Source organism: Balaenoptera physalus, assembly GCF_965194825.1.
Source record: "Balaenoptera physalus genome assembly, chromosome: 4".
NCBI lineage: Eukaryota > Metazoa > Chordata > Mammalia > Artiodactyla > Balaenopteridae > Balaenoptera > Balaenoptera physalus.
Genome location: NC_138891.1, coordinates 88,181,507 through 88,303,402, shown reverse-complemented (window position 1 = coordinate 88,303,402; position 121,896 = coordinate 88,181,507). Strand labels below are relative to the sequence as shown.

Sequence of the window (121,896 nt, the reverse complement as noted above, 5' to 3'; positions counted from 1 at the left end):
TCAGAGAAACATTTATTTACTAGATCACCAGTTTACTATAAAAGGCTATAGCTCAGGAACAGTCAGCTGGAAGAGATGCTTAGGGCAAGGTATGGGGAAGGGGCACAGAGCTTCTGTGCTCTCTCCAGTGGACCATTCTCCCTACATCTTCACACGTTCACCAACCTGGAAGCTCTCTAAACCCCATTCTTTTAGGTTTTTTATGGAGGCTTCATTACACAAGCATATTTAATTAAATCATTGGCCGTTGGCAGTTGATTCAACCTCCAGCCCTTCTTCCCTCCTGGGAAGTCAGGAGGGTGGGACTGAAATTCCTAATCCTCTAACCAACATGGTTGGTTCTCCTGACAACCAGCCTCCATCCTTAGGTGCAGTTCCAGTGTAACTTCATTAACATAACAAAAGACACCTTTGTTACTCTCATCACTTAGGAAATTCCAAGGGTTTTAGGAGCTCTACCAGAAACATGAGGCAAGACCAAATTTCTTACTATAAATCATAGTGTCACAGGACTAGACTCAGCTGGGAAATCCTTTTGCTCCTCTAGTATTGGCTGGACTCATTCACGTGTTCTCAGAGAGTTGGTTGATGAGCTTGGGGCCAGGCCATTCCTAGATGACCTCATTTGCTTGTCTGATGGTTGGTGTTGGCTCTCGATGGGGCCCCTCCACAAGCTGCAAGGCATCTTCAGGCTTAGCCTTGGAAGTCACACACTCACTTTACCACATTCTATTGGTCCAAGAAAGTCACAAGCCCAGCTAACATTCAAATGATGGGGACATAGATTCTACTTGAGAGGAGGAGTGGCAAGCCACACTGCAAAGAGAAGTGGACGCAGGAAAATGTCATTCATTAGGGCCATTATTGTAACAACGTATCATACGTGCCAGGACGGATAACCAGAGACATACAAAAGGATCAGAGTTTTCTGACCGTGTACTAATTCATGCACATTATTATTAACATTTTTTCATGTCAGAATACATCCTACAATGGTACATTGCTTCTATTCAATTAGGAAAAAGTTAAGGCATAAGGAAGTGAAAGCATAATGGATAAGTAATCAAAGGAGACTTCAACCTTGGCTTAAACCCAGATTCCTGCTTCTTGGCCCATGAGAGACCCACCTAACTTCGCTCTTTCAAGGAGACAACCACTTTATCAATTTTCTGATTTTTTGGTCGCTGAAACTGGGTTAGAGGCAGACCTTCAAGCTCCTCTGCATGAGTCAGGGGCCTTCACTTCAGGTGATGGGAGAGACCACTCACTTTGCAAGATTATGGGAATGAACCCATGGATCTATAAAGTGCCTCCTGTCAGTGGAGTTGAGCTCTTCTCCAACCCCCATTCCCTTTATCTATTTCTCTTTCCTTTTTAATATTCCAAAGAATGAATGTTATGTGAACTTTATTTAGCATGTGTGGATTGCAATTGATTCAGAAGGATTTACTTGTCAGTAGTAAGCCGAAAATGGAATATCCAGACTTGACAGGCATCACATTTTCCTTCAGTGTTGCCATGAAAAGTCAGGGTTTGGTCCTTAAGGAACAGTTTCATAATCAGTAGTGGGGAGTAACTTGAACCCAACAGTAAGCCACAATAACAAAAGAAACAAAAGATACAAGAGCAAAGAGGGAAGGGATCTAACACTATCCTCAGCTCCTGTTGTGAGCCAGGCACTGAGGTGGGCATGTCATCCACGTGCTCTAACTTGGTTCCAGGGCCACCAGCAAGACAGCTACTTTAACCCCAGTTCTACAGGTGAAAAACCTGCAGCTTGAAGAGGTTAGTATTGGGTTGGCCAAAAAGTTCATTCATTTTTTCCGTAAAATCTAACGGAAAAATCCAAACAAAATTTTTGGCCAAACCAATAACTTGTCTAAAGTCACACAGCAAGTAATTGGTAGAGCTTGGTTTTTAATTTTTTTTTTTATTTTTTAAAACATGTTTATTGGAGTATAATTGCTTTACAATGGTGTGTTAGTTTCTGCTTTATAACAAAGTGAATCAGTTATACATATACGTATGTCCCCACATCTCTTCCCTCTTGCATCTCCCTCCCTCCCACCCTCCCTATCCCACCCCTCTAGGTGGTCGCAAAGCACCGAGCTGATCTCCCTGTGCTATGTGGCTGCTTCCCGCTAGCTATCTATTTTACGTTTGGTAGTGTATATATGTCCATGCCGCTCTCTCACTTTGTCCCAGTTTACCCTTCCCCCTCCCCGTATCCTCAAGTCCATTCTCTAGTAGATCTGTGTCTTTATTCCCATCTTGCCCCTAGGTTCTTCATGACCATTTTTTTTTTTTTAGGTTCCATACATATGTGTTAGCATACGGTATTTGTTTTTCTCTTTCTGACTTACTTCACTCTGTATGACAGACTCTAGGTCCATCCACCTCACTACAAATAACTCAATTTCGTTTCTTTTTATGGCTGAGTAATATTCCATTCTATATATGTGCTACATCTTCTTTATCCATTCATCTGTTGATGGACACTTAGGTTGCTTCCATGTCCTGGCTATTGTAAATAGAGCTGCAATGAACATTTTGGTACATGACTCTTTTTGCATTATGGTTTTCTCAGGGTATATGCCCAGTAGAGGGATTGCTGGGTCGTATGGTAGTTCTATTTTTAGTTTTTTAAGGAACCTCCATACTGTTCTCCATAGTGGCTGTATCCATTTACATTCCCACCAACAGTGCAAGAGGGTTCCCTTTTCTCCACACCCTCTCCAGCATATATTGTTTGTAGATTTTTTGATGATGGCCATTCTGACTGGTGTGAGATGATATCTCATTGTAGTTTTGATTTGCATTTCTCTAATGATTAATGATGTTGAGCATTCTTTCATGTGTTTGTTGGTAATCTGTATATCTTCTTTGGAGAAATGTCTATTTAGGTCTTCTGCCCATTTTTGGATTGGGGTGTTTGCTTTTTTGATATTGAGCTGCATGAGCTGCTTGTAAATTTTGGAGATTAATCCTTTGTCAGTTGCTTCATTTGCAAATATTTTCTCCCATTCTGAGGGTTGTCTTTTGGTCTTGTTTATGGTTTCCTTTGCTGTGCAAAAGCTTTCAAGTTTCATTAGGTCCCATTTGTTTATTTTTGTTTTTATTTCCATTTCTCTAGGAGGTGGGAGGATCTTGCTGTGATTTATGTCATGGAGTGTTCTGCCTATGTTCTCCTCTAAGAGTTTGATAGTGTCTGGCCTTACATTTAGGTCTTTAATCCATTTTGAGTTTATTTTTGTGTATGGTGTTAGGGAGTGTTCTAATTTCATTCTTTTACATGTAGCTGTCCAGTTTTCCCAGCACCACTTATTGAAGAGGCTGTCTTTTCTCCACTGTATAGTCTTGCCTCCTTTATCAAAGATAAGGCGACCATAGGTGCGTGGGTTTACCTCTGGGCTTTCTGTCCTGTTCCATTGATCTATATTTCTGTTTTTGTGCCAGTACCATACTGTCTTGATTACTGTAGCTTTGTAGTATAGTCTGAAGTCAGGGAGCCTGATTCCTCCAGCTCCGTTTTTCTTTCTTAAGATTGCTTTGGCTGTTCGAGAGCTTGGGTTTTGACTAAAGTTTGTCTGATTTCAATGTGTGTGTTCTGTTCATTTCACCAGGGTAATAGAGTCATCCTCACCAATAGTAAAACCTCATTAGGAAAATCATATTCTCCATGTTCTGCTGGGTTCTTTTGTTCTCTATTTTAAAATTTAATTTTTGTCTCCTATGAAGTCTTTTTTTAAAATAAATTTTATTTATTATTTATTAATTTATTTATTTTTGGCTGCATTGGGTCTTCATTCCTGCCCGTGGGCTTTCTCTAGTTGGGGCGAGTGGGGGCTACTCTTTGTTGCGGTGCGCGGGCTTCTCGTTGCAGTGGCTTTTTCTGTTGTGGAGCATGGGCTCTAGGTGCACGGGCTTCAGTAGTTGCAGCACGTAGGCTCAGTAGTTGCGGCACATGGGCCCTAGAGCGCATGGGCTTCAGTAGTTGTGGCTTGCAGGCTCTAGAACGCAGGCTCAGTAGTTGTGGTGCACAGGCTTAGTTGCTCTGTGGCATGTGGGATCTTCCCGGACCAGGGATTGAACCCGTGTCCCCTGCATTGGCAGGCGGATTCTTAACCACTGCGCCACCAGGGAAGTCCCTATGAAGTCTTGAATCCATGATGATTTAAAGTGCAAAGGCTGCATGGTATCCTCAACTCTACAGACTGTTTAAATTTTATCCTGACCTAGAGTGTTTCTTTTCCTCCCTTTTTAGCAATTGGTGATCAGGTCAAAATAAACGTGCAAATGCTGTTCAGTCCATATGGTTGATGGTTAGCTGCTTGTTAGGGAAGAAGATAAAAATAGTTGCTAAGACAAATTTACATTTTTTTCAAGGGACTTCAATTGTCTTTGTTATCTCCATCCACCACTATTCCGTAAAAGAGAGGGTCTACATGCTCTTACAGCCTCCCCTGATTTTGAAAAGCATACTCCTTAAAGGAAGAAAGCACAAAAACCTGGGCAATTGAATTCATAAAAGTGTGAACATCGCAGAAATTCTTTTCCAAGGAAAAGTTCATCTTAGGAAAACTTTAATTGATTTTAGTTATTACTGTTAGCAATTTGGGAAACTAGCAAGGAATTATCTTTATCACTTTTGTGCCTCTGTTTAATGCTAATTCAAACTTCTACTTAGGCTGTTTAATTGGTTCTCTGTTTCATAAAAAAAGGAAAAGGAGATGCATAAACCTAGGCAGTGACTTTGTTTCTAGTTCATAAAATTGCTTAGTTTAATTATAACTGCATTTGTGTCTCATTATAATTTACGCATTTGAGATATTCACACTAAGTCTTTGCTCAGCTTCAATGTAAAAAAAAAAAGTCTTCCTATTTTTATATCTTGTTATTTCTCCTCTGTTCCTAAAATGATGCTCACCAACTGTGGACTGTATTGAGAAAGAGAAAATGTGAAGTAGTAATTAGGAATGGCATCTTTGGAGTTACCATGTGCCTGGCTTGGGGATAAGACTTTCTATACCTTAATTCATTGAATCCTTGCATATCCCTATGGGATAGGTGCTATTACTAACCCCATTCAAAAGACAAGGGATTTCTGGTTCAGGGAGGTTAAGACCTCGGCCAAAATCAAACAACTACTAATGATGGAATTGGGACTGGAAACTTGTTCTGTCTGACAACAAACTCTGTATTCTATACTTGACTCTCAACTCAACTGCTATATTTGCCTCTCTAGAGATTTTTAAAATTAAACCTTTAATTTTGAAGTAATGGTAGATTCACATGCAATTGTAAGACATAAAACAGAGAAGATCCTGTATACCATTTACCCAATTTCCACAATGACATCTTGCAAACTATAGTACAATACAATAACCAGGATATTGATATTGATACAGTCAAGATACAAAGCAGTTCCATTACAAGGATCCTTCCTGTTACCCTCTTATAGGCACACTCACTTCCTTCTCACCCCCATCTCTAACTCCTGGCAACTACTAATCTGTTCTCCATTTATATAATTTTGTCATTTCAAGAATGCTATATAAATGGAATCATGCCCTATATAACTTTTGGGGACTGGCTTTTAAAAGTCATAATACGTCATACCAAGCATTTTTTCTGACCACAGTAGAATGAAACTAGAATTCAATAGAAGAAGAAAAACTGGAAAATTCACAGTTATGGGGGAATTAAACAACATACTCTTAAACAACAAATTGGTCAAAGAAGAAATCACAAGGGAAGTTTGAAAATATCTTGAGACAAATGAAAATGAAAACACACATCAAAACTTATGGGATACTGATACCAAAACCAGACAAAGATGTCACAAAGAAAGAAAACTACAGGCCAATATCACTGATGAACATAGATGCAAAAATCCTCAACAAAATACTAGCAAACAGAATCCAACAGCACATTAAAAGGATCATACACCATGATCAAGTGGGGTTTATCCCAGGAATGCAAGGATTCTTCAACATACGCAAATCAATCAATGTGATACACCATATTAACAAATTGAAGGAGAAAAACCATATGATCATCTCAATAGATGCAGAGAAAGCTTTCGACAAAATTCAACACCCATTTATGATAAAAGCCCTGCAGAAAGTAGGCATAGAGGGAACTTTCCTCAACATAATAAAGGCCATATATGACAAACCCATAGCCAACATTGTCCTCAATGGTGAAAAACTGAAACCATTTCCACTAAGATCAGGAACAAGACAAGGTTGCCCACTCTCACCACTATTATTCAACATAGTTTTGGAAGTGTTAGCCACAGCAATCAGAGAAGACAAAGAAATAAAAGGAATCCAAATCGGAAGAGAAGAAGTAAAGCTGTCACTATTTGCAGATGATATGATACTATACATAGAGAATCCTAAAGATGCTACCAGAAAACTCCTAGAGCTAATCAATGAATTTGGTAAAGTAGCAGGATACAAAATTAATGCACAGAAATCTCTTGCATTTCTATACACTAATGACGAAAAATCTGAAAGTGAAATTAAGAAAACACTCCCGTTTACCATTGCAACAAAAAGAATAAAATATCTAGGAATAAACCTACCTGAGGAGACAAAAGACCTGTATGCAGAAAATTATAAGACACTGATGAAAGAAATTAAAGATGATACAAATAGATGGAGAGATATACCATGTTCCTGGATTGGAAGAATCAACATTGTGAAAATGACTATACTACCCAAAGCAATCTACAGATTCAATGCAATCCCTATCAAACTACCACTGGCATTTTTCACAGAACTAGAACAAAAAATTTCACAATTTGTATGGAAACACAAAAGACCCCGAATAGCCAAAGCAATCTTGAGAACGAAAAATGGAGCTGGGGGAATCAGGCTCCCTGACTTCAGACTATATTACAAAGCTTCAGTAATCAAGACAGTTTGGTACTGGCACAAAAACAGAAATATAGATCAATGGAACAGGATGGAAAGCCCAGAGATAAACCCACACACATATGGTCACCTTATCTTTGATAAAGGAGGCAAGCATATACAGTGGAGAAAAGACAGCCTCTTCAATAAGTGGTGCTGGGAAAATTGGACAGGTACATGTAAAAGTATGAAATTAGAACACTCCCTGACACCATGCACAAAAATGAACTCAAAATGGATTAAAGACCTAAGTGTAAGGCCAGACACTGTCAAACTCCTAGAGGAAAACATAGGCAGAACACTCTATGACATACATCACAGCAAGATTCTTTTTGACCCAGCTCCCAGAGAAATGGAAATAAGAACACAAATAAACAAATGGGACCTAAAGAAACTTAAAAGCTTTTGCACAGCAAAGGAAACCATAAACAAGACCAAAAGACAACCATCAGAATGGGAGAAAATATTTGCAAATGAAGCAACTGACAAAGGATTAATCTCCAAGATTTACAAGCAGCTCATGCAGCTCAATAACAAAAAAACGAACAACCCAATCCAAAAATGGGCAGAAGACCTAAATAGACATTTCTCCAAAGAAGATATACAGATGGCCTACAGACACATGAAAGAATGCTCAACGTCATTAATCATTAGAGAAATGCAAATCAAAACTGCAATGAGATATCATCTCACACCGGTCAAAATGGCCATCATCAAAAAATCTAGAAACAATAAATGCTGGAGAGGGTGTGGAGGAAAGGGAACCCTCTTGCACTGTTGGTGGGAATGTAAATGGATACAGCCACTATGGAGAACAGTATGGAGGTTCCTTAAAAAACTACAAATAGAACTACCATACGACCCAGCAATCCCACTACTGGGCATATACCCTGAGAAAACCATAGGTCAAAAAGAGTCATGTACCAAAATGTTCATTGCAGCTCTATTTACAATAGCCAGGACATGGAAGCAACCTAAATGTCCATCGACAGATGAATGGATAAAGAAGATGTGGCACATATATACAATGGAATATTACTCAGCCATAAAAAGAAATGAAATGGAGGTATTTGTAATGAGGTGGATGGAGTTAGATTCTGTCATACAGAGTGAAGTAAGTCAGAAAGAGAAAAACAAATACAGTATGCTAACACATATATACGGAATCTAAGGAAAAAAAAAGAGAAAAAAAAGGCCATGAAGAACCTAGTGGCAAGACGGGAATAAAGACACAGACCTACTAGAGAATGGACTTGAGGATATGGGGAGGGGGTGGGGTGAGATGTGACAGGGTAAGAGAGTGTCATGGACATATATACACTACCAAATGTAAAATAGATAGCTAGTGGGAAGCAGCCGCATAGCACAGGGAGATCAGCTCGGTGCTTTGTGACCACCTAGAGGGGTGGGATGGGGAGGGTGGGAGGGAGGGAGATGCAAGAGGGAAGAGAAATGGGAACCTATTGTATATGTATAACTGATTCACTTTGTTATAAAGCAGAAGCTAACACACCATTGTAAGGCAATTATACTTCAATAAAGATGTTTAAAAAAAAAAAACTTACGGGATAAAGTGAAAGCAGTAAAAAGAGATCATTGACAGTGGAAAGTACATCCATTAAAAGAGAAGAAAGTTCTCAAATAAACAACCTAATTTTATATCTCAAGGAATTAGAAGAAGAACTAAACCTAAAGTTAGTAGAAGGAGGGATATAATAAAGATTAGGGTGTAAGTAAATCAAATAGTAGAAAAACAATAGAAAAAATTAATAAAACTAAAAGTTGGTTTTTTGAAAAGATCAGTAAAATTGACAAACTCCTAGCTAGAGTATGTAGAAAAGAGAGAAGACTAAATAACTACAATCAGAAATGAAAGAGTAGTCGTTATAATTGATGTCATAGGGGAAACTAGAACAATGATATGCCAATAAAGTAGTTAACTTAGAAGAAATGGATAAATTCCCAGAAATTTATAACCTTCCAGAATGATTCACAAAGAAATAAAAATTATGAACAGAACTATAACCAGTAAGGATTATGAGTTAAGTAATCAAAAACCTCCCAACAAAGAAAAGCCCAGCATCAGATAGCTTCACTGGAGAATTCTGCCAAACATTTAAAGAAGAACTAATATCAATCCTCCTTAAATTCTCCAAAATATTAGAAGAGAGGGACCACTTCCAAACTCATTTTATGAAGCCAGCGTTACCCTGACCCTAATACCAAAGCCAAACAAAGATACTACAAGAAAATGAAGATACAGACCAATATCCTTGATGAATATTAATGCAAAAATCCTCAACAAACTAATAGCAAACCAAATTCAACAGCACATTAAAAAGATTATACACCATGGGACTTCCCTGGTGGTCCAGTGGCTAAGACTCCACGCTCCCAGTGCATGGGGCCCGGGTTCGAGCCCTGGTCAGGGAACTAGATTCCCACATGCCACAACTAAGAGTTCATATGGTGCAACTGAAGATCCCTCATGCCACAACGAATATCCCACATGCAGCAATGAAGATCCTGAATGCTGCAACTGAGACATGGTGCAGCCAAATAAATAAATAAGTAAATATTTAAAAAAAAAAGATTATACACCATGAAAAGGGGGATTTATTCCTGGAATGCAAGAATGCTTCAACATACAAAAATCTATCAGTGTGATATACCACATTAGCAAAATGAAGGATAAGACCCACATGATCGTTTCAGTGGATGCAGGAAAAGCATTTGACAAAATTCAATACCCTTTCATGATAAAAACACTTAACTAGGACTAGAAGGAAACTACCTCAGTATAATAAAGGCCATATATGATGAGCCCACAGTTAACATCATATCCAGTGGGGAAAAACTGAAAGCTTTTCCTCTAAGATTAGGAACAAGTCAAGAATGCTCACTCTCACTGCTTTATTTAACATAGTACAGGCAGTCCTAACCAGAGCAATTAGACTAGAAGAATAAATAAGAGGCATCCAGATCGGACAGGAAGAAATTAAATTATCTCTGTTTGCAGATGACATACTCTTGTTCATAGAAAACCCTAAAAATTCCACCAAAAAACTGTTAGAGTTAATAAACAAATTCAGCAAAGTTGCAGGATACAAGATCAACATAGAAGAATCAGGTGCATTTCTATATACTAACAATGAACAATAGAAAAGAAATTAAGAAAACAATCACATTTACAATAACATTTTAAAAAGGCTTATGAATAAATTTAACTAAGGTAAAAGACTTGTACATTAAAAAGTGTAACATATTGTTGAAAGAAATTAAAGACACAAATAAATGGAAAGGCATCCCATGCTCATGGATTAGAAGACATGATACTGTTAAAAAGTATATACTACCCAAAGCTGTCTATAGATTCAATGCAATTCCTATCAAAATCTCAATGGTATTTTTTGCAGAAATTCATATGGAATCTCAAGGGACCCCAAATAGCCAAAACAATCTTGAAAAAGAACAAAGTTGGAGGTTTCACATATCCTGCTTTTAAAACATATTACAAAGCTATAGTAATCAAAACAGTATGGTGCTGGCATAGAGACATACATATAAACAAATGAAACAGAACAGAGAGCCCAGAAATAACCACCCCCCTGCACATGCATGATCTTCAACAAGGGTTCTTAGACTGCACAATGGGGAAAGGAACAAATGGTGCTGGAAAAACTGGATAGCCATGTGAAAAAAGAAGGAAATTGGACACTTTATACTATATAAGAAAATTAACTCAAAATCAATTAAAGACCTATATGTAAGACCTAAAGCTATGAAATACCTAGGACAAAACAGAGGGAAGCTTCATGACATTGGCTTTGGCAATAATTTTTTTTCAGCTTTATTGAGGTATAATTGACAAAATTGTTAGCGCTAATGTTCTGGTTGAATAATTTATTTGAACTTTAATGCCTAAAGAGGCTTTCTTAATTTTCTTCATCTCGAGGACCTTTGTAATATGAATATTGGAATGTTTTAGAGACTGGTTCTTTGTTTTCCTTTTTTTCAGCTTCACTGAGGTATAATTGATAAATAAAATTATAAGATATTTAAAGTGTACAACACAATGATTTGACATACATATATACTGTGAAAGGATTCCCACCATTGACTTAATTCACATATCCATCACCTCACATATTTACCTTTTTTTTCTTTTTAGGTGGGAACATTTAATAGTGTTATCAACTATAGTTAACCATGTTATACATTAGATTCTCAGACTTTATTCATTCTATAACTGAAAGTTTGTATTCTTTTACTAACCTCTCTCTACTTCCCTCCCTCCCCAGTCCCTGGAAACCACTTTTCTACTCTCTGTTTCTATGAGTTAGACTTTTTTTAAGATTCCACATCTAAGTGATACCATGTAGTATTTGTCTTTCTGCATCAGTTGATATCCTTAGAAAATTTTACATAGTTCTGTGCAAGATAAGGATATTTGGAAGTCCACATAGAAATGAAAATTTGATTTTGACAAATTTCTTCTGATGGCAACTTTTAAAATCATTTACCCAAGTCTTCCTCCCTTCAACTCAAATCACATTGTCCTAAGTTTCCCTGCTTGTTAGCTTCATTGTCTCCCTTTTTTCTCCCCAATAACTTTCTAGCACTGCTCCAAACCAGGCTGATAGACACATCCCTGTGATTGCGAAAAAGTAAGTAGTTTAACAGTGACTTGCTAGAAATTACATATCCACCATCATCATCTTCCTGAAGGTGTCTCAGCAATGGGAGCCTGCCCAGGTGATGGGCCTGCCACACCTCCTCTCAGCAGAATCTGTCCTTCCCTCCACTGCTAAGGCAAGCCTCACCTTTGTCTTCATGAATTCGGTGTAATTCTGTTTGAAGGGAGAAGCTAGGTTAAACAACTTCTTAGCATCTATTCCAGGTCTATAAATCCATGATACTTTTACTTATCAGATAGAAACCTACTACAGTTAAAAAAATGTTTTCCTACAATGACACTTAGTATGTCTTAGCAGCTTAGCAGTTTCAGTAATTACCAGGCAGTGATCATTAGCTTCCCCCTTCACAAAGAGAGGTACTACAACTGTGACGTCATTTGCTTTAAGAAATAAAGTGAATACCAACCATCCTTCCCTCTCTACTTTTCCTTCTTTCCTCTTTTTCTGCCTTCAGCTAACATTGAATAAACACTAGATATTGGAGTGACAGAGAGGTAGGTTTGGGCAATAAAATGGTGTTAATACTTACTTGTGTCTTTAAAGATTCACATTCTTTGACAAGACATGTTCTCAAAGTAAGAGGATAAAAAGCAAAACAGGAACCTGAAGTAATATGATCATAATCACAAACTAATAATTGAAAGAGCTGGGGTTTGAAACTAGATATGTCTGATTCCGAAGCCTGAATCATTTCCACTACACTGTGCCACCTTGATACTGAGTTTAGAGAAGGGAGAAATACCCATTTGTTGGAACAATGGTGGAAGGGTTCACAGAAGGGGCAACCTATAACCTGCACCTAGAAGGATGGCCAGGATTCTCTGTAGATGGAAGGAGCTGGAGACCCTAAGAGTGTATTTCAGCAATAGCAAAACAGATTCTGGATACGGCTTGCAAATTTGTCTTCAGGTTGAAGCACATGGTTGTTTTTGCTACTGTAACATTTCTGTTGGACAACAAAAAGGTGATTTGGGATAAGAATATGCAGAAATGCCAGGCTAAGTAGTTTGTACTTTATTCTTAAACCTTGAGTTTTATGTTCAACCTCAAATATGAGTTTTAGTGTACTGTTACATTAATAGCCCTGTGAATATCGACTTCTGGAATTTCACAATTTTGTGTGACTTCTTTCCCACATTGGTTCTGGGTTTGGCTGTGTGACTTGCCATGTGATTTTGGCCAACAGAACATCAATAAAAATGATGCAAACAGAGTCTTAATATGTACTTGAATATTGGGGTTGCTGTTTTGGAAGGCTGCTACCTCCATGTTAGAAACATGGAAAGGTCATGTGGAAGAGAACTGAGGAACCGCCGATCTAGTTAAATAAGGCCATTTTGTATCATCCACCCCTGGTCAGGCCACCATGAGTGATCTCAGGAAGATGAGAAAAAGAACTGCCCAGCTGTGGGGGCTTCCCTGGTGGTGCAGTGGTTGAGAATCCCAATGCAGGGGACACGGGTTCGAGCCCTGGTCTGGGAAGATCCCACATGCCGCGGAGCAACTGGGCCCGTGAGCCACAACTACTGAGCCTGCGCGTCTGGAGCCTGTGCTCCACAACAAGAGAGGCCGCGATAGTGAGAGGCCCGCGCACTGCGATGAAGAGTGGCCCCCGCTTGCCACAACTAGAGAAAGCCCTCGCACAGAAACAAAGACCCAAACACAGGCAAAAATAAATAAACAAATAAATAAATTAAAAAAAAAAAAAAAAAAACAAGAACTGCCCAGGTGAGCCCAGCCCAAATTGCAGAATCATAAGCCAGTAAGTTGTTTTGAGTCCTTAAATTTTGGAATAGTTTGTTAAATAGCAATAAATAATTTATTCACAGATATGTAAACTCATTGAAGGTAGGGCTTATATCCTGGGTGCCTAGATAAGTAACTTCATGGCTGACCCAGTCACTCTGCAGCAACGAGGGCAGAGCTACAGTTACCTGGAAAAGGTAAGAATAGCGAGTGTCTATGAGGGAAGGATATACAGAGATACCCTAACAAGCCCTTGAATTATAATGATGGGTCGTCACTTAGACAAAAACTCACTTTGCCCCAAATAGTAGATTGTTGGCTAATTCAAAATCCCTCTCAGTGATTCTATGATCACTCAGATGTTGTTGAGATTTCATCTTGCATATTATATCTTAATTTGAAAATACATTTTCATTGAGAGATTGTAGCATTAAAATGAGCAACTTTATGATCCATTTCGTTTTGCTCCTTGCGGTCTGGGTAGCCATCCATTTTAATAAGCAAGTGTCTGTGGAACTACTGTCTGCACATGTAAATGAGAAGGTACACTTATCTTTATTCTTCACTGTGATTACCTTCTATTTATTTTTGAAAGCTTCCTGGATTTCAGCTCATTGTTCAATTGGGAATCATATCTGTTTTATTCAGAGTAGTATTTTAATTTTCAGATTCTGAGCAGACATTTGTGTGATTCATTTCACTCTGCCTTTTTGCTTTGGCTTTGCTGAATGTAACTTCTCCCATTTTTAAAAATATCCTGTGCCTGTTAGAAATCACTTTATCTGTGAAGTCTTTGTCTTTTTCTCTCCCCCTTCTTGCTTCCCACTCTAATTCCCAGTAGAAAACTTCCCTTAGGCATAGAGAAAATGGGAATTTTGTGAGGTAAATTTTTGCTTTCGAGTGTTTTTATTTTCGTGTGTGATTACCTTGGCTTCAGTGAATGGTATATTTTATGAACCAAAAAAAGAAATATTACAAACCAAATGAAATTATCAGTAGCTCCTAGGGATATGAAGTAATGAGAGAGCATTTTATTCCATACTGTTTTTCAAAATAACTGGTGTCCAGAACAATATAACATGTGTCAAGAATGACTCATTGAAAGTCTGTAATAGAGTGGAGAAGGAGGGGAAAATGAATACATATTGCATGGTGTAAAATTGTGCGCTACGAGTTACAAACTTCCTTTTTGGAAAATACTGTGAATCATGTTCCAAACCAGTGGTTCTCAAATGTCATCTATATCTTCCCCTCCCAGCAGTCATAAGCAGTTCTGTCCCTCATTTGCCCCACTGTCCCTCAATCAGACCCAATCTATCCTCTTGGAATTCCAGCACATCCACAGATGAGAGGTGTGTGAGGAGGATTCCCCGAGTGTGTTTTCATACGCTCCATGATCTGCTCTGTTCATGTGAAGTGGGGCTTTCCAACATCAGTCTGAACTCCTGCTTATCAGCAGTATGGAACTGGGACAAGTTGCATGCTGAACCAGCATCTTACTGTGAAACAGACCAAGTTCCTGGGGATGATCTATGGTGCAAAGTACACTTAATTTTTTATATGCAGATACTTGCGCTCTGAGCCACATAGGCTGACTGGAGTCATGGTTAATCTGTTTTAATCTGATTTCTGCCTTTTTTATGCATAAAAGCATATAAAACAATCTCTGTCACTGAAATTAGCCCATATAAAATGGAATTTAGATGGGAGGATTTCAGTTGCCAATGCTGCATATAGCTGTCCGTGTTCTTAACTCAAATCTCATTCTGTAACTTAGATCCTCCATCTTTACACTTGGGATGTCTGAATTTCATTCCTCTTCAGTCAGGGCTATCTCATTTTTAAGGAACAAAGACCTAGTCAGATCAGATCCAGTAAAGGTGGGAGGACATTATAAGAATACAGAGCTCACATAGGGATCTGAGGATTGGAACCACTATAACTAGGCCTTGTGGAAACAGAAGGCACCAGGTATCAAAACTTCTTCTCTATTACTCAGGCCCTGATAAAATACCGGCAGTCCTCCTCCGCACATACACTCTACTCTCCTTTCTTTAAATACTTATTTTATCTTATTAATCAGCTTATCTGTGACCGCTTAAATTGTAAGATATCCTCCAATATTCATGATCTTCCTACTCTTAACATTCACCGTTGACTAACACTGTATTTTGTATTTAAGAGAGAATCTTTAAATAATTAATATTTTCTAGTTTTATCAAGAGGTAGTTGATATACATAACTGTAAGTTTAAGGCACACAGCATATATTGTGAAATGATTACCACAATAGGTTAACATCTGTCTTCAGAGAGAGAGAATCTTATGAGACCATTTCTTTTAAGTAATACAGAGCACTCAGGTCATGAGTTGGTGGCCTTTGGTTGAGATATTTATCTGTATTCCAACCAGTCATGGTCTAGGTTGGGGTGGAAGCACATATTGAATAGCATGGACCTTTTAGGAACTGTAGGAAGGGCAGGCCCGCAAAACATTTGGATTAAGTTCTCACCACAGGGGGAAGAAGAGAAGTGTTAAAGTCATTAGAGAAGAATTACATATGCTGTTAACACCACAAAAAGCAATTGTGCTATGAGCTTTCTGTGTTGAAATGATATAGGTGCACTACACATCACTATGGGCAAAGATGAACTTTTAACCCATGGCGTAATTAAAATGTCTGTATGGCAGTGATTTGAAATGGATATTTTCTATTTATCATGCATATCCTGCATGCATCAGAGGGCAGAAAAAAAGACTGAAGGTAGAAGTTAGGCAGAAGTAAATTTTATAAAAGAGCATTATGTGAAAGTACATTCTCACATTTAGAGTGTTTTAAAAGCTAGATGAGCTGTCTCATTTAATAGTGAGTTACCTGTCACTGGAATGTGTTCACATTCCAATGTTGAAGGAGTATCTTACAATTTTAAGATTCCAGTTCTCTGACTGTAACTTTGAGCTAATTGGTCTTTCAAAAAACAAATGAATTATTGACAAAGACTGGATGCTTAATACATACTGTGTTAAGACAAAAATTGTAAATTTTTTTTCTTGGTGGTGTTCAGTGTAGTCGGTAAGCTAAATCACTCTCTTGAACAGGGATAGCTCATTCTGGTTGTGGTACCAGAGGAGCAGGGGGTGTCAAAGTTAGTATCTTATAGTAAACATTAGGGAACCTCATCTATATTTTACTTAGCAAAAGTCCATCTCATGGTCACAGCACTGTTATCAGTCAACAGCACAAAAAAATCAGCAGTTTTAAAAGATCTCAGTCTTGAAGTGGCCCCTATAAAGCATCCACTCAAAGTATAACTGACAAATTGTGGTTAAAAGAGACAGGCTAAGCAGTACCTTATCTAGGTTCTTCAAACTCTATCCTTGTAAAAATTGAGATCATCAGGATGTTATATACCAGGACTGCTATCTTAACTTCCCACAAAGTTATATTCATGTCAAACTTTTCTCTGTGTTGTTGGGTTTTTATTAAATTTTGATATAGGGAAGAACTAGTTGAAGACTATTTCATTATCACCTCCAAAATCATTATTTTTCGTTGTACTTACTCTATTGCTTACTGTTTCATATATGATGTAGAATGGAAAACCATTGTCCAGGAATTTAGTGCCATGAAAATGCCTCCCCAGGTAAAATTGTGGGCTTCCTTTTAATATAACTATATAATATTACATTTAATGTTAGCCTTGACTACTAAGAAGCTGGTGGATAAAATAAGTGTTTAATTACAGTAATGATCTCATTCTAGGTATGGATAAAATTATTATTTTTTCTCCCTTAAATTGTTTCTTTAACCTTCATTTTAAGTATGTGTATTTAAATCATATAATATTCTTTTTAGAAGCAGATAAAATTTAAGTGAGTAAAAGTGGGAGAATAAAGGAGACAGCTATGGAACCACATAAGCTATTGAGTCAGTTAATATAAGATTCCAGAGAATCCTTGATGTTTGAAATATGGGTGTTTTGTGAGTCTGACCTAACCCAATCTTCCCTTGCTCTGCTAAATATGCTGCAATAAATTACCAGCAATAAACTTCAAAGGCACTGTAACTTGGAAGAAAATGTTCTAATAATCCATAGGGCTATTACCGATATCAGATCAATGTAGTTATTTACCATTCAGAAAAAAAATCTCCTATTGACCAAATGAAAACTTTAAAGTACAATCTGTGGTGCACTGCCAGGAGGGCTGAAGCTGCCAACAGATATAAATACCTACTTTATTACAGTCTAAGATTTTATTCCACATCATTTATCTTATTTATGTACTTATTATTAGGGTTCCTATATGTTTAATTGTGCCAGATTTTGCACTTTAATCTAAGCATTGACTCCTCTTCTTGGGGGGTGAAAGGTAGGGAAGTGTTTATAGTGGCACCTTGGACAGAGTCACCATATCCATTCTTTTATTGCCCTGCAGCATAGCCATTTGCAGATGGATTTTTATAAAAGGGTGGGGAGAAGGAGGCAATCACCATGGTGAAGTAGGAAGACCCCAAGCTCACTTCCTTCCAAGGGCATACCAAAATTACAACTACTTACAAAGCAACTATCTATAAGAACAACCTGAAAACAAGCAGAAAAGATTGTCCACAACTGAAGATATAAAGAAGGAGCCACATCAGAAAGAAAGGTAGGGGAGTAGAGACACAGTCTAGTCAAGAACCACACACTTGGGTTGGTGACCCACAAATGGGAGGGATATCGCAACTGCAGAGATCCTCCCTTGTGTGGATCCTCCCCAGCTCTACATCTGGCTTCCCAGCCTGGGGATCCTGCACCAGGAAGATAAGCCCCCAGAAAGATGGGCTTTGAAAACAAATGGAACTTGTGTTCAAGAGAGCTGAAGGGCTGTAGGAAACAGAGATCCATTCTTAAAGAACACACACAAAATCTTAATTCTCTGAGTCCCTGCACAGAGACAGTAGTTTGAAAGGCATTGGGGTCACACCCACTTGCTGATCTTGAAGAGCCTCTCAGAGAGACAGGAGGCAACTGGACTCCCCCTGAGTATGGAGACACTGGCAGCAGTCACTTTTGAAATCTTGTTCTACCACACTGACACCTGCACTGGCAAGTGCCACTTTGGAATCCTTCCTCTAGCCTGTTAACACCAGGGGCCTGTCCCATCCACCAATGAGCCAGCAGCAGTCGGGCTTCACCAGGCTACACAGCCAGGTGCTTGGGGAGCCATCCTTGCTTGCCAGCGGGCCTGCAGCAACCACGTGAGGCAGAGCCTCACAACCAGCCAGGCCAGGGGCCAGGCCCACATACCAGTTCACCCACAATTAGCAGCACTAAAAAAAGCATGCAGTCCATGTAGGGGATACTCCTGGAGCATCTAGTACCGGTGGTCAGAGGGAGTGTGCTGCTGGTCCCCATAGGTCTACTTCTCTAAGATTATGACATGTAACAAACCTACCTTATGTATAGAAATAAACACAGGGAATTAGGCAAAATGAGGAGACAGAGGAATATGTTCCAAATGAAGGAATGAAACAAAACCTCAGAGAAAGAACTAAACAAAATGAAGATAAGCAAGATATCCATAAAGAGTTCAAGGTAATGATCATAAAAATGCTCACTGATCTCAGGAGAAGAATGGATGAACACAGTGAGAACTTAAACAAAAATTTAGAAAAAAAAAATCAGAACTGAAGAATACAATACCTGGAATGAAAAATACATTAGAAGGAATCCACAGTAGATTAGCTGATACAGAAGAACAGATCAGCAATCTGAAGACAGAGTAGTAGAAATCACCCAAGCTGAACAGAAAAAACAAAAAAAGTTTTTAAAATGAGGATAGCTTACGGGACTTCTGGGACAACATTAAGCATACTAACATTTGCATTATAAGGTCCAAGAAGAAGAGAGAGAGGAAGTGGCAGTCACGTATATGAAAAAATAATAGCTGAAAACTTTCCTAACCTAGGAAAGGAAACCAACATCCAGGTCCAGGAAGCACAGTCCAGAGTAAGACATATTATAATTAAAATGGCAAAAATTAAAGATAAAGAGAGAATCTTAAAAGCAGTAAGAGAAAAGCAACTAGTTACATACAAGGGCACTCCCATAAGACTATCAATCAGCTGACTTTTCAGGAGAAACTTTGCAGGCCAGAAACGAGTGGCACAAATAAATATATTCAAAGTAATGAAAGGAAAAAACCTACAACCAAGAATGCTCCACCCAGAAAGGTTATCAATCAGAATTGAAGGAGAGATAAAGAATGTTATAGACCAGCAAAAGCTAAGAGAGTTCATCACCAATAACCTGGCATTACAAGAAATGTTAAAGGGACTTTTCTAAGTGGCAAAGAAAAGGCCACAGCTAGAAATATTAAAATTATGAAAAGAATAATCTCACTGGTAAAGGCAAACATATAGTAAATGTAGTAGATCAATCACTTATAAAACTAGTAGGAAGGTTATTAAACAAAAGAAGTAAAATCATCTATATCCACAATAAGTAATTAAAGGATATGCAAAATAAAAAATGTAAAATATGACATCAAAAACATAAAACAGGGCAGGGGAGATGAAAATATAAGGATGTTAGAATGTGTTTGAGCATAAGAGATCATTAACTTAAAATAGATACCAATAGATATAGTTTTTTATATATGAACCTCATGATAACCACAAACCAAAAACCTATAATAGATACACAAAAAAAGAAGAGAACGGAATCCTAACATAACACTAAAGATAGTCATCAAATAACAAGTGAAGATCAAGAGCAGAAAAAAGGAATAGAGAACTGTAAAACCATAAAACAATAAAATGGCAATAAATATACACCTATTCATAATTACTTTAAATGTAAATGGATTAATTCTCCAATCAAAGAACATAGAGTGGCTGAATGGATAAAAAAATGACACCCATATATATGCTGCCTAGAAGAACTCACTTCATATCTAAAGACACACACAGAGTGAAAGTGAGGGGAGTGAAAAAGATATTCCATATAAATGGATAGGAAAAGAAAGCTGGGGTAGCAATATTTATATCCGACAAAATAGGCTTTAAAACAAAGACTGTAACAGGAGACAAAGAAGGGTATTACATAGTGATAAAGGGATCAATCCAAGAAGATATAACAATTGTAAATATATATGCATCCAACAAAGGAGAACCTAAATACATAAAGCAAACATTAACAGACATAAAAGGAGATATTGACAGTAACACGATAATGGTAGGGAATGTTAACACTCCACTGATATCAATGGACAGATCATGCAGACAGAAAATCAATAAGGAAACATTGGCCTTAAACAACACTTCAGATGGACTCAATAGCTGTATATAGAATATTCCATCCCCAAACAGCAGAACATACATTCCTTTCAAGTGCACATGGAACATTCTCCAGGATAGATATCACATGCTGGGCCACAAAACAAATGTCAGTAAATTTAAGAAGATTGAAATCATATCAAGCATCTTTTCTAACCACAATGGTATGAGACTAGAAATCAACTACAAAAAAACCTGTAAAAAGACATAAACGTGTGGAATCTAAACAGTATGTTCCTAACAATATGGGTCATTGAAGAAATCAAAGAGGAAATTTAAAAATACCTGGAGACAAATGAAAATGTAAACACAACATTCCAAAATCTATAGGACACAACAAAAGCAGTTCTGAGAGGAAAGTTTATAGCAATACAGGCCTACCTCAGGAGACAAGAAAACTCTCAAATAAACTCTCTAACCTTATATCCAAAAAAAAAAAAAACTAGAGAAAGAAGTCAAACAAAACCCAAAGTTAGTAGAAGGAAAGAAATAATAAAGATGAAAGTGAAAAAAATGAAATAGGGAATTAAAAAATAGAAAAGATCAATAAAAGTAAGAACTGGTTGTTTGAAAAGATAAACAAAATGGATAAACCTGTAGTCACACTCATCAAGAAAAAAAGCGGGACCAAATAAAATTGGAAATGAAAGAGAAGTTATCACTGACAACACAGAAATACAAAGGATCATAATAGAATACTGTGAACAATTACATGTCAATAAACTGGACAACCTAGAAGAAATGGATAAACTCCTAGAAATGTACAATTTCCCAAGACTGAACCAGGAAAACATAGAAAATATGGACAGACCAATTATCAGTAATGAAATTGAATCAGGAATTCAAAAACTCCCAATAAACGAAAGTCCAGGGCCAGATAGATTCGCAGGTGAATTCTACAAAACATTTAAAGAAGAGTTAACACCTATTCTTCTCAAACTATTCCAAAACATTGAAGAGAAAGGAATGCTTCCAAATTCATTCTCTGAGGTGAGTATCACCTTGATGCCAAAACCAAAGACACCCCCCCACACACACATACAAACTACAGACCAATATCACTGATAAACATAGATGCAAAAATTCTCAACAAAATATTAGCAAACCAAATTCAACAATACATTAAGAGTCACACAACATGATCAAGTGGGATTTATTCCAAAGATGCAAGTATGGTTCAGTATCTGCAAATCAATCAATGTGATACACCACATTAACAAACTGAAGAATGAAAATCATATGATCATCTCAACAGATGCAGAAAAAGCTTTTGATAAAATTCAACATTCATTTATGATAAAAACTCAATAAAGTGGGTAAAGAGGAAGCATGCCTCAACGTAATAAAGGTTGTGTATGACAAAACCACAGTGAATATCATACTCAACTGTGAGAAGCTGAAAGCATTTTCTCTAAGATCAGGAATAAGACAAGGATTCCCACTGTCACCACTTTTAATATAGTATTAGAAGTACTAGTTACAGCAATCAAACGAGAAAAAGAATAAAGGGAATCTAAATTGGAAAGGAAGAAGTAAAACTGTCATTGTTTGCAGATGACATGATACTATCTACAGAAAATCCAGAAGACACTACCAAAAACCTACAGAACTAAATTATGAATTCAGTAAAGTTGCAGGGTAGAAAATTAATATATGGAAATCTGTTGCATTTCTATAAACTAATAATGAGCTATCAGTAAGAAAAAAATCCCATTTACAATTGCATCAGAGAGAAAATACATAGGTATAAATCTAACCAAAGGGGAAAAAGATTTGTACTCTGAAAACTGTAAGATAGTGATGAAAGAAATTGAAGATGACAGAAACAAATGGAAAAATATACCATGCTCATGAATTGGAAGAATTAATATTGTTAAAATGTCCATACTACCCAGAGCAATCTACAGATTCAGGGTAATTCCTAACCAAATTCCAGTGTCATATTTCACAGAACTAGAACAAATAATTCTAAAATTTGTATGAAACTACAGAAGACCCCAAATAGCTAAAGCAATCTTGAGAAAGTAGAACAAAGCTGGAGGTATCACTGCCTTGATTTCAAACTATACTACAAAGCTACAGTAATTAAATAATATGATACTGGCATAAAAATAGACATATAGATCAATGGAACAGAATAGAGAGCTCAGAGATAAACCCAAGCTTATATGGTCAATTAATCTAAGACAAAAGAGGCAAGAATATACAGTGGGGAAAAGACAGCCTCTTTAATAAATGGTGTTGGGAGAACTAGACAGCTACATGCAAATGAATCAAACTGAACTACTTTCTCATACCATATCAAAAATAAACTCAAAATGTATTAAAGGCTTAAATGTAAGACCTGAAACCATAAAACTCCTAGAAGAAAACATAGGCATTACACTCTTTGACGTGGGTCTTAGCAATATTGTTTTTGGATATATGTCCTAAGGCAAGGGAAACAAAACCAAAAATAAACAAATGAGACTACATCAAACTAAAAAGCTTTGCACAGCAAAGGAAACTATCAACTAAATGAAAAGGCTGCCTACTGAATGGGATAAGATATTTGCAAATGATATATTTGATAAGGATTTAATATAAAAAATATACAAAGAACTCATACAACTCAATATCAAAAAAGCATACAACCCAGTTAAAAATGGGCAAAGGACATTTTCCAAGGAAGACATACAGATAGCCAACAGACGCATGAAAATATTCTCAACATTGCTACTCATCAGGGAAAGGCAAATTAAAACCACAATGAGATACAACCTCATACTTGTCAAATAAGTGGTTCACCTGAAATGAACAATGTTATATGTCAACTATATTTCAATACAAATAAAATGGTTAGATTTAAATCAGCCATTTTGCTGTTTAAAAAAACAGGTATAATCAGTAGGAATGATTACTTTTGATGCTTTGATCATTTTTGTACCCTTGGTACCTAACATGGTATATTCTCAATAAATATTGTAGTAGGTGTGCTGACTGAAGTACTGATGAAAAGGCATATTGCAGTTTGCAACAGCAGAAGTAGAATAACATGAGTCTGGTTTCAGATGGATGGGCAGAAAGCTAAGTAATGGTGAGGGGGTTTGCTTAGGTGAGTAGGAAGAAGTGCTAACCTAGGGGTAGGCTCTTTCTTGCAGAGAACTGTTAATTATCTAATTTTCATAGGTCATAGGAATAGGGATATAAAAAGCTATAATTGCTTTCTTCCCCATTTATCAAGCATAAACACACAATCATCTTTAATTACGATGAGCATAACTTAGAAAACACTAATATATTGTCCATAGCCTTAAGGTAATTTCAGCCACTAAAATGTGCACTGATTCACTTCATTTGGGAGACTAGGAGATCTGTCATAACTCCTTTTTTCATCCCATTAATTTAAAAACAAGGACACCAAGATTTTTTTGTGTGTAAGTAGAGATTCTGCTGCTAATATTTCCCAACCCCCAATTCTTGTTTTGTCTTATTACCTAGGGCCAGGAGATTTATCTTCAGCCACATTTCCTACTTATCTTTTGTAAATTAAAACTTATTTATTTATTCATTTATTTATTTACTTAGGCCCACTGTCCAACCCAAAATGGTGTTTTCAGAGCAGCTAGGCGAGTCTAGTTCTTCTATAATGTGAGAAACCTGGATTCCTGGCCCAGAATCCCTTCTTACTAGGCATGCAATCTTGAGCAAACCACTTATCTCTGAGGCTTTCTTCACCTAGAGAAAGCAGAATGGTTAGAAGACCAAGTAAGCTAATATATGTGAATGTACTTTGAGAACCGAAAGGAGCTGTTACAGAGAAAATTGTAGCTGTTGAGGGGTGCAAGGCAGGACCTGGTCACCTTGGAGATTCCACAGAGGATACAGAGGGGAGAGCTTGTCCACCCAAGGGTCTGCGAGGATGCAGAGTTGCCTTCCCCTTGAGGAAGGAGGCAGCGTGTAATGGGGTTTGGTGCACCATTTCTTGAGTTGCTCACTTGCCAGTGAGAAGGGCAATTGTATTATTGCTTCTTCCCCAGCCCTGTGAGTGTGAAAACATTCCCTATTACTATGGACTAACCAGTATTGATCCCCTGATTATTCCTGCCATTCATTGTGGACCAACTAACAGCCTGGGACAAAAAGAAATTAAGGGGAAGATGGATCAATGTTTCTCAAAAGAAAAGGACGGCAGCAGCCTATGAGAAGATTTGAGTTTCTAGGAGTGATAGACCGTTTTTTCTATTAGAGACATTTATGTTTTCTAAATACTTCTCAGGAGAAATGAGTTCCACAGAATGACTCAGTGGAGCTGTGATCACATCCCACCACATCATTCTTTCATGTCCTCTGCCTCCACTAAATTTGAATTGTGCCTTCCCACACTGCAATGTTTTCTGTGCACTTACTTTTCAACTTAAATAATGAATGATGCATGATTTAAGAGGACAATTATTCTTTGAGTGCAAATCTTAAGAATAAGCGTGATAATTATCCAGAGGAACAGGGCACAGCAGAGCATACCAAGAGAGCAATATTCTTTCATGTCATTTTCCCTCTTGGTTAGAAGGAAATCTGCTATACTTCCTCATATTGCTTTTCCATAAACAGACAAATACAGGTATGCTGTTTCTAAAAGAACTTCACCCCCTCACAGACCATCTTCTTGCCCAACCTCCTCTCCCAATTTTCATTCTCTTTCTTTCCCTGTGCTTTTCTGTTCCTTCCTTCCTCTCTCTCCCTTTTGCTGCCTGCTCCCTCTCTCCCCACTTTAGGCACCATAATATATTTCCTTTTATCAATATGGAGTATCCTGAAAACTAAGGTGAAACCAAAATCTGGCTCAGAGCCCAGACATCACTTTCTGAAGTGACAGGCTCTGGTAATAGTGGAGGGTTTGCAATTATACAGATCATTGCTTCGACCTGGTGCAAAGTCAACCAGGCCACAATACAAGAACAAAAAAGCTTAATTTCTGCAGCTTCCAGAAGGGCTGTGAGCAGTGCCTCTGTGTTCACTGACCTGCCCGCTGTGCTGGGCAACCGCCTGTGCTCTTCTTCCATTGAAGCCCTTCGGTAAACAGCTCAGCTCATTTGCTGCTCCCCTTGTGAGCTTCTGCCTTATAAAGTAAAAATTAATGTCCTCATTACATATGTTCTTTTCCCTCACCATCTACTCAAAAATGATTTGCACAAATGAAAAATATACCCTCTTAATGATGCAAGGCTCTATATTCTAAATATCTGATTAGCTGTACCTTTCACATCTCAGCATCAGCTTTGATAGCATTCGACAAGGCACTTTCTAATCTTTCTTTGAAATAAAATTTCTTCTTACAGGCTAGCTTAGCATGTGGTCTGTGAAGAATATAAGGGCGGGGGAGATACTTTCTTTCAAAATATATTAAGACCTTCTAATCACTTTCAAAGTAAAATGAGGGCAGGAACTCAAATTACTTGAGTGTGTTTGTCACCCAGATAAGGGGAGTGCATGGTCTGTAATTGAACCCCTTTTTCCTATTCACTTTGACTTTCTGAGTTCAGCTTGTCTTGAGGCATCCATTTTTTTAGGCCTTGGGGAATTAGAAATTTAGATGAGATGTGGGAGAGAGAAGGAGCGCTCTCTGGTGAGAATGCAGCACATTTCTGGACTCAGCAGTCTCCATGTAGGGAGAGAGCTGCATCAGAGTCAGGAGGATGGAATGAAAGCATCTCTCAAGGCAAGAAGGAGCGGACAGCCTTTGGCAGCTTGCAGAGTCTTCAGAAGTCAAAACATGAACAGTTGAATCATTTGCAGTTTTAACATTTTCTTATAGATTATTCATGCCCCATTACATTACTTTTTTTTTATTTCTTGTTTTTTCCAGCTTCTCAGACAAAAAATTTTTTTAAGCATCTGAATTGATTTGGCTTCATCATTCTACCTAGTCCACCCCTTCTTTATTCCATGTCTCGAGAACATAGATACTTGTCCTTCAGCCTTGCAGTTGTGCCGTGCTGGGTGTCTCTTCTCAAGGAGTAGCATCTACCGTGGACACGACTTCATGTTTCCCTGTCCTCCCTGCCTCGCTCCCTGGAGCCTGTGTTAGAGCATGTCTGTGTCTACCACCCACTAGGACTTCTCCTCAGCCTCAGCCTCACTTTTTGCCCCTGCCCAAGGTCAACAACAACGACAAAGCAATTCGGAGGTGACCTGGGTACACTACGGCTTTAGATGACGAGCATGTCCCCCAGTGTCTCTGTCCTTTCCACTCCTGTCTTGTTGCCGTGTGCACAGAGTCACTGGGGAGCAGGTCCGGGGTGCGGAGTAGGGAAGAGCCTTTACCTGCGATAACTGAGGTTGGATTTCGGAAAGGAAGAGATGGAAGAAGCCAGTTATGTTCATTTCCTAGCGCTGTTATAATAAATTACCCAAGCTTGGTGGCTTTAAACAACACAGATTGATTCTCAGAGAGTTCTGGAGGCAAGCGGTCTGAAATTGGGGTGTCCGCAGGGCCTAGCCTCTTCTGGAGGCTCTGAGGGAGACACCTGCCTTGCCTCTTTCAGTTTCTGGTGTCTCCAGGGATTTCTTGGCTTGTGGGAGCCTAACTCTAATCTCTGCCTTTGTCTTCACATGGCCTTCTTCTCTGTGTCCTTTCTTCTTATAAGGACAGCTGTCATTGTATTTAGGGCCCATCCTAAATCTAAGATGATTTAATCTTGTGATTCTTAACTGACTACATTTACAAAGACACTGTTGCCCCAAAAAGGTCACATTCTGAGGTTCCAGGTGTATATGAATTTGTGGATAACACTATGAAATTCAACCCATTACAATAGTAGAAGCATGTAAAGTAAAGGCTGGAAGGGAGAAAACTAAAGGTCATCAAGTCTAACCCCTTTACTATGCTGTTGAGGTAACAAAAGATATGTTACCAAAGCTTTATGCAGATGAATTAACAAAAGATACATTACCCAAAACTTACACAGATTGTAAGAGAAATTTTTATTAGCCTTTATTAGTGGTAGATACACTAGGCTGCATGGAGAGAGGAGCATATTTAAGAGGAAAGGAGAGTGTAGCATTTAAAAAAATTGGCCGCAGATTTTTTGACACTCCTCCCATTGAGAGCTGAGGTCTGTCCCGTCCCCTGAGTGTGGAGGGCCTGCTTTGACCATTGAGTGCAGTGGTGATGATGTTGTGTGACGACTGAGCTGGACTCAGAAGAGGTGAGGCAGCTCTGCCTTGTCACTGTAACGCCCTCTTTTGGAGCCCTGGGCCACCGACTGAGGAGTGTGACCACCCTGGGGCCGCCATGCGGTGAGGGAGTCAAGTCACGTGGACAGACCACATGTCAGTGCAGTCCAGGCACCAGATATGTGAGTGAAGGAGCCTCCAGATGATTCCAGCCCCAGCCATCAAGTCATCCCCGGTCTTTAAGTCCTCTCAGATAAGGTGCCAGACTTCATGGAGCAGAGACAAGCCACCCCTTCTGTGCTGGCTGCTACTGTACTTGTTAATCCGTGCATGTCATAAAATGGTTGTTTGAAGCCATACATTTTGGGATAGTTACACAGCAATAAATAGTAACTGGAAAAAGTCACCTGTGTGGTAATAGGGTAATAAATGTATATGCCTCTTTATTCTACAAGGCAAAGAAATAACCGCCAAGATTCAGACCAGTTTAATTCCAACAAGGGTAGAATCTCCAGGGGTGCACTCTGATGAAAGCTGACCCCACTGAGAAAATGAGCCCAGCACACTGACTCTGGGAGAGGCAGGGTGGTTTGTTCGTTGTCATTTGTAAATTTAGCTGGGGGGTGTTTCGACGTACTGGGAATGGCCACATAATTGTTGTTGCTGTGATCACTCAGCTGGAGAGAGCACAGATTGAAAGGGCAGAGTTCACAGTTCAAGAGCAGTTGAACCCAAAAACTTATAACCTCTTCTCTCTGGGTTTTCAGTGCTGAAAATAAATGAAATCTGGAGCCTGGTGTGACATGACCATCCTGAATTCTTTGGCAGAGATGAAAGTAAACCAGAGGTCACTGGCTTTTACAGAGAGACCAAAAAAAATGTATAATTTCTAACTTGTCTCAAGCAAAGGATAGACCTGTCTTCATTCATCTTTTCAGGCAAGATACCATTAATTGGCTAAATGTGAAGAGTTCCCCTGGTCCAGGTACTCTTTTAGGTCCTAAGGATACAAGTACCCATATACAGCAGTAATGTGGATATGTGACAAAGACATTCCTTTATTATGTAACCTACATTCTGGAAGAGAGAGAGAGACAGTGACTATCTGAATAAATACTATTTGGGTAATGTGAAGTACTTTGAAGGCAATTAAATAGGGGAATGTGAAAGACAATGTGTGTGTACGTAGGGGTTATTTAAAAGGAGTGCTCAGGGACTTCCCTAGAAGTCCAGTGATTGGGGCTTCACCTTCCAATGTGGGGAGTGCGGGTTCGATCCCTGGTCGGGGAGCTGGGATCCCACATGCCTCCCGGCCAAAAGGCCGGGAACAGAGGCAGTATTGTAACAAATTCAATAAAGACTTTGAAAAAAAATGGTCCACATCCAAAGAAAGAATCTTCAGAAGGAGTGCTCAGGAAGGCCTCTCTTACAAGGTGAGTTGAGTGAGGCCTTAGTGATCTGAGCAAAGAGCATGGCCCACAGCATCAGCTAGCGTGGCTTGGTATCTTCAGGTGGCTGACCTATTTGAAGGTCAAGTGGATGGAAGATTTTCCAATTCAGTGATTACCTGTTGAGCGCAAGTTGTGAAACTGTCCTGGTTAGGAATCGCTGCCAACCCTAATACTTCTTAGTGGTAAGTACTCCAGTAGACTAGAATTTCCCAATTTCATTATAGGCAGTTAAATTCTGAGGAGGTGAAATGCCAGTGTTGGGATTGTACCTTGGTGTTAAAGTGCCTCCAGGATCTTTTAAACAAAGTTTAAAATTAAGCCCTAAATATCCTGCTCTATGAAAGGGATGGCATTTATAATGCATGTAGGAAAAAAAAAAGGAACTACCACCAATCTCCTTCTGTAAAGAAAGAAGAAAGAAGACGGGAGGTAAAAAAACAGATGAGTGAACAAACAAATGCATACAGAAATATGACTGGATAGAGACTCGCAGGTGGACTTAGGCAAATGTGATAAAAACATATTTTAAATTCTGTGTCCGATAATTTGGGTATCTATATTCTTGGTAGGTTGGATTCTCTAATTAGTTATTTCTGTTATTACCCATGCTATCTTATTCTTTGAATGTTAGTGACTGCCTTTTTAAAAAAAATTGTGAACTTTTATTCCTTAGAACATTATCTGTGGAATTCCTTGAGGTTTGTGTACAGAGTTTGCTTACCAGAGAGCATTAGTGTTTGCTCCTGCCAACCTGAGATCACTTTAAACCAGCGGTCGGCAAACTTTTGCTGTAAAGGGCCAGAGAGTAAATATTTTAGGCTTTGGGCTATACAGGCTTTGTCACAATGACTCAACTCTGCCATTGTAGAGTGAAAGGACCTATAGACAGTGTGTAAACAAATGAGCATGACTGTGCACCAGTGAAACTTTGTTGGAGACTGAAATTCAAATATCATGTAACATTCCTGTGTCATGATAATATTTTCTGATTTTGATTTTCTTTCAATCATATAAACCTGTAAAAACTATTTTAGCTCATGGACTGTACAAAAGCAGATGACAGGCTGGATTTGGCCATGGACCATACCAATGCCTGATTTAAACTACATTTTTAGCATGTGGTTTTTTTGAGTCTTACAATCGATGTGAATTTTAGCCCTAAATTTGTGTGAGGGCAGAGATGTGGTTAGGATTTCAGAGGAATCATTTTCTTTTTTTCCCTTTTCCCAGAGCCAAGGCCCAAACAGATAAATATCCTACCAGCTCTCAGTGTGAGGCGGTTCTTTTCTTAGTTGACCCACGGAAACTGCCAGTGGCCCTTGTTTGATACAAACATCCCTGATCTGCACTCCCACGAGGCCTGTATCTCAGTGGTCTCCTCATCGTCTGCCAAAGCCAAGTTAGAGTCATCAGGATTGGCAGAGGACACAAGCTAATGTTTCATTTCTGGGTGACAAATTCTGATAGTCCATGTCTGGATTTGAAACTTCGTTTTTATTCTGACCTCTGAGGGTATTTCTTACTTTCCAGCCAGGTTAGCCATGCATTTTTATTTTTTTAAAAGGCTTTTACATATTGCCCAGAATTTTTAGGTGTTCTGTGTACCTAACAATATTGCTGAAAACAGAAGTGTCTTTGGGATCTCTCTTGTACTTTTTTCCAGGATTGCACTCTGGTTTATGTTTCATGCTACTCCAGGAGGTTGGTTGTGGTTAGGAACAAAGCTATGGGAGAAAGGAAACTTTGCAGAACGTGTGCCTTCTAGAGGGGAAGCAGAGGTAGAGCCACCAAGAGATGGAGTGGTAAAGAAGTGGAAAACCTCCAGAGAAGAAAAAATTCCTGAAAAGTAGCTGAAAGTGAAGATGAAGTGGTGAATATTGAAGTGGCTGAAGTTACTTTCCCACTGAAGGAGGCTCCAGAAGTGAAGTGTAATATTCGGATTAAAGAAGAGGAAAGGTAATATTGCATCAGAAAACAGAGCAACAAATAGCCTGGAGGTAAGAAGGCAGGAGGCAAATTCAAGACACGGTGAAATGAATGTGCAGTGGAAGTGGAGCTGTGTGTATTCAGAGGTGGAGGGATATGAATACCTGCACGAAATAAGAACCATTGTGTGTTTGCAAATGGGTAAGATGTGATGAAAACTATGACTCAGGAAAGATTAATCCTCCAGCACAACACAAGCTGGTTTGGGTCATAAAGAAATTGCTTGCAAAGAAGGCCAACAAAGAGAATGTTGAAATATTTGAGATGTGAATGTTGAAGAATTTTACCTGTGATGGAAGTGAAAGGAACAGGCAGATCTGAGAAAAGTGGAAGAAGAAGGGCAGCAGAACGCAATGACCAACTAGAAAAGGGAGCAGATGTGAGAGAAATCTAAAGCGGGAGAGAGCGCGTGGATTCCAGTGTGGCTTCTAAAGTTCCCTTTGTTTTGAATCAACCTCCAAAAGTATAACATTCAAGCTCATTCCTGGGGAATCAGGTAGATTCCAAGAAACAAGGGTCTCACAGGTTCAGTTTGAGTTTCATGTTATTGTTTTTCCTTCCAAATTGACCAAGTTGGGAGTACGGTTTTCTCAGATCACTTTTATTTTCATATCTGAGCGTTGACAGTGGTATGAGCTGGCTCCCTCAGTGTTTTCCATAGTAGCACAACGGATGAGCGTCCCTGAAAGCCTTCGTGGCAGCTGAGCCAACTGTTGGTCCGTGCACTGCCTTGACCCAGCACACTGATCAGTGAGTCAGAGGTGACAGTTACTCACAGCGATGCAGATCAGAAGAGGAAAACTCATTTTGTATGAACCAGAGTCAAAAATTGAAAATGTTCCACCTTAACTGCTTTTCATGCTTGACACACTTCAGAAGCTATTCTTTCTGACAACATAATCAAGGTTAGTGGTGGGCTTAGTGTTTTGTTTTGCCTTCTTTATTATGAAGATGTTGGTGCAGTTTCTAAATGAATGATCCCAAGAATAACCCTTTGGAATGGCAATGTCATTTTTCAGAAGGAGGCAGAGTGGCCTTCCCACTTCATGTTGGAGCAGCTTTCTACACCCTAGGTGTCTATTGCCTTTTCAGAGAGCATAATTAATTTATGAAATAGATGCTCTTGGAGACAGAGGTACAAACTGTGGCCAACTGTGTGGTCAGGAAGAAAATAGGCAAGAAGTTAGAGGGGGAAGTAACACCAACGTGGCATTACTGCAGTGCAGCTACAAATAACACAAGTGGTTTTTTCTCCTCCGGGGAAATGACCCCACCCTTCATTTTGCTTCTGCTGAGACATTTTGGAAGAGCCACCTTGAAGGAACAATCATTTCTTAACTCACTTCTTCATGGGAGTGAAGGAAATACACTACAGAAGAAAGGAAATATATTTCTTTCTAGAGCAAGACGGGCTAGAACTTTGATGGTAGAGCTCTAACAACTGAAAAAGTTGTCCAATGTGATAAAAAGGGATGAATCTTGGACTGGAAGTCAGGATTCTTGATTCTAGTCTGGCTTCTGTCAATAGTTGTAATGGTCTTCATTTATCAAGTGGTCACTGTGTCAGACATTGGGCTAAGAGCTTTTCATGCATTATCTCATTTGATCCTTTTCACATTTCCGAGAGTACTATTCCTATTTCTGTTTCAGATGTGAAAGTTGAAACTCAGAAGGTTAACTAACTTGCCCAAGGTTCCACAACCAATAGATGTTGGTGCTGGAACCTAAACGAGTGTGTAGGACTCTAGAGCTGGAGCTCTCCATCATTGCTTCCCCAACAAAGAGTACTGGGCCTTGGAAGAGTCAGCCAACCACTTTGAGCATCGGCGGTGTTATAAAATAAGGAAATTGGCCTTGATGACGCATGAGGTTGCTTCCAGTTTCAAGATCCTGTTCAACTCTGTCTTCTGACGGACAGAGTATTAAAGAGGTAACATGACATAAAAGATTAAAAATATGAGCTCCGTGGCCTTGAGAAAAGCCAATGAGAGGACAGGCAAATTCTTTTGGGGAAAGAAAACCACCACCACAAACTGAGTAGTGAAGTCCTAGAAGAATCCTGGAAAGATTTCTAAAATAGTGGATATGTGTTGGAAACAGAAGGGTGAATCCTAATTTTGGAGAAATGACTCCTAAGGGATTGAAACATATTATGTAGCTTCTTTTTCCCCCTTAATTGGATACTCAGAAGACAGGGCCTGAAGCTATGCAAAAATACAAAGCGATTCCATTTTGAGGGATGCCCAGGTAATCTGCCTTCGTCTGGGATCTTCTGCTTTCTGAAATCCATTTATCTCATTTAGGGGTGGATTATTAAACATTCCCTTCTCCATACTGAACCTGAGTTGAAAACTAACCAAAAACCTGTTAAGGCCTGTAGGCAAGAAAACTCAGAATTAAATGAAAATCCAGTTGTACCTCCTTAAACATGGGCAGAGGCCTTAACATGTGCTCACTTAATCTACATAGCGTTGAAAGTCATTTTAGTCCTGATGAAGTGCTGTGGACAGGTATGCCATTTAAGTTTCCTTTCTCTTTCCTTCCCTCAGTCTCCCGTACATTTCGTTTCATTATAAGCAAGGTTATTACCCTTTAAGCACAAAAATAGATAAGGTAATATTAACAGCCAATCTGATCACAGGTATCCTCCATTTCTCTTTCATCTTCTGATAGTAATATAAAGCTGGCTTCTCCACTCCAAATCATTTCCATTCAAATTTCATTATTTGCATGATTTATAAAAAACATTCCAGGCAATAAAGTTATTCTGGTAATCCTATGGCTAATTGTGTACAGGCTAACTACAATTTAACCAATATGAAATTTTTTTTGGAAGGAGATGACCTCCGAGCTCTTGTAACTGCAGTGTAGGACCCAACCAGCTGCTGTGATGCATGAAAACCATCTTAGTTCATTAAGATTAAAGGAGCTCTTCTTGTTCGCAGGGCTGATTTCTGCAGCTGAAAAAGTATTTACACCAATTAACAACTTTTTAAACCCCTCTGTTTGAATTGTTAACCTTCAAATAAACTATCTCTGTGGAAACGGTTGATGATACAACCACTGTCCCAAAATTCATATGCCTGATCTTTATTGAACTTGATGTGCAAACATTTAAAGGGTAATTGAAACACTAATTAAATACTGTGTCTGGGCACTAGAGTCAGGAATTCAGAGAGAAAGGCTGACTTATTGTTGACAATATCAGGAGACAAAAGCCCAAGGTGCTGCCAGTTTTTAGCAGGAGCAGTCTAGACCCTGTCTGGGTTGCCCTGATGTCTACTGACGTGTGAAAGGCACTTCTAGTTGTGCCATCAGTGCAACACAGGGAATACATACAGTTTGTAATCCCAACCAATCAGCAAAAAGATTCTCCATCTGTTCTAGAGATGTGGTATCAATGACTTAATCTAGTCATGAGTGACGATTTAGAGTGGGGTACAGAGGACTAGGTGAAATTGTATTTTTGGATCAGGCCATTGTTTAGATTTTTTTTTTTTTTTTGGTTTTTTTCTTTGTGTTCAGGGTGTACGTTTTTCAGTTTGAATTTGGGAGTACTGGGTGTTTACTCTTTTCATTCAATGGCTTAAAGCAATGCTTCTAAAATCTGACTATATATGAACATCAACTGGAAAATACTGATGCTAGGGCTGCATTTGATGCCAATTGCATCAGAATCTCTGGACATGAGGCCCAGGCACTGGCAAGTTAAAGTAGCTCTGCAGGTGATAATAATCTGCAGTCATGATTAAGAACCACTGCACTAGCTGTAAGCTCCATGAGGTCAGGGACTATGTTGATTTCATTCACCCTTGCATTTGTAGAATGTAGCACAGGGCCTGACACATAATAGTTATTTAACACATATTTTTGAAGACATGTGCTGTGTAAGAATCCTGGGTAACAGCCGAACTGGCTAGGGCTTCTCTGAGGGTTACAGATGTACCAGGTAAATGAGAGAGGTAGGCAGCGTATTACCACTCTGATTCTACTGTTGCTCCCCAACACCAGAAAACAAGGACCCTGGAGCAAGCCCTGGGCCCTTGAATGTTTTCCAAGCTGCAGGCTTTCTCTCAGTCCACCAGCTGTGCTCCCTTCCTGTGAGTCCCGCGACTGGCTCCGTCTCGATTTTCGTATTGCACTCCAATTTCTTGCTGGCACTGCACCTCGTCCTGAATCTAACCTAGCACAGGACATGTTCCCCAGCTGCTGGACTGCTGCTGACAGACACTCCTTAGCTATCAACCACCTATCTATAAGAGAATCACCTTCTCCAAGGCCATGCCCCCATTTAAGGGCGGCCCATACATAATCAAAGATGTGAGGGTATAAAGACTCACACTCAGGGCAACTCTGATGGTCAGTCTCAGCTCCAGAGCTCCTGTGGGATAAGCTGAAGCTTTGGTTGGGACTGTATCATAGCTAGACTTCTTCCTCTGCCAGCCCTTCTTGCTTCCCTTCCTCCACAGGTATTGATAATAAGAACACTTCCCAAAGAACTCCTTCACTCTAATCTCCACACCAGAGTCTACTCACTGAGCACACAGTGACGATGGCATGAACTACTTAACCTCAGCTCTCCATGCCTCTCAGACTGAGCCTGGGCTCCTCACACCCCTCTCTGCCATGTGCCAGACACCATGGCAGTAATGATCAAGACAGACACAATTCCTGCCCTCATTGAACTTATATTCTGGTGGGAGAGAGAAGCAAGAAACAAATATCTAACTCTGGGTGATGATGAAAGCCATTTAGAAAAATAAAGCAGGGAGCAGGGTAAGAGAACAGAGAGTTATAGGGGTGAAGTGGGGTGGTGGTACACTGGAGCTGCCGCATGCTGGCTCATACGAACCCATTGTTAAATTCACAGGAATCTTGAAAGGCACTGTTAAAACAGAGCCATTATAATTTTTTCCTTTTTTACTGAGGTATGGTTGATTTAAATATTAGTTTCAGGTGTACAACATAGTAATTCAGAATTTTCATGGATTATATCCCGTTTATAGTTATTATAAAATATTGGCTATATTCCCCACATTGTACAAAATATCTTTGTAGCTTATTTATTTTATACATAGTAGTATAAGCCACTAGTGTGTTCTCTATATCTGAGTCTGTTTTTGTTGTTGTTGTTACATTCACTCATTTGTTTTATATTTTAGATTCTACATATAAGTGATTATATAGTATTTATCTTTCTCTGACATATTTCACTAAGCATAATATCCTCAAGGTCCATCCATATTGTTGCAGGTGGCAAAATTTCATTCATTTTATGGCTGAGTAGTATTCGGCTGTGTGTTTGGGTGTGTGTGTGTACCAGATCTTCTTTTTGTGTTTATCTGTTGATGGACACTTAAGTTGCTTCCTTACCTTGGCAATTGTAAGTAATGCTGCTGTGAACATTGTGATGCATGTATCTTTTCGAATTAGTGTTTTCATTTTCTTCAGATATATACCCAGGAGTGGAATTGCTGGGTCATATGGTAGCTCTGTTTTTAATTTTTTTGAGGAACCTCCATACTGTTTTCCACAGTGGCTGCACCGATTTACACTCCCACCAACAGTGTACAAGGGTTCTCTTTTCTCCACATCCTTGCCAACATTTGTTATTTGTGTTCTTTTTGATGATAGTCATTTTGACAAGTGTGAGGTGATATGCCATTGTGGTTTTGATTTGCATTTCTCTGATGACTACCGATGTTGAGCATCTTTTTCACCTGCCTGTTGGCCATCTGTATTTCCTCTTTGAAAAAATGTCTATTCAGTTCTTCTGCTAGTTTTTTAATTGGGTTGTTTGGTTTTTTGATGTTGAGTTGTATGAGCTGTTTATATATGTTGGATATTAACCCCTTAGCAGTCTTTTAAAAAAATTTTATTGAAGTTTAGTTGATTTACACTGTTGTGTTAATTTCTGCTGTACAGCAGTGTGACTCAGTTATACATATATACATTCTTTTTCATATTCTCTTCCATTATGTTTTATCACAGGATATTAAATATATTTCCCTGTGCTATACAGTAGGACCTTGTAGTTTATATATTCTTTATGTAATAGTTTGTATCTGCTAATCCCAAACTCCCAATACTTCCCTCTCCCATCCCCTCTCCCCTTTGGCAACCACAAGTCTGTTCTTTATGTCTGTTTCTGTTTTGTGGATATGTCCATTTGTATTGTATTTAGATTCCACGTATAAGTGATATCATATGGTATTTGTCTTTCTCTTTCTGATTTACTTCGCTTAGTATGATAATCTCTAGGTCCATCCATGTTGCTGCACCCCTTAGCAGTCTTATCATTTACAAATATTTTCTCCCATTCATTCAGGATGTTGTCTTTTTGTTTTGTCAGTGATTTCCTTTGCTGAATGTGATGTAACACATTTATTGTTTTGTGAATATTGAACCGTCGTCGCATCCCTGGTATAAATCCCATTTGATCATAGTGTATGATCCTTTTAACGTATTTTTGAATTTGGTTTTGTTGAAGGTTTTTATATCTATGCTCATCTGTGATACTGGCCTGTAATTTTCTTTTTTTGTGATATCTTTGTCTAGATTTGGAATCAGGGTGATGCTGGCCTTATAGAATGAGTTTGGAAGCATTCTTTCCTCTGCAATTTTTTGGAATAGTTTGAGAAGGTTAGGTGGTAACTCTTAAATGTTCAGTAGGATTCACCTGTGAAGCCATCTGGTCCTGGACTTTTGTTTGTTGGGAAGTTTTTTTTGTTTGTTTTTTACTACTGATTCAGTTTCATTACTGATAATTGGTCTGTTCATATTTTCTATTTCTTCCTGGTTTAGTCTGGGGAGATTTTACATTCCTAGGAATTTGTCCATTTTGTCTAGGTTGTCCGTTTTATTAGCATATAGTTCTTCATAGTAATCTCTTATGGTCCTTTGTATTTCTGTAGTGTCTGTGGTAAGTTCTCCTCTTTCATTTCAATTTTTATTGATTTGGGTCCTCTCTCTTTTTCTCTTGATGCATCTGGCTAAAGGTTTGTCAATTTTGTTTATCTTTTCAAAGAACCACCTTTTAGTTTTGTTGATCTTTTCTATTTTTGTTTTGTCTCTATTTCATTTATTTCTGTTTTGATCTTTATGGTTTCTTTCCTTCTACTAATTTTGGGTTTTGTTTGTTCTTCTTTTTCTAGTTCCTTTGGATGTAAGATTAGGTTGTTCATTTGAGATTTTTCTTGTTTCCTGAAGCAATCTTGTGTTACTATAAGCTTCTCTCTTTACACTGCTTTTGCTGTATCCCATAGATTTTTGAATCATTGTGTTTTCGTTTTCATTTGTCTCCAGGTTTTTTTGGCCACATCGCGTGGCTTGTGGGATTTTCGTTCCCCAACCAGGGATTGAACCTGGGCCACTGCCGTGAAAGCACTGAGTCTTAACCACTGGACCACCAGGGATTCCCCTCCAGGTATTTTTAAATTTCTTCTTTGATTTATTCAGTGATCCATTGGTTGTTTAGTAGCATGTGGCTTAGCCACCATGTGTGTGTGTTTTTTGCAGTTTTTCTTGTAGTTGATTTCTAGTCTCACAGTGTTGTGGTCAGAAAAGATGCTTGATATGGTTTCAATTTTCTTAAATTTACAGAGGCTTGTAGCATATGATCTGTCCTGGAGAATCTTCCATGTGCACTTGAAAAGAATATGTATTCTGCTGCTTTTGAATGGAATGTTCTGTATGTATCTATTGAGTGCATCTGATGTAACATGTCATGTAAGATCAGTGTTTCCTTATTGATTTTCTGTCTGGACAATCTGTCCATTGATGTAAGTGGAGTCTTAAAGTTCCCTACTGTTATTGTATTACTGTCAGTTTCTCCCTTTAATATTTGCTTGTATGTGTTTAGTTGGTCCTATGTTGGGTGCATATATATTTATAGTTGTTATATCTTCTTCTTGGATTGATCCCTTGATCATTAGGTAATGTCCTTCTTTGTCTTGCAACAGTCTTTGTTTTAAAGTCTATTTTGTCTGATGTAAACATTCCTATCCTGGCTTTTTTGGATTTCCATTTGCATAGAATATCTTTTTCCATCCCCTCACTTTCAGACTGGTTTCTTTAGATCTGAAGTGAGTCTCTTGTAGGTAGCATATATACGAGTATTGATTTTCTATCCATTCAGCCAGTCTATGTCTTTTGATTAGAACATTTAGTCCATATACACTTAAAGTAATTATTGATATGTGTGTACTTACTGACATTTTTTCATTGTTTTGGGGTTGCTTTTGTAGTTCTTTTTTTGTTCCTTTCTTCTTCATTTGTTCCCTGTTCTTCTGTATCATCTAATCTACTGTTGATTCCTTATAGTGTATTTTTTATTTCAATTACTGTATTCTTCAGCTCTGTGTGGGTCTGTTTTCTAACACTTTGTTCAACTTTTCACTGTGTATGTCCATTCTTCTCCCTAGGTCTTGAGCATCTTTATGATCATTACCTTGAACTCTTTATTGGGTAGATTGCATCTACATTTCATTTAGTTATTCTTATGGGTTTTTTTCTTGTTTCTTCAGTTGGAACATGTTCCTCTGTTACTTCATTTTGCCTAACTTGCTGTTTTTATTTCTGTGTATCTGGTAGGTTGGTTATGTTTCCTGATCTTGGATAAGTGGCCTTTTGTAGAAGATGTCCTATGTGTCCCAGCAGTGCACTCCTTTCTGGTCACCAGAGCTATATGCTCTAGTGGTGCCTCTGTATGGGCTGTGTGGGTCCTCTTGTTGTGGCGGGTTGACTACTGTGGGAGGTCTGGTAGGCATGGATGACCCCTGGTCTGGTTTGTTGCTAGGCCCCGCCTTGTGTGGCGGCTGCCAGCTGTTGGTTGGCAGGGCTGGGTCATGAGGAAGCTGACTGTGGATCCCTGGGAGGCCCCAGGGCTAGAGCTGGCTTACTGGTGGGTGGAGGGTCCAGGAGATCCCGGGGCTAGTGCCAGCCAACTGGAAGGCAGAGCCAGGTCCTGGGATTTGGCTGCCAGGCCCGGGGTCCCAGAGCTGGTGTCAGACCACAGGTAGATGGGATCGGTTTCTGACGCAGCTGGCAGTGGTGTCTGGGGTGTCCTGAAGCTTGTGTTGGCCTGCTGATGGGTGGGCTGGGTCCTGCCATGGCAGGATGTGGGGCTGTGGTTTTGCTGTGGCTGGTGTCCACCTGCTGGTGGGTGAGGCTGGTTCCAAGGATAGAGCAGGCTCACTGGTGGGGCCGGGGCCCAGGGCATTCTGGGGCTGATGCCTGCCCACTGGTAGGCAGAGCTGGGTCCTGGGATCCCAGGTCTATTGCCTGCATATTGGTGTGTGGTGCTGGGTCCTGGGCCTTCTGGTTGGCAGGGACATGTACAGGGATTACTGTGGGTTCAAGAGGTCTTAAGGCAGCCTGTCTGCTGGTAGGCTGTGTCCCCACCCATTTAGTTGCTTGGCCTGAGGCATCCCACAGCTGGTGCCTACAGGCTGTTAGGCCAAGGCAGGGCTGGGTCCTGAGGCTAATAACCTGGAGGAAGGATTCCAAAATGGTGATTGCCAGCGCCTGTGTCCACATGGTAGCCTGAGCTCCCCAGAATGGCTGCCACCAGCGTCTGTGTCCCCAGGGTGTGCTTCACGTGCCTCTTTCTTTTCCAGGAGACTTTCCAAGATCAGCACATAAGTCTGATTCAGGCTCCTTTCAAATTATTGTTTCTTCTCTGGGTCCTGGAATGTGTGAGATTTTGTGTGAATCTTCACCTTTAAGAGTGAAGTCTCTGTTTCCCACAGCCCTCTGTGTTTCCCCAAAATAAGCCCTGCTGACCTTCGAAACTAAGCGTTCTGGGGCTCATCTTCCTGACAAAGGACCCTGAGTTGGGGAGCCTGATGTGGTGCTCAAACCCCTTACACTTTGAGGAGAACCTCTGCAATTATAATTATTTTTCCATTTGTGGATTGCCTACCTGGGGTTATGGGTCTTGACTATAACATAATTCCGTCCCTCTTACTCATCTTGTTGTGGTTCCTTCTTTATATGTAAACCTAAAGATGTGGAAGATCTTTTCTGTTAGGCTCTGATCTTTTTCATTGATAGTTGTTCTGTAAATAGGTGTAATTTTGGTGTGCCTGCGAGAAGAGGTGAACTCAGGGTTTTTCTACTCTGCGGTCTTGGGAATTCCACCCCCCCCCACGCCGCAAACAGAGCCATTATTAAACAAAAATTATATCAACTTAAAAATCAAATAAGTCATATTAGAAACAAGAGTATGTAATACATATTCAAAACTCATCGCATTCTCATTTTACTGGATTTTGCTATTATATATGCTCTGGTGATTATTTATATTTATTTTATCTGTTTGGTGGAAATATTATACAGTGGTGCAATACTGTACATCTCCTCCTAATTAGACATTCAGTGACACCAGTGAGTCTGGACTATACTCATTAAATTGCAACCATACGTTGGCTATGGCCACAAAAGTATGGCAAAAATCAGCAAATGCATTCTATGAGAATCAGCTGACTGTGTAGGGTTTACAATAAAAAATAATGCATGTTATTTTTATTTCTAAATTGTGTGAAATACATCTTTTATATCAGTAAAATTTATAATAAACATATGTACGTATATACATGCATACATCCCCAACCCAACCCCCCACACCCCCTCACGATCTGATTGTAAACATTAACTAGTACATCACTGCGTAGAGGGCTTCATTTTCAGGTGTATTAGGGAAGAATTATATAATATTTGAACTGATTGAATCCAGGGAGCCTGTGTTTATTACTCTTTGTGAGAAAATATGCTGTCCCAAATCCTAGGTGTCCTCATTTCTAATTCTCAGATGATGGTCTCTAGACAATTTTATTAACACTTCTCCCATATGAATGATTTTTCTCTCTCAACCTCTACTGATATCTTTTAGGATTTTGAGGACCTCTATTAGGTCACAGCTCAAGGTATTATCTTTTCCAGTGAGGATAAACTCAGCTTAGTTGGTTCATTATTATTTACATTTTTATAGCACATTTTCTTTGTAATTGCCTAGTTGTAAATGTATTTAGTCATCCTTAGTTGTTTATATGGTTATTACAGGTATTTTTGTAAAGTAAAGAGTCACTCTCTTCATTATAAATTTTATCGCTTCTAGGAATTTAGATACTTGAGTGTTGAATTAAACTTTTTGTTAGGCATATCTAAAAGATACTGTAGGTGTCAAAGTGCTGGTATTATTTTAGGAAAGGTGTAAAATAGAAAAGAAGTTGGGTGTCCCAAACCACTTTTTGGCTTTATGACCGTGAACAAATCACGCAACATCCTTAAGCCTCAGTGTCCTAATCTGCACAATGGGAATTTACTTTGGCAAACTTATTGACTATTAAGACAATTAAGGCATGGTTCCTGCCCTCAGGGTGTTAACAATTAGTCCTAAAACTATTCCTAATTTCGTGTGATGAACACTAATAATAGCTGTATCATGAATACAGAGTTGTGTGAAAAATCAGAGGAAACATAAGTCATCATGTTTTGTGAACAAGGAAAGTATTGTACCATAGATATGTAAAGTACAATGGCTCATAGAGCTTTTGGGTACCTGGTGCTGGATGCCTTATGGCACTTGATAAATGCCTACTGAAGGAATGAATTTAGTAGTATGCCAACAGTGGTATGCCAGTTGAGTTAAAGACTACCATGTCTTTGTAAATCAACTATATTCCAATAAAAATTTTTTAAAAAAAGACTACCATGTCTTTAGGTAACGTCTAGATCTGCTGCTCTATGGTTATGTTTAAGCTTCTTAATGAACACATGGTCAACTTTGGTCTAAAATGAATATGCAGTTACAAAATTTAGTCTAATCTTGGTATAAGATGTTCAAGTAAACAAAATATTTCTTTAATAGAACCAGATCATACTATTTTATTAATCTGTGACTTTTCTAGGTGTTTAATCTTAGCATCTGTGGTTGCTGCATTTGGTCTTTTTCTAAAGCCTTCAGAGTGATGGTAACTACCCAGCTGCTTCATGTTACAGATGAGGCACCATGCAGGGAAGCGATCATAATTTGAGGCTAATAGAAGGAATTCTTTCATTGGTTATGAGAAAATGCTTACATGTAATTGAGGTTTTTTTAAGAAAGAAAAGAAAGCGTTTCTCATTACTGCAGGTTATACCTGTTCATTAAAAAAATTTAGACAACACTGAACAGTAAAAATATAATCACTTGCTGGTCCACCACCCAAAGACCATCACTTTTAACTTCTTGGTATCTATTCCTCCAATCTTTATCTATAAGCATTTTTATGTGGTTGTAATAATCTGTGATGTATAATTTTATACCCTGATTTTTTCATTTAATGTTATAACAAAAGCATTTTCTGAGCTATTAAACATCTTTTCAAATGTCCATTTAAATAACAGTGTGTATTTCATTGGGGGAATGTGTCATACTTGTGGCTGGTCTTTGAACCACAATACCAAAACTTATTTGAAGGAATGAATGTTGACTCTGCTTTAATCACTTGGGAAGATTATATTCTTATTCCAATGATATCGACATTCCTTAAATTATTTTTGAAATGACATTTTTGGAAACACCTTCAAAACAATCCAGAAAATTGGTCTTTATCAATATACAATTTTTAAACAAAAACATAATTTTACCTGCCTTGTTCCTTTTAATTAACTAAGAGTGTGACTTTTGGCTATTTCTAATATCCAAATCCACCTTAAGGAAAAGCATCTATTAACACTGAAGACCCTCAAAAGAAAGCTGAATAGGCTTTGATGGCAATTTCCAAAGAGAAGTTCAAAAATATTTTGTGAAATGACTATATGTTAGGATAAAGTATACTTTCTTACAGAGTGACTACTTGAGGTGAAAAAAAAAAAAAGAATACTAATTCACTTGAGCAAGTTTCACCATGTTTGCTAAAAATCAGGTATTTTATGTTACAGTCATCACGTCATCTCTGAAGACCCTCAAGAGTTGATTGTTGATGAAGTCTTAGGAGTTTAAAATCTCTCAAGCTGCTTTGTCCCTCAGGTGTGCCCTTGAGTTTCAAGGTTCCAAATTTGGACACTGTTGTTAGAGCACCACTCTTAAAGATGTTTCTGCTCTGATGTTAGAAGTAAAGAATCCTCCAAGGTCTTGAGGCAGAAGAGAATCCATTCTTGGTCATGAAAAGAAAAGAAAAGAAAGACAGAAACAAAAACCACTGCCTCAGGCCTTTCTTATCCAGGAAACTTGTCCTGTTTGGAGTGTCACTTCTTTATTAACGACTGCTGAGTACGAAGTCCTGTGCTGAGCATCAAATTCCGCCTTGATGAGAGAGCCCTCTGGGGTCATCTTTAGTAGCTTGAATATCATTTGCTTGGATTGGTGAAAAGAGGAGCGGCTTAGTAGTCAGGGGCCTGAAACGCTAATAAATTTTATCTCCCCTTCTAACTTAGACAAATCTCTTTCTTTTTGCCTCATTTTCTCCTTTTGTAAAATGGTGAGAATGGCTGTAGGGGACTTCTTATGAGATGATCTCTAGATTACCATTAAGCTCTATGCCTCCTTAGCTCTGCAGATGTGGTCAGGAGTACAGGTCAGGGGAGATCAGGATGATTTTAGCCATAGTGATGTTTGTTTTACTGAGGTACGAAGACTCAGGAGTGCTTTCAAAGGCAGAGAAACGAGGACCAGTGTAGTATCAAGGGGATAAAAACTCTTCCAAATGAGTTGTCGTATTCTTTTATTTTTTCCCTTTAAGAATTATTCTTTAACTGACCTCTTCTTATTTTGATGATTCTTTTACAGGGGCCCCTGGGATGTAGATTTATATACTATGTACTATTTTTCTGAACTGTCATACTCTTGACCTGGCTCCTTGAAGTATCAACTGGAATTTTAACTATCTTTGAAGTGTTCTTCTACCCTATGAGGAGAGAGTTTGAAATGCAGAGATTACCTGTACCTAGTTCTCTTTTTTCCATCGACTCAGTGAGGGGAGGCTTAGTCTGGGTTGGTGTGGGAGGTGGTAAGAAGGGCCTGTGATCTCTCGAGGGGATTGTCCAGGGCCTCTCACCTGCCAGCATGATGAGGGGATCAAATGCTCAGAGAGGGTGAGGCTAGAATGGATTGGGACGAGAGGGAAGTTTTAGTAGTTGTCCAGAATAAACAAAAGGACAGAAGTCTCAGGGAGCGTTAAGAAGCACTTTTCAAGAATGAAAGGAATTTTGACAACTCTGGTTCAATACCCAGATGTCTGAGGATGCAAGGATGTGAGGAGCAGAAAGAGACATGGCTTGCAACGTGCACCGTAGAGACCATATTACATGGTGTTATAGTGTGTTGAGATGGGGCGTAATGAAACAGGGAACAAGATTCTAGAATATGGGGTCAGGAGGAGTAATGCTGGAAAGCAGTCCCTTACATCTTACTTCTGAGTAGTGGACAGAATTCTCTCAGGTAGCAGAGACTCTTGGTTTCTATTGGCTTTGAAAAGGAGAACAGATTGGCTTCTGTACAGGGATTTCTCGTACAAAGTCAAAACACCAGAGGGCCAGGTTGATGGCCCATTTCGGCCCTTGGAGCAGTGACAGGCTTTCGTGGCATAACTCCATTAGCAGTGGGGGGAACAGCACTGCCCAGCAGCCCGTAACGTGGCGGACAGGGGCATCGCAGCCTGTCGAGTTTGGTGAAGCTGGCATTTGGGATAAGGATGGAAACCACATTTTTCAGCTTGGCTTTTGGGAAAGTGGTGATGGATGGGGTGGATGAAGGGACATGGAAGGAGTAGAAGCAGCAGCCTCCTTTCACCCTCTTCTCTGGAACATCTCAGATGGGGCTGACTTCCTTTCTTGTCTGTGTATGCCTCCGAGATTCAGTTTCCGCATGTGCAGGATGGAAGCCTCAGGGTTTTTGCATTAATAAGCCCCTTTAAAAATGTCAGATGAGAAGCGCTAAAGACCTTTCCACCAGCCACTTTTCAATCTTGTTATTTTAATACTTGCCTCTACCCTAAGCTTCGTCGAAATGTAAAAGGTAATGAAGTGTTTCACATGCTGTTCTCGGTCTTTTTATTCTAATTTAAATCTATCATTGAGCGTGTGCTTTAAAAATGATGTTTACTGGAGCTGGAGTATTTATTCTATGCAGCCCAGAAATGCATATGTGGGCTTGTATCTTAGATATATTATGTATGGTATCATTGTACACAATCAGCACAGTGAGAGGAGAAATATTTTAAAATCTTTAGGCCTCAGTTTTAACCTGGAAATCTGTGGGTTTTCTGTAATGTACCCCATTGAGTCAAGGTGCACCTGCTATTCTATCCTCTCGTGAGCTGGAGGGCGGGATCACATTCCAGCTTCCTGAGTCAGGTACTCCTTTGCTTCACCTTGAGGTGGTGACTCCTCCCTCCCTTGGCTTTATCCTTTTTAGGTATAAAAGATGGGGGAAAATGAATACTCATTTCTACATTGTGTTGCAGAACAGTTAAGTATCTTATTAGTATCAAAGAGATTTCTCTAAATGATCATTCTGATTTATTGAGCATATTCTCCATGTCTAATGGTGTGAGGTGTGAGAGACACCAAGTCCCTGTCCTCCAGCAACGCTCAATCTGATGAGACAGGCTAAGGGGTAAAGAACAATACAGTGTCATGTGATAAAGCCAAGTATGCAACAGAGAACCCTGTACATACCGTGAACTACCAGAAGAGGGAGCAATGGGCACCATCTAGACATTTCAGGAAAAGAGAGAGGAGATTGTAGTGTCTGTTGATAGTTTGAAAAAGGAATAAAGGAAGGTTAGGACTCTCCAGACAAAGGAAGGAGCATATGTACAACAACCATTAGAGAATGCTCAGTGTATCGCGGGACCAGTGAGAAACTGAGAGTGGCTAAAGCATAAAGTGCAAGGCAGGGGCAACAGGAGTGAGGTATAAGCCTGGAAAAAGGGTGAGATTGAGAAGGCCTTGAACTGCTGTGCAATGCATTTAGACTTATCCGTTAGCCATCTGAAAGCCGCGTAGAACCTGAATCTGGAAGTAATATCAATATAAATGTTTTAAGGGAGTCCAATCTGGTGTCGGTGTGGATGAAGGGTGAGGGGGGCATGAAGGTGATTATAGCCGTTTAGGTGAAAAAAGGTGACGGCGTGGATTAAAGTAATGGGGGTGGAGACGGAGAAGAGGGGCTGCATCCAGGAAATATTTCTGAAGTAGAATTAATAGTATTTAGTGACATTTTAAAGCACATGGGTGAGAATAAGAGCTGGTTTTAGGAAGAAAAATTGTGGATATGAGTCAAATTTGTTTCTAATCCTCTGGAATGCACTTTGTGGGCTTTGGCATCGCTCAATCAAAATCTTCTCCTAGACCCTTAATTCACATAATGTGAACTTAGTGATTACTGATGACAGCTTGAAGTACTACTTCTGAATGGTGGGATTTATGTTTTCCTTGTAACTTTTAATATTATTTGTATTTCTAACTTTATATTTTACTATGAACACAAAAATTTGTCCACAAAGATATTCATGAGAGGGTTTTATATAACGGAATCATTATAATAGTAATGATTTGTTGAATCAACACTGTATGTCCAAAGGTGATTATCTAGAACAGCCATCTAAAAATATGTAGAAATACATTTATTAGCTTGGAAAGTTGTTCAAAATATATTAGGGTAAAAAAGAACAGTTTACAACTAGTATGGACAGTATAACCCCATCTTCGACAAGTATGTATTTTTATTTTTTATTATTTATTTATTTATTTATTTATTTTTCACACACACACACAGTGTATTTTATTTTTACAAGAGATAGACTGACACGAAGCATTGTACATGGATGACCACAACAAAAGCAACAATGATTGCAATTACCAAACCTGAAACACACTCATACTATGTCATAATATTGACATTCAGTCCAGTAATCCTCCACTGTAACAGCTCCTTTACTTTGCAGTGAAAATTGATTTGTATGTTCTTTGCCTCTGAGTCCTTGTGGGATTTTTTTTTTTAAATTCAGACAGAAAGTCACAAAAATTATACTCATCCTCATCAGTTCACTCAGTCCCATGTAATTAAATATTTTTTTTTCATCTTGATCTTTTGTTAGCACTTTTTTGAGTTCATCAGTTCTTCATTAGAGTTCTGAAAATGCTTATTCATTCAGTTCAGCAGTACAGTCAGTTACCAGAAACTTGTACTTGTCAGAGACTTTTCCATGAATTTCTTGAAGATGAAACCCTTTAATAGGAACATATTTGCAAAAGCATCAGAGTACACCCAGAACTGTCTGTAAATGAGAAAAGACTTAAAAATGACCACAGTTAAAGATTTGATGAAAGTTCATAATAATGCAGTTGACAAGAAAATTAGTTATTTCTGAGATATACATTTTAAAGTAATAACTAGGATTATTACTTATAACATTATACCAGAACATATAAGATTTTTAGAAATTTCATGTAATGTCTGAAACATTTATATTACCATATTTCCATACAAATAACCCAATGAAAGTTTAGTATTAGTTGTTTTGTTTGTTTGTTTTTTTATACTGCAGGTTCTTATTAGGCATCAATTTTATACACATCAGTGTATACATGTCAATCCCAATCGCCCAATTCAGCACACCACCATCCCCACCCCACTGCAGTTTTCCCCCCTTGGTGTCCATATGTCCATTCTCTACATCTGTGTCTCAACTTCTGCCCTGCAAACTGGGTCATCTGTACCATTTTTCTAGGTTCCACATACATGCATTAATATACGATATTTGTTTTTCTCTTTCTGACTTACTTCACTCTGTATGACAGTCTCTAGATCCATCCACGTCTCAACAAATGACTCAATTTCGTTCCTTTATGGCTGAGTAATATTCCATTGTATATATGTACCACTGCTTCTTTATCCATTCGTCTGTTGATGGGCATTTAGGTTGCTTCCATGACCTGGCTATTGTAAATAGTGCTGCAATGAACATTCGGGCGCATGTGTCTTTTTGAATTACGGTTTTCTCTGGGTATATGCCCAGTAGTGGGATTGCTGGATCATATGGTAATTCTATTTTTAGTTTTTTAAGGAACCTCCATATTGTTCTCCATAGTGGCTGTATCAATTTACATTCCCACCAACAGTGCAAGAGGGTTCCCTTTTCTCCACACCCTCTACAGCATTTGTTGTTTGTAGATTTTCTGATGATGCCCATTCTAACAGGAGTGAGGTGATACCTCATTGTAGTTTTGATTTGCATTTCTCTAATAATTAGCGATGTTGAGCATCTTTTCATGTGCTTCGTGGCCGTCTTTATATCTTCTTTGGAGAAATGTCTATTTAGGTCTTCTGCCCATTTTTGGATTGGGGTGTTTGTTTCTTTAATATTGAGCTGAATGAGCTGTTTATATATTTTGGAGATTAATCCTTTGTCCGTTGATTCGTTTGCAAATATTTTCTCCCATTCCGAGGGTTGTCTTTTCGTCTTGTTTATGGTTTCCTTTGCTGTGCAAAAGCTTTGAAGTTTCATTAGGTCCCATTTGTTTATTTTTGTTTTTATTTCCATTACTCTAGGAGGTGGATCAAAAAAGATCTTGCTGTGATTTATGTCAAAGAGTGTTCTTCCTATGTGTTCCTCTAAGAGTTTTATAGTGTCCAGTCTTATATTTAGGTCTCTAATCCATTTTGAGTTTATTTTTGTGTATGGTGTTAGGGAGTATTCTAATTTCATTCTTTTACATGTAGCTGTCCAGTTTCCCCAGCACCACTTATTGAAGAGACTGTCTTTTCTCCATTGTATATCTTTGCCTCCTTTGTCATAGATTAGTTGACCATAGGTGCGTGGGTTAATCTCTGGGCTTTCTATCTTGTTCCATTGATCTATGTTTCTGTTTTTGTGCCAGTACCATAGTGTCTTCATTACTGTAGCTTTGTAGTATAGTCTGAAGTCAGGGAGTCTGATTCCTCCAGCTCCATTTTTTTCCCTCAAGACTGCTTTGGCTATTCTGGGTCTTTTGTGACTCCATACAAATTTTAAGATGATTTGTTCTAGCTCCGTAAAAAATGCCATTGGTAATTTGATAGGGATTGCATTGAATCTGTAGATTGCTTTGGGTAGTATACTCATTTTCACAGTGTTGATTCTTCCAATCCAAGAACATGGTATATCTCTCCATCTGTTGGTATCATCTTTAATTTCTTTCATCAGTGTCTTATAGTTTTCTGCATACAGGTCTTTTGTCTCCCTAGGTAGGTTTATTCCTAGGTATTTTATTCTTTTTGTTGCAATGGTAAATGGGAGTGTTTCCATAATTTCTCTTTCAGATTTTTCATCATTAGTGTATAGGAATGCAAGAGATTTCTGTGCATTAATTTTGTATCCTGCAACTTTACCATATTCATTAATTAGCTCTAGCAGTTTTCTGGTGGCAGTTTTAGGATTCTCTATGTATAGTATCATGTCATCCGCAAGCAGTGACAGTTTTACTTCTTCTTTTCCAATTTGGATTCCTTTTATTTCTTTTTCTTCTCTGTTTGCCGTGGCTAGGACTTCCAGAACTATGTTGAATAATAGTGGTGAGAGTGGACATCCTTGTCTCGTTCCTGATCTTAGAGGAAATGCTTTCAGTTTTTCACCATTGAGAATGATGTTTGCTGTGGGTTTGTCATATATGGCCTTTATTATGTTGAGGTAGGTTCCCTCTATGCCCACTTTCTGGAGAGTTTTTATCATAAATGGGTGTTGAATTTTGTCAAAAGCTTTTGCTGCATCTATTGAGAAGATCATATGGTTTTTATTGTTCAATTTGTTAATATGGTGTATCACATTGATTGATTTGCGTATATTGAAGAATCCTTGCATCCCTGGGATAAATCCCACTTGATCGTGGTGTATGATCCTTTTAATGTGTTGTTGGATTCTGTTTGCTAGTATTTTGTTGAGGATTTTTGCATCTATGTTCATCAGTGATATTGGTCTGTAATTTTCTTTTTTTGTAGCGTCTTTGTCTGGTTTTGGTATCAGGGTGATGGTGGCCTCATAGAATGAGTTTGGGAGTGTTCCTTCCTCTGCAATTTTTTGGAAGAGTTTGAGAAGGATAGGTGTTAGCTCTTCTCTAAATGTTTGATAGAATTCACCTGTGAAGCCATCTGGTCCTGGACTTTTGTTTGTTGGAAGATTTTTAATCACAGTTTCAATTTCATTACTTGTGATTGGTCTGTTCATATTTTCTGTTTCTTCCTGGTTCAGTCTTGGAAGGTTATACCTTTCTAAAAATGTGTCCATTTCTTCCAGGTTGTCCATTTTATTGGCATAAAGTTGCTTGTAGTAGTCTCTTCGGATGCTTTGTATTTCTGCGGTGTCTGTTGTAACTTCTCCTTTTTCATTTCTGATTTTATTGATTTGAGTCCTCTCCCTCTTTTTCTTGATGAGTCTGGCTAATGGCTTATCAATTTTGTTTATCTTCTCAAAGAACCAACTTTTAGTTTTATTGATCTTTGCTATTGTTTTCTTTGTTTCTATTTCATTTATTTCTGCTCTGATCTTTATGATTTCTTTCCGTCTGCTAACTTTGGGTTTTGTTTGTTCTTCTTTCTCTAGTTTCTTTAGGTGTAAGGTTAGATTGTTTACTTGAGATTTTTCTTGTTTCTTGAGATAGGCTTGTATAGCTATAAACTTCCCTCTTAGAACTGCTTTTACTGCATCCCATAGGTTTTGGGTCATCGTGTTTTCATTGTCATTTGTCTCTAGGTATTTTTTGATTTCCTCTTTGATTTCTTCAGTGATCTCTTGGTTATTTAGTAACGTATTGTTTAGCCTCCATGTGTTTGTCTTTTTTACGTTTTTTTCCCTGTAATTCATTTCTAATCTCATAGCGTTGTGGTCCGAAAAGATGCTTGATATGATTTCAATTTTCTTAAATTTACTGAGGCTTGATTTGTGACCCAAGATGTGATCTATCCTGGAGAATGTTCCGTGCGCACTTGAGAAGACAAATATGTATTTTTAAACATGTTTCTATTCAGAGACAGAACAAATATTCCCCCAAATGCTGACAGTAATTATATTTGTGTGAGAAGTGAAATCATAATCAATGATTTTGTTTTCTTCATCACTTAATCCTGTAGGTTCCAGATTTTCAATACTATGTGTAGTAAAATGTTAAATGGGAATTTCCCAGGAAGCACCAAGATATAATGGGTATGACATTCTAAAGTGGGATTCTGGACCAGGTTGCAAAATTTCAAGGTAATTTCAGAAGCACAGTTTTACAACTTCTAGTAACGTCATCCACAGTGAGGGTGTAAAGTGCCAGGTGCTGGCAGTCAGTGTTGTGGGGTTTCTGGAGGGACTCCTTTGAAAAGCTTGTACTGTGGGTCCCGTGCCCACCATGGAGGAGAGAGGGCGGCGTGCTTCTCTTTCCTCTCTAGCCAGGAAGGGTTTCAAGAGGACCCTGAAAGAATTTGATGTGTGTCCCCTCTAGTTGAAGGACGATGTTCTCGGGTCTGACTCCCATCTGAAAAATTGAAAGTGAGAGGTGGACAGTCTAGATCTTGACAGATGAGCTCAAGTTAAGGGGGCTGCTTTAGGATCACCCACACTCCCAGAGCTTGTAAGGACAAAGAGCAGATAATTACTAATGTTTCCTGTGGTCCACAGTGGGCCACGTGCAAAAGAGAGCCAGCGTGGGCTACGTGAGGCCCTGCTCAATAGAGGGCTGAAGGGACAGATAGAAGTTCAACATATTTCTGGATTCCTAGGGATTGCAGGAGTACGTAATGTGATCAGGAATAATGAATCACCCACTTTATGGGAATTACATGTTAGACATCCCCAGCACCAGTGATGGATGGTCCCTGGAGAAGCCAAGAAAATTTCTGTTAGAGAACGTGTCTCCAGTCAGGCTCAGAAATAATGAAAGCATCTTATAACAGTACCAGCCCCAATGGAACATCTTCGTGTCCCTCCTTCCTTCCTTGAATTCAACCTTGGAGGGTTCAGAAACCACAGCTAGTAAGAGGAGGAGGAGGGATGAACGCCATAGCACAGGAAAAGGGAAAAGAAGAACATGCTTTCATTTTTCCAGCTTCCTGCTTGCAACTGGGGAGAAGATTTAAGTCACATTTGGAATTTTGATATTGTGAGATTAGACATTTTTAATACATCAAGATTAGGTTTGGAGATTTAGGGGGCATGTAGAATTATTACCTAAGAATGACTGAAAAAATCATAGAACTATTTGAGTTTTCATCGATGGGCATGGAAAAGAGCATCCTCCCATCTTATATATGAAAACATTTTAAGGAGATAGTTGGAAAAAAAAGCTACTTTATAATTTTATCAACTAAGTTGCTAACTCTTAGATCAGGGGCTTCTTTTTAAAGCTTTCCCACTGGTTACCACTCTAATACCTTATTGTCATCTTTGTCGGGGCAAAAATCAACCATGGCCTACATCTTGAGTGACTTTCCCAGAAGCCACCAGTATTTTACAAACTATCTTTTTGTGCTAACAATGGTTAGAGGATCACTGATGCTGATTCCATATACAAAAAGGTGACTTCTCCTCTACCCAGTTAAGGTGTCTCTCCAACCTTCCTTTAAAGAACAAGGGACAAACTTCCTCCGAAATACTAACTTGTAACTCTCCAAGAGCTGACAGGACACACTACTGCTCTTTGATTCACTTCTAGGAAACACTGGTGAAAAATGCAAATTAAGCGCTCATCTACAAAATGCACAAACAAATCTAATAGTCACTATGTGTTACAATCGCTTTTGAGAAACTTGAAAAAGAATTCTCTTAAGGCAAAGGCAGAGGAACAGTTTAAATTATTTGAAAATTCGAATTATATATTTAAAATCACTCTGGGGAGCAAGATAGATGTAAAACATGACGGGTGTGTGTCTGTGTGTGTGTGTGTGTGTGTGTGTGTGTGTGTGTGTGTGTGTGTGTGTGTGTATGTAGAGGGGAGTTTTCCGTAATGTATCCTCAAGTTTGAAATATCAATTTAGGGACTTCCCTGGTGGTGCAGTGGTTAAGAATCCGCCTGCCAATGCAGGGGACACGGGTTCAAGCCCTGGTCCAGGAAGATCCCACATGCCGCGGAGCAACTAATCCCGTGCGCCACAGCTTCTGAGCCTGCGTTCTAGAGCCCGTGAGCCACAATTACTGAGCCCGTGTGCCGCAACTACCGAAGCCCGCATGCCTAGAGCCTGTGCTTTGCAACACGAGAAGCCACTGCAACGAGAAGCCCACACACTGCAATGAAGAGTAGCCCCCGCTCGCTGCAACTAGAGAAGGCCCGTGCACAGCAACGAAGACCCGACGCAGCCAGAAAGAAATAAAATAAAATAAATAAATTTATTTAAAAAAAAAGAAAAAAGAAATTTAATTGGATCTGTTGCATTCACATAAGCTTTCTTCTGAAGCTACTGTTCCCAGGTCACCCAAAAGGAGGCATGGGAACCATTACTGTCCCTCTGTCCCCAAGTATGTGTCCGTTGAGTGGGACAGGGAGGCCATTTCAGCAAATATCATAGAGAAAAAAGCAGAGACCTCAGTGACCTGCTTCTGTTTGACTTTCTCTTCAATGCACTCATCAGGTAAGACCAGACAAATGGCTACACTTGCTTTTTCTATTTCATTCCAGCAATGAGGAGCTGGGTGCATGATGCGTTAAGGGGAGAGCATAGAAAAAAGAATAAGGCAAGTCCTAAGCAGATCAGAGAATTCACTGTAGGAGACATGTTACTAGGCTCCCTGATGGGAGACCTTTGTGCGTTCACAGAAGCTGGGGGGATGCTCTCTCTCCGTGTTGCTAGGCCTAATGTCTGTAGGCAGCAGCATTGTAGGACAGGCAGTGGGAAGGAGGGCTCTGGAGTCAGACCCCTGTATTTTAGTCTGTTTACTGATGGTGTGCCTTTGGGCAATTCCTAATCTCCCTGTGCCTTACATGCATTGTGAGTATAATTTGGATAAGAGTTGTACCAACATCATAAAATCGTTGTGAGATTAAATGAGATTATAGATAGGTAGATATTACTTAGAATACCTTCCACATAGTAAAAGAGTTCAATAACTATTGCTTATTATTATAAGAAAGAAGAAAAGAAACTAATGCTTACTGAATACGTACCATGTTCCAGGAATTATGCTAAAGACTTTCACATTTCCTCATTTCCTCCTCATAACAACTCTGTAAGGTTACTAGTTCAGAGTGATTAAATGGCTTACCCACGAACAAGTAGCTAATCTGTGACAGATCTTAGATTTAAAATCAGGTCTTTGTTTCACAATAGGATACTTCCTGTCCTGTGCCTCAGTGTTTGATACACAGAAAGAAAAGGGCAGAATAGATGTGTATTCAGAAGGCCGTGTCTCTGAGAGCTAATGAACTGTCAGGGTTCTCCCTCAATTAAAGATGCTCTAAGTATGAGTGGCTGGCACGCTGCCCACCTGTATTAGTAAGGGAAGGCTTGTTGCTGGAAGAAACAACCCACAGATTTCAGTGGCTTTTCATAGAAGTTTATTGTTCTTACATCAAGGCCAATCATTGTTGATGAATGGGGAGGGGGTGGAGCTTCTGTACTTAGGAATCTAGATTCCTTCCTTCTTGCCAGTCCTGGGGTCCTCGGTTGCATCCTTTGCCTGCAGCTAGCAAATGAGGGAGAAGGGTGAGATTGGCACATTTAGATTACTTATGAGTCAGACCTGGAAGTGGACACAGCACTTTTGCCCCATATTCCTAACCACTAGAATTTGACCACATGCAAAAGAGGCCAGAAAAGTAGTTTGATTGAGAGCACAGGAGGAAAATAGGTCTTGTGACTAGAAAGTCTGTGCCACAGCCTACTCTCTGGTCACCAGATACTAATTTCACTCTTTCTTCCATATACAGAACCCACTGTTCCCCTCCCCAGGGGAGACAGTGCTAAGTCCCAGGCAGTTCCTGCGTGGATCTCTGGGCAATGCAGGGTCCTATTCAGGCTTGGATGTGGAGCCTCTGGTGACCTGTGAAGTGAAAACATAACTTATCAGTTCCCACTTTCCACCCCTCCACACCACCCCTTTCCCCCTCAATAGATAATGGTCAAGCAATGTACAACTTAAAACAACGTAAAAGCGCAGAATGGGAGACACAGAACAGCCACTGGTCCAGCATACTTTCTCTTGGCCAGACATTTTGAAGGGCCCTTCCCTGGCAGCAGAGGAGGTGACTTGGCCAGACCCAGAGTCTGCTCTGGGCGGAACACCCCTGTCCCTCATTCTCCATGACACTTAATCCACCCACTAGGGGTTTCTTTCTTCTCTGTTTTCCTCCAGGGTCACCTCTGAAGTGGGTATGGGGCAATAAGTTTCCCCTGGGAGCTTAATAGCCTGCTTCCTGCTCATGCAAGTTTAGGGGCTCAAGAATAGTTTTAAGCCTTGAACAATCAGAAACCTAATTAGAGCAAGCTTGTGCTTAGTTTGGCAATATAATTTCCTCAAAGACCCACGAGGTTTCTGACGTATTTGCTTCTAGTCAGTAACCAAAATCAAGTTCCTTTCTAGACATAATTCATTTTTTAAAAAATGTATCTCACTGAAGTATAGTTGCTTTACAATGTTGTGTTAATTTCTACTGTACAACAAAGTGATTGAGATATACACACACCCACATATATATTCTTTTTCATAGTCTTTTCCATTATGGTTTATCACAGGATACTAAGTTCCCTGTGCCTAGACATAATTCTCAAGTCTGATTTTTTTCTTTTCTCTTTCATTTCCATGTATCCTTCTCTCAAGTTCCTGGCAGCTAACTTGAGGCTCACTGAAACAATAGGCTTGGATGCCAGGATATGCCCCTTATCCTGATCTTTGCTACAAAGCCACAGTGTGTCAGCAAGAAGTCTTAGTGGGTCTTTGTAACTCAGGACATTCTCCAGTCCTATCTCTTACTGTTTGGAGTTCAGCAGTAATTGGCTCTTCTAAATTTGTAAGACTCTCATCTTTGTACTTTTTTCCTTCAATCTCTGCATGAAAAGCTCTCCTTTCTTGCCTAAGCTCCTGTACTAAAGGCATTTAAGAGTAATCAACATGCTTTTCACTCTACCTCTTTCTGGCCAGTTTCCTCACAGCTTCAGGCTGAGAAGCATGTAGTCCTTTTCTTAAGTTATTACAGATGACACTTACATGAAATGTTTGGCCAGAGATCAGCAAGACTCTACAGCTCTCTAGCTTGCTATATTTACTTCCTTATTGTCCGCTATCTGACTGCTAAAACAGTACTTTTCACATTTTAGGCTTTCACTAAGTCAGCATCCCAGTTTTTCTGTCTTGATTTCTGTATAAGACAGAGAAGGCTAAATGCTAGAACCAATAACCCCAAAATATCAGTGGCTAGCACGTTAGAAGTTTATTTCTTCCTTATGTCAGGTCTAATTGGCAGCAGGTACTGGAGGACTCCTGTCTCCACATGGACCCAGGATCCCAGGCTCCCCCACTTTTGTGGCTTTGTCATCTCCTAGACCTCGAGTCCGCTGCTGGATTTTCTATACCAGGTCTCAGCCTGCCTGGAAGGGATTCACATCCTCCATGTTCTGTTGGCCAGAACTCCTCGAAGGCCGCATCTGATTGCAAGGCAAGGTGGAAAATGTAGTCTAGCTGTGTGGCCAGGGATAAGTGGATATGAGTTGGACAAAGAACTAATCTGTCTCCACTGCACTGCCTCTGCCCTGAGGTGCTGAGACGCTCTCAGCTGTAGCATCTGAGAACACACGAGGTGAGTATAGCCTGGGGCAGAGAGGGCCCCCTCTTGATGGACACAGGTCATTGTGCCCTTGAGATAACAAATGAATTTTTTCCCTAGGCTTTATATTGAGTAAAATCTTTGAATATTGGAGGGCCACTAAAGGTAAGGCATAATGTCATATTTTCAGCATCCAACAATTGTTAAGTCTTATTTTGCAGAAATAGATATGATTGGTTTGACTTTCTAGAGGGGAACTGCCTCTTCGACAGTTGTTCCTTCTAAAAAATACCCTCTGCACGTTCAAATCCCTCCCTGTTTTCTCCATGTCAGACCGTTTTACATAGAAGTCATTATTATCTCCTTGTTATTATAGCTACTTACATAGTAAGAGATATAAGATTCTAAATAAAGTAAAATCATCTCTAGGAGATGGTGTTAAGCTGACTACACTAAGAATCAAGGCATGTTTCAATATTTTGTTAAAAATACAAACGCCGAGATCTACCTCTGGAGATTGAACTTGATTACAGAACACACCCAGGATGACCTTGATGTTTGGTGTGGTTTGGGGATCACTGTTCAGAGAAGACCCTGTTGTCCTTGTCTGTCCAAATTTTAAGTTAGTATCTTTGGATTGACTGTGTAACATGAGTCTTTGAGGACCCACACTCTGTGGGAGCTTTGGGTTTTGCACCTGCTGTTTCTTCCTGGAGCCAGGCAGGAGGACCCTCTCCCATCTTTCATTTGGTTGAATCATTGAATGGTTCCTTGTTCTCTTCTTATCTATTACCTAAGCCTGTGAGTTGTCTGATTGCTAAATAATTAAAGGCAATTTTCCAGATTTCTAAAAAAGAATAAAAGGCTCTTTGTGGTGCTGGCCTGTTTTCAAAAAACAAAACAGACTTCAGACGCTTCGGGTTCTCTTTTCTTTATGTGAGAGGATAAAGTTAAGAAGTGTAAGCAACGAGCACACTGGAGACAAGCTACAAACCTGGGGAGTTTTGCTAGTGGCACACACTGGGCAAGAAAGAGGGAAACGGCTGTTTGCCAGAAACTTGCTCCTTTCTTATCCTGTGCTGCACGAGGGCGCACCCTGAGTTGATGAAACACTGATGTTTAGTCGTCGGTGAGCCAGGAAAGGTAGAGCAGGGATGCACATGGCCGTTACCTCCCGTTCTAGGAGACGAAGAGGTCGATCTCTGACCCTGCAGAGTGAGCATCAGAGGCGGGTGCACTTCCGCCCTTCATGTCTCAGGCATGGAAATGATGTACAAGCAACAAAGGTTTGGGAAATTTCTTGTGTGGTCAGAAGACACCACTGCCTCTTCCTTTCTTTTGTTCCAGCTCTCCTTGTTGTAAGGACACTGGACTCTGAGTCAAGAGGCCTGAATCTTATTCTGTGTTTAGCTAACTTTGTGACCTCAGGCAACTCACCCAGTGTCTCTGGGAATTTTCTCATCTGTAAAAGAAGAGGGAGGAATCTGGAATGTCTAGGATCCCTTGCAACTCTACTATGGTTGTAAAGCCTGGTGGTAACCTCCCCTGCCTCCAGGAAGTCCTAATTGGATCTGGAACGATGGACTATCCTGTGAATCACTGCTTGAGTGATATTTTAGTGCGCATTTAAAGATGATAGTTTGGAAGAAAAAATTGCAGGCTTATCTTGGGCATTTTGTGGAGGCAAAAGCATGAGTGTTTTCACATTTTTAACCACGAAATTCAAGAGGTATGTAAATAATCGATCTACATCAGAGGTAATGGGAATTTTGATGATGGAATAATGTGGAATCATGTGCCTCTTTCCTAGTGTTCTAGGGGACCTGGGGAAGGCAGTCAAGGGCAATTCCTGTGATGTGAGGTGGCAAGATTGTTCTCAGAATAGCAGCTACAGCTATTTCATCATTCATCCTCCTATCCCTTGAAAAGTGTTAAAACCCCAGACTACGTTTTCTTCCACGGAGGAAGTAATGTTTCAAAGAGAACTAAGAAAATGTCTAATAGCTCTGAGGTTTCTGATGCTGACTTGAAGGTGAGATGCACTCAGAACCCAGAGGCAGAGTGGTACAGAGTGGGTTCTGATAGAAACCTGAGGTGCTACCTAGGTGTGTGTTTACTAACCGGGACCATATTCAAAGGCTGCCTGGATCTCATCCAAAAGGCCAAGTTATGGAGGGTCGTTTTGGTATTTAAAGATTATAATGTGGGTTTTAAGCTCTTAAATAGAAGCTAAGTCAATAAGGTTGCTCATCCAACTGTTGGAGGATGGCTGTGCATGGGGTGGGTCTGGGTTTCAGCCAGGTGTTTGACAAGGTCTCCTGTGTTACCTGTGGGGCAAGATGTAGTGCTGTGGGCCAGCAAGAGTATGGGGGGGGGGGGCGGTGGTGAGTTAGTAACCGGTTGAATGAGACCAAAAGGATTAATTAATGGCTCAGTGTTGATCTTATCCCCTTGCCACAGGGATTTATTCTTGACTCTGTCCTGTTTGTAATTTTTATTCATGACTTGAGTGAGAACATTGAATGGCAAACTAAAAATATGAATTCAGTGAGATGAAATTCAGCAGAGGCAAATGCAAAGCCCAACACTTAGAATCAGGATATTAGCTGCCTAAGAACAGCGTAAAGGAGGCATCGTTTAACAGCAGGATGTTAAACACTTTTACGTCCTGTTACAGTTGGCTGTAAGCTCAGTCTGAATGGGTAGTGTGATACGCCTGCCAAAAAGGCTAACGAGGTTCTGGACAGCACTGACAGAGCCTCTCCTCTGTGCTGGGCAGAGCACACTTGAGGAAGAGAGGGCTGTTTAGGGTCCCAGATGAACAGCAGAAGCTGGCAAACTGGGAATGTGTATGGACAGGTTGAAGGAACCAAGGGGATTTACGTTGGATGAGGAGAAGGCTCGAGGGTGGATAATTCTCTCGTCAAACCTGCCTCACTCTTCTGTGGAAGAGCATTTTCAGACTTATTCTGGGTGGCTCCAGAGTACAGGACTAAAAGCTTATAAGGAAATAACAGAGTGTGGAATATTTCAACTCAACACATGGAATTGCCTAACAATCTACCTAAAAATTAAAGTACTAGCCTGGGAGATGGCAACTTTTGCATCCCTGGAGTGTCCAAGCCGAAATGGATGAACACTCCATGAACAAACTGTAGAAGGGAATTTAAGCAACATATGGGTAGATGACCTCTAATATCTAACCTTGGGTATAAAAGTTGCAGAGAAGCTTATAGACAGCATAGTTTGAGACTAGTTTTGGACAAAATCAGCCTTCACTGATTATCTGCTTCCTGGATAATCTTTGAGTGGCATTATATTGGTTCATGAGCTGAGACTGATGAAACCTTTAGAAGGTAGGTTAAGTTTTTTAGGAAACTATTGTAAAGACATACGCAGAGTTCTGGAATGAAAATTAGGAAACAGGAGTGTGATTTATGGTGCCAGATTGATCTTCAGGAGTCACCAGGCAGGTTGCTATGACCCAGTGTCCTTAACTATAGAAGAGGATTCAACTTTTATGTATTCGTAGAAGCTCTGAATTACATGTTGTGCTTTGAACAGCCCCAGGGCAGAGGTACAGTGAATTATGAAAACACTTTGAGGGACTGTGGTGTGTATTACCAAGGGGGAGTTCCTTCTGAGCGTGAATTCCTTTGTTGAACAGATCTCCGTATGAATACAAATAATCATTAGAGAGACAGCTGGCTTCTGCTGTGTATCACCAATAAAACACTCTTCACGCATCCCTGTCTTTTCTTCCTGGGAATTTTGCCAGAAGGGCTGGTAGCAAGTGTTTGGGTAATCAAGTGGGGTCTGCTATCTGCTTCTGTAAGGCCCCATGGGGTGTACTGATTCTCCTGTATCTGTAACATCAGGGATGAACATGAGTCTGACAGACTGGGATAAATACACTATGCAGGGCCAGCTCTCCCAAGCTGTCTTTGTTAATAGGAAGGCCAATGAGATTAAAGAGGCAAGGTCATTTGCACTCTCAGTAGTGGAAGGTTTCTGGGACTCCTGCCTATTAAGGCTGTTGGGAGGAGCAGACAGCAGAGAGGGGAAGATCTGAGAGGCAAAAGTCTGTCCTTCTCTGTTCTGTGCTACTACACCTGCTCAGGAATCTCAGCCATTCCCATGATTTCAGCTGTCACCTATAGGCAAATGACCTCCACATCTGTATCCCCTGATCTGCGCTTCAGACCTGTGTAACCAAATTCCTGTTTGACATCTTTGTCTGAATATCACACAGGAACCTCAAACTCAACATGTTGAAAGACAAACTCACCATTCCTCTGAAATTACTTCTGCCTTTGCATTTTCTTTACAAGTGAATGATAGCACTATCCACCCAGTCATCCCAGGAAGAATGTTTTATTCATTCACTCACTGACCTGAAAAAAATATTTATTTTACAGCATACTCTGTCCCATGCAATATTTGCTTGTCGTCAGCATAGTAAAGACAAAATCTCTGTCCTTAAGACAGTGCATTTTAGTGGGGAGAGATTGGTCATAAGAGTGGTAAGAATAACAATAAAAATAAAGCAAAATAGGCACATATGTAAGAGAATTTCAGGTAATAATAAGATCTAAAAAGAACAGTGAATGGGAGGGCAAGGGTTTGGGGGGTGGTCAGAAACTACTCTAGCCAAGGTGGTCAGGGAAGAAAGTTGAGGAGCTGACATTGGAATTAATGATGACAGCCTGCTGCCATAGGAAGATTTGGAGAAAGGTTAAATGCAAAGACCTCATATCTGTGTGTGTTTGTGTGTGCATGTTCTGTAGGTGTGTCTGTGTGTATACATATGTATGAATATATAAATATACATACTGTAGATACATTACACATATACATTTTATACATGTGTACATATACATATATTAGTATGTGTATGTGTGCGTGTATAAATTCTCATCCAAAACTAGAAGTCAAAAGTACTACATAAGGGATTTAAATAAAATTATAAAACTTAATACAAGGTTACATAAATATTAAAATAAATGGGAAAAGATGAAAAACTGATTTTTATTTAAAAGTAAGAACGGCAACAATTTTATAAATTTATTTATTTATTTATTTTTGGCTGTGTTGGGTCTTTGTTCCTCTGCGAGGGCTTTCTCTAGTTGCGGCGAGTGGGGGCCACTCTTCTAGTTGCGGCGAGCGGGGGCCACTCTTCATCGCGGTGCACGGGCCTCTCACTATCGCGGCCTCTCTTGTTGGGGAGCACAGGCTCCAGACGTGCCGGCTCAGTAGTTGTGGCTCATGGACCTAGTTGCTCCGCGGCATGTGGGATCTTCCCAGACCAGGACTTGAACCCGTGTCCCCTGCATTGACAGGCAGATTCTCAACCACTGCGCCACCAGGGAAGCCCAAGAATGGCAACAATTTTAAATCATGGCCAACTCAAGACCTCATTGGTGATATACTTACTGATAAAAGAGTCCTTTCTGAAATGTTCTAGAAATCTAACCATCTGCCTGTGTACCCAAAGAGAAAGAGCTTTGCAGTTTTATCAAGCATCATACCAGGTTTCTCAATGAGTCACCGAATGGAGGGACTTCAGGAAAGTCAAGCAACATGCAAAGTTTACGTTTAACATGTTCAAAAATCGCATTCTTGTTAACACAATAAGTTACGAGTAAAATAGATCTTAGTATTACGGAAAAATGAAAGTCTGTAAGCTATGAACTACACATTTTTTCATTCAAACAGCGTTTATTGTGAGCCTAAAATACCAGGCACTGGGCTAAGCCCTGTGAAGTATATGAACACCGTTCAGATACAGAGCTTTCCCTTAAGGAACTGAGGATCCAGTCAAAGGGAGGACAATTGTACATAAATGCCTATAATTCAAGACAGAAAGAGATGAGTCTCCTAAGGTAAGATTTTAAGGTATTCAAAGGAGAGTGAGATCAATTCCATCTGCAGGACTTCAGGGGTAACATGATGTTCAAGGTGGCCTTTGAAAGGTTGGTGGAATTTGAACATGTGGAGAAGCATAAAAATGTGGAACGGTGAGAAATGGCCAGAATGGACAGGGGTTTAGCCATTTAGGGCTCTTCACACATATTCTCGTTCTTACCTCCTGCTAGGCACATGGTAGGACTGTTCACCCCTGCCCATTTGAAGTTTGTCATGGCCATGTGGCTTGCTTTGGTCAGTGAAATATGAACAGAAGGGATGTGCATTACTTCCAGGTAGGAAGATCACACAAATCACCTAATTCCCTGACCTGTCACAGTGCTACTGGAGGCATGAGTCAGGATGGAACTTCCATCAACCTGGGTCACTGAGTGTTTAAAATTAGCAAAATCTTCTCACTTCTGACAAAACTGTACAAAAATATTCTTTTGTGTGTGTGCACGCTGAGCAACTGAAATTTTGGGCTAGCTTATCCGGACTAATACAGGAAATGTGTGAAGTTCAACTGGCAGTAGCTTAGGATGTATGAAAAGCAGTAGTGAGCGAGTAGAGGGAGATAAAATTGCTCTAATCAGGTTAATATTTTCAACATAGAAAGATCTTACATAGACAAACAATGAAACCTTTAGCCCACAATAGATAAGTGCACAAAAAATAGCCACAGATGTTGATAAACATAATAAGCATATTAAAATGTTAAACATTTTAGGTGATTAAATAAATTCAAATGTAAATAATGAGCTGATATGAACTGCCTTCACATTTAGCAAAAATATTAAATATAATAATATCCTCCCATGTGTTTACTGATAGGAATACAAACTCTAGAATTTTCTTAGGGACAGTGGGGCCATATGCATGAATGGCCTTGAAGTTAGTTTAGCCAAGTAATACCTCTTTAAGAAATATTGCTGCGTATTTTTTTTACTAATTGAGTTTCTTTTATTTGAAAGTTGCTGAAACCAGCCAGAGATAGTATGTCAAACAGAGGTATTTATTGGAAGGATACTGATGAATCTGGGGACACAAGAAATGGTTGAAAAGCCAGGCTTTGGGAAGAGCAGAAACGAGAGCAGCTTTGGGGATCTCATCAGCGGAGACTATGGTCCTTCCCTGTAGAATGTGCCAATCATATTACCTGGCTAGGAATAACACTCAAGTTTCTATGTCTCTCAGGTTAAAATTCCACATTTCAAAAATAGATTCATTTGGGTCTGGTAGACAACATTGCACCAATTAGTTATGGTCAGAAGGGCAAGATTCCACAGCTTAAATATAAATATAGGAGACACCAGTGGGCAGGGCAGGTGGTTCCCAGAGAAGAGCTGTACGGGGAACTCGATATGTGTCCTAAGGGAATAATCAGAAATGGGAACAAAAATCTGTAAGATGCTCACCCTAGTATTATTTATAGCAGCAGGGAAAGAGAAACCCCAGTGTCTAGTAGGAAGGGAATGTTTCTGTAAATTATGATAAACTCTTATTAAGCCAGTTAAAATTGTTCTCATGAATAAATTCAGTGATGTGAGGAAAGTGCAAATGATATAATAATCAAATGAAACAATTTTAATGAAAGTTTTTAGAATACCACAAAAATCATCAAAATATTAATTGAGGTTTAATGTTGGTGGTAGTGATGATTATAGAAAATTAACACTTAGATTTTAATATTTTCTTGATTTGTATAAATTCACTACAGTGGTCACGTCTAACTTAAAAATAATCAGCAAATTAGGCTGTTTTACAGAACATGTATAGAGGCAGTATTTTGTAGTGATGAAACTCCAGAATTAGACATTCTGTGTTTGTATTTTGGTTGTGCCACTTACCAGCTGAGCAATCTTGGTCACATGCATTGACCTCTTTTAGCCTGAGTTTTTGTATCTGAAAAGTGGAGAAATAGTAATTTTTACTGCCTAGGGCTTTGTGAGCATTAAATGCATGTAAAACTCGTAGCCTGCTGCTGTGTCTAACATGGGATGAAAGGTAACTATTGTTGTAATAACTGAGAAGCACAGATAAGGGACAACTAATCCTGCTGGAGAGCAAGAGGATGTGACATTTAAACTGGGCCTTGTTCTATTCATATTCATTTCTTGAATTAAGGTGCTCCTGAGAATTGGATTTTTCTTTTTAAACAGAATTGGAGACAAGACAAATCCACTAATGTAAACATTCCCATAACGTATGGATCTTCTCCACCTTAAAAATGTACCAGGTGGCATCTGAGCTGTGCTCACAGGGAAGGTCCATGGGTCTAAGCAATGCAACTAAATATGGCCTAATTCTTTCTGTGTCCTCTGAGCCTTGGGCATCTGCAGGGGGGCAAGCTAGACCAGCTTTGATAGAGTCAGAACAGTGTCACCTCTAGCCTCTGGGGTAGGCAAACCATTAGTCTTTCTTTCTCTTGGCACGGGGATAGCCTAGAGACTGCAAGGCCAGGACTGATTGGAGACTGCCATCTATACATAAGGAGTGGAGTAGTAGGGTAGGGGGTTGGTGGGCATGTCCCACCTCAGTGCTATTTCTGCCTTCATGCTTCCCTTCTTGCCTCTCCATATCAGTACCTGTAAGTGAAAATAAGATGCAGAAGCTGAAGCTCTCTCATGACACTTTTTTAAAAATCAGCAAATAGTTCTAATACATTTTCCACATGTCTTAATTACTATGTCATTCTGCTAAATTTTTTCAAGCCTCAAGTTACTTTAGATTATTTGTGGATAGTGGGAAAAGCAGAGGCATGTTAATAATTTGGAGGCCAGAAGCAAGAAAAAAGTAATACTTCCCACTCTCTAATATTTATTTTTTAAAAACTCCTAATCCTTGAAAAATTATATTTCCAAGTAAAGCAAAACTTATGTAAGCTGAAATTAAAAGAGCTTTTTCTTTCATACTTTTCTGACTTATTTAAAACCACTTTATTGAGGCATGATTGATATACAAAAAGCTGTACATAATGTATACAACTTGATGAATTTGGTGATAGGTATATATCCATGAAACAACCATCACCACAATTTATGCCATAAATATATCCATCATCTCAAAAGATTCCTCCACCTTTTTTATTTATTATTACAGGCATACTTCATTTTATTGCAGTTCACTTTATTGTACTTGGCAGATACTGTATTTTTTACAAGTTGAAGGTTTGTGGCAACCCTGCTTCAACCAAGTCTATCAGCACCATTTTTCCAACAGCATTTTCTCACTTGGTGTCTCTGTGTCATATTTTGGTAATTATCACAATATTTCAAACTTTTTCATTATTATTGTATTTGTTATGGTGGTCTGTGATCAGCGATCTTTGATGTTATTCTTGTAATTTTAGGGGAGGGGGTCACCAAAAATTGCACCCATGTAAGATGGACCTTAATCAATAAATGTTGTGTGTGTTCTGACTGCTCCTCTGACTGGCCGTTTCCCCATCTCTCTCTCTCTTCTTGGGCCTCCCTATTCCGAGACACAACAGTATTGAAATTAGGGCAATTAATAACCCTACAATGGCCTTCAAGCGTTAGTGAGAGGAAGAGTTCTACGTCTCTCACTTTAAATCAAAAGCTAGAAATGATTAAGTTTAGTGAGGAAAGCATGTTGAAAGCTGAGACAGGCCGAAAGTGAGGCCTCTTGTGCCAAACAGTTAGCCAAGTTGTGAATGCAAAGGAAAAGGTCTTGAAGGAAATTAGAAGTGCTACCCCAGTGAACACACAAATGCTAAGAAAACAAAACAGCCTTATTGCTGATATGGAGAAAGTGGTCTGGATAGAAGATCAAACCAGCCACAACATTCCCTTAAGCCAAAACCGAATCCAGAGCAATTTATATGAAGTTCTTAACTCAGTTCTGTGAAGGCTGAGAGGTGAAGCAGTTGCAGAGGAAAAGTTTGAAGCTAGCAGAGGTTGGTTCACGAGGTTTAAAGAAAGACAGTGTCTCCATAACATCAAAGTACAAGGTGAAGCAGCAAGTGCTGGTGTAGAAGCTGCAGCAAGTTATCTAGAAGATCCAGCTAAGATAATTCATGAATGTGGCTACACGAAATAACAGCTTTTCAGTGTAGACAAAACAGCCTTTTATTGGAAGAAGATGCCTTCTAAGACTTTCATAGTGAGAGAGGAGAAGACAAGGCCTGGCTTCAAAGCTTCAAAGGACAGGCTGACTCTCTAGTTATTGGCCATGCAGCTGGTGACTTTAAGTTGTAGCCAATGCTTATTTATCATTCTGAAAATCCTAGGGCCCTTAAGAGTTATGTTAAATCAACTCTGCCTGTGCTCTATTAAAGGAACAGCAAAGCCTAGATGACAGCACATGGTTTACTGAATATTTTAAGCTTACACCTACTGCTCAGAAAAAAAAGATTCCTTTTAAAATACTAAACTGACAATCCACCAGGTCACCCAAGAGCTCTGATGGAGATGTACCATGAGATACATGTTGTTTTCATGCCTGCTAACACAACTTCCATTCTGCAGCCCATGGATCAAGGAGTCATTTTGACTTTCAAGTCTTATTATTTAAGAAACACATTTGATAAGGCTGTAGCCTCCATAGATAGTGATTCCCCTGATGAATCTGGACAAAGTAAATTGAAAACCTCTGGAAAGGATTCACCATCCTAGAAGCCATTAAGAACACTAGTGACTCATGGGAAGAGGTCAAGATATCAACATTAATAGGAGTTTGGAAGAAGTTGATTCCAACCCTCATGGAAGAGTTTGAGGGATTCAAGACTTCCATGGAGGAAATAACTGCAGATTTGGTAGAAATATCAAGAGAACTAGAATTAGAAGTGGAGCCTGAAGATGTGGCTGAATTGCTGCAATCTCATGATAAAACTTGAATGGATGAGGAGTTGCTTCTTATGGATGAAAAAAGAAAGTGGTTTCTTGAGATGGAATCTACTCCTGGTGAAGGTGCTATGAAGATTGTTGAAATGACAACAGAGGGTTTAGAATATGACATAAACTTAGTTGATAAAGCACCAGCACGGTTTGACTTCACTTTTGAAAGAAGATCTACTGTGGGTAACATGCTATCAACATTATGTGCTACAGAGAAATCATTCATGAAAGGGAGAGTCAATCAGTACAGCAAATTTCATTGTCGTCTTATTTTAAGAAATGGCCACGGCCACCCCAACCTTCAGCAACCACCACCCTGATCAGTCAGCAGCCATCAGCATGGAGGCAAGACCCTCCACCAGCAAAAAGATGATGGTTAATATTTTGTAGCAATAAAGTATTTTAATTAAGGTATGTTTATTGTCTTTTTAGATGTAATGCTATTGCACACTTAATAGACCACAGTATAGTATAACCATAACTTCTGAATGTACTGGGAAACCAAAATATTCCAATATTTGCTTTTATTGTTGTGGTCTGGAATCAAACCTGCAATATCTCCAAGTTATGCTTGTATTACTGCTATGATGGTGATGATGATGATGATGATGTGTGATAGAACTCTTAACCATTATCTACCCTTTTAGCAGAATTTTAAGTATATAGTATTGTAAGCTGCAGGCACTATGCTGTACAGTAGGTCTCTAAGACATATCCTGCATAACTGAAGCTTTCTACCCTTTGACTAATACTTCCCCATTTTCACCTCACACCAGCCCCTGGCAATTACCATTCTGTTCTTTGTTTCTATGAGTTGGACTATTTTAGATTCTTCATATAAGTGGTATCATGTAGTATTTGTCCTTTTTGTAGGCATTTATTGCTATAAACTTCTCTCTTATGAGATACAGCGAAAGATACTACTTTTGCTGTAGCTCATAAGTTTATGTTGTATTTTTCTTTTTGTTTGTCTCAAGATACTTTATAATTTCCCTCTAGATTCTTCTTTGACCCAATGATTGCTCAAGAATGTATTGTTTAATTTCCATGTATTCGTGAGTTTTCCTATTTTGTTTTTGATTTATAGTTTTATTACATTTTGGTTAGAAAAGATACTTGAAATGATTTCAGTCTTCTTAAATTTGTTGACTTGTCTTATGACCTAGTATGTGATCTATCCTGGAGAATGTTCCAGGTGCCATTGAGAAGAATGTCCATTCTGCCATTGTTGGGTGAAATGTTTTGTGAATGTCTTTCAGGTCTAACTGGTATTGTATTGTTCAAGTCTGCTGTTTCCTTATTGATTTTCGGTCTGGATGATTTATTCATTATTGAAAGTGGGATATTGAAGTCTCCTACTGTTATTGTATTATATCTGTCAATGTGTGCTTTTTATGTATATGGGTGATCTGATATTGAGTGAATATATATTTATAATTGTCATATCTTCCTATTCAGTTGACTCTTTTATCATTATGTAGTGAACTTTGTCTCTTGTGACAACTTTTGATTTAAAGTTTATTTTATCTGACATAATTATAGCCACCCTTACTCTCTTTTGGTTAACATTTGCAAGGAATTTTTTCCCATTTTTTCACTTTAAGCCTGTGTGTGTCTTTAAATCTAAAATTAATCTCTTGTAGACGGTATATAGTTGGATCTTGTTTTTTATGTATTCACTCTATGTCTTTTGATTGGTGAATTTAATCCATTTACATCTAAAGTAATTATTGATAGGTAGGACTTACTATTACCATTTTGTTCATTGTTTTCTGTCTGTTTTGTTCTTTTGCTCCTCTCTTCCTCTCTTGCTATCTTTCTTTGTGGTTTTTTTTTGTGGTAATATACTTTGATTCTTCTTTTCTCTTTATCTCTTTTGTATCTACTGTAGTTTTTTTTGTGGTTATCATGAAGCTTGCCTAAGACTTATAATAGTAACCAATTTTAAGCTGATAATAACTTCAGTTGCATGCAAAACTCTATCTTTTACTTTTTCACTCACTTTTGATGTTATTGATGTCAGAATTACTTCTTTTTATATTGTGTATCCATTAACAAATTTCTGTGGTTATAATTATTTTTAATACTTTTGTCTTTTAATGTTTATCTAGGGTTAAAATTTGTTTATGCACAATCATTACAGTATTATATTATTCTGTATTTGTCTATATATTTACCATTACTGGTAAGATTCATATGCTTTTGTGTTGCTGTTTAGTGTCCTTTTATTTCAACTTAAAGAACTCCTTTCAGCACTCCTGGTAAGGCAGTTCTAGTACTGGCAAATTTTCTTAGTTTTTGGTTGTCTTAGAAAGTCTACCTCTCCTTCATTTATAAAGCACAATTTTACCAGATACAGTGTTTTTGGCTGGCAGTTTTTTCTTTTAGAACTTTGAATATGTCATTCCACTCTTTTCTGACCTGCAAGGTTTTGCTGAGCAATCTGTTGATGATCTTCTGGGTTCTCTTTTATGTCAGGAGTAACTTTTATATTGTTTCTTTCAAATTTTTCTCTCTGTCTTTGACTTTTGACAGTTTAATTTTAATATGATTTGCAGTAGACTTCTTTAGGTTCAACATATTTGAGGTCTTATGGGCTTCATGAATCTGGATGTCCTTTTCCCTTCACACATTTTGGAAGTTTTCAGTCATATTTCTTTAAATAAACTTACCACCTCTTTCTCTTTCTCTTCTTCTGAGACTCCAGTAATGCATGGTGTCCCACAAGTCCTGTAGGCTTTTTTTCTTTTTTTTACTATTCTTTATTCTTTGTTCTTTTTGTTTTTCTTTCTGTATATTATGAAGTGACCTGTCTTTGAGTTCACTGATTCTTCTGCTTGATCAAGTCTGGTCTTGTAGCTCTCTAGTGAATTTTTCATTTCAGTCATTGCTATATTCAACTCCAGAACTTCTGTTTTGTTCTTTTTTGTGGTTTCTATTTCTTTGTTGAACTTTTCATTTTGTTCATGTAATGTTTTCCTGATACTATTTAATTGTCATTCTGTGTTCTCTTGAAGCTCAGTGAGCTTCTTTAGGATAATTATTTTGAATTTTTTGTCAGGCACTTTGTAGATCTCCATTTCTTTAAGGTCAGTTACTAAAGCTTTATTTTGTTCCTTTGTTGGTGTCATGTTTCCCTGATTCTTTGTGATCTTTGTAGCCTTGTGTTGGTGTCTGTGCATTTGAAGAAGCAGTCAGCTCTTCCCTGGGCAGGCCTGATGGTGGTGTCCACTGGCAGGTCTGATACTGGGGTTCACAGGCAAGTGAACCTAGTGTTAGGATCCACAAGTGGGCTTACTCTATTCTCCCCCTATAGGAGAACTTGTGGGCCAATGGTATCTCTGTCAGCCCTGTACTGTGCCAGGTTGGGGATGCAGTGATGTGGGTAAATGAAACTGTTCTTACCTTTTCAATCAGGCTTTTCTTGTTCTGAGTTCCACCACGTGCTATTCTCTCACTTGGATTCCAGAGCTCAAATAAGTTATTTTTGTCTGTGTATGGCTATTAAATCAGTATTTCTGTTGGGGGGATGGGAGCTAGGACCTCTTATTGTGCCATCTTCTTACATTTTTCTGACTTTCTGTTCCCATGTCATCCCTTTTTGCTTTCCCTTACAATATGTGCTAAGTATGCCCAATGGATTCAATACAGAACTTGGAGAGAGCTGATTCTGACTGGCCTCCCTACCCTTTCCGATTCTAATACTCTTCAAATCATAGTTGTGGTAAGTGGCCTGGAAACTGTCTTGCCTAAACTTCTTCATTTTGAAAATATGGAAACAGATCCAGAGATGCTAAATGATTTGCTTAGGGCCCTACATTTAGTGTTAAAACTAGGTCTTCAGGCATTTCGTTGTGTAAAAAGTAAAAAACAGCTAAGCTATGCTTGGTTAGGTAGCTAATTTACATCTTAAAGATTTCTTGAAGCCTGTAGCCCAAGTGGACCATGAGATTGGACAAAAGTAATTTACCTCATTACGGCTTCCTTTCCATCTCTCCTCTATACCTCTAAGACAGCAGCTCTCAGTCTGAACTGCAGATTAGAAACCCTTGTTTTTTGTTTTTGTTTTTTAATAAAAATACCAAGTCTCACTCTAGGCCTGTTAGTTTAGAGTCTCTGGGGATGGGCCCAGGAATGAGTATTTTTAAAAAATCTCCCCAGGTGGTTCTCATGTGCCACTAGCATTGAGAACCACTAAGCTAAGAGATTGTTTCCTTGGTTTTTGTTTTGGTTTTAGCCCCACATTTTTTTTTCATGTCTGCCTCTCTTTTTCCCTTCTCCCATTCTCTTTTCTGATTCCCTCTTCACTACCTATAATATGGAATTGAAATTTATTGTGTTTGTTATATGTATTGATTTTTGTTTGCTGCTTGGCCTTAATTTTTTAAACAGGTGATTTTAATCTTTTTTCTTTTCTTCTAATTATCTCTTCTTCAGCCTCCACTAAACTTAATTAGGCTGTTGTTACATGTAGCCTTCAATTAACTTATTTTCTTGTGTGAAATAGACCTCTGTAGAAAAAAAAAAGGGACCTAACTCTATTTGGAATTTTGGAAGAGGCATTATTTAATAATTACAAAAACATTTTTGATGTCACTGACCACCTTTTCTTTTCAATACCCTTGATCTTGTATTGTTCTGCTCTCCGATCACGTCCTGACTGATCTTTCCTAGCTTCGGTTTCTCTTCTAGAGCTAATAACCCATTTCTTTTCTCATTGCACACATTCCTCCTTGGTGATCTCACCTACTTCACAGCTTAACTCTCCTGACTCTCACTCACTCTTATTCTTGCTCTCAATCTGTCTCTCCAGCTTGATAGCTATTGGTTGAATAATCTCCATCCTTACCTCCCTTAGTTCTTCAAAATCAGTGTAAATTCATCTTCTTTCTTCTCTTTCTTTCCCATCTCCACGAAAGGTTCTTTCTCCATTTATTGATGTACATAGTTGTTAATTTATGAATTCATTTGTTCAAGTACTAATTAAGTATTAACTATCTAAATATACCAAGTGCAATGATAGGCCTGGGAAAGCAATTGTGGGAAATTATATTATTATTAACAGTTATTCATTCCTTCCTTCTCCTTGAGAAGGTTATACATCCCCACTCATTGTTATGTGAATTACAGTGTCTTCTGTGTGAAGGATCATTCCCTGCTCCAATGACTATGGGCTTGGTTGGCCATGTGACATGTTTTGACCAAAGGAATATGAGATATGATGTATACCAGACATGAGCAAATTTTTTTTAGAAAGCATCACAAGTTTCCAGTTCTCTGGTCTCTGCCTTCTTCCCTGAGAACAATATTTCCAGAGAAGACCTACGCCTTCAGACTGGGTCCTCAAATGATGGTCATACACGACAGAGCTGCAACTGACTTACAACCTACTTACAGTGTGAGCAAGAAATTAGTGATTGTTGAAAACAAATGGTGCTTTGGAGTTATTACAGCAGCTAAGTTACTAACACAGTGATAATGAATGAAACCCTGTCCTTGTCATCAAGGGCTCAGAATTCAGTAGAAGATCTCCAATTCATTAGGATTTCTCTCTTCAGACATTTTCAGTTTTTCCTTTTTCACCACACCCCACATTCAACAGAATTCAGTTCATCCTCTAGATTCAACATGCATGTTGTCAACTCCTTTTCACTATTTGCCATCCTCTCAACTATTGCAGTAGTCCCTATTTGGCTTTCCCATCCTGATCCACCTTCTTCACCCATTTTTTTCCTGATGGACAATTGCCACTTTATGTATTGGTTATTAATCCATGTTGCAAGTGACCAAAATGTCAACTTAAACCAACCTAAAGAGATATTTATCTAGTTCATGTAACTGAAAGCTTTGAGGTAGCAATGACTCAGGCACAGCTTGTTCCAGTGGCTTAAACAATGCTAAGGACTTGATTTCTCTGCATCTTTTCTCTCTGAATTTTTAAAGAAGCTTTATTGAGATATACTTCACATACCATAAAATTTACCTGTTGAAAATATACAATTAAATGGTTCTTAGTATAGTTGCAGTCTGGGCAGCCATCCCTACAGTCAATTTTAGAACAATTTTTATTACCTCAAAAAAAAAAAATCTCTATTACCTGTTGGCTATTACCCCCTAGTATCTCCATACCCTACCCCAGCACCCGTAAGCAGCCACTGATTACTTTCTGTATCTCTAAATTTGCCTGATCTGTATATTTTTTATAAATAGAATCATGCAATATGTTATCCCTTGTGACTGGCTTCTTTCACTTAGAATATTTTTAAGGTTCATCCATGTTATAGCATATAGTAGTACTTTGTTGCTTTTTATGACTGAGTCATATTCTATTGGATGGATATACCACATTTTGTTTGTCCATTTATTAGTTGATAAACATTTAGGTGGTTTACATCTTTTGGCTATTATGAGTAGTGTTGTTATGAATATTTATGTGTAAGTTTTTGTGTGGGTATGTTTTCAGTTCTCTTGGGTATATACCTAGGAGTGGAATTACTGGGTTATATGGTAACTATGTATTTAATTTTTAAAGAAAATGCCAGATGGTTTCCAAAGTAGCTGCATCATTTTGCATTCCCACCAGCAGAGTACAAGTGTTTCAGTTTCTCCACATCCTCACAATTATTGTCTGTCTTTTTCATTATAGCCATTCCAGTGGGTGTGAAGTGGTGTTTCATTGTGGTTTTTATTTGTATTTCCCTAATGGCTAGTGATGTGAGCATTTATCATGGTTTCTTGGCCATCTGTATATCTTCTTTGGAGATAGATCTATTCATATCACTTGCACATTTCTAAATTGAGTTGTCATATTATTCTTGCATCAGTAATAATACAAGTTGCCTATAAGATATTTGATTTGCAAATATTTTCTCACATGATTTGGGTTGTCTTTTAATTTTTATGATAGTATCTTTTGAAGCATAAAGGTTTTTAATTTTAATGAAGTCCAGTTTATCTATTTCTTTTTCTTTTGTCACTTGTGCTTTTGGTGTCATATCTAAGAAGCTGTTACCAAATCTAAGGTCACAAAGATTTACCCCTGTTTTAGGAGTTTTATAGTTTCAGCTCTTACATTTAGGTCTTTGATCTATTTTGAGTTAATTTTTGTATATTGTGTGACATAGGAGTCTGACTTCATTCTTTTGCATGTGGCTATCAGTTGTCCCACCACCATTTGTTGAGAAGACTATTCTTTCTGCAGCAAATGGTCTTGGCATTGCATTAAAACAGTAGATCAGTTTGAGACTCAAAAATAATGTTAATTCTTTCAGTCCTTTAACATGGGATTTTCATTTTTTCAGACTTTTAAAATTTCTTTTAATGATGGTTTATAAAAGTTTCATTGTGCAAATCTTGTACTTCTTTAATTTATTCCTAAGGATTTTATTCTTTTTGATGCTATTGCAAGTAAAATTGTTTTAATTTCAATTTCTGATTGTTTATTGCTAACAAATAGAAATAGAATTGATTTTTGTGTATTGACCTTGTATCCTGCAAAGTAGCTGAACTCATTGATTAGTTCTAGTAGGGTTTTTCTTTCCTCTCTCTCTCTTTTTTTTTTTTTTTTTTTGTAGATTCTTTAGGATTTTCTAAAGAGAAGGTCATGTCATCAAAGAATAGTGATGGTTTTACTTCTTTCTTTTTCTGGATTCTTTTCCTTCTTTTTTCTTTTTCTTTTCCTTTTCTTTTCTTTCTCTTTTTTCTTTTCTTTTCTATCTTTTATTTCCCCAAAATGACCTGGTAATAACCCCTAGTACAATGTTGAATAGAAGTGACAAGAATAGACCTCCTTTTCTTGTTCCTGATCTTAGAGGGTAAAGCTTTCAATCTTTCTCCATTAAGCATGATACTAGCTGTGGGTTTTTGCAAATGCCCTTTATCAGGTTGAGGAAGTTTCCTTCTGTTTCTAGTTTTATTGTTGTTGTTGTTTTTAATCATCAAATGGTATTGGATTTTTTGTCAGCTCTCATACATTGCTGGTGGGGTTGTTAAATGGTGCAGCCACTTTGGAAAACAGCCTGGCAGTTCCTTGAAAAAGTTAAACACAGAATTACCGTATGACCCAGAAATTTCACTCTTTTTTTTTGTTGTTATTAAAACCATTGCACATTTTTCTTTAGCATCTTTATTGGAGTATAATTGCTTTACAATGTTGTGTTAGTTTCAAAGTGAATCAGCTATATGTATACATATATCCCCATATCTCCTCCCTCTTGCGTCTCCCTCTCCCCCTCCCTATCCCACCCCTCTAGGTGGTCACAAAGCACCGAGGTGATCTCCCTGTGCTATGCAGCTGCTTCCCACTAGCTATCTATTTTACATTTGGTAATGTATATATGTCAGTGCCACTCTCTCACTTCATCCCAGCTTACCCTTCTCCCTCCCTGAGAAATTTCACTCTTAAGTATATATTCAAAGCAGTTGAAAACATATGTCTACACAAAAACTTGTAAACAAATATTCATAGCAACCTTATTCATAATAGTCAAAATTAGAACAATCCTAATGTTCATCAACTGATAAATGGATTAACAAAATATGATATATCCATCCAGTAGAATATTATTTAGTCATAAAAAGCAATGAAGGGCTTCCCTGGTGGCGCAGTGGTTAAGAATACGCCTGCCAATGCAGGGTACACGGGCTCGAGCTGTGGTCTGGGAAGATCGCACTTTCCGCAGAGCAACTAAGCCCATGTGCCACAACTACTGAGCCTGTGCTCTAGAACCTGCAAGCCACAACTACTGAAGCCTGTGCACCTAGAGCCCATGTTCCATGACAAGAGAAGCCACCGCAGTGAGAAGCCCACGCACCTCAATGAAGAGTAGCCCCCGCTCGCCACAACTAGAGAAAGCCTGCACGCAGCAACAAAGACCCAACTCAGCCATAAATAAATAAATAAATTTATTAAAAAAAAAACAACAAGGAAATACTGATATATGCTACAACATGGATGAATCTTGAAAACATTATGCTAAGTGAAGGAAGCCAGACACCAAAGACCACATGTTGCATGATCCTATATATATGAAATGTCCAGAATAGGCATATAGAAAGAAAGACAGAAAATAGATTAATGGTTGCCAGGGTCTGGGGGGAGGGGGACTGGGGAGTGACTCTGAAGGGGTATGGGGTTTCTTTTGGGGGTCGTGAAAATGTTCTGGAATTAGATAGTGGTGATGGTTGCATGACTTTGTGAATATACTAAAAATCACTGACTTGCACACTTTAAAAGGGTGATTTTATGGTATGTGAATTATGTTTCAACAAAATATTTCTACCCATTCTTTAAGCTTTATTGATCATTCTTGGTATCCACCCCAATCTGATGTGTTCCAATTCTTCCTTTGAAACTTTACCTTTGGGCAAATCTCTTCTATAGCAACTCCTGTGGCCTTGACATACAAGTATTCGTGTGTCTTTCAAAGGTTTAAGGGAGGTATATATTGAAATGGATATCACCTAGAGAGGCAGGTACTGTACGGGTAGCATTATGGTAAAGAATTTGCTAGGGTCTTATCAATGATTCCAGCCTCACTATCCAGAAATTCTATCTTGTCAGTGTTCCAGAGTCAACCAAACCCGCACAGTTCCTAAATTCACAAGAGTATGAACATGAACCCAGAATGCCATTATGTTTATTGTGATTGAGATCATCTGTCTAGTGGAGTGGTCCTACCAGAGCATGTTCTTCCTCTGGGTACATATCAATACAAACTGGGATAGCAAAAGTGAGAAATTTGCTTGGTGGACATGTAGTCAGAGCAATGCTGTGATCCTAAAGCTTGGTACAAAATAGTCAAAAGCAGCTTCACAGCAGGGCTAAAGCCGACAACAGAACTTAATAGTGTTTATCTCTGTGTCTCTCCTTTATCCAAGAATCACCTGATTCTTGTCCATCTTCATCTCACTTCAAGTCCAGGAAACATTTTATCTCTAAGCTCTCTTTTTACAGACTTCTGATCATTCCTTATGTGCTAAATTTATAGTTTAAATCCTAGAAAGCAGCCTTGCAGTAGTAGCCCCAGCTAGTGCTCAATGTCTTCTCCATGAAACTGTAAGTTCCATAAGGCAAAGATTGACTAACACATCTTTGTATCTCTGGTAGCATCTAGCACAGATATGCATGTTATAAGTATGATTGAGATGAACTATAACTTGAGGTAATTTATTATCCTCAAAACACATTGATTGGTAATTTTCTTTTCCTTCATAGTGTTATATATGACAATAGCAGAAATATGAGAGTCTATCAATGTGGTTAATATGAATTTCTTAAGTTATACAGTTATCTGTATATTGAGTAGACTTATTGAGGATAACCTGCATTGTTTTATGTGAAGTTACTGAAACAGTGAGGCCTCAAAAATAGTTACTGCCAGTGCACTGTCTTCTATTTCAGTAGTCCTCAAACTTAGGTGTGCATCAGAATCACCAGGAGGGCTTGCTGACACACAGAGGTCCCAACCCCAGCGCTTCTGATTCGGTAGGTCTGGGATGGGGACCGAAAATTTGAATTTCTACCAGGCTTGTTCTCAGGTGATGCTGATGTGGCTCGTCTAGGACTAACTACACTTTGAGAACTATTGCTCTCCTTGGTCTGTGGGTTTGAATTGGAGCCCTACAGTGTGGTCTGTGGATCAGAGCAATGGCAGTACCCAAGAGCATTTTAGAAATCAAGGATCTCAGACCCCATCATGACTCCAGAGTCAGATCTTGCAGTGTAACAAGATACCTCTGGTGATTAGCATGCAGTCACTAAAATTAGAGAAACACTGAATTGGAGCACTGAGAAAAGTCATTTGCCGAACAGGCCAGAGAGGTGTTAAGTGAAAGATACTCTAATGAAAAGTACCAGGAAACTGTAAGTGTGCTAGAATATGCGTCTTCAAACTAAGCTGAAAGAGCAGAGAAAACAGGGTGACTAGATCAGTCAGGGTCCCGGCGGGACACAGATGGGATACTCAAAGAGGAAATTGAAGAAATTTTTATGAAGACACTCTTTGCAAAGGTGTGGTCAGGCTCAAGGTAGCGTATAGTGGATGGTGAAGCATTCAGATATTAATAACAGTGAAAATCTGTTGCCACCCTTAGTCATGAAAGGGCAAGGTGACCGCTAAAGGGGGTAGAGGACAGATAAATATCCAGACCTCTTTTTCTTCTCATCCTTTAGTGTCCTCAGTGTGCCTTCTAATGGCCAACTCCACCTAGAAGGTGGAAGGCAAGGAAGCTAGCTGATACAATTCCTAGAAGTCAGCCTCCTGGGGCACAGAGGAGAGTGTAGAAGGGTGGAGAGCTCTCCCTTAAAAGAATCTTTTATTATCCATGCACTAGTCAGAATAGTTTGGGTCAAAAGTTATACCCATCTTTTTTTTTTTTTTCCCTCCAAATGAAAGTAGTATATGGGGAAAGTGTCTGTTACCTTGACATGGAAAATCCAAATATTCCCCTTCCACCTGCAACCTGAGCACACTTGAATGACTCCACCAGACGAGAAAGAACATGAGGGAACAGGTGATGATATATTAGTGAGCAGTGGCTCAACTTGCTGACTGAGTTTGTCTGCAGAGTTTATGTGGTAAGTCGAGGCCCTGCAGTGGAAAAGTAAATAGGCAGACAATCATCTTAGTGACTCCAGGAACTGTGCAAAGGCTGAAGAAGCTTGCTTGGGACAAGCATAACTGATAGAGGGTTCAAGCCAGAACTCATGTGGAAACAAGAGTGAATGGGGAAATTATTCTCTTGAGTAATTTTTAAATGTCTTAGTTTAGATTCTCCTTTTTTAACAGATTTATTAAGATATTAATTGATATACAAAGAACTGTATGTATTTAATGTGTACATTCAGATGAGTTTGGACACATGCAAACACCCATGATTCCATCTCCACAATTAAGGTAATAGACATATTCAACACCTCCCAAAGTTTACTTGTGTGCCTTTGTTGTTTTGTTTATATATGCATGTGGTAAGAATACTTAACATTAGATCTACCCGCTTAACAAAGTTTGAAGTGCACAGTAGTTAACTATAGGTACTGTGTTGTACAGCAGATCCCTAGAACTCATTCATTTAGCATAACTGAAACTTTATACCCATTAAACAGCAATTTCCCATTTCTTCCACTCCCAGCCCCTGGCAACCACTATTGTATTCTCTGCTTCTATGAGTTTTACTATTTTAGCTATCTCATATTAATGGAATCATGAAATATTTGTCCCTCTGTGACTAGCTTATTTCACTTAACAGAAAGTCTTCCAGGTTCATTCATGTTGTCACAAATGGCAGGATTTCCTTCTTTTCTTAGGTTGAATAATACTCTATTATATGTATACACCACATTTTCTTTATCCATTCGTCTGTCCACAGACACTTGGGTTGTTTCTATGTCTTGGCTATCATAAATGAGTGTGCATTCTCTGGAAAGCTGATACTCTGACCTAGGGTAAAGTTGTTTACCCTAGGTCAGAGTTTTTCAAAATGTTCTAAGTACATATAAATTGACTGGGGAGCTTGCTAAAATGCAGATTCTTATTCTGTAGGTCTGGAGTGGGTCCAGAGATTTTGCATCTTTTAGAGCTCCCAGGTGATGCCGATGCTAAGGCCTTAGGAATATACTTTAAGTAGCAAGGTCCTAAGGTACCGAAGATCAAGAGCAGTCTGATTCTACTGAAATTGGAATTTTGTGTCTTTAGCCTTTGGAAAATTGGTGGTAGATTAGAGAAGATCCATGGAAGGAGGAGAGAATGGCTCATTGTTCTTTTTATTTTCAACTTCCCTTGTCTTAGCCCTTAATTTCATACTCCTTTGACATATTTACCCTATCAACAATCCCGTTTCATCCTATTACAGATACTGAAACAGGAATCACAGTTCTATTTAATTTGTCTTCCATACTTCCTTGGAATTGGTTTCTCATGTACATAAGTCTAATATAAGTCAGGAAAAGAGGTAAATTTGATCCGACTGTTTTTGATGATAAAGCATACCCTTTAAGCCAAAGGCATAATTGCAGTCTATAAAATGGCATCACCCAACATTCCCATGGACATAGAATCCTTGGGCATCAGTCTTCACCATTGTCTGACGGCACAGGTAAAAAGTAAAAACTACGCCCAAAGGGCAAGTCAGAATCCTACAGTGCCCTCTTGAAGAGGTTTCAGATTCCTTGGCAGTGAATTAACCGACAAACACTCACTGAATACCTACTACATGCATTGTGTTATGGTAGATATTGTGAGACTATAGAAAAAAACAAGGACCCTGGATCCAGATGATGACAACACCAGAGGGAAGACAAAATCAACATGTGAAACAACAAATTGTGATTAGTCAGGGAAGACTGCCATCTCAAGTTAGCTCTACACCATATACTACATGCAAAAGGACATCCCAGCACTGATTCACAATTTCAGTGCTGCGATGTCCTCACTCCTCAAAACGCATCCCATCTGCTCTCAGCTATCGATCTTAAAAACTTATTCTGTTCTTCCTTTGCTGTTTGACTTGGTTGTGAGTTCTCTCTCCAATCCCAACCTTAGATCAATCTGGGATCCTTTCAGCCCTTTTTGTTCTCCACCCACTTATACTGCCTCAGGTTAGCATGACTAATGCCAGTCCCTGAAGACCAATCCATCTTGTGGTTGGCGCTCCTACAGGGTGGACCCAATAGAAGTGATATTTGAACTGTGTGTGAGAAAAAGAGTTTGTCAAGTAAAAAAGTTGGGAAAAGTGTTTACGATGGTGGCAAGTGTGGTTTCTGAACAGTGACAATGATAAGGAATGTGGCCCAAAGCCATGTAACAGTATCAGGTAAACACCAAGGAGTAGTGGGAAATGGCATTGAAAAGCCATTCGCCAAGGACCATGATGTGATCCTCCTAGAGTGGAAGGATACCAGTTGTTCTTCCATATGTTTTGAGGCCATCGAGTACAGGTCAGCTTGCAATAAAGCTCTGTGCAGGGTGAACCCTTGATCTTACTGGCACCAGATTCTTCTCTGAAGCAGATGTGACCCTGACTTTATGTCCTGAGGATTCTAAAGAATGGGAAGGTCCTAGTTATTTCCAAGCCTAAAAATTTCCCTAAGCAGTCTATGAGACACATTAGTCTTAAGGTGATATTAATCATATCTGGGACAGACAAGCAGGCATTGATCAAAAATTAAACAGCTTGGCAAATACTTTAGTAAATTATTAAAATTTTGGTCACAGACCCTCATGTGCTTTTTGACCTTTGTTTGTTTTTTCAAAACACCACTAAGACCACCAGCATTGTCAGGGAAAGTGATTAATAGTCTAGCAATAAGATTTAAATTTAGAATGGAATACCACTAAAATGTCACGTTGTCCAGTACATGAGGGCAAAATAAACCCAGAATATTTGGTTCATATGGAAACAGAAATACCAGAGAGAGATCTATGCAATGACCCGTGGAGAGTTGACACGTGTGCTGATGCTCTGTAGCCATCATTTTGAGAACTCCCAGGTTGATCCTATACATAGTTCAGCGGAAGCCACATCTGTTCTCTTTCGCCAAGATGTAACTGTGCTCTGGCTTGATCAGCTGTCTCACGATTTTAAGGCCTTTTTTTCCTTTCCCTATATAAATAGCAAGGCCAGGCCTTTTGACTTCACTCTGGAACGCTATCAAAACCCAACAGGTGTTGGCCGTTGCTGACCTCTGGGGCCCTTTTCCCCTTCAGGGAGGAGACTGTCTACTCTTCCCAAAAGGGGTAGCCCCAAAACTTGACACCACAGAATGACAGCTGGTCTCCTTTCCCAACACATACCAGCAAGGAGGAAAGCTCAGAAGTGACAGCCGAGAATGCATGGCACTATCCGCTCTTCTCTCTCGTAAACCACCCTTAGGAGTAAAACAACTGCTGAGAATCTTATGTTTCCCATGAATGCAATTACCACAAATGTAAAAGATTTGGGAAGTTACAGATTGCCATAAAAAAAACTCAGTTACTTAGAGGTAAAAGTAATGTCTTCAGAACATGGTAAATAAGAATGTAAATCAAAGTTGTTCAAGATGTGTCTCATAGGAAAAGACTGAAGATGGTGATGCTACATGGCCTTTCTGGGGTGGGGAGGACTGTGAGGTTTTGGCCTCCAGATTAGGGTTGCCATATTATGCAAATAAAAGTAGAGGATGCCCAGTTAAATTTTAATTTCAGATGAATCACAAAAAATTTTTGTATAAATATATTCCAGACAAAATTTGGGATATACTTATACTAGAAAGTTATTTGTTATGTAACCTAAAATGCAAATTTGACTGGGTCTTTTGTATTTTTTACTGATCATTTGACTCCAAATCCAACAGTCTGTTTCGCTTTCTGATTTCTGATGAGTCTCCTCCTGAGATCAATAGTGGCATTCCTATGCCAAACAAAACTTTACTCCAAGCTTTTGAGAGAAATAGGAAACCTCAACCACAGGGCCTCCATTACATAAGTGGGTTTGGCTCTCTGTGTAATGCTGCTTCTTTCTGCTCACTCCAATTTTAATTCAAGTTTCAAGAATATGTCTTTTGTTTTAGAATACTGTATAAATAACTTCTTTGTCAGAAGAACTATGACAAATATATTAAATGAAATTTAATTTAATTTGACTAATATTTGTCCTGTGCTGAGTCAGGCATGACCTGGAAGGAGAGGGGCTGGTGAGGTGGTTTGTCAGGAATGTTCTGCTTATTCTGCTCCTGATAGACTATGGAGTTGCCTTCAGTACAAAAAAAGAATAGATCAATGTGGCTTACCCTTCAGCACAGTTAAACAGATACTTACTCAGGGCTCGCTCTATACCATCTGCTGGACTAGACGCTGAGGATGTAGAAATGGATAAGCCATTGCCCCACAGTGCTGACTCTCTTGGGGAGATATATAATGGGGGAAAGATGAATGTTATTTGGTAGCATAAGGGAACGCTTCACAGAAGAGGTGATGGAAACAGCAAAACTCCTTCTTCGGGAAAGTGTATCAGGGGCCAGAAGTCTGGGAAAGTATAAGAGGTAGCTTTTTATCATGGGATTTTCTTAGTCTTTCTAGTCATCTCCTTACTTGCTTCATTTTGTAGGAAACACTGTTGTATTTCCTGCATGTTAATAGCATTTATTGGTAAATTTTAGAAAGTTAACATAATGCTGTTACTAGGGAGTAGGGAATCCATACATGGCTTTGGAGGTTTATGAACCTCCTAAAATTATACATAAAAATTTATCTGTACAGACAATATGAATTTTTCTAGGGGAGAGTGGCTTATAGTTTTTTTTTTTAATTCTTGAAGTATTCTATGATCTCCCAAAAGTTAAAAACATCTGTCATAGAGAAGTCAGATAGAATGTTCATCCAAAATAACATAGCTCATAATCAATAAATATATGTTGAGAATCAACTTCCTATAGAGCTGTTATTATAAGCTTTGGAGAGCAAAACAAGAAGAGTTACTACGCTTGTGTAAAAACAATCTCAAGCTTTACTATGCTTGTGTAAAAACAATCTCAAGCTTTGGAGGAAAAAAGTGAGAACATGTGCTCAAAATAATGTATTTATCATAGAATCATACTACAGATGGGGCACTTGAGAGAGTGTCTGTTCCATTAGAACTGATCTTCTGCTCACCAGGGGGTGTCCCCGGCTCCATGAATGTCCAGGTAGAAGATTTCACAGCACTCTCAACGTTTCCTATATTTATTATATTCATAAACATTGACTCATGAAACCAAGGCATGATAAAATTCAGAGCAGATCCCCTAAATATACTCAAATCCACACTTTCTCCTACTTTTTATTATTTTAGATTTTCTTCATAATCTGTTTCTGAAAGGAGAATATTAATTGAGTGACTATTTTGTCATTACAACAACCCTATGAGGCATGTTTTTTTAATGCCCATTTTACACGTGGTGATATTGAGACTCAACAAAGTTAAGTTACACTTAACCTGTGGCAGGAGAGCTAAAACGGACATCTGAGTATTATTGTCAAGAAAGGATGGAAGCAGCTGAGTATACAACGAAGTGGAGAGGTCCAAGCTGGACAGAGTTGTTGAGGAGAATCGTGTTGCATTGGTGATGCCATTTACCTGCTATCTGGATTTGCAGGTCTCTGAACAAGCCTGCCATTATCCCATGATACACTGATTGGAAATTTGCTGATTTTATATGTTTTTATTTTATAAAAAACTGTTACTGAAGGCAGATGTTATAATTAAACACAATATAATTTTACGTATGATGCAATAATGGAACATATCATGGCATTTCCTGGGCTTCAGATATCTGATAAGATAATCGCTCTATGGATCAAAGTGAATTAAAGAGGTAGTTTTAATTATGACTGAATAATATAGTTTAGATTAAAACAGAACTAGCAAAAAAAAAGTTAAAACCAAGCATTTATCCAATAGATATTGAAATTTGTTAATTGATTCAGGTCCAACATAGACTCTTGTGCAGAGGTCACTATTGCTCACCAATTTCCAGGTACTTCTCTGCATTTCCCAGCCCTTCCTTGCAGTTGAATTGGGGCCACATGCCTGGCATATGTCATGTGTTACTTCTAGATAGAGGCATTTAAAAGCCATACTGCCAGCTCCATCCCTTTCATCTCCTACTCTGGTAATTTTGGAGGCCAAAACTTCCAAAAGGAACAGCTGTGAGATGGAGGAGGGCCATCCAATCCATACTGGGCTTTCCATGAGTGAGAAGTAAATGTTCAGTGTGTCCAGCCGCTGAGATTTTGAGGCTTAGTTTATAACAGTTGCCCTCAAAGTGTAGTTACAGACCAGCAGCATCAGCCTCCCCTTGAAGCTTGTTAGAAATGCAGAATCTCTTTCTCTACCCAATAATACCAGAATCTACATTTTAACAAGATCCCTGGATGATTGATACACATATTAATTTGAGAAGCTCTGTTATAAATCATACCTGAAGTTCTGGTAATTTGGACTACTAGTATTGATATTCAGATCTGGGAATTCCAAACCTGATTTAACACCAAAGTTAATAGCATAGGTTTTTAAAAACACAGATATGAGATGTACTGGTTAAGAATCTCTAGAGGTGAGTCCAAGAATGTCTATTTATTAAAACTTCCCAGTGATTCTGATTATCAGCTAGGTTTAGAATTTTGTCAGTTCTCATTGGGAATACAGATAGATATACAGCATCAGCTTAAATTTTGCTATTTTATAATCTTTATGAATGATATAAATCTTGAGAGTTTAGAAAACAGATAATCCATGAAAGGCCCTGATACTTATGTGTAGAGTGAATGGAATTAAGCATTTTTGTCGCTTGTTATCTGATCTCGGGAAGCAAAGTGACTCTCTTTTCTTAGCCTCAGGAACTCTGGGGAAAAGCTGAGCAGCGGGAGGGGGCAGAATGCATGGCCTCCATTGGCACTGCCATTTCCAGCAGATGGGTTTGCTTCAGCCCTTTCTGGGCTAAATGTGTCTCTGAGTTTAAAAAACCCTGAAGCAGTCTTCGTTTAACAGCTTCCTTGTCAGAATGAGGCAGCTCCATTTTCCTTTGTGTACAGACATCAAAATACTGGCTCTTCCCTTCTTTATTTCTGCCTTTCCTCCTCATGGGTCAAAACTGCACACAAAAAAAGAAGCATTGTAATCCAGTAAGCTCACTACCAAAGAACAGGAGAGAGCCTGGCTGCTTCATGAAACAGGCAGTTAGAGTCCTTCTTTTTAAATTTCTCTCTGGGATGGTTGTTATTTTGCATATCATTTCTAAAATTTCGTCTCTGTCCCCTTGAACTAGATCAGCAGCCTTCAGCTCCCTTGGTACCCACTCTTGGCTCCTGGCCTTTTGCCTCTGAATGCTCTTTAAGCATGTAACAAAACAGGAAAAATCTTGAAACACAGTTTTGCATAATTGTTTTCTCAGGACAACACCAATGCTAAATTACAAAAAAAAAAAACCCAACAAGAAACCCTCCATGGTGCATCCAAGATGATCATCCAAGATGGGTGATGGTGAGCACAGCTGAGGAGTTGCCTGATTTCACAGGGGCTCCTAGCCCTGTTTGGAACAGAATATTTCCAACAAGGGCATAAGCTACAGAAGCTAATGAAGCTATGTCATTTATTTCAAGGATTTAGGGACATGGGACATGGCTGGACAGGAGGATAAAGCAGAAGTCACCAGGTTCTATAGGAGCTTTGGATTTAAGGGAAGGGCAAGGAGGAACAAAAGGAGTAGGATATAAGAGGTGGCAAGGGAGATTGGTTCAAGATGGCGGAGTAGAAGGATGTGCGCTCACTCCCTCTTGCAAGAGCACTGGAATCACAACTAACTGCTGAACAGTCATCGACAGGAAGACACTGGAACTCACCAAAAAAGATACCCCACATGCAAAGACAAAGGAGAAGCCGCAATGAGATGGTAGGAGGGGGCGCAATCACACTAAAATCAATTCCCATAACTGCTGGGTGAGTGACTCACAAACTGGAGAACACTTATACCACAGAAGTCCACCCACAGGAGTGAAGGTTCTGAGCTCCGCGTCAGGCTTCCCAACCTGGGGGTCTGGCAATGGGAGGAGGAATTCCCAGAGAATCAGACTTTGAAGGCTAATGGGATTTGACTGCAGGACTTCGACAGGTCTGGGGGAAACAGAGACTCCCCTTTTGGAGGGCACACAAAAAAGCAGTGTGTGCATCAAGACCCGGTGGAAGGAGCAGTGACCCCATAGGAGACTGAACCAGACCTAACTGCTAGTGTTGGAGGGTCCCCTGCAGAGGCGGGGGGCAGCTGTGGCTCACCACGGGGACAAGGACACTGGCAGCAGAAGTTCTGGGAAGTACTCCTTGGTGTGAGCTCTCCCAGAGTCCGACATTAGCCCCACCAAAGGGCCTGTAGGCTCCAGTGCTGGGTCGCTTCAGGCCAAACAACCAACAGGGAAGGAACTCAGCCCCACCCATCAGCAGACAAGTGGATTAAAGTTTTACTGAGCTCTGCCCACCAGAGCAACACCCAGCTCTACGATTCACAAGTCCCCCCAGTCAAGAAGCTTGCACAAACCTTGTAGATAGCTTCATCCACCAGAGGGCAGACAGCAGAAGCAAGAGAACTACAGTCCTTCACCCTGTGGAACAAAAACCACATTCACAGATAGACAAAATGAAAAGGCAGAGGACCATGTACCAGATGAAGGAACAAGATAAAACCCCAGAAAAACAACTAAATGAAGTGAAGATAGGCAACCTTCCAGAAAAAGAATTCAGAATAATGATAGTGATGATGATCCAGGACCTCGGAAAAAGAATGGAGGCAAAGACTGAGAAGATGCAAGAAATGTTTAACAAAGACCTAGAAGAATTAAAGAACAAACAGAGCTGAACAATACAATAACTGAAATGAAGAATACACTAGAAGGAATCAATAACAGAATAACTGAGGCAGAAGAATGGGTAAGTGACCTGGAAGACAGAATGGTGGAATTCACTGCTGCGGAACAGAATACAGAAAAAAAAACAAGACAGCCTAAGAGACCACTGGGACAACATTGAATGGACCAACATTCGCATTATAGGGGTCCCAGAAGGAGAAGAGAGAAGAGAAAGGACCTGAGAAAATATTTGAAGAGATTATAGTCGAAAAATTCCCTAACATGGGAAAGGAAATAGCCACCCAAGTCCAGGAAGCACAGAGAGTCCCAGGCAGGATAAACCCAAGAAGAAACATGCCGAGACACATAATAATCAAATTGACAAAAATTAAAGACAAAGAAAAATTATTAAAAGCAACAAGGGAAAAATGACAAATAACATAGAAGGGAACTCTCATAAGATTAACAGCTGATTTCTCAGCAGAAACTCTGCAAGCCAGAAGGGAGTGGCACAATATATTTAAAGTGATGAGAGGGAAGAACCTACAACCAAGATTACTGTACCCAGCAAGGATCTCATTCAGATTCGAGGGAGAAATCAAAAGCTTTACAGACAAGCAAAAGCTAAGAGAATTCAGCATCACCAAACCAGCTCTACAACAAATGCAAAAGAAACTTCTCTAAGTGGGAAACAGAAGAAAAGGACCTACAAAAACAAACCCAAAACAATTAAGAAAATGGTCATAGGAACATACATATCGATAATTACCTTAAATGTGAATGGATTAAATGCTCCAACCAAAAGACACAGGCTCGCTGAATGGATACATAAACAAGACCCATATATATGCTGTCTAAAAGAGACCCACTTCAGACCTAGGGACACATACAGACTGAAAGTGAGGGGATTGAAAAAGATTTTCCATGTAAATGGAAATCAAAAGGAAGCTGGAGTAGCAATACTTTTATCAGATAAAGTAGACTTTAAAATAAAGAATGTTACAGGAGACAAGGAAGGACACTACATAATGATCAAGGGATCAATCCAAGAAGAAAACGTAAGAATTATAAATATATATGCATCCAACATAGGAACACCTCAATGCATAAGGCAAATGCTAACAGCTATAAAAGAGGAAACCGAAAGTAACACAGTATTAGTGGGGGACTCTAACATCTCACTTACACCAATGGACAGATCATCCGGACAGAAAATTAATAAGGAAACACAGCTTTAAATGACACAATAGACCAAATAGATTTAATAGATATTTGTAAGACATTCCATCTGAAAACAGCAGATTACACTTTCTTCTCAAGTGCACATGGACCATTCTCCAGGATGGTCACATCTTGGGTCACAAATCAAGCCTTGGTAAATTTAAGAAAATTGAAATCATATCAAGCATCTTTTCCGACCACAAGGCTATGAGACTAGAAATAAATTACAGGGAAAAAAATGTAAAAAAGGAAAAACACATGGAGGCTAAACAATACGGTACTAAATAGCCAAGAGATTATTGAAGAAATCAAAGAGGAAATCAAAAAATACCTAGAGACAAATGACAATGGAAACACGATGATCCAAAACCTATGGGATGCAGCAAAAGCAGTTCTAAGAGGGAAGTTTATAGCAATACAATCCTACCTCAAGAAACAAGAAACATCTCAAATAAATAATCTAACCTTACACCTAAAGGAACCAGAGAAAGAAGAACAAACAAAACCCAAAGTTAGTCGAAGGAAAGAAATCATAAAGATCAGAGCAGAAATAAATGAATAGAAACAAAGAAAACAATAGCAAAGATCAATAAAACTAAAAGCTGGTTCTTTGGGAAGATAAACAAAATTGATAAACCTGTGGCCAGACTCCTCAAGAAAAAGAGGAAGAGGACTCAAATCAATAAAATTAGAAATGAAAAAGGAGAAGTTACAATGGACACTGCAGAAATACAAAGCATCATAAGAGACTACTACGAACAACTCTATGCCAATAAAAGGGCCAACCTGGAAGAAATGGACAAATTCTTAGAAAGGTATAATCTTCCAAGACTGAACCAGGAAGAAATAGAAAATATGAACAGAGCAATCACAAGTAAGGAAGTTGAAACTGTGATTAAAAATCTTCCCAACAAACAAAAGTCCAGGACCAGATGGCTTCACAGGTAAATTCTATCAAACATTTAGAGAAGAGCTAACACCCATCCTTCTCAAACTCTTCCAGAAAATTGCAGAGGAAGGAACACTCCCAAAGTCATTCTTCGAGGCCACCATCACCCTGATACCAAAACCAGACAAAGATACTACAAAAAAAGAAAATTACAGACCAATATTACTGATGAATATAGATGCAAAAATCCTCAACAAAATACTAGCAAACAGAATCCAAAAACACATTAGAAGGATCATACACCATGATCAAGTGGGATTTATCCCAGGGATGCAAGGATTCTTCAATATATGCAAATCAATCAATGTGGTACACCATATTAACAAATTGAACAATAAAAACCATGTGATCATCTCAATAGGTGCAGAAAAAGCTTTGACAAAATACAACACCCATTTATGATAAAAACTCTCCAGAAAGTGGGCATAGAGGGAACCTACCTCAACATAATAGAGGCTGTGTATGACAAACGCACAGAAAACATCATTCTCAATGGTGAAAACTAAAAGCATTTCCTCTAAGATCAGGAACAAGACAAAGATGTCCACTCGCGCCTCTCTTATTCAACATAGTTTTGGAAGTCCTAGCCACAGCAGTCAGAGAAGAAAAAGAAATGAAAAGAATCCAAACTGGAAAAGAAGTAAAGCTGTCACTGTTTGCAGATGACATGATACTATACATAGATAATGCTAAAGATGCCACCAGAAAACTACTAGAGCTAATCATTGAATTTGGTAAAGTTGCAAGATACAAAATGAATGCACAGAAAATCTCTTGCATTCCTATACACTAACAACGAAAGATCAGAAAGCGAAATTAAGGAAACAATCCATTCTCCATTGCAACTAAAACAATAAAATACCTAGGAATAAACCTACCTAAGGAGGTAAAAGACCTGTACTCAGAAAAATATAAAACAGTGATGAAAAAAATCAAAGATGACACAAACAGATGGAGAGATATACCATGTTCTTGGATAGGAAGAATAATTATTGTGAAAATGCCTGTACTACCCAAAGCAATCTACAGATTCAATGCAATCCCTATCAAATTATCAATGGCATTTTTTACAGAGCTAGAACAAAAAATCTTAAAATTTGTATGGAGACACAAAAGACCCCAAATAGCCAAAGCAATCTTGAGGGAAAAAAACGGAGCTGGAGGAATCAGAGTCCCTGACTTCAGACTATACTACAAAGCTACAGTAATCAAGACACTATGGTACTGGCACGAAAACCGAAATATAGATCAATGGAACAGGATAGAAAGCCCAGAGATAAACCCACGCACCTATGGTCAACTAATCTATGACAGAGGAGGCAAAGATATACAATGGAGAAAGGACAGTCTCTTCAATAAGTGGTGCTAGCAAAACTGGACAGCTACATGTAAAAGAATGAAATTAGAACACACCCTAAAACCATACACAAAAATAAACTAAAAATGGATTAAAGACCTAAATGTAAGACCAGACACTATAAAACTCTTAGAGGAAAATATAGGAAGAACACTTCTCTTTTTTAAAATATATTTATTTATTTATTTATTTTTGGCTGCATTGGGTCTTCATTGCTGCACGCGGGCTTTCTCCAGCCGTGGCGAGCGGGGCCACTCTTTGATGTGGTGCGTGGAATTCTCATTGTCGTGGCTTCTCTTGTTGCGGAGTGAGGGCTCTAGGCGCGTGGGCTTCAGTAGTTGTGGCACGAGGGCTCAGTGGCTGTGGCTCGTGGGCTCTAGAGCGCAGACTCAGTAGCTGTAGCACATGGGCTTAGTTGCTCTGTGGCATGTGGGATCTTCCTGGACCAGGGCTCAAACCCATGTCCCCTGCATTGGCAGGCGGATTCTTAACCACTGCACCAACAGGGAAGTCCCAGGAAGAACACTCTTTGACATAAATCACAGCAAGATCTTTTTTGACCCACCTCGTAGAGCTATGGAAATAAAAACAAAAATAAACAAATGGGACCTAATGAAACTTCAAAGCTTTTGCACAGCAAAGGAAACTATAAACAAGACGAAAGACCCCCCCTCAGAATAGGAGAAAATGTTTGCAAATGAAGCAATGGACAAAGAATTAATCTCCAAAATATATAAACAACTCATGTAGCTCAATATTTAAAAAAACAACCCAATCAAAAAATGGGCAGACGACCTAAATAGACATTTCTCCAAAGAAGATGTACAGATGGACAAGAGGCACATGAAAAGATGCTCAACATCACTAATTATTAGGGAAATGCAAATCAAAACTACAATGAGGTATCACCTCACAACACTTAGAATGGGCATCATCAGAAAATCTACAAACAACAAATGCTGGAGGGGGTGTGGAGAAAAGGGATCCCTCTTGCACTGTTGATGGGAACGTAAATTGATAGAGCCACTATGGAGAACAGTATGGAGGTTCCTTAAAAAACTAAAAATAGAAATACCATTTGACCTAGCAATCCCACTGCTGGGTATATACCCAGAGAAAACCATAATTCAAAAAGACACATGCACCACAATGTTCATTGCAGCTCTATTTACAATAGCCAGGGCATGGAGCAACCTAAATGCCCATTGACAGCCGAATGGATAAAGAAGCAGTGGTACATATATACAATGGAATATTACTCAGCCATAAAAAGGAATGAAATTGGGTCATTTGTAGAGAGGTGGATGGACCTAGAGACTGTCATACAGAGTGAAGTAAATCAGAAAGAGAAAAACAAATGTCGTATATTAACGCGTATATGTGGAATCTAGAAAAATGGTACAGATGAACCAGTCTGCAAGGCAGAAATAGAGACACAGATGTAGAGAACAAACATATGGACACCAAGGGGGGAAAGCGGGGGTGGGGGGTTTGGGTGGGATGAATTGGGAGGTTGTGATTGACATTATACACTAATAAGTATAAAATAGATAACTAATAAGAACCTGCTGTATAAAAAATAAAATTAAAAAAAAAAAGGTGGCAAAGAACAGATTCTGAGGACAAAAGGAGAGAGTGAGGGAGCAGTACTGAGAGTAAGGATATTGTTTTGCAGGATTAAGTAGCAAATCCCTCTCATGAAACAAAACAATGCAAAACAAAACTGCAATTTGTTTTTCAGTACCCATAGAGTAGATATATGCAAAGCAAATTGGACTGAAGATAAAGAAAAATGTATTTCAACTCAAACAACTGGCCAATAATTGGCTAGTATTTGTGTGTAGTGTTGTTGTTATTAATAGGTTTATAAGTAAATAATGCCTTACATGGTCATTTATTCCTCCTACCCAGAATAATTAAACTGGTTGGACACATGAAATGTTTAATGAAGGCAGAGTTGTGAGGAAATGTTGGATTTCTTTTAAAACCTCCACAAAATGTATTTCTCCATAACACAGAAATTCTCTATTTTGTGCCTTTTGGATTTTTCAGCTCAGAACCTTCTCTGACCTGTTGTCACTCTAAACCAAGACTGCCTTTGGCTCTCTTTTCTTCCCTTTCTTTAAACTGCTTTCTCTCATTCTTCTTTGACCTTCAGTCTGTACTTTGCCTTCATATCCCTGCTCCTCCCTGGAGGCCATATTTCTTGCCGTCTTTGAACGTGTTTTAAAGCGGCTAATGCGGAGCGGCCACCTCGTGCTTCTCAGTAAGGCCGTAGAAGGGCCCGATAGTTTTGCAAGAGAAAATGAGCGTTTGGACTCCCTGCAGGAGCAGCACTGAATTCCTTGGAGCTCATTGTGGAGGCGACAGTGAGTCCTGTGAGCCATCAAAGGCAGGTGCAAAATAGTTCTTCTTCCCACGCAGAGAGATACCTGGGTTAGAAGCTCCAAAATAGGATTCCTCAAAGCCTAGAAGATACCCTGATGAAAGAAATGATGAGGTTGAGACCCCAGAGAGCTTGATTTTCAGAACGAAGGCTGAGCAGCGGTTTGTACGACAGGCAGCGAGTTAACCAGGAGATGCAAGATGGAAACGCGTCGCTGACCGCCCCTGTGGCATCAGCTGAAGTGGGTCACAGGCGTCTTGATTTCCAGTTCTGTGAATAGGAGGGAAAGAAGGAAGGGAAGAAGGATGGAGAGGAAGTAAAATGAAAAGACATGACAAACCTAACCTGTGCAGAAGAGAGTTAGCATTAGCAGTCCTGAGATTGCTATCCTGTGAAAGGCCTGTTTACAAGATTGGTCGTTGGCTGGAGCCTAGGAACTCAAGAGTTTAGAAGATTCCCATAATTTCCTGATAAGAAAACCTCACTGTGCCTCACCGCTTTGTGAAAATGTTGTGGCTTGTGCAGAATGCGTGCGTGCCTTCCGGGAGTCAGGAATCTTGATACCGGCTCAGTAGAGGGACCTTCCCTGACGGACAGCATTTCACACGTGTTGCCACGGTCTGTTGCTGAAGGAATTGTCAACACTCCGCTGGGAGAGGATCTTAGAAGATTGTACCTGGTTTTCTCTGGACCTCGCCCCATGTACCTTTTCTCTTTTCTAATTTTGTTTTGTATCCTTTTGCTGTAAGAAATCATAGCAGCAAGCACAACTGCATGCTGAGTCCTCTGAGTCCTAGCAAATTGTTGGACCTGGCAGTGGTCTTGGGGACCCATGACATATCATCTTTCTGACATCATTTAATAACTTCAATTTTTTAAAAAACTATGTGTTGACTTTATAACTACCCAAGAGAAATTCTGATTCATCTTTTCTATACCCACTATTTTGTTTGAAGAGTGATATCAATATGAATAGTCGTTAGAAATGTTTGGAAGGCGAGACCAATGGGGAATGTTAATGTTTTTTAGATCATATACAACTGATTAACGCACAACCGAAATGTTGGTGGCATAGTGCCAAGTGAGAAACAGGTCAGTGCAGGGCCAGAAATTTGAGTGTGAGGCTTGGCTCTACCACTTAATTGCTCTGTGACTTTGTGCAAGTTAACTTTTCTGATCTTAAGTTTTTTTTAAAAGGGAAGAGGGAGCAGTAGTACCCACTTGCGGATATAGTTTTGGGAATTAACTTGAGATAACTTATACAATACACTTAACATAGTACCTGGCATGTTCTAAGTGCTGGATCAGGGTATAAGCAGATGTTGCTAATGAACAATACAACAGAAGCAACTCAGAGGTACCGTCAAGATCACTTCTGGGGCAATCTGAGAAGCAAAAGCTGCCTGGACCTGGAGGCTCCAGTCACATCTAGAGCAGCCCCAAGAGGTCTCATTTTAAGACCATTATAGCCCGCTCAGGGGTAAACGTGCACCTCATAGATCTCCCCTGAGTGCTCCCTGGGCCCACTCCCAATCTCCCCCTCATGACCTCAGTCTTGCAGATACCTGCAGGGGAAAGGGGACTTTAAGGGTTATTTAAATCCTTCCTTCTGAACTTCAGTAGCACCGTCCCCCATGCAGGGTAGAGTGATTGACGGAGGAAGACAGATAGCCCCATCTCTGTTTGTTTCACCCCAGGTGACCTTGGGAAAGTCACTTCTCTGAACCTCAGTGTGCCTCACTGTAAAATAGATTAATTAAAAGTATCTATTCCACCTCATTTTACACTTATTGAGAAAGAAAACTTTAGATAATGTTGGCAGAGTGCTTTGGAAATGGTAAAATACTATAAAGAGAACCACTCAGGACGTGCTCTGGGTTTTTTCTAGGGTGGTTTTTCATTACCCATGGTTGTTTAGGTACTTGACAGAGGAAAGTGGCTGGAGCCTGGGACTTATTGACAAAAGAGATACCCTGCTATCACATTACTCTTAAAAGTATCATTTGAGTCCTGGGTGTTTATTGAGATGCCACAAAACCTGACAGAAATCAGATGTCCCTCCACATTGAGCAGGAGTAATAGATATCATCCCTTTTTTTATTTTTTTTTTGCATAATTAAGTAGCATGATTACTTGGGATTTATTTCTTTGTTGTTAAAACTTGTTTTTCTTTTTCTTTCTCCCTTAGTAGCCCTCTGCAGTAATTGATTGATTTGATTGTTAGAGCTTTGATTGCATCTCTGAAGATGGATTGGAATAATTATTGCAGCCTGCTGTTTAATCGTCCTGCCACACAATTAGTACTGAGATTGTGCTCTGCACAAGCACTTTATTAGCTGTAGTAATTATAGTTGGGTTTAATAATTTAATAACACACTTGGAGATGATAACTTGCTGCTTATTCAGGGGCACTTCTGTGGAACCTGCAGGTTCCTAGGCAAGTGAGAGGCTCGGTACCCATTTCTCCTCTTTGGTGACCTTTCAAGAATTCTTGAACATTCCACCTTCCAGACAGCTATGTCCATAAAGGCCCAACCTGGAGAGCTGGAATGAAGCATTGCATAGCTCAGGGGACGCCAGCTGTTTAGGGCCTGAACCTTATCTTCCTTGAGTGCCACCATCCCCAAGCTTTGGGGTATTATATGAATGGCCGACCCAGGAAGAATATATGTTCTCTGTTAATTGTGTCCCATGATACTTTTGATAAACTTGTAAAGCTCCTTCCCCAGCGTTTCGTCTTTGAAATCAGAATGAGCAGAGCAGGGTAGTGTTCAGAAGTAAAGTGCAATGGTTTAATAGTATGAGGCGAAGCATCCTTTTTTTCTACTCTGATCTTGTTAGCCTGAGTTGGGTGAACTTTCCCTACACCCCTATGACCTGGTGCTGAACTTTCCCCATGCTCCTCCCCGAGAAAAGAGATGAGGACAAATGCCAGATGCTGCTCTGGATAGATCTAACTTTGTTTCAAAACTCAAGACAGGGGCCCAGTCCTAATTCAACTGCACATGGACCACATACTAAATTATTCACTCAGTGTTTTACTTCTCACATAATGAAGACAGCCACACTTATTTGTGAAGATATTTGAGATACTCATAAAAAAACATTGTATAGTGTTAAGTTGTATTAATAGTCTGCTATATCTGTGTTTCCTAGATTGGAAGAAAAACACTTTGGAAGCTAATTCTGATCTCCTCCTTTGTTTTCTGCTTTAATCACAATTATAGGATTCACTAAATCATTTGGGAAGAAAACAGTTTTAAAAAACGTTTGCTATTTAATAGCCCAGTTTTTAAAAACATTTGCTGTTTAATCTCCACCTCTCTGTCTGTCTCTGTCTCCGTGTCTCTTTCTCTCACACCACTGACATCATTACTTATTCCTATTATCTCTTATGTCAGTATCTCTGATCTTGGAGCCTATAATTTGGACAAATGATAGTCTACAAATCACGAGGAAGTAAGTTGTCCAGACTTCCTTTGACATTCAGAACTGTACAGTTTCCCTCCTTGTTTATTTGATTTTTTTGACATTGAGGTATAAGGAAAAATTGACATATAAGAACCTTTGTGTAAAATCCTCTCAACTTATGCTTAGAAGAAATTCACTTTGCAAATTTTTTTGCAATTAGAATTTCTTTTATTGATTTTTGTTAAGCTTCAGAAGTTTTTCCCAATCCAACTATACCTCTATCAAAGAAGGCATGTTCGTTGGAGAACAAATCAATAAATTTGGAACAGATGTCATACATAGAGACCTGGCAACAATCCCTAATATGATAGCAAGCCCCTTTTCTATTTCTTTCAGTAGAGCAAGGTGACAAAGAGAGACACCTAGGTCTGAAAGAAACCTAATGTTTCCCATTTTCCCCTTGACGACAACTTCAGGCACCGATAGATCTTGCTGTGACTTTGCAGGGTGGAAGAGAGAGAATGCAACCCTGTCTGACTATGTCATACAGAGAATCAGTAATAACAGCTACGTTCTGTAAGTGCTCAGGACCTTCCTGAGCACTTCCACTGATCCTCAGAAAATATATCTGACTCAACTTGTTTCTAGGAAACCGTAACAGATTCTTTCTCTTATGAGTTAAGTGGGAGGAAGCTAGTAGTCCTGTAGTCCTTCTCTCATCAAGTGTATAGCCTTAGTAGAAGCTTGAGATATAAGGATTTTTTGCTGCAATAGGTCATAAGCACTATGGGTTTTGTAGAGATATCTATACTTTGATTGGGTATTTAGTTTATATAGAATTACCATTTTGCTCCATCAAGTACGATAATAATAATAATAATAATAATGTGGTAGGGTGAATAATGACTCCCCTGATTATCCAGGTCCTAATCCCTGGAATTGTGAATGTTACCTTATATGGCAAAAGAGACTTTGTAGATGTGATTAAGGATCTTGAGAATAGAAGATTATCTTGGATTATCCAGGTGGACCTTAAATGTAATCACCAGTGACCTTAAGAAGCAGACAAAAGGAGATTTGACAGAAGAGAAGGCTGTGTGAAGGAAGCAGAGAGAAGCAGAGTCAGAAAGGGATGTTACACTGTTGGCTTTAGAGATGGAGGATGTAGGTACAAACCTAGAAACACAGCCAGTCACTAGAAGCTGGAGAAGATACTGAAATAGATTCTCCTCTAGAGCAACTAGAGAGTGTGTAGCCTACCAACACCTTGATTTCAGCACATCAAAACCCATTTTGGAAACTGCTGGCCTCCAAAACCATAAGAGAAAAAAATCTGTGCTGCTTTTAGCTGCCAACTTTATGGTAATTTGTTATGGCAGCCACAGGAAACCAATACAAGTGACAGCAATAATAACTAACATGTAATGACCATTTGCTCTTTCACTTACTAGTTAAGAACTGTGCTAAATATTCTACATGGAGTTCTACAATTTTGCACTCATAAAACAATGTGAAGTAGGTGTTAAAATTATTCTAGTTTTACAGATGAGGAAACTGAGGCTCAGAGAAGAGCTGGGATTAAATGCATATCTGTCTGACCCCAGAACCCCTTCTCTGAACCTGTACAGGGAAGGTGTGTCCCCAAGATGTCAGCATTCCAGGGGGGAACCACTGTTGCTCCCAGAGGGCCCTGCACTATGAGAACCCTGTCCTGCTGTGGACAAAGTTTCTGATGTCTGAGAGAGCAGATCAAAGTGATCATCCATTCAGAGGATGATTCTTCTTGAAATACTCCCTTGTCACATCCGTGACACCATGTGACACCTCTGACTGCTTCTTCACAGGCTGCCTGTGAGTCCATACACCCAACCCTTGAATGTTGAACTTCTCCAGCTGTCCTACGTTCCTTTTCTTTTCTCACTTTACTCTCTCATTCTCCAGAATACATCAGGCTTTTCTGCTCTCTGCTTTCAGAACACGGACTCTTTTTCATCATAACACTCCAGTTTGTAGTTCTGCGCAGAATCCGTGATGATGAATATCTCCATCCTCCATCCCCCCTCGCCCCCCCGCCAAGAGACCGTAAGCCCATGAGAGCAGACTGTACTTCCTTTTTACTCACTGTTTCCTAGGTCAGTGTTTGGCTTTGTGTACACACTCATCAAATATTGGTTGAATAAATGAATGAGTGAATTTTTATCCCTAGTTGAGAGGAACCACTGAGGCATCTCAACTTGAGATTTGCATTTGAGATAGAACACGGGCTGTTGCGTGGAGAACAGATGAGAGAAAAGTAAGGCTGGAGATGTTAGAAAGGATCATAATAACCCAAATAAGAAATGCTGAGGAAACTGCTGTGGAGGGGGAGAAAGGAAACATATTTGAGAAAAATATTTATGAGGTAGAATTCATAGAACTTGGTGATCCACTGAATGTGAGGAACAAGGGAAAGAGAGAGACAAGAATTGTACCTAGGTTGATGGCTTAGTGACTGGCTAAGTGGTTATGCAATTCAGTGAAATAGATACTATGTGGGGAAAGGAGCTGTTGGTAGGTTAATATTATAAACTTAGATTTAGGCATATTAAATTTAAGATGCCTACTGGACATGTTCCCAGGTTTTTGGATGTGGGTATGGCACTCAGAGGACGAGCCTGTAGGTATAAATTAAAAAGAAATGTGGAGTTGTATTCACTTTCCCCTTCCACTTATTTTTTCTTTTGTTGTCCCAAAGCAGATAATCAAATAGTTGAAATGCAATGAAATGGGTGATTGATTTCCTGCTTCCTTTCAAAAAGAAATTGAGGCAACAGTACATGTCTTAGTTAAATGCCCTCAGTTGGGAGAGAAATTTTCATAGTAACTCTGTTAGAAAAAAGCCAGTATGGCCCCACTCTTTACCCTGAAGATGCACTGGGTCTTGTGGTAGCAGAATACAGTGAGAAGTTCAGCCTCAAGCAGGATTCTTGAGACCCAGCTGGAAGAGGTTTATTCATACAACATATCTGAATATTTTCTAAATATGGTATCCAAAAGCTATTATTCATAATGTGAGTTTTGAGTTTTAGCATTTAGCTGTTATGGGGCGGCAGTAATGAGCTCTGATTGAGGCTGGTAGAGAATGAGTTAAGAGAAGAAAAGAGCAAGTTCATATTCTTCTGCTAATAGTCTCTCTCCACATTCTGGTGAGATTCATAAACAAGGCTTAGTGGGTCTAGGCACATTTATAAGAAACTACTGTTGTGTATAATCTTAATAAGCAGAATTGGAAATGAGCTTAAACAGAAAATGTCAAATCTACATCCACATATCATCCAAAAAGATGGTTCTACACGATCATATATCTGTACCACGACCTTCTTTTGTCCTCATATCTAGCTAGTGGAGTTATGCCAGCTTGGTTAGATCCATAAACTTTCAGACCTTGGTCTCTATTTTAGTCCCCTGTGAATAAATGTCAATATAAAGGTATTTTTTTCCATGCAGTATGTAAGATGCAGTGACATAGGATGCCAAGGACTAATTACAGAAGGTAGATATTAAAAGTAAGAGTAGGTCCATCAGGGTGAAGGTAGAGGTTGAAAATTCCTTCTGCCTCACTTTATTAGATTCCCTCTACCCCCTCAGCACTTTTGCCATAGGGATGGGGGTAATTATGGTAATGAATTGGAAAATGAGTTGAAATTTTTGAGAAAGGACTTAAGAAATTATTGTAAATTCTGGAGGTTATTAAATTTGTTTAAGCCCCTCTCTCTCAGTTTAGCTTTAGTTGGATTTTTTTAAAGTTTACTCTCCCAACATGAGAGATAGCATGTTGCCAACAAAAATTCCTAATATTCTGCAGCCCAGTAGTCCTTCTTTTAACGTGTGAAACTCCAGGATACCGTGAGACATAGCAACAGGGGACATGATGCGTCCTTGTCTCTGAAACAGTCATGCCCTTTGTAGGACAATTTGGGTGATTTAAAAGCCCTTTCTTAGGCTTCTTACGTCTGGATATCCTTCACCATTACAGCATCTGATGAAGATATATTTGTAAACTGAAATGTAAAAGCTGGAGTCAAATGGCATGAGAAGTCAATACCCTGAAATAAAGGAGTTGATATCTGGTTCCTTTAAAACCATAGATGGGTTAGATGGAAAGAGTGGAGTTGCTTCACATGATGGCACTTTTTGACATCTCCTCCTTGTGGAGTTGTTCACTGTCATGTTGTTTTACCCCTAAAGTATTTGACAGAAAAATTATAGTAGCTCTGTGAGCATTGCAATTGACTGATTTCCTACAATCCTATTGTGCAAAAAGCTTAGGAAACATTGCTGCCCACTGCTTCCCTACATACACCCTGAGCTATAGTAAAGAAGAAATATGTGGTAGTTCCTTGAATACTGTGCCCTTTTACTCAGTTTAGGGAAATTCTTGGCTGAAGATCAAGAAAGACCCTCTTTTTCCTTTTTCCTAAAAGATCCTCTTTTTCCAACAGTAATTAATTTTATCTGTATATAAGGGAGTGAGTAAAGTCAGCATTCCAAGAGTCAGCCAATAGAAAAATAATTTTTTTCCCACATCTTTATTGGAGTATAAATGCTTTAAAATGTTGTGTTAGTTTCTGCTGTATAACAAAGTGAATCAACTATATACATACAAATATCCCCATGTGCCCTCCCTCTTGAACCTCCTCCCACCCTCCCTATCCCACCCCTGTAGGTCATCACAAAGCACCGAGCTGATCTCCATGTGCTGTGCAGCAGCTTCCCACTAGCCATCCATTTTACATTTGGTAGTGTATATACGTCAGTGCTACTCTCTCACTTCGTCCCAGCTTCCCCTTCCCCCACCATGCCCTTAAGTCTGTTCTCTACGTCTGCATCTTTATTCCTGCCCTGCCACTAGGTTCATCAGTACTGCTTTTTTAAATTCCATATATGTGTGTTACCATGCAGTATTTGTTTTTCTCTTCTTGACTTACTTCACTCTCTATGACAGATTCTAGATCCATCCACCTCACTACAAATAACTCAATTTCATTCCTTTTTATGGCTGAGTAATATTACATTATACTTATGTGCCACATCTTCTTTATCCAGTCATCTGTTGAGGAACATTTAGGTTGCTTCCATGTCCTGGCTATTGTAAATAGTGCTGCAATGAACATTGTGGTACATGTATCTTTTTGAATTATGGTTTTCTCAGGGTATATGCCCAGGAGTGGGATTGCTGGGTCATATGGTGGTTCTATTTTTAGTTTTTTAAGGAACCTCTATACTGTTTCCATAGTAGCTGTATCAATTTACATTCCCACCAACAGTGCAGGAGGGTTCCCTTTTCTCCACACCCTCTCCAGCATTTATTGTTTGTAGATTTTTTGGATGAGGGCCATTCTGACCGGTGTGAGGTGATACCTTATTGTGGTTTTGATTTGCATTTCTCTAATGATTAGTGATGTTGAGCAGCTTTTCATGCATTTGTTGGCAATCTGTATGTCTTCTTTGGAGAAATGTCTATTTAGATCTTCTGCCCATTTTTGGACTGGGTTGTTTGTTTTTGTGATATTGAGCTGCATAAGCTGCTTGTATATTTTAGAGATTAATCCTTTGTCAGTTGCTTCATTTGCAAATATTTTCTCCCATTCTGAGGGTTGTCTTTTTGTCTTGTTTATGGTTTCCTTTGCTGTGCAAAAGCTTTTAAGTTTCATTAGGTTCCATTTGTTTATTTTTTGTTTTTATTTCCCTTAATCTAGGAGGTGGGTCAAAAAGGATCTTGCTATGATTTATGTCATAGAGTGTTCTGCCTATATTTTCCTCTGAGAGTTTTATAGTGTCTGGCCTTCCATGTAGGTCTTTAATCCATTTTGAGTTTATTTTTGCGTATGGTGTTAGGGTGTATTCTAATTTCATTCTTTTACATGTAGCTGTCCAGTTTTCCCAGCACCATTTATTGAACAGGTTGTCTTTTCTCCATTGTATGTTCTTGCTTCCTTTGTCAAAGATAAGGTGACCATATATGTGTGTGTTTATCTCTGGGCTTTCTATCTTGTTCCATTGATCTATATTTCTGTTTTTGTGCCAATACCATACTGTCTTGATTACTGTAGCTTTGTAATATAGTCTGAAGTCAGGGATCCTGATCCCTCCAGTTCCATTTTCCGTTTTTCTTTCTCAAGGTTGCTTTGGCTATTTGGGGTCTTTTGTGTTTCCATACAGATTGTGAAATTTTTTGTTCTAGTTCTGTGAAAAATGCCATTGGTACATTGATAGGCATTGCACTGAACCTGTAGGTTGCTTTGGGTAGTATAGTCATTTTCACAATATTGATTCTTCCAATCCAGGAGCATGGTGTATCTCTCCATCTGTTTGTGTCATCTTTGATTTCTTTCATCAGTGTTTTATAGTTTTCTGAATACAGGTGTTTTACCTCCTTAGGTAGGTTTATTCTTAGGCATTTTATTCTTTTAGTTGCAGTGGTGAATGGGATTGTTTCCTTAATTTCTCTTTCTGATCTTTCGTTGTTAGTGTATAGGAATGCAAGAGATTTCTGTGCATTAATTTTGTATCTTTCAACCTTACCAATTTCATTGATTGGTTCTAGTAGTTTTCTGGCACCTTCTTTAGGATTTTCTATGTAGAGTATCATGTCATCGGCAAACAGTGACAGTTTTGCTTCTTTTCCAATTTGTATTCCTTTTATTTCTTTTTCTTCTCTGATAGCTGTGGCTAGCACTTCCAAAACTATGTTGAATAATAATGGCAAGAGTGGACATCCTTGTCTTGTTCCTGATCTTAGAGGAAATTCTTTCAGTTTTTCACCATTGAGAAGGATGTTTTCTGTGGGTTTGTCATATGTGCCTCTACTATGTTGAGGTAGGTTCCCTGTATGCCCACTTTCTGGAGAATTTTTATCATAAATGGGTGTTGAATTTTGTCAAACACTTTTTCTGCATCTATTGAGGTGATCATATGGTTTTTATTCTTTAATTTGTGTATGGTGTGTAACATTGATTGTTTTGCGTGTATTGAGGAATCCTTGCCTCCCTGGGATAAATCCCACTTGATCATGGTGTATGATCCTTTTAATGTGTTGTTGGATTCTGTTTGCTAGTATTTTGTTGAGGATTTTTGCATCTATGTTCATCAGTGATATTGGTCTATAATTTTCTTTTTTTTGTGATATCTTTGGTTTTGGTATCAGGGTTATGGTGGCCTCCTAGGCAAGTTTGGGAGTATTCCTCCCTCTGCTATATTTTGTAAGAGTTTGAGAAGGAGACGTGTCAACTCTTCTCTAAATGTTTGATAGAATTCGCCTGTGAAGCCATCTGGTCCTGGACTTTTGTTTGTTGGAAGATTTTTAATTACAGTTTCAATTTCATTACCTGTGATTGGTTTGTTTATATTTTCTGATTCTTCCTGGTTCAATCTTGGAAGGTTGTACTTTTCCAAGAATTTGTCCATTTTTTTCAGGTTGTCCATTTTATTGGCATAGAGTTGCTCTTAGTAGTCTCTTATGACCTTTTGTATTTCTGCAGTGTCAGTTGTAGTATCTCCTTTTTCATTTCTAATTTTATTGATTTGCGTCCACTCCCTTTTTTTCTTGATGAGTCTGGCTAAAGGTTTATCAATTTTGTTTATCTTCTCAGAGAACCAGCTTTTAGTTTTATTGATCTTTGTTATTGTTTTCTTTGTTTCTATTTCATTTATTTCTGCTCTGATCTTTATGATTTCTTTCCTTCTGCTAATTTTGGGTTTTCTTTGTTCTTTTTCTAGTTGCTTTAGGTGTAAAGTTAGATTGTTTATTTGAGATTTTTCTTGTTTCTTGAGGTAAGCTTGAATTGCTATGAACTTCCCTCTTAGAACTGCTTTTGCTGCATCCCGTAGGTTTTGGATTATTGTGTTTTCATTGTCATTTGTTTCTAGGAATTTTTAAATTTCCTCTTTGATTTCCTCAGTGATCTCTTGGTTATTTAGCAGTGCACTGTTTAGCCTCCATGTATTTGTGTTTTTTACTAGTTTTTTTCCTTTAATTGATTTCTAATCTCATAGCATTCTGGTCGGAAGAGATGCTTGATATGATTTCAATTTTCTTAAATTTTCCAAGGTTTGATTTGTGACCCAAAATGTGATATATTCTGGAGAACGTTCTATGTGCACTTGAGAAGAAAGTGTATTCTTCTGCTTTCGGGTGGAATGTCCTAAAAATATCAATTAAGTCTATCTGGTCTATTGTGTCTTTTAAAGCTTGTGTTTCCTTATTTATTTTCTGCCTGGATGATCTGTCTATTGGTGTAAGTGGGGTGTAAAGTCCCCCACTATTATTGTGTTACTGTCAATTTCTCCTTTTATGGCTGTTAGCATTTGCCTTTTGTATTGAGGTGCTCCTATGTTGGGTGCATAAATATTTACAATTGTTATGTTTTCTTCTTGGATTGATCCTTTGATCATTATGTAGTGTCCTTCCTTATCTCTTGTAACAGTCTTTATTTTAAAGTCTATTTTATCTGATATGAGTATTGCTACTCCAGATTTCTTGTGATTTCCATTTACATGGAATATCTTTTTCCATCCCCTCACTTTCAGTCTGTATGTGTCCCTAGGTCTGAAGTGGGTTTCTTGTAGACAGCATATATTAGGGTCTTGTTTTTGTATCCATTCAGCCAGTCTGTGTCTTTTGCTTGGAGCATTTAATCTGTTTACATTCCAGATGATTACTGATATATACATTCCTATTACCATTTTCTTAATTGATTTGGGTTTGTTTTTGTGGGTCTTTTTCTTCTCTTGTGTTTCCCGCTTAGAGAAGTTCCTTTAGCATTTGTTGCTTGCTGTAAAGCTTTTGATTTATCCATCAAATCTGAATGAGATCCTTGCTGGGTAGAGTAATCTTGGTTGTAGGTTTTTCCCTTTCATCACTTTAAACATGTCCTGCCACTACATTCTGGCTTGCAGAGTTTCTGCTGAAAGATCAGCTGTTAACCTTATGAGGATTCCCTTGTATGTTATTTGTTGCTTTTCCCTTGCTGCTTTTAATATTTTTTCTTTGTATTTAATTTTTGATAGTTTGATTAATATGTGTCTTGGTGTGTTTCTCCTTGGATTTATCCTGTATGGGACTCTCTGCACTTCCTGGACTTGATTGACTGTTTCCTTTCCCATGTTAGGGAAGTTTTCGACTATAATCTCCTCAAATATTTTCTCAGTCCCTTTCTGTTTCTCTTCTTCTTCTGGGACCCCTGTAATTCGAATGTTGGTGTGTTTAATGTTGTCCCAGAGGTCTCTGAGACTGTCCTCAATTCTTTTCATTCTTTTTTCTTTATTCTGCTCTGCAGTTATTATTTCTATTATTTTATCTTCCAGCTCACTTATCCATTCTTCTGCGTCAGTTATTAGCTATTAATTCCTTCTAGAGTATTTTTAATTTCATTTATTGTGTTGTCCATCACTGTTTGTTTGCTCTTTAGTTCTTCTAGATCCTTGTTAAATGTTTCTTGTATTTTCTCCATTCTGTTTCCAAGATTTTGGATCATCTTTACTATCATTGCTCTGAATTCTTTTTCAGGTCGGTCAACTATTTCATCTTCATTTCTTTGGTCTTGTAAGATTTTACCTTGCTTCTTCATCTGTAACATATTTTTTTGTCGTTTCATTTTGTTTTTTCTTTTTGATGGGTAGGGCTGTATTCCTGTCTTACTAGTTGTTTGGCCTGAGGCTTCCAGCATTGGATTTTGCAGGCAGTTGGATAGAGCCGGATCTTGGTGCTGAGGTGAGGAACTCAGGGAAGCCTCACTCTGGTTAATATTCCCTGGGGTCTGAGGTTCTCTATTAGTCCAGCGGTTTGGACTCGGAGCTCCCACCACAGGAGCTCGGCAGCGACCTCCAGCCTGGGAACTAAGGTTTCACAGGCTGTGTGGCGTGACAAAAAGAAAAAAGGAGCAATACAATACCAAAGAATAAAAGACAAAATAAAATTAGATAAAAAAATATATTAGGAAAAATAATAATATAATTGAAACAATTGCAACAAAGTAAAATAAAACAACAACAGAAAAGAAGAAAATAAAAAGGGGGGTGGGGAACAAGCCAAAAGGGACAGAACAATAGCAAAGTATAAAGAATAAAATAAAATTAGAAAAATAAAGGATTTATTAGAAAAAATAAAAATATAAATGAATCAACAAGGTAAAAGAGAACCCCAATCTGAAAGAGGAAAAAAGAAAAAAAACAGCCTTGGCTTCGGGGCATGGAGTTCAGGTGGTTGTGGAACTCAGACAGGGGTGAGGTTTAGGGTGGGGCGGGACCTAGGTGGATGGGGGTGACGTTTGAGCATGGGGCGGGGCCTCTGCTTAGGACCTGCACACGGAAGGGGAGAGGCAGCACATCAAAGAAGGGCCTCCAGAGTGTGTGGAGTTCCGGAGTTTGGAGGGAAGGCCCTGGGTGAGGGTGTGTGGGTGGGGTTTAGACCCATTGTGTTGGAGGGGGTCTCAGAACAGGTCTCTGAGTGTAGATATAGAGCCCTGGGTAAGGATGTAGGGGCAGGGCTTGGGCTCTGTGCAGTAGGAGGGAGGCTCCGAGAGCAGAGAATTAGGCTGGGGAGCCCAACAGGCTCCCCTGAGCCTAAGTGAACAGGGAAAGCGCTGGCCACATTCCCTTCCTTTTTTCCACGTCCCTGCCGACTGTCTCCCCCAGGGTCTCCCCTGTCGCCGCTGGACCCCCCTAACTGTGGGTGGGTCCCGCTGGGTGTAGGAACTCCTCCCCTCCCCCAGCCCCCCCTCAGGGGTGCCGGTCCCAGAGGTCTGGCCTTTACTTTTGCTCCCCCTTCCCTCCATCCCACTCCCTCAGGACCTGCCCGGCTGGAGGGGGCCTCAGTGGGCAGAGGATCAGGCCCGGGATCTCAGCAAACTTCCAGCGGTCCAAGCGGGCAGGGGAAACCTGGCCATGCTCCATTTTGATCCTCTGCCCTACCAGTGGTCCCCCAATTTCCCCCTTCGGGCATGGGATCCCTTCCCCTCCCTCAGCCTCCCCTCAGGAGCACTGGTCCTGTCCCGACTCCAATTCTCCTCCCGCTTCACTCCCTCCAGGCCCCACGTCCTACCCGGTCACTGGGCGTTCCTCCAGTTCCCTTAGGTGTCCGTGGTCCCCCACTGGTGCCTGGTAGGTGCCCTAGTTATGCGGAGATGCGAATTCCACGTCCTCTTGGTACGCCATCTTGACTTCACCCCCAATAGAAAGATATTTCATAAGCTTCTATTTATTTTCTACACAAAGCACCATTAAGTTAAAAAAAATCAGACCCTATACACTGGTATCTCAGCCCTTTGCTATTGAGGTGTTTTTTGCTTCAATAATCTGAACAGTGAAGATCTTCCCTATTTTAAGAGGAAAAAGGAGATCTTTCAAGATCCAGCTCTTTGGAACCCACCTGCTTATATCACCCACCTGGGGTGGGTGACTTCCTTTTATACTCAAAATGGTTAACAGCAATAATGTAAAATTATAACTTTTTCACTTGAGGCAGGAGGAAGTGGGCTTCCTGTATTCCTTAGCAGAAATATTACAAAGTAGCAACCATGCAGAAATTTTCACAGCGTACACAATAAAAGCTGCATAGCATGTCATATTTTTGTTGTTTTATATTGTAACTATCTTGAGAATGGAACAGCCCAGGGTCTCTTAGTTTATACATTTCCCAGATATAATGAGTTGAATTGTGTCCCCCCCCACCAAAAGATATATTGAAGTTCTAATCTCTGGTTCCTGTGTATGTTATCTTATTTAGAAATAGGGTCTTTGCAAATGTAATGAAGTTAAGATCAGGTAATTAGAGCGAGCCTTAATCCAATATGGCTGGTGTCCTTATAAGGTGAGGAGAACACCATGGGAAGACAGAAACACACAGGGACAATGCCACTGATGACAGAGGCAGAGATCAGAGTGGTGCACCTGCAAGCTCAGCAGCACCAACAGTCAATGGCCAACACAAGAAGCCAGGAAGAAGGAAGAGGATCATAGAAGACTACTACAAAAAACTATATGATACTAAAATGGACAACCTGGAAGAAATTGACAAATTCTTGGAAAGGTACAACTTACCAAGACTGAACCAGGAAGAATAAGAAAATATAAACAGACCAACCACAAGATACGAAGTTGAAACTGTAATTAAATATCTTCCAACAAAAAAAAGTCCAGGACCAGATGGCTTCACAGGTGAATTCTATCAAACATTTAGAGAAGAGCTAGCACCTATCCTTCTCAAACTCTTCCAAAAAATTGCAGAGGAAGGAACACTCATAAACTCACTCTATGGGGCCACCATCACCCTGATACCAAAACCAGACAAACATATTACAAAAAAAGAAAATTAGAGATCACTATCACTGATGAACATAGATGCAAAAATCCTCAACAAAATACTGGCAATCCGAATCCAACAATACATTAAAAGTATCATACCATGATCAAGTGGGACTTATCCCAGGGATGCAAGGATTCTTCAATATATGCAAATCAATGTGACACACCGTATTAACAAGTTGACGAATAAAAACCATATGATCATCTCAATAGATGCAGAAAAAGCTTGTGACAAAATTCAACAGCCATTTATGATAAAAGCTCTCCAGAAAGTGGGCATAGAGGGAACCTACCTCAACATAATAAAGGCCATATATGACAAACCCACAGAAAACATCATTCTCAATGGTGAAACACTGAAAGCATTTCCTCTAAGATCAGGAACAAGACAAGGATGTCCACTCTCACAACTATTATTCAACATAGTTTTGGAAGTCCTAACCATAGCCATCAGAGAAGAAAAAGAAATAAAAGGAATCTAAATTGGAAAAGAAGAAGTAAAACTGTCACTGTTTGCAAATGACATGATACTATACATAGAAAATCCTAAAGAAGCCACCAGAAAACTACTAGAGCTCTTGAATGAATTTGGCAAAGTTGCAGGATACAAAATTAATGCACAGAAATCTCTTGCATTCCTATACACTAAAAAAGAAAGGTGAGCAAGAGAAATTAAGGAAACAATCCCACTTACTGTCACAACAAGAATAAAATACCTAGGAGTAAACCTACCTAAGGAGGCAAAAGATCTGTACTCAGAAAACTATAAAACACTGATGAAAGAAATCAAAGATGACACAAACAGATGGAGAGGATATACCATGTTCTTGTATGGGAAGAATCAATATCATGAAAATGACTATGCTACCAAAGCAATCTACAGATTCAGTGCAATCCCTATCAAGTTACCAATGGCATTTTTCACAGAATTAACAGAAAAGATTTTACAATTTGTATGGAAACAGAAAAGACCACGAATAGCCAAAACAATATTGAGAAAGAAAAATGGAGCTGGAAGAGTAAGGCTCCCTGACTTCAGACTATACTACAAAGCCACAGTAACCAAGACAGTATGGTATTGGCACAAAAACAGAAATATAGATCAACAGTACAGGATAGAAAACCCAGAGATAAACCTACACAGCTATCATCACCTAATCTATGACAAAGGAGGCAAGAACATAACAGTGGAGAAAAGACAGTCTCTTCAATAAGTGGTGCTGGGAAAAATGGACAGCTACATGCAAAAGAATGAAATTAGAACACTGCCTAACACCATACACAAAAATAAACTCAAAATGGATTTGAGACCTAAATGTAAGACCAGACACTATAAAACTCTTAGAGGAAAACATAGGAAAAACACTCTTTGACATAAATCACAGCAAGATCTTTTTTGACCCACCTCCTAGAGTAATGAAAATAAAAACAAAAATAAACAAATGGCACCGAATGAAACTTAAATGCTTTTGCACAGCAAAGGAAACCATAAACAAGACAAAAAGGCCACCCTCAGAATGGGAGAAATTATTTGCAAATGAAGCAACAGACAAAGTATTAATCTCCAGAATATACAAACAGCTCATGCAGCTCAGTATCTAAAAAACAACCCAATCAAAAAATGGGCAGAAGACCTAAATAGACATTTCTCCAAAGAAGACATACAGATGGCCAAGAGGCACATGAAAAGATGCTCAACATCACTAATTATTAAAGAAATGCAAATGAAAACCACAACCTCACACCGTCAGAATGGCCATCATCAAAAAATCTACAAACAATAATGCTGGAGAGGGTGTGGAGAAAAGGGAACCCTCTTGCACTGTTGGTGGGAATATAAATTGATACAGCCACTATGAATAACTGTATGGAGGTTCCTTAAAAAACTAAAAATAGAGCTACCATATGACCCAGCAATCTCACTCCTGGGCATATACTCTGAGAAAACCATAATTCAAAAAGACACATGTACCCCAATGTTCATTGTAGCACTATTTACAATAGCCAGGACATGGAAACAACCTAAGTGTCCATCAACAGATGAAAGGATAAAGAAGATGTGGTAAATATATACAATGGAATATATTACTCAGCCATAAAAAGGAACAAAATCGTGTCATTTGTAGAGATGTGATGGACCTAGAGTCTGTCATACAGGGTGAAGTAAGTCAGAAAGAGAAAAACAAATACCGTGTGCTAACACATATATATGGAATCTAGAAAAAGAAAAAACAGTAGTTCTGAAGAACCTAGGGGCAGGACAGGAATAAAGATGCAGACGTAGAGAATGGACTTGAGGACATGGGGAGGGGGAATGGTAAGCTGGGACGAAGTGAGAGAGTGGCATGGACATATATACACTACCAAATGTAAAATAGCTAGTGGGAAGCAGCCACATAGCACAGGGAGAGCAGCTTGATGCTTCATGACCACCTAGAGGGGTGGGTTAGGGAGGGTGGGAGGAAGATGCTAGAGGGAGGGTATATGGGGATATATGTATATGTATAGCTGATTCACTTTGTTATAAAGCAGAAACTAACACACCACTGTAAAGCAATTATACTCCAGTAAAGATGTTTAAAAAAAAAAAACAAAGATTTTCTTTGAGCCCTGTGTCACCCAGGGTAATAGTAAACTGAATAGACTGCCTGAATACTATATAAAGATTTGTTTCACATTTTATTTTGCTGGAGGTGCTCCATTATACTTTGTCTATATAACAATCTATATTGAATGTGGACAAATTATATCTATACAACAATCTTCTAGACTGGCTTAGAATGTACACAGAAATTACTTTTAGCCTTTGTTTTAATGTATTGATGGCCTTCTGTGATTACTGTAGTAAGATTTTGATCTCTTCTGTAGTTGAATGTATTCTAATTTAGCCTAGCATCTTTCCACAGATATTGTTCAAATGTATGTTTTCGTAATTTTATAAATCAGAGACCCATGGCTGGTCTCCATACATAGTGCCTTGTGACATGGAGAGGATTAGTACCTCCTCAAGAGAGACTGGGTCAAATTCCCTTTATAGACTGGGTGGCCCCATTAATACCATAAATTTAATTGTTTTACCAATTTTTGGCAGGACAGAATAATAAATTATGACTAAATAAGTCCCCCCAAGATCTCTATGAACCTTTCTCATAAATATACATTTCACAGAGTTGCAGTAAATAGAACATGCAATATTTAAGTTCCTAAGATAATTGTTTATTCAAAAACTCTGAGAACTTGCCATTTAATGTTCTGTTAGAAGATACAGGGAGAAAGAGAGAGCTGACTATTTCTTTCATCTAAGATGAGATGATGGACTTAGAGTGAATGTCATCACTGCCAACTGTACCTCCCTTTAGAGAAGTTATACCAAAGGCCAGTGTGCTTTCTCCCTTTGAAGCACATGTCTGGTTTTGAGAAAACCTTATGACTATTTTTCATAGTTTGGAGATCCACACCTGCTCCAATATATAAAAGAAGAAGATGTATACTGAGTGGAAGGCTGGACTCAAAGTGTTAATATTTGAATGTAGGGTAATATTTTAAAATTTAAGACTAAAAGGGAATAGAATAACACTCGACTAGTCTCTAATTCTCTCAGTAACTTAACATGTCTGCCTTTTAGCTTATTTAGAAAAACAAAACAAAACAAAAATTAAGTTTAACTCAGAGAGGGAAGCCATCCCTAAATTGGCACGTATTTACACATATATGTACAATATCATCTCTCCTGGTATGTCCTTCCTCTTCCTTCCAGAGCTAGAAGCATCCACACTGCTAATTCCTTCAAGATTCCAGTCAAACACCACTCTCACCATGAAGCATTTTCCAAAGTCAGAATATTTCCCCATCAGAGTTGCCATTGGATCCTGCACGCATCTTTCCAATAACCTTGATTGTATTTTTATTGCAGTGCCTGGCACATGGCTTAAGAGTTGTGTGGTAAATGAATGAGTCAGCCTTATCAGGTACCCTTTGAAGGCCATGTGGTTGGACAGGTGACATGAGGGGCACCTAACTTTAGAATCTTAACATTATCACTTGATAAATTATAGACTATTTCAGAGCTTAAAATTTACAGATACTCTCATCACTTTCAGCAAAAATGGGACTCAACAGGACTCAATCTACCAAAGACTTTGTGGGAGCAGAAAAGGAAATAAACCATTCCTTCACAAGAATGAAGAATATTATTTGTGGGATGACTATGATTATTTTCTCCATTCGTCTGCATAACATTGTGTCTTAGCTGTGTGCTTTCCAATGGCTCCTGACACCGGGTTACTCATGTCTGCTCTCTGTGTAATGTGGTCTCCCCCAGGACAAATTGTCTGTTGTAGGGAGGCTCGTATGCTCTTTATGGCAGCATTTGCATATTTTTTTCATTTCCATAGAAACCTCTCCTCTGACTCAGAACCGCCTCTGTCCTCTTAAGACAGAGATATTTATCTTTCAAGCAGTGAGATATGCGTAACGTAAGACAGATGGTCTTATGTCCTCACCTTATAAGACTCTCCTCTTTAAAGGAATTTATGGTGGTCTGCCTTTAGGTTATTTATTTATATTTTGCTCCATGACCACTTTTCCAGTAATGAGTTTAAATATAAGCAACATAAACCCATCTGGAAATAAAATTATGCACTAGCTTCACGACAAAAGATAATTACATTATAATCAAGCTGTCATTTTTTGAGATAGTAGCAGATGAAGCATGCTATGAACCAACATGTAAAGTGTATAGATTGTTCTTTCGAATATCTTCTGCAGTGGCTGCGAGTGCCAAGATTCCTAATGCATAATATCAGACTTTGTAACTGGAAATTTTCTGGGAGTGCCCAAACATCTAGTTTCTGAGAGTAATGGCTACTAATACTCAGAGGACTAAAGGCTAGAATTAGAATTTCTGTGCTCTGACTTAGACCTCAGCGTGGCTACACTAGCACTACTTGGGTTGTGCCCAGTTTCACAGAATGAGTCTTAATTTTACTTTCTTAAACCTGTCTTTATTCTTAGGTTATTGTTTAGGTAGAATGTGGAGAGTTGGCTGATTTGGCAGAAACTGGTATTTTTAGGAAAAAGAAAAGGCTGTCCTTGAAGTTAGTTTTATCATTCCAAGTTCAGTTTTCTCTTGCAGCCACGAGATGGGTCCCTGGTTTTTCAAGGCTGGGAGAGCTTTTCCTCTTCCCTGAGCTCAAGATAGCTAATAAGATAAACGGACACAGTCTACCTCCAACCATGTACTTGGCTGGACCATCAGAAAGGGAGAATAGCACAAATGAGGCAGGAACAAGATAGAAGACTCTCCAGAAAAGGAACTGCTAATACTTATTCTGTCACTGCTTCTGCCACATGGAGAACTCATCACCTCAGAATAAATATGCTACTTAAAGAGTCCCAGGAAAGTAGGTTTCTTTTGCCTCCTTTCCTTGACTCCGTCATTATCCAAAGGCATCAGAAAATGCCTGTCCCAGGGCAGCATGACCACATATATCTCCTGGGATTCTGTGTGTGCTGCCGACTGAACAGTCACTGACTCTTAAGTCATTTCTCTGTGTCCCCCAGCTTCTCTGAACTCTAAGCACTGATTTCTCCAATCTGCAGTCAACTTCCTTCCTGTAGTAATGAATTGTATATTAACCTCATGCCTCAGATCATGGAAAACATCGCTGAGTTCTCGGCCAGGATCCTGATTGCTGCATTAGTGACCCTGTTCAGATTTCTATTTTCTTTGATATCTCTCCATCTTGGAAAGAGTATGGAATAATAATAATATCTAATACTTTTTGTGCACTTACTATATATTTCAGGCCTTGACTTGAACACTTTGTGTGTATTAAGTCATTTTATACACAACTACAAGAGAGATTTCAGGACCTGTGGTCTTAACCACTGATTTATACAACTGGTATAGATAGGCTGCATTGGAATATTATGAGATTGGTTGGAGTCATGGTTACAGGGAAGGAATAAGAGACACTGTAGGGAATATAGTATCCTAGGAAGTTGGATTCTTTATGGCCCTACTTCTGGCTATGCCATGCCAAATCCGATGAAAACTGAATAGAGGAACTTTTAAAATAACTCCATCTTTGGTTTACTCTGATTAAGGCTCAGGGAAGACACATCTACATGGCTGAGCTCAAAAATCGTCAAGCTGGAACTAAAAAGGTAGAAGAGTGGTTAAGAGAAATGCTTCAGACCTGGGTTCAGATCCATCTCCATCATTGACTACTAATAGGACTCCTCTACCTCAGTTTCCTCATTTGTCAAATGCAGCATCCATGTCATGAAATTATTGTAAAGATTGAATTAATTTATAGTCAGTTCTTGAAACATAACAAGTACTTAATAAATGTTAATTACTAGTATATTAAATATTGTTATTATAAAAAGATACATAAAGCAGGAAATACGCCAAATTTATGTTCGATTTTTGATTTGGGCTGTTTTCAGTTAAAGACATAAATCCTAGCTCTACCATTTACTGATCATGTGAACAAGTAACTTAGCCCCCTGGACTTTAGCTTCTTTATCTTTTAAATGGTGATAATAATACCTACTCCATACAGTTAGAATAAAATGAGGTAGCATATATAAATTACCTGGCACATAAGTGAGCACTTAAATATTATAAAAAACATCAAAGCATACAACAATAGCTATTATTCTTCATGTGTCAGCTCCAGATACCCAGTTAATTAGGTAAGACACTTATCAGGATAATTGAATAAATTTTATTTTTGGACCTCATTAAACCAAAAGTCCCTTTCTATCTTAAAAATTGAAATTTTAGAAGATGATCCATTTGAATTGCAATTAAATAGCAGTCATCTAAATAATTAAACAATAGAGTATCTATGTATAGCAACTGTTAGACAGTTTTTCTCTATCTATTTTAAAGAATTGTGGGTGCATGCTATGCAAATGGATTTTCAGGGATTTTTTATTAGCATAAATAGACTGAATTTAAGTAACTCAAGCAGAATAGACAGTATGAGTCATAGTATTTTCATTTTTTCTTGAATGCCTTGAGTTCTATGACAGCCATGTTTTGGGAACCCAGTAACAATGAGGCCTTGTGAGGAGATCTGAAAACACGTATTGCAGCATGCTGTTACCTCAGATACTCAGATGTGCCCTGAGATACACACTCTCCACCCACAGAGTTTAATGGGGATGAAGACATCCTACCCCATTCTGTATGATACACAGAGCAGCAGGTTTGTCAGATGGGCTGGTAACTGTTCTTTCCTTAATACCGAGCAAGAGGTACCTCAGCTTAATTGACTGATATTCCATAGTTAGTATTTCTCATTGCAGAGTTAAAATCATGACTGTGGTCAGGATCAAGAGGTCATAATGTAAGATCAAATGACTCTTTTATGATAAATCAAAATATCAAATGGACCAGAAATATACCTTCTTTGCAATATTTTGTGTTATGTACCTTCTTACACAACCTTCAATGAAACATTTGATTTATGTGTTGTGAATTTATTTAGAGAAGAAACTTTCAAAATATGACATTACTACCCTAAGGCTTGCTCTTTTTTTTGGTCTTCCGTAAAATCACATAGGAAGAAAGAACATAGAATCTTGGTATTAATTATTTTATTACTTTGTCTAGTTTGAGGCAGCTGCTGTGAGGAATAAATCTTCCTCTCTCTCTCTTTTGCTCTCTCACTCTTGCTCTCTCTCCCACTCCTCTAGTCTGACTTGAAATATCCACATGGATGGCCTGTGCTGTGTCACATGCACAGAGCTCTGGGTCTTTACCACCTCTTTCCAGTTAGCTCACCTCCACTCCACTCTATAAATGCATGGGCAGCCACACCTTGAAACTTATCTTCAGGCTTAAGTGTGTCAACTCCAGTATCTTAGACTTTAAGCTTCATCTCTTTAATTGACTTCTGTCTCCCATTTTCAATCCCCTATTGCACTTTAACTTACCAGCCAATGGAGAGTAGTGGAAACGGCATGGATTATACTATCAGACCTGACCCTGAATGCTGGCTGTATACTTCTATGATTGTGCACAAGTTATGTAAACTTTTGACGCTTACATTTTCTCCATTGTAAAATAGTGATAATGTTACCCATGTTAAAATAAGCATGCGGGGCTTCCCTGGTGGCGCAGTGGTTGAGAATCTGCCTGCTGATGCAGGGGACACGGGTTCGAGCCCTGGTCTGGGAAGATCCCACATGCCGCGGAGCAACTAAGCCCGTGAGCCACAACTACTGAGCCTGCGCGTCTGAAGCCTGTGCTCCGCAACAAGAGAGGCCGCGATAATAAGAGGCCCGTGCACCGCGATGAAGAGTGGCCCCCACTTGCCAAAACTAGAGAAAGCCCTCGCACAGAAACGAAGACCCAACACAGCCAATAATAAATAATTAATTAATAAAAAAAATAATAAGCATGCGATAAATATTATCTTTCCTCTGCTTTCTCCAACCCTTCTTCCCTTCCCTTCCCTTCCATGTCTTCCCCACAAAAGCTCAGAGCTCCCTGATACTTCCTTTTTGTTTTTTAGTCATTTCTAGCTTAGTGTTTCTCTCAATCTCGCCTGGACCCCAAGATTCACATTTCAACTCTGTACTCACTAGCTCTCGAGATTATGTCCCTCACATCTCTGCCATACTAACTTTGATAATCCTTAGCCCTGGATAAATTCAAACATCCATTTACTCTGGTTTGTTCAGTGTTGATGGCTCAAATCACATGGCAATACTTTATACTAATTTTTTATTGCAGTTGAGCCTTGACACACTTTGGCTGAAGTAAACTAACACTCCTTTCCTGAATCATTTGTTAGTATAAAGCAGTTGACATTTAATGGGACTAGAAAAGGAGGTAGGAGGCACAGGAAAAATGACTTTTACAGTTTATCAAGTGCTTCATAGCAGAACTTTATTTTTAAACAAAAAAGTCTATTGACCATACTGATGACCCCCAAATTATTCTTAGCTAACTTCAATAGAGCCCTGAAAGTTGCCTGACAATTCTTTTCTTCTTTTCTGGTCAACTCTTTAACTTATTCTTCAGTCAGGCACTTCTTTTAATCTCCTACTCTTCATAAGCTGCCAATTCCACTCCAAACTGCATTCCTTAATTTTAGCCATTCTGATAGGTTTGCAGTGTTACCTGTATTAGTTTACTAAGGATGCCATAAGTAAGTATCATACACTGGATGGCTGAAACAACAGAAATTGATTTTCTCAGCTTCACTGGTGAATTCTACAGAACATTCAAAGATTTAATACCTATCCTTGTCAAACTCTTCCAAAAAATTGAAGAGGTGGGAAATCTTCCAAACACATTTCATGAAATCAGCATTACCCTGACACCAAAACCAGATAAGGACACCACAAAAAAAAGAAAATTACCTATTTTCTAAGGCCAATATCCTTGATGAAAATATGCAAAAATCCTCAACCAAATATTAGCAAACTGAATCCAACAATATATTAAAAGGATCATACACCACAATCAAGTAGGATTTATTCCACAGATGCAAGAATGGTTCAACCTTTGTATATCAGTCAACATAACACACCATATTAACAAAATGAAGGATAAAAAAATCATATGATTATCTCAATAGATGCAGAAAAAGCATGTAATGAAATCCAATGTACATTTATGATAAAAACTCTTAACCAAGTGAGTAAAGATGTAATGTACCTCAATACAATAAAGACCGTATGTGACAAACCCACAACTAACATCATACTCAACCATGAAATGCTGAAAGCCTTTCCTCTAAGATCAGGAACAAGACAAGGATATCCACTGTCAGCACTTTTACTCAACATAGCATTAGAATTCCTAGCCACAGCAATTGGGAAAGAAAAAGAAATAAAACATCCAAATTGGAAGGGAAGAAGTAAAACTGTCACTATTTGCGTATGACATGACACTATATATAGAAATTCCTAAAGATTCCACCACAAAGCTATTAGAACTAATAAATGAATTCAGTAAATTCTCCAGATACAAAATCACTATACAGAAATCTGTAGCATTTCTGTACACTAATAAATAACTGTGAGAGAAGTCAAGAAAACTATCAATTCACGATTGCATCACAAAGAATAAAATACCTAGGAATGAATTTAACCAGTGAGGTGAAAGATCTGTACATTGAAAACTATAAGACACTGACAAAAGAAATTGAAGAAATGGAAATGGAAGGATATCCTGAGTTCCTGGGTTGGAAGAATTAATTTTGTTAAAATGTCCATACTATTGAAAGAAATCTACAGATTCAGTGCAATCCCTATCAAAATTCCAGTGGTGCATTTCACAGAACTAAAACAAATAATCCTAAAATTTGTATGGAAGCTCCAAAGATCCCAAATAACCAAAACAGTCTTGAGAAAGAAGAACAAACCTGGAGATATCACGCTCCCTGATTTTAAACTATACTACAGAACTATAGTAATCAAAGCAGTATGGTACTGGCACAAAAACAGAGACACAGAACAATGGAACAGAATTGAAAACCTAGAAATAAACCCACACATATATGGACAATTAATGTATGACAAATGAGCAAAGAACACACAATGGAGAAAGGATAGTCTCTTCAATAACCAGTGTTGGGAAAACCAAACAGCCACATGAAAAAGAATGAAACTAAACCACTATCTTATACCATACACAAAAATTAACTCAAAATGAATCAAAGGCTATGTCAGTTTTAATTGATTTATTTTTATTTCTCTTGCCTTGAGTAGTTTCTTCATACAAATTCACTGACCACAAGATGTGAGGAGATGTTCTGCATATCTCTGAAGTTCTCTCTCTGTTCAGCCCTCTCCTCTCTGATACTTTGCATTAGTAACTTTCACTGCCTTGGCCTTCCTGGACTTCCAGCTTTATTTCCTCAACTCATGGGGACTTCTGGGCTCCACTTGTGTTCCCCTCCCTGTATTATGGCTCCCAAACTCTCTCCAGGCATCATATCTCAACTCATTTATTTCCTGTTTCTTAATGATGACTCGCCTTCATTGCCTAATATCTAATGTCTGGAAAGTCATTTAATAAAAAATAGTTTGTCCAGCTTTTTAGTTGTTTCAGGCAGGAGAATAAATTTAGTCCCTGTTATTACATGTTGACAATTACGTAATATAATACCTTTCTA

The 121,896-nt window shown here is 39.0% G+C and overlaps 1 long non-coding RNA gene across 1 annotated transcript; it reads right to left on the bottom strand.

Annotated features, from left to right (window-relative positions):
* Positions 1-15,171: 15,171 nt before the first annotated feature.
* LOC309659956 lies at positions 15,172-93,141 on the bottom strand. The gene is made up of 2 exons (XR_014263066.1): positions 88,053-93,141; positions 15,172-20,083 (listed from the first exon to the last, which is right to left on the bottom strand). It is a non-coding gene; the product is annotated as an uncharacterized lncRNA (long non-coding RNA).
* Between the last annotated feature and the right edge of the window lie 28,755 nt (positions 93,142-121,896).